The sequence below is a fragment of the Pantherophis guttatus genome, chromosome 1 (genome assembly GCF_059756535.1).
Source record: "Pantherophis guttatus breed Tessera chromosome 1, ASM5975653v1, whole genome shotgun sequence".
NCBI classification, from domain to species: Eukaryota; Metazoa; Chordata; class Lepidosauria; order Squamata; family Colubridae; genus Pantherophis; species Pantherophis guttatus.
The window spans coordinates 237,580,321-237,724,499 of record NC_142063.1 but is presented as its reverse complement, the minus strand read 5'-3'; the positions used below and the strand labels follow the sequence as shown (position 1 = coordinate 237,724,499).

At 37.5% G+C, this 144,179-nt stretch overlaps 1 long non-coding RNA gene across 2 annotated transcripts; it reads right to left on the bottom strand.

Moving 5' to 3' along the window:
• Positions 1-50,574: 50,574 nt before the first annotated feature.
• On the bottom strand, positions 50,575-131,205 carry LOC117660775 (uncharacterized). Of its 2 annotated transcripts, XR_004589792.3 has the most exons (4): positions 130,951-131,205; positions 107,939-108,092; positions 102,744-102,827; positions 50,575-51,128 (listed from the first exon to the last, which is right to left on the bottom strand). It is a non-coding gene; the product is annotated as an uncharacterized LOC117660775 (long non-coding RNA). The 2 variants fall into 2 exon arrangements; XR_009621834.2 differs by lacking the exon at positions 107,939-108,092.
• Positions 131,206-144,179: the final 12,974 nt, after the last annotated feature.

Genomic DNA, 144,179 nt, shown 5'->3' with positions numbered 1-144,179 from the left:
CTACTATTAGAACTATTTTTTAAAAAAATAAAACCCATAATACAGATTTTTAATAGTCTATGCAAATACAACCATTCTATATAAAGATAATTTGCAAATAAAAATAAGGTATCATAATTTATATGGCATGACAATTGCAAAAATTCCATAGGCTACAAGAAAGGAAATAAGGTTCATTCCAAATAAGACAGAAATGATTGACTACTATAGGTCAACAGTTGAGGTTTGTCCTATTCAAGGAGGGGTTGCCCTTTCCCCAAAAATTCATGATTAGCTCTGAAGATTATTTCTTAATACTTCAGAAGGATGGGGTATCAAGGAGTGAACTGACTTCTTTACTTTTAATGTGATAGCTATGATCTCTTTTATATCCCTGTTAATGTGGGTGATCTCATGGGAGTGGCATGGTGAGCTAGAGGTTAAGATACTCATCTCCCCCTCAGGAGACGAAGAGCTCAGTCCAAGGCAGTGGCAGATGTTGCTCCATCAAGGCGCACATAGAAAATATCTGCTGCGAACTCCATGTAGGTGTCATGGAAGGGGCATCTGGCCAGTAAAAACTCAGCTCCATTCAGTCTCCCGACTCCACCCCGATGCAAGGGATTACACAGACATAAAAAGAATAAAAATGTGGATGATCTCCAATATTCTGCAAGCATTCCATCTACACTGGACCAGGCAGATGAACTAGATGATTTCCAAGCCTTGTGGATTATTATATCACTCTGTAATTTCTGAACCATCAAAATATGTTTTCAGTAAGCTCAACAGGGCTCTCAATTATAAGTTAATTTAGTTAGAATACTTTTATGCCACTGTTCAGATACCCGCAAAATAAATATGCAAACAACTTTAAAAAGTAAAATATGATAATGTGTACCTTGGGTAAATCACAACCAATGGTGGGTTGCTCCCGGTTCGCCCTGGTTCGGGCAAACTGGTAGTGGTGGCGGCGGGAGGCTCCGCCCACCCACCCAGACATCATCAAAAATGTTCTGTGCATGTGCAGAAGCACCACGCGCTTGCAAAGCCAGTGAGTGCACCTGCACGCTACCGATAGCGAACAGGTAGCACCGGGATTTGAAACCCACTACTGATCACAACTGCAATACAAATTGTTCCAAAAGATCAAAGTACTTTAACTGATGCAAAAGACAGCAGCAAATATGGGAGCCAGAATCGCTCTGACATTGAAAACAGAACTGCTTAATTTTGCTTTTTTTTTTTTTCAAGTGATTGATCTTAATCTTTAAAGCCCCACATAACTCTAGATGTTCCTCTAGAGAGGATTGTTCTGTAATTAAGATTCTTAGCTACACGTCTTCATTGGCTTTTACCTATGCCATTACGATACCGCAGAATTTTTTTCTGGCATGTTATCAAAACTTTCAAATATGGATTAGGTTAGGTTTTTTGTTTCAAATAAAAGGCAGTATGAATCACTACTATGGTCTAAAGCTTTATTCAATTTTTATTCAATCATATTTATATCACTGTCTGGGTTGTTTAAAGTATAATAATCAGTATACAAATCTATAACTTAGCTAGCAATGACCATACTCACAAAAATCAGATATTTTGTCAAATCAGAGATAGGAAACCCAAAGGTACTTTTTCAGGAGGCAACTGGACTTTCTGTTTTTTTTCTTTGAAGACATTTTGCTTCTCATCCAAGAAGCTTCTTCAGCTCTGACAGGGTAGTGGGGAATGGAAGGATTTATATTTCTTGCAGGCAGCTGGTCATTTGCATCCTTTTACAGGGTCGTTTAAGCACTTGGAGGTTTATCTGTGTCCTCAGGGCTACCTGAGTAGTGCTCCTGGTTCCTGTAGTCTACAGTTTATTTCTTCTGGAAATCCACTCCTACTCCCACACCATTCAAAGGATGTTCATCCCAAATTGTATAGCTAAAAGTATGTAGAGAAGCCTCCCGCCGCTTTTACTACCGGTTCGCAAGAACCGGACAGAACCAGAAGCAATCCACCACTGAACTAAGGAGAAACTTCCTAACAGTAAGAACAATTAACCAGTGGAATGTCTTGCATTCAAAAGTTGAGGGTGCTCCATCAGTGGAGGTTTTTAAGAAGAGATTGGACAGCTATTTGTCTGAAATGATATAGGGTCTTCCACTTGAGCAGGAGATTGGACTAGAGCTCTAGTCCATATTATATGGACTATAATATTGAGCTCTATTCTGATTGACAGCATTGTAATCAGAATAGTGTCAATCAGAATATTTGTAAAATCCTAACGGTGCATACATCAAAGAGCTAATTTGTATTTTACGAAGCAACTAAATATTTAGGTACATACGGTGTATGCATATATGTGAACATATAAATTATATTCTCTCACACAGAAACACAATATATATCTCTATTCTGTATCAAGCAAATGATAGTTTTTTTAAGAGAAGAGAGTAGAAATAATCCTGAATGAACAGGATCTAGCCAATGTCACATAAATTAAAAGTCAAGATTAAAATTAGATCATCAAATTCTTCTACCTTAAGCATTTAAAAAACAATTGAGAAATTGATTTTGCTCATCTGAGTGTATAAATGTAGTTCACCTCCCCAACACTGCCTTTTAAGACCTCAAAGCTATTATGTTGGTGGTTAAACATCTGTTTCAGAATGCTGTTTATCTATTACCCCATAAGACCTAGTTTTGTGTAGTTTTTATAGAAAAAAAACCGAGAAATGTCAAAAATTGGAGTAAAGTTTTATCTATGCAACCATCTTATCTGCAATGTTGAAAAAACTTCTGAATTTCAAACAAAGCATGATGGACATAGTCAGTATTCGGCATATGATTTTAAATATAGAAATCTGACTTCTGAGTTAAAAGTCATCTTTCCTGAATTTATCCTTGCTTCTATTTAGGTGAACAAGTAACTATTCTTTCTGAAGGATAGTTACTTGTCATATCTGATAAGTTGATGAGAGAGAGTGGGGAGAGGGAGGGAGGGAGGATAGATAGGTTGGTAGGTAGGTAGGTAGGTAGGTAGGTAGGTAGGTAGGTAGGTAGGTAGGTAGGTAGATAGATTTATAGATAGATAGGTAGGTAGGTAGGTAGATAGATAGATAGATAGATAGATAGTGAACCTATGTGATGGTAAACCTATGGCATGTGTGCCAGAGATGGCACGCAGAGCCCACTCTGTGGGCACGTGCACAGTTGCCAGTTGCTCTTCTTCCAATGTGCACATGTGCACCGGCCAGCTGGCCTTCATAGGCGCTGGAGTGCTGGAAAATGGCCTGAAAATGGCCCAAAAACTGGCCTGAAACCAGTCCGAAAAACAGCAAAAAATGGCCAAAAAACAGGTATGCTTGCACCAGTCAGCTGGTCTTTGGGTTTCTGGCACTCTGGCACGTACACGTGCACAGACATGCACGTGCATTCCGGTTTGGGCACCCGGTGCCGAAAAGGTTCACCATCACTGCTATATTGCATGTAGAAAACAGCAATGATTTGCACTGGAGAAAAAAGGGAGCTCTACAATATTGGCTATGTTTGAGCCATGAACTGATTTTATTTATTTATTTATTATTCAAATTTCTATACCGCCCTTCTCCTTTCGGACTCAGGGCGGTGAACAGCCAAAATAAAAGCATTTATACATAAAGTACGATTAAAAATAGATTTAAAATAATTAAATTTGGCCCATAGTTTAAAATTTATCAATTTAAAATCCATATCAAAATTTAAAACCAACCATAAAATCATAAAATCAAGAGAGACTGGCTAACTGAAAGAGATGAGTTTTTAGGGCCCGACGAAAAGTCCGGAGGTCGGAGATCACTCGTATCTCTGGGGGTAGATTGTTCCAAAGGGTAGGTGCCACGACAGAGAAGGCTCTCCTCCTGGGGGTCGCCAGCCGGCATTGTCTAGCCAATGGCACCCTGAGGAGGCCCTCTCTGTGGGAGTGAACTGGCCGGTGGGAGGCTATTGGTGGCAGAAGGCGGTCCCGTAAGTATCCTGGCCCTAAGCCATGGAGCGCTTTAAAGGTGATCACCAACACCTTGAAGCGCACCCGGAAGTCCACTGGAAGCCAATGTAGCTCACGCAGGAGAGGAGTCACATGGGAGCGCCCCGTCGCTCCCATAATCCCCCGCGCGGCCGCACTCTGCACCAGTTGGAGCCTCCGGGTGTACCCCAAGGGGAGCCCCATGTAGAGACCGTTACAATAGTCCAGGCGAGAGGTGACGAGTGCTTGAGTGACTGTGCGTAGGGAGTCCCGATCCAGAAAGGGGCGCAACTGGCGTATCAGGCGAACCTGATAAAAAGCTCCCCTGGCCACGGCCGTCATATGCCCTTCTAAAGACAGCCGTGCGTCCAGGAGTTGTGGGCGTTTCTTAATTTAAGAAAGCTGGCTATTCAGGCATTTATGAAATAGCACAGAGACAGACCTAGCCTTGATTAGTAAATTTTATATCTGTGCAAAGCTTTGCAGATGAAAGCTTTGTTTCCTACCAGCCATTTCAAAAATATTTTACTTCTTACTTGTCAACTAAATGTGAAGATTAGTTTGATGATACTTATTTAAAACCATTAGTACAATAAAAGCTTACAGACGAGTGATGACTAAGAAAAGCATTCTGAAAGGCAAAACATGGATGAAAGAAGAGAAAGATTCTAAAGAATCCATTGATAGCAAAGAAGATTGAGGAAAATGGGGACAGAATGATTCCAGAAATAAAGTGGTCAATCAGGAAGAAATGATAGTGAATTATTAAAGAAATAGGGCAGACCATCAGATGTGGAGCCTCAAGTTCCAAGAGAAATGGAAATAAAGGAGAATATTTGTAGTTCAGGATTGAAATGAGGGGTCCTTGGCAGAGGTGGGTTTCAGCAGGTTCTGATCAGTTCTGGAGAACCGGTAGTAGAAATTTTGAGTAGTCTGGACAACCAGTAGTAAAAATTCTGACTGGGCCGTCCCCATCTATTCTCTGCCTCCCAAGTGCCAACTGATAGGGAGAAAATGAGGATTTTGCAGTAACCTTCCCCTGGAGTGGGGTGGGAATGGAGATTTTACAGTATCTTTACCCTTCCACACCCACCAAGTCACGGCCACCAAGCCATGCCACACCCACCAAGCCACACCCACAGAACCGTTAGTAAAAAAAAATTGAAACCCACCACTGGTCCTCTCTGAGCTTGGTTGTTTTCTTGCAGAAGTTTTATTATCCAGACTAGGTAACTAGTGCTAGACTAACACTGATGATGTTACCTAGTTTGAGTAATGAAACATCTGTAAGATAACAAGCTCTGAGATTGTCAAGAAGATGGAAATAAAATATTAAGTTCATTCGTGATTCAAAGAATATTCTTTTTAATATATCAAAAGTAAATTAAACCACACACACAGACACACACACAAATGATTTTGAAAGTTAAACAGTTTCTGGTGACTTTCTGTAATCACCTGTACTGGTGTTGTGGGATGGGATGGGATTTCAAAATGGGATGGTCTGAAATGCCTCTTCTTTACTTCATTAGCATTCCAGACATACCTAGGAAGCAAAAAGACACCAAAAGGCATATTTCTTAAGAAGCACAACTTTTTCTGATCAAAAACCCTACTTAGTCTTTTATACAGAAAGCCAATGGGCAGCACACCAAAAAGTGGAGAACACCAGATCAAACATTTGATTTGACATTTAGTTAAAAATAATGAAAGATGAATGGAAAATTCTACAAGAACAGAAAAAAGATATGATGGAAAACAAACTTAATGTAGAATTAATAATCAGTGATCACGTGTGGATCAAGGACTCCAGTGCAGACAAAGATGTCTACAAAATTTCTGTGAAATCCATAGAACGTATCACTTCTTCAAATTGCTCCTGTTCACAGTTACTTTTGATCACGAGGGACTTATCTACTATCACACTCATTAATTTATGTAATTTGAAATATACTGTATACCCTAAAATTAAGCATTGAGAGCCTCACGTATTTTGCAGCATAAATCACATAAAACCTGCACCAGAATATAATACAGTTTATATACTTTTTCTCTATATTAAAGCTTGAAGGTGCCTGGAGATACATAGTCTAGAACAGTGATGGCAAACCTGTTCGGCACCAAGTGCCCAAACTGGAACATGCGAACATGTGTGTGCATGTATGCACGCAGGAGCGCCGGAAACCCAAAGACCAGCTGGCCGGTGCACACATGCCTGTTTTGGGGGCCTTTTCAGGTGGTTTTGGGGGCCATTTTCAGGCTGTTTTTTGGGCCATTTTGGGAGCATTTTGTGGGCCAAAAACGGCCTGGAAACGGCCTGGAAAACAGCCTGTTTCAGGTTCTCCGTTACGAGTCTAGAAGAAATAAATGAAAAAGCAGGCATTTGTTTGCATATCATCACATAATAACATTAAAGAGTCGGTCTCTGTAGGTTTTCTCCTGGCATCCAACCTTTCTCAGCAGAAAAGATTCTGTAGGAAACTGGGGAAAATATAAGTAAAATAGGCAGGAAATATCACAAAAGAATAGTTTATGTAGACACTTTTTTTCATGCCTGAGAAGCTCTTGGAAAACAGTATGATTCAAGGATTAATAAAAGAAGAAACACTAAGGGAAGCTTCCTGCTTGACCTTGGGCCAACCACTAATCCTTCCCTCCAGAATTGCTGTTGGAAAAAAATTATGTATGTGGCTTTGGGCTCCAAGAAGAAAGATATTTATTCATAAATACATGAGATATCACTCTGTTTAATAAATCCAGCCTTTATCCTTTCAAAGTATAGGATTGGCACAAGCTTTAGCCAATTAATTGCTTCTCTTCATTACTGTAATTGTAGCATAGGCCATCAGATACATCTGTTTCTCATTTAGAAAAACTTTTTTTTTTTTTTTTAAAAAGAGGAGTACTTATTTGCACTAAGAAATTCAAGAAGCAGGATGGCAGAAATGAATGAAGCAAGTTCATTGGTTATAGATAACTGAATTTTTATTTGCAAAAACAATAAAAAGGAGGGGAATCATTAAAAAGGAGAGAAAGAGGAAAGAGCTCAGCCTCCACCTTATCTTGAAAGAGCTGTTCCTAACAGCTCTGATGCAAGAAAGAAGAGCTAAGAAGAAAACTCTCCTGAGATAAGAGTTTTCCTTAAATAGCAGTTGTTTTGTGTGTGCATGTGTGTGGCTGCAGCAGAGGAGCAATGTGGGTGTGTGCCAAGGAGTGGAGTGAAATCAGGATAGATGCTAGTCAACTGCTAGAGGAAGATGATGAAAGCTGTACAGTACTGTCTGTACTGTCAAAAAAAATGCATAAAGCTTCTGGGAATAATCAATAAAGTGTGGGACCATTGGGAACAAAAATAACTGGATCCTGGTGATCACATTGCTCCATTTCTCTCAAAAACTAGTCAGTCTCTCTCTCTCTCTCTCTCTCTCTCTCTCTCTCTCTCTCTCTCTCTCTCTCTCTCTCTCTCTCTCTCTCTCTCTCCCTCCCTCCCTCCCTCCCTCCCTCCCTCCCTCTCTCTCTCTCTCTCTTTCTCTCTCTCTCTCTCCTGTCCCACAAAACATTAACTTCCTCGTAATATTGTGTAGCACTTCACCTATTCATTTTTCTTAAATTCTCCAAGTGGACAAAGATGAGAGGCAAGCAGCCAATGCTTGTTCAAAAATATGTTCTTCAAAAAATGTTGAAGAAATGTCAAATTGTTGTGTTCTTGCTCACAAATGGTTTTGCTCTGGTAATTATTTTTCAATTTATCTCTGTACTAATAAGTTAACACATGCAAAGTGCATTCAGAATTGTGACAAGACCTCATGACTCAGATCATTCGCATATTTAGCAATGCCCTGGTGATCCATCATCTGAGATAACATAATTTCCACCAATTCTACTCCTAAAAACAATGTTTTGATGCAGAGATCTGCAAAGAAAGAAGTCAGCTGGGTGACTTTGGGCCAGTCAGGTGCAAGAAATCAGGAGCCAAAGTGATTCAGATGAATACAAGTTTAATGCATACTAACACTTACTACCGGAATCTGAACTACTAACAATCAAAGCAAATTGGTGGTAGATAAATGGAATTCAAGGAAAGCTGGACTTAGATCTCCAGTCTTGAAGGGACTCAAGACTGATAATGTACTTCACCCCTCCCTTGGGCTCAGCCTGGTCATCTCCTACAGTCACTCTCTCTCAGCCCACCCCTCCTCATAGAGTTGTTGTAGGGAACATAGGAGGAGGAAGTTGGGTATTAGGTGTTTTCACTGCCTTGAATTACTTATACAGTAATAAAGGCAGGATAAAAATCTAATAAAAAGGTGCAATTGGAATTGGAAGTTGTAGGATTCCAGCAGAATCTAATTTTCTGAATCTGAAGTAATATAAAGAACTTTCACGTTTTCTGCCACAGGTTAATGTTATAGTTCTATGGTATACAGTGCATCATACAGTTGTAACATGTTGCCATTTTCTTAGCATGAAAATTGAGTTTTCCTCTATTGCAGCAAGCTTCTATAACTTGATATAGTTTCATTTACTTCTTGAAGTGATGTGAGTCTAAATATTTTGTTGTTTTAACCATTCAGTCATATCCGACTCATGGCGACTTTATAGGCAAGTCCTGTCCATGCTACCCATTTTTTTTTTTTTTTTTTTGATTTATATGCCGTCCTTCTCCGGAGACTCAGGGCGGCTTACAATGCGTTAAGCAATAGCCTTCATACTTTTGTATATTTATACAAAGTCAGCTTATTGCTCCCACAAACTGGGTCCTCAATTTACCTACCTTAGAAAGGATGGAAGGCTGAGTCAACCTTGAACCTGGTGAGATTCAAACTTACAGTAATTGCAGACAGCTGGTGTTAATCACAATGCTATCAGTCTGCTGAGCCACCAGGCCCTTAATTAAGCACAGTTTTTTCAGTTGTTGGATATTCAGCTGTCCATACATCAGTTTTGATATTATCAAGTCAGCATGTTCTTTGCTTGCTCCTTCTTCTGGTTCCACTAACCATTTCTAGCATCATTGACTTCTCCAATGAATTTGCATGCCTGACATGGTCAAAGTAAATCAGATGTAGTCTTGTGATTTTGGTCACCTACGATCTGACTTAAGCATAGTACACAAAATTGTCTGCTACAACATCCTATCTATCAACGACTACTTCAGCTTCAACCGCAATAGCACACGGGCAAACAATAGATACAAACTCAAGGAAAACCACTCCAAACTCGATTGCAGAAAATATTACTTCAGCAACAGGGCGGTCAATGCCTGGAATGCTCTACCTGACTCCATTGTTACTTCCTCAAACGCCCATAGCTTTAACTTTAAACTGTCTATCATGGACTTCACACCATTCCTAAGAGGTCTTTAAGAGGGCGTGCATAAGTGCACCAGCATGCCTACTGTCCCTGTCCTACTGTCCCCATTTATTTGCACTCATTCCATGTGCTCATGTCCATGTTTATACTTATACCTGTTATCTCGTACATGTTTGACAAACTAAATAAAATAAAAATAGATAAAATAAATGTTTCTGGATTTATATGATTCAGCACCTCTCTGTTGGTTGCTCTGGCTGTCTATGGTATATGTAATTTACACCAGCACCACAGTTCAAAGCCATCAATTCTTCTTCGATCAGCCATTCTTAGTGTCCAACTCTCACACCTATACATCATTATAAGGAAGATTATTGGTCTAACTAGCCTGCTTTTTGTATTTGTATCAATATCTCTACTTTATCCAGATTTATTCATGTCAACCACTGCAGTGTGGCCTAAGGTTATCCTGCGTTTGATTCTAAATATAATTTCGTGCAAATGAAGACTGAGAAGGGGCCACAAAAATGTTAAAGAAACATGTGTAGTCATTTTAATTTCTAATGAATTATTTATTATTATGAATATGAGAACATTAGGATTTTTTAAGGGTGACAGAAGATGGGTTTGTCTAGATTTGGAATTTTTCTTGCATAAAGATTAATTATCCATCTCTCAGTAGATCAGCAGGTAAATGGTTCTTCAAAAATTTTCATTATTCCAGGACCTACTTTTGAGGAAAGCAATGCACGAAAACTAAATGAAAGGGTTATAGCCTTTCATCTTCCTTTCTCTGCTATTTGGTAGCTTATTTTGAAGAGAAAAACCTTATGGTAAATATACCCTCATATTGGCACATAATGCAAGGAAAGAGTTGGATTAGAAAAGATAATAATGCTTGGGGTATGTAAAAGAAAGGGAAGATAATGGATATAGTTGTGCTACATGGAGATCATAGGCGTATCATCAGAAGAATTTTGGATTATCACCAGTGTCAGGTCACAGTATTGGGCATTTGTCCATACCATCACTGGAGGCAAGTACAATTTTGTGCTCAGCACTATCGGCACACACATTTTAAAAATTCTGCTGCATGCCAGTCTTGGTTAAGCTATCTGGTCTCCCCAAGGAAGCCACATTTTCTTTCATTTGTCCTCAGAACTAGTTTTAGAGAACTAGTTTTAGAGCAACAGATAGCAGGTCTTCCTACTAGTTAATCAGTGACTTCCAAACAAACTGGAATCAGCAGGAAAATCCCAAGGCAAAAAGAACTAGATTGTAAGGTTCAGTTAAGGTTTTGATTCTGTAATTAAAACAACCAAATGTTTCCAAATGAACCCTTAAAATCTCAGAAACCAGTAATAAATTCAGACATGAACAGAAGTTTGTTTCAAAACCCAAATAACCGGTACTTCACATGCTCCATTTCTTCCAATCTACTTTTTGTAGGAAAGCTGCTTTCTTTGAAAGGAATAGGATTCTAATCAGATAGATATGGGAGAAAATGTTGCAGTATTTTTCTTTAGGGTTCCAATCAACCAGCCAAAACACCTTCCAAAATATTGCACATTGTTCTTCCCCTCCCAAACCTGGTCCCCACCCCCACCCCTTTCATGACTAAATAACATCCACAGCAGGGGTGGGTTCTACTTACCTTTACTACCAGTTTGCAATGGGTCATGCACAGAAACATTCTGATGACATCAGGGTCAGTGGGCAGAGCCTCCCACCAGTTTTACTACCGGTTCTATAGAACCGGTGCGAACTGGGGGCAACTCACCACTGATCCACAGTTAGCAATTGTGCATGATAACTCTTGAGCTTGGGGTGGGGTTATCTTTGATTAGACATGCAAAACTTACATAAACCATTACACATATCAGAAGAAGTCATATATAAAAACTGTGGTCCATCAATGAAAACACCTTGGACTTTTTAAAGGAAGATGCCATTACACAATTTGAAATTTACTAATAGCGTGAAATGTGTTGAAGTTATATTAATCTACCACCCATAACATTAATATTCTATTTCTATATTTTAGTTCATTTTGGTAATTATAGAAATCCTTTATATGTTATCTAACCACTTTAATACCATTTGGTGCTATAAGACTGATGATTGGGAAATGAGTTTAATCTTAGTATCTATTATTTATACATTTTAAATTTAGCCTTTTGCAGAAAAAAAACCTAACGAAACACAGTTTACCAGGTAAATGGTTAATCACTGTAATAAAGGAGAGCTGAAATTAGAACATAATATGTTTAAAATAACAAGATCAGAAACAACTTTAATTTTAAAACATGGACATCTGTTCATTTAAAAGCAAACAGGATATGCAGGTAAATTCTGTGCCCAACTTTTTCTTTTTCTTTTTTTTTCTATCATCTGATGTTCCACGCATGTACTAGAATGTGAATTTGTGGGCTTTCCCCCCCCTGTTCTGGTTGAATTTTGTGATGTATGTTAATATGTATATATTTATTCCCAACATAATTTTGGTATCTTTGAACATACCTTCTGGTTTCAATTAGGTTTTATTTTAAAAAAATAGAATGAAAAAGAATTAATATAATTTTTAGCTTTGCAAACATCTAATTTCCCAGAAGCCTTTTTTGTTTGTTTTATTTTTCTAACATCACCCCTCCTCAGTATTTATGAGAAAGAAGATTTGGCAATATGTTTTTATATAAAAGATGACATGTATCCTACTTTGTGCTGTTTCAGTTTTTATATTCTCATTAGCAATCATAGGTGAAAGATAATCCATCACTCTGATGAATCTTGCACTGCAGTCCAAAATTAAATCTACATTTGTCTGCGTTTGGGTGAATGTATATATTTTTTTTCCTAAGAAGGGATGGAATCTATAAAACAGAACTGAAGAAGCTTCTTGGTTGAGAAGTGGAACATCTTCAAAAAAAAAAAAACAGAATGTCCAGTTGCCTCTTGAAAAAGCACCTTTGGGACAACCATGACCTGGATGGCTGAGAATCTCCATAGAAATCTATAAAACAGTTTTGCTCTCATTTGGAGCAGTTGTTCCAGTGATGAAAGTGACAGTGAGCAACAGGTCTACATGAAAGAGGTGTCAAAGAGGCCATCTATGTCAAAATTGAACAACCCTCTCTTAACAGAGGGTGAGGAATATGACATCATCTATCTCCAGTCTACAGCACAGTGCTTTCAACAGTTCCAAGAAAACTCCACACCCATTTGCACAACCCTAATGACACAGATAAACATCCAGGCGTCCTCAACGACTCTCTAAAAGGATGCAAATGACCGGCTGTCTGTAAGGAGTATAAATCCTTCCATTCCCCACCATCCAGTCAGATCTGAAGAAGCTTCTGGGATAAGAAGTGAAATGACTTCAAAGAAAAGCAAGGAAGTATAATGCCTTGGTAAGGCCACACTTGGAATATTGCATTCAGTTTTGGTCGCCACAATGTAAAAAAGATGTTGAGATGCTAGAAAGAGTGCAGAGAAGAGCAACAAAGATGATTAGGGGACTGGAGGCTAAAACATATGAAGAACGGTTGCAGGAACTGGGTATGCCTAGTTTAATGAAAAGAAGGACTAGGGGAAACATGATAGCAGTGTTCCAATATCTCAGGGATTGCCACAAAGAAGAGGGAGTCAAACTATTCTCCAAAGCACCTGAGGGTAGAACAAGAAGCAATGGATGGAAACTAATCAAGGAGAGAAGAACTAAGGAGAAATTTCCGGACAGAACAATTAATAAATGGAACAACTTGCCTGCAGAAGTGTGATTGCTCCAACACTGGAAATTTTTAAGATGTTGGATAACCATTTGTCTGAAGTGGTGTAGTGTTTCCTGCCTGGGCAGGGGGTTGGACTAGAAGACCTCCAAGGTCCCTTCCAACTCTGTTATTCTATTCTAAAATCCAGCTGCCTCTTGAAAAAGCACCTGTAGGACAACTATGACTTGGATGACTGAGAATCTCCATAGACATTTAGGCCTATATAATAAGGAAACATAATGTGGTACACACAAACACAGCACATGAACCCATCCTCATTGTACAGTCTTATTGCCAAAAGCCTTAAGCTCAGACTTAATTTGAGTTAATTGGATAAAAATATTAGGCACCATTGAAGACCCATTGTTCTGTAGCTTCACCATTCATGCAAACTTTTATTTATAAAAGCAAGATTATTTTTGAAGAGAAATTCCATGGCTTTGTTTTCCAGGCCAAGACAGGGATAATTTGTTCTTTCAGTTCTGTTTTCCCATTACTTTTCATCCTTTTAGTGATTATTATTTTACTCTGTTAAAGCAAAGACAGCAGAAAGGGGGGGAATCACTTCTCTGACTAAAATTGAAGCATGTATTTGTTAGAGCATTCTTTTTTATTAATGCATCAGTCCCTTGGGCTTGTCATTAATATTGTGTTTTTAAACATGGACTCAATCTGCATTGTACTAAAAATGTTTTAGCATTCCAAGAACAATTTTTAAGACTTAAACAATTCATTTGCCAAGGAATTATGTTTCTCTCTTTTATCACCCAATTAACTTTTATATTTTTCTTTAAAGGATAATATACTAAAAAGTTCTTTAATGTTGATATGGGATAGAATCAGTTCGGCGTGAATCTGTTGCTTAGAGTCATTTGCAACTGAAGGGATCTAGTAGTCTAAGTCAGGGATGTCAAACTCAAGTCGTAACAGCGGCATCATGAGATGTATTGGGACTTTTTTCCTCTTCGCTAAACCAGGTGTGGACATGGCCAGCGTGTGATGCATCCCTGCCTATGGGCCGGGAGTTTGACAGCCCTGGTCTAAGTGAATAAATAAGTCAACAGATGAACTAGGTTAAAATAGACATGTGTTAAAAAATTAGGGTTTGGCAGACTCTTCAAATGAGGCATGTCAGAATCCAGATCCTTTTTGAATCTCTAAAGCAGCTGTGTCTTTTGCAGGGCTCACACAGCCACATTGGATGTTGTGCCCAGCTACCTCTGCACACATTTAGCAGCAGGGGCATAAAGATAATTAAGCCAAGTATGGCAGCCAACCTGGGACTTGAAAGGCAGGGGAGCCTTAAATATGGTCATGAGCTACAACAGGAATAGTACAAACCAACAAGGACACCTAGAAATCTGCTGATAGGTGGAAGCAGAACAAGACTGATGGCAAACCTAACAGACAGTTTCAGTGTACTGACTAGGAAACCACTATATGGAAACGTGGAGTTACAGATAACTATTTACTGCCAACTAATGGGGTCTGGATTTGGAAGCCAGATTTAGAAGCCAACATTTCCCGGGAAAGCAGCAAAACTGCCACTGATATCTTCCTGGCTTGGGTGGGCAAGCACTAAGCTACAGAATAAATCTGTTCTTCAAACATGGCTTCTAACTGTTTAACTGATGACTAATTTGTGTCTGGAACTCTGCACTTTGATATGGCCCAAGGAGTAATCAATAAAGTAAACTAACTAACTGACTGACTACTATTCAGGTGGGGAGAAAATTTTGGGACTTTGGTTTGCCTTGGGACTCAGGGTTCTCCCTTCTGTCCTAATAAATGTATATTAAGAATAATTGTTTGGTCATATTAGCTTATTAGCATTTAGAAAATGCTCACTCACATTCAGTTGCTCAACCTCCCCTAACGTAATGTTGCCAGGTGTCCACTATTTGAGCGGACAGTCCGCTTTTTTCACATTATGTTCACTATTTTTTTTCACAAAATAGTGGACATTTTTTTTATTCAAAAGCTTTATGATGAAATTAAAATGTAATTTAATATTTTACATATTATTATAATATATTTGATGTTTTGAATTTTTTTTTTTAATTTGATTTATATGCCGCCCTTCTCCGGAGACTCAGGGCGGCTTACAATGCGCTAAGCAATAACCTTCATCCTTTTGTATATTTATACAAAGTCAGCTTATTGCCCCCACAACTGGGTCCTCAATTTACCTACCTTAGAAAGGATGGAAGGCTGAGTCAACCTTGAGCCTTGGCGAGATTCGAACCTGCAGTAATTGCAGGCAGCTGTTCTTAATAACAGGGTGCTTTAGACCACTGTACTACCAAGGGTCATTTTAAGTAAAGTTTTGAAGTGATCATTTTAATACGTGTTAAAATGTTTGTAAGAAAATATATAATTTAATTGTAATTTTTTTTATTTTTTTACTACTTAACACACACACACCCCGCTTGTCCGCTATTTTTTGGAAGCAGACCTAGCACCCTACCCCTAAGTAAACAGAGTAAACAATTAAATATTTAAACATGTGTATCTGTCTGTCTGTCTGTCTGTCTGTCTGTCTATCTATCTGCAACAGCATTATGTCAATAGTTTCTTATACTGTAAATAAACTCTGAAATTTCCAAAATAACTTGAAGTGTATGCAAACCAATTTTATCAGAGGACTACCAACCAAACCTTATTCCACTATTTTTCAAGTACTGGTAGTCTTTGACTTACTTAGTGATGGGAACTTCCATTGCTTAGAGAAGCAGTTTTTAAGTGAGCTATGCCCAATTTTGTGGCCTTTTTGCCATAATCATTAAACAAATTACTACAGTTGATAAGTGAATCATGTGGTTTTAAGCAACTCTGGCTTGAAGCCAGGATGCTGCAACAGTCAAAAAAATACACGCCAGTTGCCAAACTCCCAAATTTTGATCACCATTCAGCAGAGATGCTGCAACAATCGTAAATGTGAAGACCAATCCTAAATCACTTTTTCAATCTTATCATACCTTTGAACAGTCGCTAAAAAAATTGGTTGTAAATTGGGGACTATTTCTAAAAGCTTAGAGTATCTCAATATTTCCAGCTGGGTTTTTACTCTATAATTTTTCATTCCTTCCATCAAATATTTTTAGTAAGCCTAAATTTGCTGAGAATTCAATTCTTTGTTCGGTAAGTCTAGCATTTGTTAAGGATTTCCATTCACTTCATAATATTCCACATACAGATGAAAGAAAAATTCTGATTACAACCCTTGCAGTATCTCATCAAGCATTTATGTGATATATGTGAGATTCTGTAGCTTTCATTTAGCAATTTGATTTTAAAAATATAGGCAGTAAATCATTTGCATTACATGTATCTCTGGTAGTTGCTTTGATTGTCCACTCATGGCCCAGCTGTGAAAATATTAAAAATAATCCAAAAATATATGACTATTCATCACATTATTCCATAATTCATAACCTGCTTTTCTCATTTCAAAGGAAAATACCCCACATTAAAGTTAACCTGACAGATGCTTGTCAAATCTGCTCCTTAAAATCTTTACAAGGGAAATTTTACATCAAAGTCATCCTAAGTACCTTATTTTCCTAAAATAATTTTAGCATATCAAGAAATCTATTGGGTTTACTTTCATGTACCCTCGTAAGCACATATAACTGGGTTTTCGTAAATATTATGTTTCTTAGCCTTTAGTATCTACATTGCATTCTACTGTCAACATTTACATTCACACTACTCAATGATTATTTATGAAGCTGATGACAATCTATACAGATCCAAACTAGGCTATCTGGTTTTTCAGGATCAGCATTTCAGACAGCCTGTATATGAAGCCAGAATCAATCCAAAAACATTTTGACAAGAAAAGACAAAGTGGACCTCTAGAGCAGGGGGGGTCAAACTCACAGCCCTCGGACCAGATGCGTCACGTGCTGGCCGTACCTACCTCCATTTTAGTGAAGGGGAAAAAGTCGTGATACATCACATGACGACACAACTTTGACACCCCTGCTCTAGAGTGATCATCAGATTAAGAAGTACCCAGCAGAGAAGTTCAGTTCTCCAAAAGATAGAAACAGATACAACACAAGAGGAATCACTGCGGCTTCCATCTTCTGCCAGAACCTCAATTTCTACCACTTGAAGTGACCTAAAGGAGGGTACAGGTCCTTTTATATATTATACTGCAGATCCAAGTTGTGCAAGTTTTCTCCTGAGAAAATCTCAGAGATCATCTTCCCTGCTGGCTTACAAAAGACTAACGTCTTAATTGCTGCTGCTGTTTACTTGCTTTCAGTTGATCTTGGAATAAATGACTCAGTTCGTTTGGGGACTTTGCTAATCGCTTAATTTCTGCTGTTGATTGTGGCTGTGTTTGACATTTATGGTAGTGTGGTTTAGTACTGTCAAATCACCAGAAAGTTATAGTTATTCAGAACAGTCTTCCAAGAAAAAAGCAAAATGTTAAGCAGGGAAACTGTAATTTAATGGAACCTTAACAGATCTCAGATGCATTGGATCAAATTTGATTTCAGACTTCAGCCGTCAATAACCAACACATCTGTTGCTTCTAAAGTTTATCCAGACAATTCACATAATTTGTCATTTGCATCAGTTTACAGGAATTGTGTCATTGCATTGCTGACATTTTTATGTGATTTGTGTGCAAGTGTCATAAAAACATAGTAACATAAATATTACTGTCAATTACATATATTCAAAGGCCTAAATGGTTCCTCCAACCCTATATTTCTGTTAAAATTATGATTATATCCTTTGATATGATTCTGCTTGTACCGAGTTTCTTTCAAATAAAATACTCAACCTTGTGAAAGTACAAATGCAATTTTTTTATTCTATTTACACAAATGTTTGCGCAGTCCCTTCTATAAACTGGACTGGCACAAATCATGGCAAGTTTATTGTAGCAGCTGTTGCTTGTTCTAGAAATATCATTTTCTTTTTCTGGTTAAAAAATAATAATGTACTTGAAAAGGGCAGCTACTCTCGCAGCAATACTTTCTGCTAGTGTTATATTGGATCCAGCACACAAAAAAACAGAACTGTGAAGGAGAAGAGTCTGCCGATACCACATATTCAATAAAAAGCAAAATAAGCATATTATAAACTATCACACAATGTTATTTGTAGTCAGTGTATAAGGAAACATTATAAACAGTATAAGAGTCATCAATTTGACTGCCTAAAAGATTACTTGCAATGGAGCCATTGATTGCTCAAGAGGAGGAGGAGGAGGAGGAGGAGGAGGAGGAGGAGGAGGAGGAGGAGGAGGAGGAGGAGGAGGAGGAGGAGGAGGAGGAGGAGGAGGAGGAGGAGAAGAAGAAGAAGAAGAAGAAGAAGAAGAAGAAGAAGAAGAAGAAGAAGAAGAAGAAGAAGAAGAAGAAGAAGAAGAAGAAGAAGAAGAAGAACTACTACTACTACTACTACTACTACTACTACTACGGCCATCAGACATGAGAACCCAGGGTCTCCAGGAGTGCCCAGAGAGCCTGGAGATGGAGGAGTAATGGTCCAGGTCCATCAGGCATTGACTGGTGGGACAGTTGCTCTCTCAAAAAGAGGAACGAGAGGCACAATCCAAATCCAAATCTACGTCCAAATCCAAAAACAGTCAACAAGACAAACTCAAGGATCACAGCATGAAATCAGGATACTGGAAGTATAGAGCCGAAGATAACATGCAGGGAACTAAATTATTGTCCCAGACAACCACTTTCTCCTGTATGCCTGACAAAATAATCCACAACCTAGTTTTCTTTATTAGGAGTGAAAGGCTGCTTCCTTGGTAGTAACCTCACCAACCTCTTCTGAACTTCCCATCTCTTTGCTCTTTGCACATGCCAATTAACACTGATGAATGGCAACAGGCTGATGAGAAACAGTGGCTGTTCCTGCCTGATCATTGGCAGTGCACACACATTTTTGGTGCTGGGCAAACCAGTAGGTAAATTATGTGAATCCCACCTCTGCTCTGTTTGATTGCATTTTGCTGTTTAAGTAAAGTTAATCATCATGGATTAGGATTACAAGATTATATTTTCTATGAATCAGTTGCATTTATGCCTCACCTTCCCCCAAAAAGCTCTGAGCAGCATACAAAGCATATATGCATCCCAGGAGAAGGTTCTACTTACCTTTACTACCAGTTCGCAGCGGGGCCATGCACACGCGCTCACCACGCATGCGGTCTTCTGCGCATGCGCAGAAGCATTTTGGTGACATCTGGGTCAGTGGGCAGGGCCTCCCACCAGTTTTACTACTGGTTCTATAGAACTGGTGAGAACTGGGGGCAACCCACCACTGATGCATCCTCTTTCAGTTTTGATCCCAGGAACAGCTGGGGAATTCTGGGAATTGAAGTCCTTTCACCTTAAAGTTATTAAGGTTGACAAATACTGGACTAGACACCAGAAACTCATCATTGTTCTAGTGCACTTATTTGAGCTACTAACTGCAAGTAGGGCTGTGATCTGTCCACCAATATCCAGGACAATAATTCAATCAATGACTCTTATCTGAGGAGAAAAAAATCAATGCTAATTACTTGATATTCTTTGTTTTGTAAAAGCAGTTCTTGATTTACAAGCACAATTGGGACCAGAATTTCTATTGCTAAGCATACTGGTTGTTAAGTGAGTTGCACTCGATTTTAAGAATTGTTTTTGCCACGTTTGTTAAGAAAATGGCTACACTCAATAAATGAATCATGTGATTGGTAAGTGAATCCAGCTTCCCCAATTGACTTCACTTGTCAGAAGCAGACTGGGAAGGTCACAAATGGTGATCACATGACCCCGGGATGCTACAAGCATCATAAATACATGTGCCCAAATTTTGATCATTTGATCGTGGGGATGCTGTGATGGTCACAAGTTCGAGGTCTGGTCATAAGTCACTTTTTTTCAGTGTTGTTGCAGCTTTGAACAGTCACTATATGAAGGATTGTAAGTGGAGGATTACCTTTACTAATTAAATATTGGACAACTTACAACTTTTCAAGTCGGAAATGTTGTAAGTGAACCAGCAAACTGAGTGTTTAAAGGAAGCACATTTAAACATACACTTGATGCCACTTTCCCTTGTTCCATAAAATTCCTGAAGTAGAGAAGCACAGGAAAGACAAAGTCAGCTCTGAGAATTCCCCAGCTAGCTTTAAACAGAAAACAATACAGATAACTGCATTAAGAGGGGAAAAAAACCCTTTTCAAAGAATGCACATTACCTTCCATGTACAGTATAAACAATGAGTCTGTTTTAAGGTTTGGAAGCAAAAATTGGCGATTTATTCAATGTTAATTGTTAGATCAGGCGCAGGGAAAGAAGACGTGACCAGCGTTGGTCCATTCAGCACTTTAATTCTTACAGAATAAGACTGGCGGCTGTGCTGCCGGAGCTCTCCTTTTATGCACTCCGGCAAGTCGCGCCGCCCAGAGACAGCATTTCAAATTTCCCACCAGTGGATTAGCCAATCCCTGGTGGATGTCCTTATAAGGACATAACACTAATGTCTGTGTTATAGCAGGATAATAGTGTAGCTCAAAATCCAGAATTTGTGGTGGATTGCTTTTTCTCATATCCTAGAAACAGCAGAACTGAAAAACGCCTGTATTTCAAATTCATCCTGATGGCTAAAGAAAACATGAATTGGTGTTATAAGGTCATATTAACAGCTTTAAGCAACAGTAAAACTAAGCATCAAGCAGCTTGCTTCTGGTCCAAAGGCAGGAACTAAATTAAAATAATAAGAGGAATTTCCCTGAGTCCAGAGAATATCTGTACTATCCCAAAAAACTAAAAGCAGGAGAAAGAATAGTAGGAAAAAGAAAAGCTATTATGCACTTCTGCTTTTGAGGGATTGTCTTGAATAAGAACATAAGAACAATTTTGGGAAAGAAAAACAATGTTTGCAAGGAGACAAAGAATTGGTGGTAAAGTTTAAGATAATTACTCAGTAAAAAGAAGGTTTTTTTTCTTTTGTCTTTCTTGTTTATCTCTTATTTTCTAAATGTGTACTGGTTTGTTTTGTATATTTTACTATATTAAAAATCCTAGTAAAATATATTAATAAAAAGAAAGAAACATAAATTTTGCAACAAATTCATTTTGGATATTTATAACCACTTCTAAGACTTCTTTTTTTATTATGAAGAGATTTTTAGTTGATTCACCACCACTACTTTCATACACACTCTGTTCCTGGGACTTATTTCTCACTTTTTGTTTTATATAAGATTTATGTAAACATATTTTACAGTCCCCTTTCTTTTAAAGTATAATAGCGTGATTGAATTGACCACTTTAAGACATTTCATTCCTGCCTTTAAAAATCAATATTTTTCAGAGTCATAAATATGCTTTTTCAACAAGCCATAGCATCTATTTTATTTCTCATTGTAATCATGCCTATGGGTGAAGATGAAGTACCTTTCTTTTATTATTAAGAGCTTAGTAACCCTGAGCTAAAGGCTGCAATTCTTCATGTCACCACTGTGGTGGCAAATAAGATTTTCTATTTAGTTCCTTGTAACCTCATTTGTCAAGAACCCTGTATTTCACGTTTATATAGATTTAAGGCAAAGAAAACTGGATAATAAAAATTTTTCATCATAAATTGAATTCCTCTATTAGAAAGAGTAATAGGTTATTAAAACTATTATAAAATGAGCTTGTTGCGAGCTTTATGTAAAGATCTGTGATGTTAATTTCATTGGTAAATTATCATTTTTAATTCCAATGTATGGCTAATGCAATTTGAGCGCATTAGTATGAATTGTATCACTACCTAATGAAATACACATATATACATGTACACACACATACATACACATACATACAATTTAAACAGGCAGAAATGTGGGATTGTCATGATAATTTAAGGACATTCTTCAGAGAATCAAGAATAACTTTGTTCTCCAATATTTTAGTCCCAGGCCCCATTCTGTGATGATTAAGATCAAAAGGATCATGTTGTCTTTTTTTTCCCCCAGTTCTTCAGTCTTCATTTTTGCAATGTACCAGTTAATCCCATAAACTAGATCTCACAAAAGATTGACTGAGTTAATGTCTGTGGAGATTCATAGTTGTCTCAAAGGTGCTTTTTCAAAAGGCAACTGGACTTTTTTTTTTTTTGAGGAAGAAACATCTTCCTCGGGCGGGTGGGGGAACAGTTCAGTTGCTTTTTGAAAAGGCACTTTTGAGTTGACTGGATGAACTCTTACTTCTGCTAATCCATATAATTGTGTCCATTTAATTTCCCCCATTTTTCATTAGCTCTACCTGTTTCCAAGCTATGTCTCAACTGGTTTTTACTGTCATATCAAAATTCCTTAAAGTAGATGGAGGGAGCTTAGTTACAGGGAGATGAATTAATACCATTTAAAACTGAGCCCAAAACATGAATTCACACAATAAATTAAATACCCAGGCAGTATGTTATGTGGTATAGTAGGACGTCTTTTTGCCCCTTTCCTGAACTTATCTGTGTTTCTGATAAGTGTTGAGAAATGCGGGATAAAATGGTTTTCCATGAGGTGAAATATCCAATAGAAATATTGACATCAAAATAACTTGATATTGCTGAAAAATTTTTTAAAAAATGAAATGACATTGTTATAGATTGAAACTAACAACAATAACTCCACCACTTTAGACTAAGTTAGTTAAACATATTATTTTAATTCTTGCTACATAATAGTGTTCCTGTGATTCCCATCTGCTCTTCCCGTTCTGATATTCTGAGATCTGAATGCTTATGTTTTCTTTCTCATCAATGGAGAAATATATAACCAATGTTTAATATGTCATTAATCATTTCCCTCAGTTACTTATTCTTTAATGGAGCTATACATCTAGATCAAATGTGCTTAAAAGGCTCAACCATTTGTTTAAAATGCTAGCTGTCGGTGGCAATAATACAAGGAGGCAATATAGAATAGCTAAAGCAAAGAAGCAGAAAATATATAGCTTCTGAGTTTGGAATAGAAATAGAGGTGTCCATGTTGCACATTTAAAACTACAGAGAGAGTAATTCTGCAGGCAAACTACTGTATAAGCTTTATCAGGAGAATCTTTCTGTAACCCACATACAGGTTGTACAGCACATTTGCTGTATTCTCTAGTTTCTTCATTGGTTCTGCAGAGTAGAGATCTTGATGCATTATTTGTAGTCTTCTTTCTGGGTAATCTGAATTCTATTTCTCACTCACAAGGCAGTTGTACCTCCTTGGACAAATATTAATTATGTTTTGAAAACATAACATTCAGTATTCAGTAGTTTCATGTACTGTCTAGGAGCACAGTTTTGGAGAAAGAATCCCATGCACCAGGCACCACACCCCAAACCAAGGAAATATCTTGGGTTCTATATCAAAACTTGCATGAAGTACAGCCAGAAATAATTCAAAAGATACATAATATTACGGGAAGCCATGGGCGCAGCAGCTAACAGCAGGAGAAGGGTCACACAAGCATTTAATTGGATGACCTGTAGGTGACAGTGACAAGTTCTATCCACTCTTGATAATAGTTATCTGGACTTTTGTGCCCCAGATTTGGTAACTTTACCTTGATGGAAGTGATAAGTAGGAGCTCTTAATAGTGTCTGGATTTTCTCTCCTTTATCAAATTAGGAGGTTGCCCTAATAGAATGGGAGATACTGAAGGAAACCAGTCTCCACTTGACTCTCTCTTTGTCACTTTCACTCTTTCTCACATACACATAACAGGCATATAAATATATATATATATATGTAAGTTTATACACACACACACACACACACACACACATATATAACTTCTTCGTAGGATTTATGTGTGTTTTTCCTCTAGCCAGGTTTTTCCTATGTAACCAAGGTTTTTCTGCAGCCCTAGCTCAGTAGAATCACATCCACTCGATTCTGGGCTTTTTTCCTTTCTGGCAGCCAGCAAGTCTCTCACCTGGCAGCAAGAACTTGCTGGCTGCCAGAAAGGAAAAAAGCCCAGAATCTCTCTCTCTCTCTCTCTCTCTCTCTCTCTCTCTCTCTCTCTCTCTCTCACACACACACACACACACACACATATTTACTTGTGTTGTCTTTTCAATTTGCACCTCAGTATTTAAGTGGTCAGAATACACTTCCTTCCAGCAGTGGAAAGAACGATGATCCTTTGAAAATTGATAAATTTGGGGGCAGGATGGGAGAAATTACTCCAAAGGAGTAATTATTGTGAACGACACATAATAGTTGCATAGGAAAACTATGTGAACAAATAGAAGCTGAGTATTAGTACTTCTTGCTGTCATAAAATAATGGCCTGTATTGATAAGGGCTGTAAACACAATGTGACATAATAGGACAATACATAGGAGGTGCTGTCAGGACATCAGCTCAGAAAGAAACTCTGCCTATATGGATCTTCCTAACAGGAGTCTAATCTAGTCAAACCTCTACTCTCCAGTCTAAGACTGAAGCCAATATCAAGGTTCGCATGATCCATGTGTTTCAATTGACTCTAACAACTACATACTGTGTGAGATTGCTGTATACTAAGGTTCAGTTCACACAAAATGAAAGTCCTGCATCAATTCACATCAAATAAATGCCCCACGAAAATACCCATGTACTGCTTGTCTACATCAAAACTTGCATCAAGTACAGCCAGAAATAATTCAAGAGATACATAATATTAAGGGAGGCCATGGATAGCTGTAAGCCACCCCGCATTGTGTAATATAACACAGTGTGATATTGGTGAGTACTGGGAGGTGATGTTATTGTTTCTCAACAGCATTATAATATCACAATTCTGAGTAGCCATTAGAGTAAAATGTGTGGTATGCATAGCTGCGTATCCTAGCTAGAAATTTTAAGTAGCTATTTCAGTCATTTTAAACAGTGGTATTATGTTCTGCATCTCTTAATTGTCTCTTGATATGCACTGTATATTAACACCCCACTGAGTTTTCTAGCTTTTTGATAGGCTTGCTTATGGAAGGTTCCATTAAGCAAAGATAGGTTAGGTTGTTTTGTCTATAAATGAATCAATGATTTTCTTTTATAAATATATGGGTGTGGGGAAAACTTATAATTGAAATATGGCTTTTTCTTATTCCCACTACTTTGAGATGGGGGAAAAAATCCATGTTATCTCAGTACTAAATAATTCAAAGTAGTGCTCTATATTAAATATTTAATCTATTCTAAATGATAGAATACTAATACCTATCAATTAAATCCACGCATTTTCCAGGACCACTTTTATTAAAAGAAATTAAATATTGAACCAGATTTAATAATTAAAGTAAATTGCCTATTGTATCAATTTAACACAATTGGTGCACAAATATGTAGAGAACAAAAGACAAAAGCTTTATATAGGCACAAAAAGAATACACAGTACAAAAAAGAAAAAAACCCAGAATACTTGCTGCAGATTATAAGCATTTTCTGAACTGAACTGAAATATAAATGGCGAGGTATAAGATTAGTTGTATATTTTCACTTCATTCTATCAGTAATCCATTACAGATGTAAAACACAATGCATTAGTATTATCTTTTCACTCATGAAGTCTTCTAATTGTTTGTTCCAGGGGAACCAGCCCAACTAATCAAACCTGACCAATACTAAAAAATATATACAGGATCAGGCCTGGCTAATATTTGGATATTTGAGCACCATCTTAGGGCTGTAGGTTAGACTGGAAAACTTTAAAAGGGGGAGGGAGAGATCTTAGAAGAAAGCAAAGTAAATTATTCCCATACTTTTGCTATGAATCCATGTGGTCACTAGGACTCAAGTTTATTTATTTTTTTAAAAGTAGAAATTGAAATTTCAGTACGTAAAAATTATTGAATCAAGATTATATCATAATCATAATCATAATAACTTTATTGTCATTGTACGGGTTTACACAGTATACCCATACAACGAAATTCACTTAACATCCAAAGACCAGGTCCAACACACATAACAATCCCCAAATACACTTTCACCCACCACAATTCTCCACCCCTAAACCACCCAAACGTCCACACAACAGACCAAGTAATTTAATTTGATTAATCATCCCAGGATAAGATCAAGATTTTAAGTTCATTTTTTATATATTACATGTAAAGACTAGATAATACAATATGATTCACATTATAGTCTACCTAGACTTCTGTATCTCACTGTAATCATTAGAGCTTTTGGGTATCAGTTATAGTGCAACATGATCAGAATTCAAAACTGTTCCTTTCTTTGATTATTAAAATATTTCTGTCTTAGTTTTTCTATCTTTTCAAATACTTTATGTCACAGAAGGAAAAAAAATGCCAGGGAGACAAGAGGTAAAAAGTATGTTAAATTAGGACCAACGAGATAACATTTGGAAGCAACTCAGACAAACACCCCACTAATTTACTAAGCTAGAAGTAATAGGAGGAAGTACAGCATAATCAGACTTGTGAGATTCTGTTATTATAGCCAATCTCAGTAAAAGTAGTTTTAGTCTTGTTGAGAAAATGTTTTCTGGGGTTAGCAGAGATGGCTAAATTGACTGCTTTGATTAAAGAAAAGAACACAATTAAATTTGTTTCTACTTGGAACCGCTGTTGGAGTTGAGGTAGAAAAAAATGAAACTTTGTTTTGGGGTTTTGCTGATTAGATAGGTTTGTTGTTATAGAAATAGCTAGAATATATCATAATACAAAAGTAAAAAATTGAAGTTTTATGTTACTGCACCAAAAGGAGTCGGACATTAATGTTTCACTTTTTCTTTTTCCCTTTTCCTCCTTTTCCCCATTGTCTTCATTTTTCTTTGTATTTCTGTATTTTATATTTTGATAAACTAAGAAAAAAATACAATTTATTTTGGGAAATGTTTTCTTGGACTGGTCTTATCTAGTGAAACTGACACATGGAGAGCATTCTGAGACAAATTCTGCTTTGGGATGTTATGAATCTGAACAAGCATGAACAGAAAAAGAATAGTCAAAAGACTGAGAAAAGAAACATATGTAACACCAAGAACAGAGAATGGACTTTCCTGTTCTCTTCAGAAGAAAGTACCTCCTTTGAGGGACTATTAGACTGAAAACCAAGTAAGGTAAGTACAATCACACTACTAGAAACATTAATGGTCAATGTAGTTCATTATTCATCTGGACACATTCCTCTCCACTAACCAGTCTACTAATTCAATGGATCCCTTCTCTAGGAAATTAGAAATTCCACATAGTTGTCTGGGCAAAACAACAGCATTTCAGTGGTGAAATCCAAATTTCTTTACTACCGGTTCGTAGTAGTAGTAGTAGCATGGCTTGGTGGGCATGGTGTGGCTTGGTGGGCGTAGCTTGGTGGGTGTGGCAGGGAAAGGATACTGCAAAATCTCCATTCCCACCCCACTCTGGGGCCAGCCAGATATGGTATTTGCCGGTTCTCCGGACTGCTCAAAATTTCTGCTACCTGCTGGATTTCACCCCTGCAGCATTTGGGATATATTCTCTGTCTTGTCAACATTAAACCATAATGGACACCAGGTAATATTTTATGGTTGAGAACTTTAACTGCATATGTAATATTCTTGACTTTAAACAAAATGTTTTCACCTTGGTTGATATTTTCCTGATATTAATAACAGGATATTTTTAAGACACTATAAATTTGGTCATTATAACTATGTTCTGGGAAACTTGCCAGGAAATTTTGTTCAAATTACATATTATGCTTAACCATAATTTATTGATTGATTCATCTTTCTTTTCAACTCTTATCCAGATGTCTTATTTGTAGCTTTACCTGACTCTTCTGTTTGTTTGCTTTTAATAGTACTAGAGGAGATACCTGTGGTTTGGTATAGAAATTAATTGTCAGATGTAAATGCCTTATTCTCCAATGTGTAAATAATGTATATATGGAACATCAGAGGTTAACTTATTCTTTGGACTTTAATGTATTCATAACTTACCACTCCCATTCCTAGCTCCACCCCTTGTATATATAAGGAGCCACCCTCACCATTCTCACAGCTTCTACCTTGAATATTCAGTGAATATAGAATGCCTATCATAATTAAAAAGAAATATATTTAAAGCTCTAACTCCTATTATCTTTATTGAGTCTGATCCTGAAAATATTGCAACAAGCTGGTAGCAGAGGATGGTTAATTGACTCAATAAGTAATTAAAAATGTCCAAGAAAGATAGGCCCAACACCAGGGCCTACAGCAAAGAAATAGAAACTGATCAAGAGATGACCAACGAATCCACCAATGCGATTTCGAGAGAATCCGAAGAATACACCACTGAAGAAGAAGAACTAATGAGTGAAAATAATGACCAGAAAGAAATCGAAATAGAAAATAACGAACTCAGGTCAGAGATATTAAAGATACTAAAAAGCCAAAAGAATGATGAAAATCTCATCGCGGACCTCCAGGAGATGCTGAAGAACAGCGGAGCAGCGAGAGAGAAAAACGTCATTAAAGAAAAACCCAAAGATCAAAAAACCGTAAGTGAGATGACTACTGAGAAAATAGTTGTTAAAAAGAAAAGATGTGATCCCGCGCGAAATTTTGAATGGCAGCCATCTTGGTTTCAACGAACTTCAAAAGAGAATGGAGCAGAGCCAATCAAAACGCTCAGTTCAAAATTTCTGGCGCGAAAAACACTATCAGACGAAGAAAGTGAGAAAGAAGTCTCAAACTCTTCAGATGATTCAAAATCAGAAAGTGAAGACGATTTAACAAAATCTCAAGTAAAATCAGCAATGAAAACGCTTTTTGCTGCTTTTGGGCCAAGACTGAAAATTACCAAGACATCTACGAAGAAGCAAGAAATCAAACCGGCGACTCAAGACCTGCACGCTCCCATCCTGACTTCGAAAGCGACGACGCCCGAGCCCAGAGAGCCATGCCGATTTCGCCCTACACCACAGACAAGATCGAATGCCAACGCACACAAAAAGAAGAAAAGAACCGTCGCCACCACCAGAACCCCAAAAACCGAGCCAGAGACCGACTCATCTGAGGAGGAGCGGATCGAGAGAGCTGAAAGGGAGAGAACCTTCCACGACGCCACCAAAGAAGAAATGAGCAACGCGCATGTGCGAAACTACGTAGACGACCCAGAAGGACTTGAACTGGCCAGAGAACCGCGCAGACTCATTGCAAGCATCCCAATGCCGTTCTGTAATTTCCTGCACTTGAGAGATCACGGACTGCCCCAGGTTGTAAGTAATGGACAGAATAATGTAGGTAACTTACCCAGTGACTTCCCAAAACTTAGAATTGATGGCATTAATTTACAAGAGTGGTATCAACAGCTTCAGGTTATTTTCATGAAAGAAAATTTACTATTCTTTATAACTAGCCCTCCAAGAAGACCTTGGACCTTAAAAATAGATTGTTTACATCATAGAGCATTTTTCATAATAATATCTAGCGTGTCTCCTGCAATGTATCATAGCATCAAACCAAACCTAACAGTATCAGAAATAATTCAATGCATGTTTAATCTATTTCACAGCGATAGCGTAGCTACAACCACAAGAATGTCTAAGGATTTCTTTTCCTCTAGAGTAAAACCAGGGGTTTCTATAAGTGAGCATTTGATAAATCTAAACAAAATAAGAGCTGAGCTACAATTGAGGGGGGAAGTGATTTCAGATCAAACAATGAAAAGTGTTATTATCAATTCACTTGATCCATCATGGGATAGCTTTATGTCACACTTAGATACCATTAATTTGGGATATTTATCCATAGAAAGCCTATCTAACAAATTGATAGCAGAAGACAATTCAAGAAAAAATCGATCCAGTAACCAAACAGACCACAAACCTTTTAGGAAAGTAGTCTTTCAAGATAAACATAATGAGGCCTTTAGATGCTACAATTGTGGATCCAGGGAACATAGTAGAAGAGACTGCCCCAAAGTCTCAAGAGAGAGACATAGGCCAGAATATAAGAGCAAATATAATTACAGACAATCTTCCACAGATAGACACAAATATAGAAGTCCACCAAATTACAAAGAAGGTAGAGGGGGTAGAGAAAATTCAAAAGAGAGGAAATCTGGGTCACTGAATGGGCTAAATAAACAAGACAGCACCAGAACACAGCAGGATGAGAATAACAATTGGCTTATTGATTCTGGTGCAACAAATCACACCACCAACAACAAAAGTATATTATCTTCATTTATAGAAGATAAGTTTGTGATAAAGGTAGCTAATCAAGAAAAGGTTCAAGTACTAGGCAAAGGAAATGTGACCTTGCCTGGTCTAGGGAAAATAGAGGGGGTATTATTAATCCCAGAAATACCTCACAACATACTAAGTGCCATAAAATTAAGCAGAGAATCTGATATCAATATAGTTTTCTCAAAGGGGAAAGCAACTATAGAAAAGAACAAAACAAATGTAGGTACTGTAATGATAAAAGGAGGTCTACCCTATCTGATAACTAAAGAAAGATGTTTACATAACATTGATTCAAATATGGAAGATTGTATTGAAGCAGATGATGAAAATGTCAGTAACAGTGACAATGATGAGTGTAGAATAACTCATGATCACAAAAATACATACAAGGAAAAGAAACCAAAAATAGGTAAACCAATTCATGATGAGTGTGCTCACATCTTACACAGGAAGTTAGGACATGCAAGCTTTCCTGTAGTACAAAAAATGACTGAACACGCAGAAGGTGTCAAAATAAAAAATTGTGAAAATTATTTGGAATGCTCAGTATGTAAATCCACCAAACTAAAAACCAGTCCCAGACCAAAAAAATCTAACAGATCAACTAACAATATTTTTGATTTGGTACATATGGACTTAGTTGGTCCATTAAGTCCCTCAATTACCTATAGAAAACGTTACTTCCTAACAATAGTGGATGACTACAGCCGATATGGTTTTGTTTACACATTAAAGCACAAGGATGAAACATTTCAGAAATTTAAGGAATTCTACAAACGTATAGAAACACAACATAATATCAGAATAAAGCAAATTATGACTGATAGGGGATGTGAGTTCATGTCTAAAGAATTCTCCCAATGGTTAAAGGATAGAGGAATGTTACATTTCACGTCCAATCCTTTTTCTGCATTTCAAAATGGAGTTGCAGAGAGGAAAAATTCCACACTACAAACCATGATTAGGTGCACATTAGAGGATGCTGGTTTAGGCAAACAATTTTGGTCAGAGGCATTACATTATTCAAATTACACTCAAAATAGAACCTGGTCCAGTATTGTGAATAAGACACCATATGAGGTGATGTACAATAGAAAACCCAAATTATCACACATGCACATATTTGGAGTCACTGCAGACGTACACATACCTAAACAATTGAGGAGAAAGGGAGAAAACGTATCCAGGAGATTAAGATTCATGGGATACGAAACTGGTACCAAAGGGTACAGATTCATTGATGGTAATAACAAATTTATAGTATCCAGAACAGCTGTGTTCCATGAACAGGCCAATTGGTCAAAATTGCACCTTAATGAAATATTTCCTAATAAATGTAAAGATACGATATCTTGCGAGGAAGGAACAACAGAAAATCAAAATATTAACAAAAGTAAGAACAAAACCAAAACTTGGACTAATAGTCAGCATAAAATAAAGACAGACACATTAACAAAAAAGGAAGCTAGATATTTGCATGATAACCATAGCAAGCCTGAAAGAACTATTAGAAACAATAGAAACCAAATACCAAATAAATACAAAGATTACATAATGCATATGAATGGAGAACAAATAACACCTAATACATATGAAGAAGTATTGAAACTTCCACATGAAGAAAGAGAAAAATGGGAACTAGCTATGGAAAAAGAGATGGAAAGTTTACAAGGATTGAATGTATTCACACCTGCGATCGCACCTAAGGATAAAACAATTATAGGTACCAGGTGGATTTATAAAATTAAGAACTTAGAAGGAGGCAATACCTTATACAAGGCTAGACTAGTTGCACAAGGCTATGCACAAAAATATCCAGAAGACTATACTGATACATATTCACCCACAGTGAGAACAGAGAGTGTCAAAACAGCCCTTGTAGTAGCATCTGCACTCAATCTGGACGTATTCCAATATGACATACAGACCGCATACTTACATGCAAAATTAGATAAGGAAATATATGTAAGAGCACCACACAGTCAATACACTGATAAGAACGAAATTTGGTTATTAAATAAGAGTCTGTACGGATTAAAGCAATCCGGCAAAAGATGGTACGATTGCTTGGTAAAAGTACTTAAGACCATGGATTTCAACGCCACCACTGCCGATAAATGTTTCTTTGTAAAAAAGAGTAATGATCATATTGAATTTGTATTAATTTACGTGGACGATATTTTATACATTGGAAAGCATAAAGAGAGCAGGGAAATCTTTGTAAATAAGTTAAATGAACACTTCTCACTGAAATCCCTGGGTAAAGTGAATAAATACCTTGGTGTGCAAATTAACAAAACTAAAAGGGGATTCAAACTTACACAGAAAGATAAAATCATCGAACTCCTAAACAAATGTAACTTAAATAATGCCAAAACCTGTGACACCCCTATGCAAACTGATTTTCTTAGAAACACTGATGAATCTTCCCCTGAGTTTAAAGACAACACATTTTACAGATCAGTTATAGGTTCACTCCTCTATATATCTAATTGGACTAGGCCAGATATTGCATTACCTCTCAATCTTTTGTCAAGATATGTTAGTAAACCAACCTTGTATCATTGGGAAGCTGTCAAAAGAATTCTAAGATATCTGAAGGGTACATTAGATTTTTGTTTAATGTTGGAACCCAATAATGACAGAGAACCAAAAATTACTTGTTATGCTGATGCAGATTGGGCTGGTGATACATCATGCAGAAAGAGTACTTCTGGTTATGTTTTTCTATTGAATGATTGTCCAGTTTACTGGTATACTGGTAAACAAGAACTAGTAGCCACTTCTACTACAGAAGCGGAATATGTTTGTTTGTCCAAGGCTGCAAATAACCTTGTATGGTTCAATGATCTGATCACTGATGTTTGGAAGAAACCCACTTTACCATTTATTATGCATGAAGACAATAAAGCGGCCATTGAAATATCCAGATCCGATGCAATTGGACAAAGGTCCAGGCATATTGATATAAAGTTTAAGCATGTGAGACAACTGTCCCAAGACGGATTCATTAAAGCAATACATTGCGATACTTCTGAACAATTAGCTGACATATTAACAAAACCCTTACCTTCTAAACAACACAAATATTTAACTTCTAAATTATATGTATTATATTGTCCTGAATCAGAATGTAATTGGTGTTGTGTAACGAACCGGCATTTAGAGGGGGATTTGTCAGATGTAAATGCCTTATTCTCCAATGTGTAAATAATGTATATATGGAACATCAGAGGTTAACTTATTCTTTGGACTTTAATGTATTCATAACTTACCACTCCCATTCCTAGCTCCACCCCTTGTATATATAAGGAGCCACCCTCACCATTCTCACAGCTTCTACCTTGAATATTCAGTGAATATAGAATGCCTATCATAATTAAAAAGAAATATATTTAAAGCTCTAACTCCTATTATCTTTATTGAGTCTGATCCTGAAAATATTGCAACATTAATATCTATTTATTTTAATCAAAGGACCAAAAGAGTAAGGAATGCACCTGAACCACTTAGTAATAATGCCTTCTCTTTAAGTGGATTTCATAAGGTACTTTATAGAGACCATAATATTTAAAATAATGCTGCATCATCATGTGTACAGTCAACACGACAGGAAATGACTTAACATGAATGGGCTATTGGGCTGAGATAACACTAAATCTCTCCCATAAACACCATTTCCTTACCAGGGAAATGTGATTTCAGGTCACTGGTGGGCTCTTGAAGCACTGTTTTCCCATACTAGAAAAGCATAATTTAGTTATAGCTAAGTTATAGCTATAATATAATTATGATATTATATATAATCCAACAATTAAATTTAATTAAAGACAGGGGTTAATTAGTTTGAACAGAATTCAATTGTAACTTTCCTTTGCCAAATGGCCATGTGTGCATGTGTATGCATGTGTGAGAGGGAGGGAGGGAGGGAGGGAGGGAGGAAGAAAGAAAGGAAGGAAGGAAGGAAGGAAGGAAGGAAGGAAGGAAGGAAGGAAGGAAGGAAGGAAGGAAGGAAGGAAGGAAGGAAAGAAGGAAGGAAGGAAGGAAGGAACCTTCTCATTCATATTAATCAATATCCTCTCATAAAGGCATAACTGGAGAAATAGAAGGATCCTTTGCTTCCACCATTCAAGCTCATGAACTGAAAAGAAAAGAAACAGCTAACAGATTTGTGTTTATAGAGAATAAAATGTGCAGATTTCTGTTAGTAACTCAGTAAAATTATCTTTGGCAACAAGATAAATAACTTTTATTTTTTATTGTTGGTTTGCAATTTATTTTTAGTGCTCTACGATGCCACTTTATTTATAATTTGGCCAGCTTTATTTTTCAAACCTAAAATGGGTAATCGTGAATCTATATCTGAAGGGTGGTTATTAATAGGTATATAGCAATAAAAGAAAATACACTCCGGTTGTTAAAATCCCCAAATAAGCCCAAGGTTATAAATTGTTGCCACTTTATGTTCTTGATGCATTACTTAATTAACTTTCAATACAGAATAAAGATTGGAGGAAAAAGGGAGACCATTCCAATGTATCACCTGTAGAAAGAACAGTTTGCACTTAATTGCTAAACTTCGTATTTTTTCTGCATTGCTGAACATCTGTAATGAATTTGATCCTACATTGGATGAGAATTCATATTTACTTGCTGCCCAACCATTTTAATCCCATTAACAATTTAGCCTTGACAGCCCTCTGTGTTAAAGATATTTTAGAGAAAACAAGTCGCACTTGATCTTGTATGAAGGATATTGAGAGAAACCCTGCCAATTGACAGAGGATCACTTTGGAATTACATTGCATTAATACAACAAAATATGTATTAGAAGCAGTGGACAAAGAAAAGGGAGACCATCAAAAGATACTACCTTCGCTTCTTGTTTTGTCAATCTTCTGTTCCTTTGTGCTTTCACTTTGGCAGATAAAATCCAGATCAAATGTAAACATTGCTTAAAACACTTTCAAATCAGTTATATTGATTTGGCATTCTGTTTTATTCTTACATGATACAGTTCTTCCACAGATGTTCAGAATAAAAGATCAGAGTTATATCAAGTTATAAACACAATTTTACATTGTCAAAAATGATTTCAAGTTGCTATATAAATCATAAATTAAATGGAAGGATTGGTATATTAGTGCTACTCTGTGCTATTCTAAACAGAATTTCCCAAACCCAGATTGTCTAAAATATATCTTTGGTCATTATTTTGGTCTTGTTTATATATTATGCTAAATGTTGTGTGGTTTGCTTTTTCTTTGATGTATATAATCATCTAAAGCTGATTCAAATTGAATCTCTTGGATTTTGTAAAATTGTTATGCACCATAAAAATAACAGAATTTTTTTTTTCTAATAAAGCAGAATATTTGTAGCTCAAGGTTGAAATGAGGGGTCCTTAGTGCTCTCTTAGCTTGACAGTTTTCTTGCAGATGTTCCCTTACCCAAACTAGGTAACATCACTGCTGATCTTACCTAATTTGGGTAATAAAATGTCTGCTAGAAAACAACCAAACTCAGAGAGCAACGAGGACCCCTCAATATTTTTCTGGACTTTTTTTTTTTTTTACCATAAGTAAAAGAAAGTGGCTTTCAGGAAAAGAAGGTAAGCTCACTTTCTCAACCAGAGCACACAAAGATCCTTGATAGCACCTGTCACAACTTTCTTCTTAAAAATTATCAAGTTATAAAATGATCATCATGTGATCTTGCAGGTTGTTGGATATCTCACTTAGCACCTTATAGGCTTCCTGCCTCATCTGATTTATTGTTTCATTTTTTTAAAAAAAATGGAAACTAGAATACATAAAAGCATAGTGTCAGTGTCAAATGTTTTCTAACATAATTTCCAGAGCCATAGATGATTGGAGTCTCAATTTGGAACAGGGGTGTCAAACTCGCGGCATCATGGCGGCGTATTGTGACTTTTTCCCCCTTTGCTAAACTGGGCATGGGCGTGGCCAGTGTGTGATGCATCCAGCCTGCGGGCTGCAAGTTTGGCAGCCCTGATTTAGAAGAAAAATAAACATGGAATTAAAAGGTAGAATGGTAGTATATAGCAGCTTCTCTTCACCATGGTGACAAGATAGGGCAAAAACGTAAAATGTGAGGACAGTCGTAAGTTCGAGGACTGGTCAAAAGTGCGAGGACCAGTCAAAAATAACTTTTTCAGCCCTCTGAGTAGTCCATATGCATAAAAGGATACAGCAATAGAGAGGGATGAAGGAAGGGAAGGGAAATTAGAGTAGGAGGGAGGGTAAGAGAGGGAGGAAGAGAGGAGGAGAAGGAGAAAGGAAGAGGAAGTAGGGAGGAGAAGAAGAGGGGGAGGAAGAGAAAGTAAGAAGGAAAGAAAAGAAAGGTGGTAGGTTTGAGGAGAAAGATTGCTATACAATAAAAAAGATGAAAGGGAAGAAAGCCAACCCCAAACAAATATAAAGATATTAAGATAAAGAATGAATTGTTAAACTTTAAAGAATAAAAGAGAACAAATATGAATAAATAACAATAATTAGAAACACACATACAAACATACAATCTATTTTCTTTGAACAGAGTATTTGGCCGGTTCACAAATTTAAACAGTGTTTAGTCATTTCAATTAAATTTACAATTTCTATATTTCCTTTTTGCCATATTTATTCCTCATCTATTTTTGTAAAAAACCAATATTACCCTCATCCTCATCTCTAATCTTAATCAAATTCAATTTTTCCCTTCTATTCTATATTATACCCCTTCCCATTGTCATCTATTTTTATATCCATCCTCACATTGGTTAATTATGTAATATTAGTTGTTTAATATAAATTCAACATTTTAATATAAATCAATTAGTTATATAACTACCTTTTTTGTATATTGATCAATATGAACATGAATATTCCAATTATTTCCATGCAATCCAATTTCTTACAAATCCATTAATTATATTTACCAATAATAATAAACCAAATAATTTCCCCCATATATTCCTCTGAACCACAACTTAATCATTTCTGCTTTCAGAAATATACAATTAATAGTATCTCAATTATTACAATTCCCTAGTTAAATACAGCTTTTTTTTCTTTTGTGTTTTAAAATCCTGAACTCTTCTCTTTTTCCCTAAATTTCCCATTGTTTGCACGTACCTTTTTTGGTGAGGAAAAAGAAAAGAATTCTGCCTGCCTAATTTTCCAACCTTGCAGCAACAGCAAAGCAGTTTCACTTTCGTTTCTCAGTATAGCTAGGGGAAAAAAAATCAGCACTCTTTGGAAGGAAGCAAAACAGGGGAGACAAATCAGCTGAGAGCCGGGAGGCCAATTAGCCTATGCTGAAGCTCCGGGGGCCAATAACATTACAAAAAAAATACCGAACCCTTTGTTAAATTGCTGGCTCCCCCGCCCCTCACCCACCACTATTTATTGACAATAAATAGTGGTGCGGAGGGGCGGGGGAGCCAGCAATTTAACAAAGGGTTCCGCGGAGCCACCTAGAACACCCACACTGTGTAGGCCCCTCTGGATCTTGAGGCCCTAGGCTGAAGCCTAGTTAGCCTATAGGAAAATCCGGCCCTGCCACTACCATCAAATTGTAGGAATGCCAATTTTTGGTTACTCCTGGCATATCTAAGCATTTTATGGGTTCATACATTTAAAAAATATTGAAGGAAGGAATGTCCTGTGAGCAAATCTTGGAATGTAAATTGAAATAATAAGTACGTATTATGTCCCTTTATATGAAAATGAGATTTGACAGCTCCCTCTGTTATATACAAGTATGACATCTCAGACTTACCAAGCAATGTACAAAAGAACCATCGTAAAAAATTCTCAGACATATTACCAAAGACTTCATTCTATAGAAGACATAATTAACATTTTCCCCCAAGTGGAAGGAGATAAAATATTAAGCACTTTCCATCCAATTCGCTGCTTGTTCAATTGTGATTAACACTATCATTGAGCAGCTTCCGTTACAGGGCAAAATGATATATTTTTTCCACGGAGAATTGCATAAAATGTTTTCGTGTGTTTGTGTGGCACATGTAAATCTTTCTGATTGTTTTGTCTTGTGTGAATAATCATTTTCTATAATACTGTTTGAACTTATCTACAGTAAGTAATAGGATGGCTTGATTCCTACACTTGAAATCTTCCCATACCAGTTCTTCCAAACTAATTGGAGATTGTTTTTAATATTGCTGTTTTTCCTGGATTGTAAATTAAAAGAATAAGAGTTTAGCTGTATAAATTGGAATTTGCTTGGACCTCACATGGCGCCTTTAAAGCTCCCACCAATACAAATGTGGTTCCTTCCCCCCTGGGTACGCATTGCCTTCTGTGTTTCCTTAATGTTGCTACAGCATCGCCTGGAAGACCAAACAGCCTTTTTTTTTTAAAAAAAAGAAAGCATTTCCCATAATTTGAATGTAAAAGAAAGGATTTCTCCTTTTATACCATGCTGTGTTTCTCTAGTGTTTAACTACTTCCTACTGCTTGGAAAACCTGAAAATTAGGAATTAACAAAATTAACCAGTGCAATTTAGACATCAGCTTAATCAGCCTTGATATGCTCATGGTGATGGCTGCAGAACATTGATTGCCCCTCCACTGTATTCTAATAGGTTTGCTTGAACATTTGGATAAATTTACAGAAAATTGCAATTCACTCCCATGCGCAGCTGAGACCTCATCACAGAAATATATAGGCTCTTCCACTCTGCTTTGATTCCTTAGTTTACAAAGTCAAGGTGGTATGGACACGACTGAATGAATGCATGTATGTGAATTTTATATTTAAAAAAACCCTCCCACCCTTAAGTACAGTGGTGCCAGGAAAGGGAGCAAATAATGATTATTTTCTTTACACTGTTTCTAGCACAATCTTCAACAAATTTACTGAGGAATAGGAGATTAAAATATCTCTTCTCTTCTCTTTCTGATGTTAACAATACTGGAAAAGTAGAAATCTTTCCTGACCAGGGATTGCTCTATTTCCAATAGATGCAGAGAGGAACATTGATATAAACCTAAAAAAAACTTGGAGCATAGTTATGTAAAGACCGCTGAGCCTGGAATCTCACAGGTCATCTTTGAAATCCCTGATGCCTCTGTCACCATAGGCATCCACTGTACAGTAGCATCAAAGGAGAGGCCCAATTAAGGTATGTGTGATATCATCATACCAGTGGTAGGTTGCTACCGGTTCACCCCAGTTCGGGCGAACCAGTAGTAGTGACGGCAGAAGGCTCCACCCACCTGCCCGGATGTCATCAAATATGTTCTGTGCATGCGCAGAAGCTTCTTCTGTAATCATGAAGAAGAAACAGAAGCTTCTTCTTTATGATTGCACAGACAGCATCATACACAACATTATACACATGCACAGCATCATACACATCAGGGGTGGGTTCTAAAATTTTTTACTACCGGTTCTGTGGGCATGGCTTATTTTGTGGCCGTGGCTTGATAGTCATGTGACAATTCTTTAGGATTTAGCAGAGGTACTGGTCTACCAGGCTTTTAACTACTTGCAGAGCTGTACCGGTCTACCCATTTATTTTTGCAGGCACTGGTCTACCCATTTATTTTTGCAGGCACCGGTCAACTCATGTATTTTTGCAGGCACTGGTCTACCCATTTATTTTTGCAAGCACCGGTCTACTCATTTGTTTTCTTTTAACACTGATCAGCTGTAGGGCGGCCCTTTGAAGCCCCATGGCAAGAGTTTAAACAGTTTTTTTCCTTATAGCCCATCAGCTGGGACTCAGGAGGCAGCAATAGATTGGGGGTGGGGCCAAATAAAAGGTAAGAATAACGCGGGGGGCAGGGGGGCAGAACCGGTTCTGTGATGTCATATCATTACCACTACCGGCTCGGCGGAACCGGGCGGAACCAGGAGGAACCCACCGCTGATACACATGCTGTGTTTTGCATTAAAAATCAGAAAATAAGATATAATTGTATCATCATGCATGTGCCATCATTCACTGCACTTTGCTGTGAATGTTGTTTTCTGCACATTTGAGGCCAAAGCCTATTATTCTACCACAAGAATAAATACCTTGTAGGTAGACTTCTTCCAATTCACTTCTATTTATTTATTCATTTCTATTAAATTTATATGGCCACCTATTTCATATGCATGACCCTGGGTGGCTAACAATTAAAACAAATAGAAGAAAAGTTGTCTGGCCTGTTCCAATGCTTTTGAGGCTTTTTGGCATTCCCTATGGCATTCCCTTTAGCATCTTGCATCTAGGTTTTTGGTTCTGCTCAGCCCACCATGCATCATTTCAGAATTACCTGCTAAGAAATCTGGATATCTATATAGGGACTGTCTTTAAAATGCCATAACTGAACCAACTTGTTACATAGAAATAACACTTAAACTTATATACTGCTTCCTAGTGCTTTACAGCACTCTCTGAGTGGTTTACAGAGTCAGCATATTGCCCCCAACAATCTGGTTCCTCATTTTACCAACTTCAGAAGGATGGAAAGCTGAGTCAACCTTGAACCAGACAGGATTGAATTTTTGCTGTGTGGGCAGAATCAGCCTGCAATATTCATTCTAACCCCTACACCGCCACTGCTCTTTATATACCTAAAGGTTGCACAAAAGTTAGCCAAGAATGATTTCCACATTGCTGTGAAAACAGATTATGAAAGTGGCACAATTTGCTTTTCCTGAATTACAAACAAACAGGAATTTTGAGAGCTCTTGGTGACAGTAAAATTGAGAAGTCTGTTTCGATTCTCACTTTCTCTTACACATCTAATGAAACTTTCACAAGTAGCCTGCTTGCACAGTCTCCAGTATTTTGACCTTAAATCCTCATTAAATGTATAAAATATGCAATAGAACACTTACCACAGTTATACTCCATATAGCATATCTGTGAATAATTAAAATTAAACTGCTCTTTTCATATCTATGATCAAAGCACTGTTTTGATACATTGTCCTTTAATTCTTCTTGCTCTCTTATTCTCTAATCTCCAAAATCTATTATGCAATGCAGTATCATATGCAACCTTACACTCCAACCATTTTTTTTACTACAGTTTTCTTCATTATTTATATATAGATTATGTAGTCATGAAAGCAACAGTTGCTAAGCATAATAACATATTGGAAACCATAGCTCTATAGTGGATCGACTCCTCCCTGTTATCATGGGCTGAGAAAGATTTTTGCTGAAACACAATTGATATAATTACATATACATTATATTAAATATGTTATATTGGCCACAGCAAAGTCTGTTCTTATGCTTTAAGGTATTCAGTTTCCAATGGAATACATCCAAATGATACAAAAGCTAGAAACCAGGGTTCAAATCTTGTAAACTCATATGTAAGAGTGGCCAACATAGATTAAATAGAGTAGGTTTCCAGGATATCAAGTTTTGCATTGAGGAGCTGTGGTGGCACAGTGGTTAAAGTGCAGTACTGCAGGCAAACTCTGTCCACAACCTGGAGTTCAATCCGGATGACTCAGCTTTCCATCCTTCACAGGTCAGTAAAATGAGGACTGAGATTGTTGAGGGCAATGCTCAAATAATGCTTACATTTTAAACCACCCAGAGAGTGCGGTATATAAGCCTAAATGCTATTGCTATAGCTACAATTCTGGTTGAGAATTGTGTGAAATCCATAGGGAGAATTATTTTTCACATTTCCACTTTGTCCAGGATAAAAAAGATGTGCAGATATTCTGTTTACTGATTCATCCTCAAATTGTAATGAAACAAGAGAAAGGGAAAAAAAGCAGAACCTTCTTGCACTGTTCTCCCACCCAGAAGAAAAGAGAAAGAGGATAAGCTAATTACTTACTTCAGGTACTCAAAGTTCTTCTTCAGCAAGAGAAGTGCCAACTGAATTCAAGCAGGCAGTTGAGTTTGCATCAGTGGAATCCAATTTTTTTTACTCCTGGTTCTGTGGGTGTGACTTAGTGGATGTGGTGTGGCTTGGTGGGCATGGCAGGGGAAGGATACTGCAAAATCTCCACTCCCACCTGACTCCAGGGGAAGGATATTGCAAAATCTCCATTCCCACCCCACTCTGGGGCCAGCCAGAGGTGGTATTTGCCAGTTTTCCAAACTACTCAAAATTTCCTCTACCGGTTCTCTGAACTGTTCAAAATTTCTGCTACCGGTTCTCCAGAACCTGTCAGAACCTGCTGGATTTCACCCCTGGTTTGCATCCATGGTGTCCTAAGATGAAGGTATTTCTTAGATTCAATTGCTCATCCTCTCTTCCTTTTTCCTCTTTTTTTTGTCTATTTGTATTCTTTAAAATATCATCTACTGTACTGACTTCTGAAAACCACTTTTTTTTTATTTTACCTAAGGTGAAAACCCTAATAAACTAACGATTACACCATTTTCTGAAAAAAGATATATACACACAGATATAGATATATACATATAGATGATATAAATACAGATATAGATATAGATGATATACAGTAGATATGGATAGATTATTTGGATATAGATAGATATAGATAGACTCAGGACAACACAAAGCAGGAGTGAATACACAAATTCAAATAGCTTGACAGAAAGCCACAATATTAGCTTGTTGGAAAACCATTTAATAAAAATTTCAACCCAGTTTAAAAAATGAGTACAACAGGGACTGAGGCATCCCACAATTACTCAAGTATACTACATGGAAAAAGTTATGCAATATTATAGAAACAATGAATAGGAATAATTGTCAAGTTCTCCAAGACAAACAAACTCAGAAAGCAAAAATTACTTGGATTTCTGAAAAAAATCTTTATTGCTAATAGGGTCTAATAAAGAATCTTGAAAGCCTTATAAAGTAGTTCTAAAATCAACATTTATTCATCATGATTAAGGGAGAGTAAGTCTGAGTCTCTTTCTCATGTTTGCACCTCCCACCTCATGTCCCCTGACCTAAGCTATCTTTTTTGCATCAATCCTATTTCCTGTCCTTCGTTCCGTGAGCCTGCTAGATGTTACATCACAATATCAACTCCTTAAATGCACCAAAGTCTACTAAGGCTACTATTTCTTCAACATAAGCATATGTTTATCTAATTAAGATATTGTCCATACATGTAATTCAGTATAAATCTATGAAAATTGTTTATATTTTATTGTGGATTAAGAAAAAGATATTTTACAACTCTCTTCTAGAAATGTTTTTGTCCCTTTTTTTCAATGTCACTCATTTCGAAAATTACATTGTTTTTCCAGCTATGTTCAGTACAATATTTAGAATAGAATAGAATAGAATAGAATAGAATAGAATAGAATAGAATAGAATAGAATAGAATAGAATAGAATAGAATAGAATAGAATAGAATTCTTTATTGGCCAAGTGTGATTGGACACACAAGGAATTTGTCTTGGTGCATATGCTTTCAGAGTACATAAAAGAAAAGATACATTTGTCAAGAATCATAAGGTACAACACGTAATGATAGTCATAGGAAAACAATGTAAATCTTAAGGATACCAGCAACAAGGTTACAGTCATACAGTCATAAGTGGGAGGAGATGGATGATAGGAACGATGAGAACATTGATTGTAATGCAGACTTAGTAACTAGTTTCACAGTGTTGAGGGAATTATTTGTTTAGCAGAGGGATGGCATTCGGAAAAAAATGTTCTTGTGTCTAGTTGTCTAGTTGTGTCTAGTTGTTCTGGTGTGCAGTGCACTATAGTGTCGTTTTGAGGGTAGGAGTTGAAACGGTTTATATCCAGGATGCGAGGGGTCTGTAAATATTTTCACAGCCCTTTTTTTGACCCATGCAGTATACAGGTCCTCAATGGAAGGCAGGTTGGTAGTAATTGTTTTTTCTGCAGTTCTAATTATCCTCTGTGTCTGTCTTGTTGGGTTGCAGAACCAAACCAGACAGACAAATATTTTATTTATTTATTTATTTGATTTGATTTGATTTGATTTGATTTCTATACCGCCCTACTCCCAAAGGACTCAGGGCGGTGCACAGCCAAGCAATAAAACACATACATACAAAATTTAAAAGTAGAATTAAAATCAAATTAAATAGTTTTGGCCCAGACAAATTAAAACCCCAAACTATTTAAAACCAATTTTAAAATTTGAATATATAAAATACTAAAAGACATTAAAAAATTAAAAATCTTTTATAAAAGAGGGAGAAAATTAGGCCAGGCCCGCCTGGTGAAATAATAAGGTCTTTAGAGCACGGCGGAAGGTGCGCAGATCAGGGATCCTCCGTATCTCCGGGGGGAGCTCGTTCCAGATAGTAGATTTCTGATATTTGGGGGATTTGTAGAGCAAAGCCTGGAGAATTAGAGAAGGCTTTCTTTATATGCAGCACTGGTCACAATTCATATTGGTTAACATGAATGTATATATAGGCTTGTTTCATTTTATAGATAAAATGCTAGAAATGTCCTTGGTGCCTTGGAAAAGGAGTCGATGGAGCTTCCCTTTTGATTTCTATTCAGATTTTGTCATTCTGTTTCTTCTGATCAAGCAATGCATGGCAAATTTCTATTGTCAGTTGACTCTCCTTTTAATTTCAAGCTTTAATTTGCTGTCCCACCCATCTTTCTTCAAACATCTTTACATCATTTGCTTTGAAAGCTTTTCTTCACACAAAGCAAACATTTTTTTCTCATCACAACAGTCAAAATATTGCACTTGTAATATTTTAAAGACCGAAGATCAAAGTGACAGGTATAATCCTATAATTTCCCTTTGCTGAATTTCTTTTAAAACACAATTATGGATGGAATGATTAGTCTTCCCATGGCTGCATCACACAAAAAGCAGGAAATATTTTGGAGTTGGGGGGGGGACAGAAAGACATTTTCTTTCAAAGAAATATTTTGGAGGGAGATTGGCGGAGAATGTATATTTCTGGAAGAAACTTTTCCTCTAAACAAATTAGGAAGAGCTGTTGCATTCTGAAGTTTTTCTTCTTTTGAAAGCACAAATTGTTCCATATACTTTGCCAGATTCTAAAGCAATGTTTAAATATTCAATTTGTTTTAGCTCTTGTTTGCCTCCTCAGAACAGGAGGGTTATAATGTCTCCTTTTCATTTCCAATACAACTGCAAGAATACAAAGCTAAAACCTGCTTTAAAAAAGGCATCTCTTTAGCTTCTTCTTTCAATTTCCTTTCTGTTAACGTGGGAGTTATAAATTGTGTGGTTAAAAGCTCAAATGATTTACTGTAATTCTATGGCAGATTCCATCAGTGCAATCATCAGTAATGATGTGTTTTGAATAATGCAGCTGTAAACTGATTTGGGGCATTTCACGATCTACATGTATACAGTCTGCCTCAGCGCCTAGGAAAAAGGCATTGTTATGCAGATGGGTTTGATTTATTCTAAAATACTTCCATTCAGGATAATGTTTCTCAGTGATCTTCAGTACTTTAAATGGATGGAAGTCTCAAAAAATAGATTCACTATCTGGAACAATACAACTATTTCAGCCTTAACTGAGATATCAAATTTATTACTGAACCTGAGATGGGGTAAGCAAAAATATTTGTCTTTCCTATGGTGCTGCACAGGACTTCATAGAGGATATATTCAGAATATATATTCAGATTTAAAATTGGACTAAATAGTGCAGAGTGAAACCCCTGTAGAGGCAAACTATTTCTGAAATTACAGTTGAACAGATTCATCAGCCAGAGCCTCCAAAAGAGAATTTTCAGATATCAGTTGCTGCAGTGTCTTCTCTGCAGATATATTTCTGATAGGTGCTGATAAGAAGACATGTGAGGAAAAATAATCTGTTTCAGAGGGCAATGGGGAAACCCAAACAAATGAAAGTTCACTTATGGCAAAGCTGGTTCCCGGAAGGAAAAACCATGGTCTTTAAGATCCATGTGTAGATCCATGTGTAGGCCCCTGCTCTAATGTTTGAAAATTATATCTGATGACTTAAAGAAAAAAAAGGTATGATATCTTCAATATCATGAAAGACATTGAGCCATAGTTATTTTTATTCAGTTCATTTCTTCATGCAATGGCAAAATACTATAATAAAAATTATGTGCATAAAATATTCAGAGTACCTCAAGTTTGCAACCCCTGAAGTAGTCAAGATGGTGAACATAACTAATGCTCATTCATTCTCCTGTTTTCCCCCTAACAAAAACTTAGTGACGTGAGAAAGAGTAACTGGCCCAAGTCATCCAACCTGCTTTCATGCCTAAGGCAGGACTAGGATTCACAGTCTTCAGGTTTCTAGTGTGCTACCTTAACAACTAGACCAAACTAGGTCTTGAATCAATCCCAAAAGTTGATATTAAATATTAAAGGTCAACATAGTGATTCAAAATTTGAGTATTAGTTATACAAAATTATATAATCAAGAGTTAATCTTCAATGCCCAAGAAATTGCCTACAAGATGAATGTAATATCCCTCTTGCTTAAAGGACCTTTCTTACACATTAAGAAAGTTGTTGTGAATTCCTTAGAGAAGAGTAATCGTAGGCTAGTTGCTAACCTACTATAATTAAGGGGACTAAGAAAATGAAGGTAGGAAGCATTTATCTGGCTCATTTTTAGCTGGCTTCAAGAAACTACAGATATGAGATAACATTGGTCAGTCTGATGGACTATCTTTGGGAATTGTTAGGAAAAATATATTGGTTCTTTCTAAATTCTAAGCAGTTTTTAATTTCACTGACCATTTTTCTGGATCACAAAGAGATTTGGGAATAGAAATTATGGTTTTGCATTCAGATATCACTTGCAGTCAGTTGCTCCTAAAAATGATAACCATATACTATGATGTCCCTAGGATTCCATTCTATCCCTAATGTTTTTCAATATGTTTGGGGAGATCATAATCAATATGGCATTATGCTAGCAATTGTCAGTTTTGGAAGACAATTACAAATTAGATCTTTGGGAAGAAATAAATCTCTAGGAGTCTCTGGAGGCTGGGGACAGCAAAAAAGGTCACTTCCTGTCCAACCAGGAATTGGGAAAAGGGCCATTTCAGGCCTCCAGAGGGCCTCCGAGGAGGTGGGGAAGGCTGTTTTCGCCCTCCCCAGATGCATAGACAGGATCTGGAGCCAGGTGAGAAAGAAAAACGGGCCTTCCCCACCCCTCCCCAGGCCCTCCAGAGGCAGGAAACAGCCTGTTTCTCTACCTCTGGTGGGCCCAGAAGGCCTGAAAATCAGTTGGCTGGCACACGCATGCCCCCCAGAGCTGAGCTGGCGTGCCCACTGATATGGCTATGCAAGCCACCTGTGGCACACATGCCATAGGTTTGCCATCACGGTTATAGGATATGCTGCAAGGTAAGGGACAAAAGAGAAATTCAGGATTTTTACACACCTCATAATGCTGTAAAAATAGAAGATGAATAAATGCCCATTACTAGCAATTGCTATTAACTAATTTGCTTGGCCTGTTTTCTGTTGTTGATTAAGAGATCATACCCCAATTACAATTAGAATCAATCTGAGACAAATGATAAGACAAATTGTGATGTCTCTTTATATTTTATGCCTTGAAAGCATGAAGAAAATAAGAAACTTCATTAACTTGTCATATTTATTATCACTCTTATGGGAAGATTCTGTATTTTTTTAAGCAGGCATGTTATTTTTAGTCTTTTCTTCAGCTAAATTGTTGAGTAGCTTCAGAGACTGGGATCAGAGATTACTGCATTCAGAATACTAAGTATTGGACCATTAATCCCATTAATGACTAATTTATCCATTAAAATCAATGGAGTGTCCCTGTGAATCTCCTCACCACGGACAATGTAAATGTTATAGTTTGTTCTGCTTAATGTAGGAAAAGCAGAACATTTGTAATCTTACCACATATGAGCCCTGTGCAGACTTTCTAAAATCATTTTTAAGTGTTTATTTTTCTAATTTGAGTGTGGAATTGAAAGACTGCTTGTGCTATAAATATCTGTTATCTTCCAATAATTAGAAGAAAGTTGTGGGGCAGAGAAAAAAAACCTGAAGGTTATAGTTGGGTCTAATAAAATATCACCCTCTCAGAACAAAAAAGATAATATTCTCATCCCAATTTGTTTTCTTTTGAACAGGGAGGCGTTAGCTTTCAATGGCCTTGCACTTCTTAATTTGTGTCGCAACCCTAATATTACTTAAACATAGATTTTCATACTTAATGTTAATGGAAGGCAGCATGAGCTGTCTAAATAGTGCATTAGAAAGAAATGATAGATTACAGGGCTTCATATCCATTCACTAATAAAAATTATCTGGATTCTCCACGTCCATTTTCTCATACAAGGCACAAAAGTTTCATTTTTTACAAGTCTGTCAAAATATAGTTACTTTAAACACCTAGACAAGCAAGTTGAATTAATCTGATTTCTTAGTTTTACCCCATGTGTATTTTCCTTCCCCATTATGAAGCTCTGAAGAAAAGTATTTGAAACATACTTAAATTGTGTGTATTCCTAGAGTAGAAGAAATGAAATAGATAACATGATTTATTTTATAAGGCCAATTAAAGCTATTCAGAATTTCCATATTGGAGTAGTAGATAAACCAGAGTAAATAAATAAATGTTAGGCTGAGACTTACAAATGCTTTCCCCAATCTTTTTAAGATGTGTACTCCCACAATAAAGTGGCTTGGATTATAAAACAAAGTATGAAAGTAGCAACATTTGTTATATATGACTTAGGGAAACAATAGTAAATTTATTTATTTATTTATTTATTTATTGGTTCGATTTATATGCCGCCCTTTTCCGGAGACTCAGGGCAGCTTATAATGCGCTAAGCAATAGCCTTCATACTTTTGTATATACCTGCTTAGTAGGGCTTTCCCCCACCCCCCCAAAGCAGTGTTCTTTTTTATACAAAGTCAGCTTATTGCCCCCACAATCCGGGTCCTCATTTTACCTACCTCGAAAGGATGGAAGGCTGAGTCAACCTTGAGCCTGGTGAGATTTGAACTTGCAGTAATTGCAGGCAGCTGGTGTTACTTAAAGCACTTAACAGTGCTTTAGTCTGCTGCGCCACCAAGGCTCTTTGTAGCATTAAACCTGTTTGCTTATAAATATGTCCTATTGAGTATGCCTATTTCGAGGTAAGTAGGACTTTAGAGCACTATTCTACAAGCTGTCCAGTGGTGGGATGCTCCTGGTTCTGTCCAGTTCTATAGAACCGGTAGTAAAACCGGTGGGAGGCTCTGCCCACCCACCACGATGTCATCATGGGTGATCTGTGCACACGCAGAAGCACGTGTACTCCTGCTGCAAAAGGTAGTAAAGGTAAGTGGAACCCACCCCTGAAGCTGTCCCATAGTTTAAAACATAAGAGAAGGCCCAACCCTTCAATAGAAACCCTCCTCCTCCTCCTCCTTCTCTTCAGTATAACCTGTATTAATATATTGATAGATTGTGTAAACAATATAAAATTTATCAAAGCATACACACTACACACACATGCCTGAGTATTCAAGTGCTGAATCAGTGAATATGTAGCAAATTTGATTATAGTAACAGACAAGATGAGAAATTATGTCAATCTGTTGACTTAATACAAATAAGAAAGGCATTAAGGTTCCTAGAGCAAAAGTTACTCATTTTTGATACATTTCAAGAAGTTATCCTATTAATATCCAACATTGTGATCATTCAGACATGGAGGACAAGGTAAAGGTAAAGGTTCCCCTTGCACATATGTGCTAGTCGTTCCTGACTCTAGGGGGTGGTGCTTATCTCTGTTTCAAAGCCAAAGAGCCAGCACTGTCCGAAGACATCTCCATGGTCATGTGGCCGGCATGACTAAACACCAAAGGTGCACAGAATACTGTGGTAGTCCCTATTTTTCTACTTGCATTTTTTATGTGCTTTCGAACTGCTGGGTTGGCAGAAGCTGGGACAAGTAACGGGAACTCACCCCGTTTCGTGGCACTAGGGATTCAAACCGCTGAACTGCCGATGTTTTGATTGACAAGCTCAGCATCTTAGCCACTGAACCACCTTATTACTCAGAGGGGGGGGTGGAGAAGGCTACCTGCCTACATAAAAACTAATTGCAGTAACAAAGGAAAGGAAAGTGAAATAGCAAATTATTTACTTCCTAACTAATAATAAGTAGGATCCTGACAAACATAAACTTTTAAAATTCATAATAGATTCATTTGATGATCCATGCATCCCTCTCCAGTAATGTTTGACTGCACATCTAAATCTGGGATAAGTGACTTTTGAAAACTGGTGGGCATACTTGTGATTTTGATGCCATGGTGTGGTTGCTCACACAAAATGGCTGCTCTGACAAATATACAGCCAGACATCAAACAGTCATTTATGAACATAGGAGAATGAGGCAGTTGCTTCCCACCACTTTGAAACAATCCTCTGGACAGAAGCCAACCATCATTTTCATTTTTTAATAGTCTAGGTGGGTTTCCGCAGCCGGGGGGATATACATTTCTTATTTATCTATATTTATAATAAAGATAATGCTGGAGCACCATAAGCAAAATACAAAGAAAGTACAGTGCAGTAGAAAACATGGTAAATTCAAGGATTAGGAATAACCTGTCGGCCAAACAATAATTGCAATGTGTGCTTTATGCCAGCCTATAACTAAAACCTAATTACATAAAATAGACAACAGTGATCATGATTTAAGCATGCTTTGGGATTGTTTAAAGAGAGCGTAAAATGTAATTAAATTCAACTAAACCCAGAATGAGAGATACATCTGGTTCCTTAGGTAAGTGTTTGGCAACGAAACCCGTCAGCTTCAGCATTTCTGTTTCTAACCTAGACATGTAAAATAAATGGTGCAAGACTATAGCTAGAGATACTCTCTTTATTGTTTCTGTTCGCAGAAATTATTCCTGAAGGATCTCTTCGTGAGATCTTCCCAACATCTGCCTCTGCAGTCTGTTCTGTTTCGGTTTGTTTTTAATGTTTTTCTTCCATCTGGGGAGAAAAAGAACACATTAAAAATACAATAAAATGTACATACACATTTGTTCTGCCACTCTGAACTAAGTAATGGACTAAATGGTTTTAATTTAAGTGACAAATTGGTACAATAATGCAATGTATGACCTCAGAGACTCCATCAACTGCTGACCCTTCGGAAGGGAAAAGTTGTAGAGGGAACTCTTCTCCCATTCTCCCTTTTGTAAATCCTATTTTGTAATTTAACAGTGAACTTTTTGCTTCATTTGTTTTTTCTTCGAGCTCTTGCAGATATCACTTTAGGCAGCAGACGGTACTGTAGTGGCCTTGTGCCTCTGAGATTGTGATTCTGACTTCCGCAAATTCAGGATCAAATGTTCTGTCTTCAACCACTCATGAATGACAGACAGAATATATAACATGAGAATGTTGTTAATGTTTCAGTGATCTAATTCCCTGAATAGAATCATTGTTGCTTCCCAGTATAGTTTTCACTGTCCCGGCTGAAGAAATAAATTGGAAAGGAGTGTGTGTGCAAAGAACTTGTCTGAAACACTTGTTCTTTTCACATCTGGCCTTTTGGTGAGAAAGTGACATTAAACAATTGAGGCTTAATAGTACAAGCCTGTCTTCGGCAACATCATTAAAAAAGCTAACATTTCCAAGTATATGGACTATAAATACACAGAGAGATTCAAATGGAAGAGAACATTAGGTTATACACCATATAAAATGCCATTTGTCTTCATCTGACAAGTCCTTCTTTACCACATGAAGTGTCTGCTGAGTGTCTTTTTTAAAAAAAAATTCTCTCTCACGACCTGTTTCCACTTTTAAAAATTATGAAGAACCCGTAAAGAGCTTTAGTTTGTGTTGTATTTATCAATATTTACCATATTAAATATTAAATATAAATGCATTTGCTGCTGATGCTGCTTTTCACAATTTTTGATGGGATTTTTAATATTGTATTATTTTTCAATATAAACTGGCAAATAATTTTGATTTTGAGGACTTCTGAGAGGGTCTTAGGGAACCGCAGAGGTCTTAGAATCACACATTAAGAAATACTGTGCCTAAGAAATGAAATTTGCCTTTTTCAGGCTGATGCCATCCAAATACATTAAGTATTCATAAATGTAATGGCCCAGCTGTTTAATGAAGTACAGGAGTCAAACTCGCACAATGTTTTAAGCAGTGGTGGAATTCAATTTTTTAAATTACCGATTCTGTGGGTGTAGCTTGGTGGGCATGGCAGAGGAAGGATACTGCAAAATCTCCATTCCTTCCCCACTCCTGGGGGAAGGATATTGCAAAATCTCCATTCCCACCCCACTCTGGGACTAGCCAGAGGTGGTATTTGCTGGTTCTCCAAACTACTCAAAATTTCCACTACTGATTCTCCAGAACCTGTCAGAACTGGCTGAATAGCACCCCTGGTTTTAAGATGCCAAACTAGAAGAAGCTGAGTTAGACTTAAGAACTTGAAAGGAACAAAGTAGAAATTATAAGATACATCGCCTTATTCTACAAACAAGTCTCTCAACTGGTGCTTCCTGCTGGGTCTGAATGAAAGAGAAGAAATTAGCTGTATAGTATCAGAGAATACTGAAATAATTTCATTGGTGGAAGAATCACATTAACAAAGAACATTTGGCAGTTCCCTCTCCTCAGATTTTTTTAGGCCATATTTAGGAAATGGTTGAGAATAGACACAAAAAAGGCTTTTTCTGTTCTAAGTTTCTGTTCCAGACACTCTTAGAAAAAACATACTTGAAGGTTGAAGCTTCTTCTGGATAACATAGGATATGACAAGAACAGCTACTAAGTTGAGAAGGTTTCTCTCTCTCTCTCTCTCTCTCTCTCTCTCTCTCTCTCTCTCTCTCTCTCTCTCTCTCTCTCTCTCTCTCTCTCTCTCTCTCTCTTTTGTAAATTTAACTTAATTTGGGATTATCACTACCTCCAATAGTGATCTCTACATCTAAAGCTACCTTAAATATAAGGCCCATTTGACTCTCAAGAGATGTTCTTCAAGATCACATTCTGCATGGTGAACATGGGAATTTTTAAATTGGGTGTTTGTTAGTTTTTAAATTTCGTGGACCAAATTTTATATATTTGTTTTTTAAATTGTTCTTAAATTTTGTGGTTTATATGTGTTTTAATATGGCTGTACACCTCCCTGAGTCCTTTGGGAGAAGGGCGGTATAGAAGTGCAATAAATCTAAATGTGTAAAAGCAAAGGAATTTTGAGTGCAAATATATGCGATCATGCAAAAGTTAGTGTGGAGTGGGTGCGGTGGCCTAGAGATGGAGCTCTCGCCTCACAATCAGGAGGCTGTGAGTTCGATTCTAGGTAGAAGCAGATATTTCTCTCTCTCTGGGCACAATGAGAATATATATGCATTGGTGACAGGAAGAGCATCTGTCCATTATACATTCTGCTAGCTCCATTCAGTTGCCCAGACTCCACCCCTCAAGGGATTATGGGGTTGTTAAAAGAAGAAGAAGAAGAAGATGATGATGCAAAAGTTATGGTGGATTAACATTACATTGGAACCATAATTTTTTCTATTGGGGTTTATAGATGTTGAACTAGGAAAGAAATATAAGAAATTAATATTGTACCTGGTGTATGTATGATAAATAAAATTGATGGAGTTTGCAGAAATGGCAAAACTGACCAGTTTGGTCAGGGAAAAACTGCTAAGGGCATTTTTGAAAGACTAGAAACCCTATATGGACCCTTTCTGATGAAGAGGAAACATCTGAATTGATGATTTATGGATTTGGAGATTAAAAAAGAGTTAAGAGGGAGGGGGAAGGAATAAGTTGGCAACTACTAAACAGAAAAGGGACACGTCTTAGTTCTAGGCTGCCTTCCTCCCTCCCTCTTTCACATCTTATATTTTATATTTTATCTTCTCTTTTTATTATTTTTATTTTATTTTTTTACACAGAGAGAGAGGCACACTTGCACACACACATATACACATACAAAAATACTATTTTTTTAAAAAAAAAGATCACAGATCACAGTCTGAGAGAGAAGTGGGAAACTTAAAATATCTTGGCATCTAAGCTAGAAGCACTTTCTCAGAATCATAGGATACTGTGACTATATTCACATGAAAGAAAGAACTTTTGTATAATCCTGCTTAACTTTGAAGTTGTGCTTGCTTGATTGTATTATGAGATAGTGATAAGAGCATGTCTACAAGCCCTTTCCAACATTCATGCATATTGTTCAGTGTGCCTTCAATAGTAACTCAGGATTCAGCATTGTCACAACTGGTAATTAAGTCTCAGTGGTTAAGAATCATTTCTTAGCATTTTGATGATAAGTATCACTACATTATTTCGAGAACTGTTTTCATTTCATGAAAGTCTGGATGACTAAGAGCTCTTTATTATCCTTAAACCGATAACATAATTTTATTAAGCTAAAAGTTTCAAGCTATGAATTTTAAAAAATAAATATTTCCATGTTCTTGCTGTCATTCTACTAGTTATAATAAGTTTCCTATGCCAGATGAAAGCGTTGCAGAATATGTTGATTCAAGTTCAAAAACTATCTCTTGTATTGTTTAATTTTAATGTTATATCAAAACACAAAACATATAATATTAGAAATATCACACTACGGTTGCATACGTTTCCTAATAAATTCAAAATCCCAAGTATTTTGTTCCTTTCATTGTATAGAACATATTTCAACTGTTTATTTTTACTGCAATTTTCCAAACCTTTTTCAACAAAGCAGTGATCAAAACTGTGCATAGCTTTCTAAATTTGACTGCATTGTAGTCTGACATAAAACAATATACCAAGTCAATTTTTTCCTCTTGCAAAAGAATCTAATAAGACCTTTGTCTTCCTTTGTCATTCCATTAAAAAAAACCCTGATATTTTAGGTCCCAGACTTTGTGAAACCATTGATATTCTAATCTGGGTCAACCACTTCAAGCTACCCTCTTCACTCCATTCCTTAAAAATGCTAATGCTCATATCAGCAGAAAATGGCTGATATGAGAGCTGCCTTTTAATTTCCCATAATATCCCTGAGGTTCATTATATCATGCCTCTGTGGGAGATTTAAAGAGCTAATTATAATGCTGCTGCTGCTCCTCACCAATAGCATCATAATGATGAAATTAACCAGCCAAATTTTATTCAAATAGCATGGAACCATTAGGTGGTTTTCCCTAAAACTTTTAAGGAGCACAAATATTAATTGTGACCCTTTCCCTTGCAAAATACGCTTGGATCTAGCATACAACTTTATTGAAATTTGCAAAGACATCCTGTAGAATATTGGAATGAAATCTGTGTTCAAGGACCTCCATGTCTGCCAGACTCTCATGACCTTACTTGGAAAGATATGATGGATGGGATGAGATGGGATGGGATGGGGATGGGATGGGATGGGTGGGATGGGATGTGGATTGGATGCAATGGGATGAGATGAGATGCGATGTGATGCGGTGTGATGCAATGTGATGTGATGTGATGTGACATGATACAATGGGATGGGACGGGAATCGGGATGGGAAGGGACGGGATGGGACAGAATAGGACAGGACAGGATGGAATTGGTTTCTACTCTAAGTGCACCTGGAATGCAAAACACTGAAGTTAGCTCCTAGATCTACAAGTAGTATTAAATGTTTCTTTTATACAAGCGGATGGCAATTAATCTCTGCAGCATTAGAACTATTTATGCCAAACCACATCAAAATCTTTTACAGAGAACCAGTAGGCACTTCCAATGAAAAAGGATGCATTGGAAACAGCACAAACAAGATCTTTGAAATGAATCCTTGCTACACCCAATGGAAGCTCAAATTGTCTTTGATTGGTAAAATTGCAGCGATCAAAATGAATATTTTACCTAAAATTTTGTTCTTATTCCAAAACATTCTGTTTTCATTAGACAAAAAAATTTTCTTCGATTTGAACAAATACATCAGAAACTTTCTGTGGGAGGGCAAGAAATCGAGGATATCTTTCAAGATACTCCAAGGGAAAAGGAATTTGGGAGGTTTTGGGCTCCCTGACTGGGAATTATATCAAAAGGCGGCAAAATTGATCTGGATCAAGGAGTGGATCAAATTACAAGATAGGAGAAACCTGATTTTGGAAGGACATGACCTTCTAGAAGGATGGCACTCCTACCTTTGGGATATAAAAAACAAGAAAAAATCCTATTTCCACAAACACAAAATTAGGGAGACTCTTATTCGCACGTGGGCCGAAATTAGGCAGAGGATCTATACCAAGGTACCCAACTGGCTTTCCATTATGGAAGCGTTGGCGGCACCAAACAGGAGAGATGAGTATAAATGGAGTACATACAAGGATATCCTCGATGAAGAAGGAAAACTTAAATCGCTGGACCTATTGAGGGACCAGGGCCTAAACTTGGATTGGTGGAACTATTTTCAGATTAACTCAAGATTCCAAAAAGATAGGGATAAATTTGGTATAGCAGCGAAATACGGATACTTTGACAAAATTATTTGGAGAACAGATAAGAAAATGTTATCAAAAATCTACAACTTTTTATTAGATGAAGATAAGGCAGAGTCCATAGCAAAAAATCAACTGAACATCTGGGAAAAAAATCTAGGACATAGACTAAATTTTAATGATTGGGAGATAGCTTGGAACAGAAACTACAAAATAACCAAATCGACAACGTTTAGGGAAAACCATTACAAATTGTTACACAGGTGGCATCTAGCCCCTGCGAGGCTAGCCAAGATGTTTCCAAATTTCTCTCCCACATGTTGGAAATGTGGAAAAACGGTCGGCACTTTTTATCACCTATGGTGGACTTGCCCTGAGACTAAAAAGTACTGGTCCAAAATTAGACATTGGCTCTGTGAAATAACGGGGCAAGAGGTAGTCCTAGCCCCAGAGCTTTTTCTCCTAGGCATAACCGAAGAAGGCTTTAACAACAATAAAACCCAACTGATAATCCAGATTATAACTGTGGCTAGATTAGCCTTCGCAAAATGCTGGAAAAACAGACTTATGCCCTCAGAAGAAACTCTAATAAATAAGATCCTAGAGTGCGCAGAAATGGCGAAACTGACAAGTGAGTTAAAAAATGAGGACAATTTAAAATATTATGACGTATGGGGTATTTGGTACCACTGGTTGAACAATAAGATGAAAACATGATCCTAGAATCTTGACCTGGCACATGAATTATAGGTATATTGTATAAAATAATGTATTGTTAAGGATGAAGCTTTTTTTAACTTTTGTTTCACTATATTGTATAAACACTGCACCTCCGAAAGGAAAGGAGAGATAGATTGTATATTTTCTTTTTTGTTTTGGAAAACTCAATAAAGTATTTATAAAAAAAATAAAAAAATTCAGGAAGACCAGATTTTTTATGGGAATTCAATTCAAGACAATTCAAGACTGTTTATCCACTGTACAGTAACCAAATTCTGGGTTGCCACAATGAAAATAAGTCATAACATATATGACAATAAGTCATAACGTATAGAAACAATCACTTCTGTTTTGCCAGTATTTTATTTCATTTATTTAACTTTATTTTGGTATTTTTGCTTTGCTGGTCATTAATAAACTATTACATAGATAGACTAGGGTAGGGTAGCCTAGATGATAGGCAAAGAAACTATGATTTCTCTGTGGTAAACCAAATTTAAATGTCATATTTGGAGCTATTTTTGTTTGTTTGAAAGTGTTCCTATTGCTATAATAAGCCACTTTTGTTAAGAACCTTATTATTTCAGATTACTCTAGATAACAGCCAACCAATCAAGTTTTGTTTTGGGCCCCACTGATTTTGATGGAAGAATTAAGCATACGCTGATATCCTTTATTCTGAGATTTGCTGTATACCAAACAAATGACATATGCTTTAGACCAGCAGTCACCAACTGGTGGTCTATGGACCACTGGTGGTCTGTGAGAAAATTTTGGTAGTCTGCAGAAAAATTACTTGCATTTTTTAAAATATTGCACTACATCAGGGGTCCTTAAACTATGCCCCTCTGGGCAGATATGTGCAATGAACCTTTGTTTTGCTGCAGAGAGTCTCCCCCTTTGGGGTCTCTTTGGGGTTGGAGGGGGCAGAAATTCCAACTTGGGGTCTGCTTTGGCCTCCTGGTGTGGGGCTTTGGCCGAAGGCTGGAGGGAAATGCTGCTGGTGGCAAGGAGCCGGATGGTCTTGTTCCAGTGGGACTGCATCATGGCCTGGAATTGGCTGACCATCTCAGCCCACTGAGCCTCCAGGCACCTGTACCTAGCCTTGCACTCCTGCAGGTCTTCCCTCTGCTTGGAAAGCCCATATCCATAGTCCTGAGTGAGGTGCTTCTGCTGAGCCTCCTTCTCGGTCAGAGCCAATTTGAACTGAACCAGCCGTTTTGCCAACTCTTTCTCATGGTGGCTGCTTAGCTCCAACAACTGCTTCCTGTTGGGGCCCTAAGGAGCCTAGGCGGGGGAGGCGAATAGTAGCTGGCAGGAGAGGGGTGAGTAGAGGCCAGCAAGGCACCCCTTGATGTGAGTGACATTGAGTTGGCCATCGAGTTGGCCATGCCCATCCAGTCACATGACCACCTAGCCATGCCCACCCAGCCATTCATTAGGCAGATCATATTAGTAGTCCGTGGGATTTAAAATTATGAATTTAGTGGTTCCTGAGATCTGAAAGATTGGGGACCCCTGCTTTAGACCATAAAGGTTCTAAATAATATCCTAAGCAAGGTTTTGCCAAATAACATCCTACTGTAAGGAAGATGTTCTGTATCATGTTGAAGTCTCACTCTGGTCATCACAATTGTAATGCATCTAAGTAATACTTTGATAAAGGGCAAAGAATTTAGGCATTTACAAAATGTGAAAACTTCAGAACTCATAAATGGCGGCATTGCATGACTTCTGCTCAATTGTATGCCTTCCTGTTCAAGATATATAAGCTTCATGTTGATCCTACTATGCATTTGCTATAAGAGTGCTATACTTTTGCATTTTTAATATTTTATGTCATGCTTTTTCCCTAAAAACATCCTTTCTTTAAAAAAAATAATTAAAACTATCAAAATAATAAAAAGATGCAAACAGTAGTTGACCTAGTAGCAGTCTTAAAGACCTTGAGAAAGAAAATGCCTTAGCAGCTTTTCTAAAATCAAGAGAGGTTGACTCTTAAATCAAAAGACTTTGCCTGAAATCCATTAAGACTTTACATATTTTCAGTACTATATTTATGAAATAATACGTTGTGTATATCAACTGCCTTAACTTGGTGCCTTCCAAATATATTTAACCAAACTCCCAGAACTCCAAGTGAACAATTCTGATTTATATAGTATATTACCTCTGTTTATTGTTTTGTTTGTTCTTAATTTAATAGCCATACTGTTGACCTATAATGAACAGTAACAATTAGTTTAAGAAATAGGATTGGGAGGAAAAAGGAAGGAAGGGGAGAGAAAAAAACTACCGTTTTTTTTTTCTTGATATGTTTGTGGCTTTTGTATATTGGTTGATCTATGATCATAATACTCAAATAGATTCATCTTTAGCCTAAGTTCTTTAGGCATTTTTGTAGTTAATATTGCATATATGTACCTTATACAACCAGGACCCTAACGTAAATAAACTAGTACTTTAAGTAAAAGAAAGCTGAGGTTGGTTTGGCTTTCATGTTGCTCTTAGAAAAAAAAAAAAGCAATGGGCAAGTAAAATTTATTATATTTAATATGTTTTCCCTTTGGTGTCGATTATTTGAAATCCAGGTTTCAGTTATTTTTATTAAAGTATAATAGTTACTGAGACCATGAATAGCTTTACAGAGATCAAAGTCTGCTAGAAGATTGCTGTATTCTCAAGAAATAAAATCTTTTCATTTATTCTTTCCAGGCCCTTCAAGTTAAAGTCAGTAGAACCCGCTGCTCATATGAAATGTGATTCATCCTTCCTTTTCGCTTTTGTATTTTAGAACAAACTCTTGACAAGATCAAAACAATCTCTTGCAAAGAACTACTCACAGTGCATTCCTAAATATACCTACTCAACTGAAAAGTCTATCAAAGGTTATGGACTTTACTTCCAGAAAAATGGGTTTGGGATTGTAGCATCAATGAAACATAAGCACAGAATACTTTATCTGACCCGTACGTCTTTTTGTTTTTACAATAATCTCAGTTAAGGCTTTATTGAAATGGCAAAAATAACTCTCTAGGATGCTAATGAAGAAGAAAGAATTTGTGTTCTTCCATACCCTTGAAAATATGTGCCACTGGTTTCAGTGCAATTGATTTAATAACAATCTGATTTATGTACTGATGCAGAAATGCAAATGCATAGTCCTTAGATTCCAGAGGAAAAGCAGGATAAATGCGAGTAATTGATGAGGAGCAGCCTATGCACTGTAAGAGCTGAAGCTAATGAGATGGGAATTAAAGGCAGACTGAACACCATCTAAACACAGAACTGATGTCAACCTTTAAGGCTTAGAAGAGAAGGATTATGATTCAAGTAGGGAGGAGAAAGACTCCTAGAATTTAAATCCTGGTCTGACAAACATACCTAACTTCTTTCATGCCTAGAGCTATGTTGTGTTCTTGAAGCTTCTGCAATTAGCTACTGGGCAAGGTGAAACCTCTGAATGATAAATACTTGTGGGAGCATCAAGAATGAACAACAATCTGTGAAAGGTCAGGTGCATTTTGATGGATGCAGGATAGTTTGTGGCAATATTCTGGTATCTTGGAGAGGACATTGGGACATTATAGTAGCTGATGAGGATTGAATTTAAAGCAAGATAAGAACAAAGACCACCAGATATGTCTTTGATTTGGCTTCCTGAATATTCCTAAAGATGTTCAAGATTCCAGGGATCAATACCAGTGGTGGGTTTCAACCGGTGTTACAACCGCTTCGCTTCACACAACTAATTCGCTTCTGATTTTGGAGCAGTACAGAAACACTGCATTGAAGTACTCTGATAGTTATGTTTGGAACTTATAAAGAGTGATGCTCATTGGTGTCTCTCCATTAAATCTTGTTGTAGCTGAACATCTATAAGCATGTGCATTAAATACATGGTCAACTTTCAGTTGAAAATAGAAAAGAGGGTGATTATTTATCAGACCAAATAAAGGAGGTACTACATTGAAATAGGACCATTTTTCAGAAGACAGATATCAAACAATGGAACAAGTCAAAAAGACAAAAATGATTACAAGAAGCAAGTGACATAAAAGGTAAATCTACACCACTGACTTTCAGAAGCAGTTTTCAGGCTACCCTAAAAGAAATGGGCACTTCAAGTAAAGAAAAATAGAAAAACTGGCTAAATGGAGATCAGGATGGTGTATCCTTGAAAGGCTCAGGGAAAATAACTGCATCTCATAGAAGGACAGTGTGTGAAGTTTCATGGTAGTTGATGACATTTTTATAAGGAACCAATATAAATTCACACTGACACCCATCAACTCCTGAACTGTGTTACCTGTCAGGAACACGTAACAATATCTAAGACTTTATCTACACAAGATACAGCTTTTTTTTACAATTTGCAATAATTGCAATAATAATATAGCTGCTTAAGTAAAAAAAAAAAAAAGGGGGGGGGGAACCTACTATGGTTCTGAAGTAGAAGGTTAGCTCAAAATTCTTCAAATGGTGTGAGAAAGGGCAAAACTCAGAATAAGTGGCTGTTGGTGAATTCTGCTAAGAATAAACAAAACAACTTTTTTCATATATGTTCAGAATAAAAAAAGAGAGAAAAGAATCAGTACAGAAATTGCTCAATACGGTTGGCAAAATGCTAATAGGTAGCAAAGGAATTGAGAAAGTATTCAACTCATTTAGAGGCTTAGTCTTCTCTGAGAAACATTCAACAAAGTAATGCATGACATTTTGATTAGCAAATGAGTGAAGTGTGGGCTGGGTGGTATGACAATTAAATGGTTACGTATCAAGCTTAAAATTGCACTTCAAGTGTTCTCATAAATGGGACCTTTTTCACTCTTCAGTGAAGTATCTATAGTAGAGTACCACAAGGTTCACTCCTTCAATTTCACGTAATGACTTGAATGGGGAGGACAGGATGCTTATCAAAACTGCAGATGACACATAAAGTGTAGCAAGATAGTTACTTCCTTAAAAGGCAGGCAGAAAATTGAAAATAATTTTAATACGCAAGAGAAATTGGCTAAAGATGATTGAATGAAATTTAATAGAGACAAATGCAAAATGTGTCATTTAAGAAACCAAAATTAAATATGTGCATGGATTGAGGAATACCTGACTTGTGAAAAACCTGTTGGGATAATAGAAGATGACGACATAACAAGTGAAATAAGAGTCAGCAGTATGAGGTGGTAACAAAAATGCAAATGTAATTTTAGATATTTCAACAATAGGGTAGTTTCCAAAACATAAGAAGTAATTGTTCCTCTTTAATCTACATTGTCTAAAGCTTATCTTGTGTGTGTTCTATAGGAACCACACTTAAAGAATTAATACCACCAGAAAAAGCTCAAAGAAGGGAAGTGAGAATGATCAGGAGATAAGACTTAAGTCCCATGATGAGGGAATGAATGATCTTGGAACATTGGGCATTGAGAAGAATGAAGAACCAGTTGACCAGATAAGTGATAGGTTTCCCTTAATTGGAGGTGTCCAAAAGAAGGCTAGATAATCATGTCAGGGTACTTTAATTTGGATTCCTGTCTTACCAGAAGAAGCAACTAAATGGCCTAAACAGATCCTTGAAACTTTGAATTTTTATTAATCTATTAATCTGAATTTGCTGCTGAATTTTGATTCTTCTAAAATCAATGCACTGTAGCAGTAGTTGTATGCTGAATTGGATCCAAAATATCAAATTATTTCTGATATTTTTTCCTGCACTATTTCCAATGTAGCACATACATATATTTTGTACACAGATGTACACACACACATACCAGGAGAGACAGAGAGAAACAGACAGAGAGACAGACTAATCAGCCTAACATCAATACCTGGAAAGATACTGGAAAAGATAATTTAAAAAAACAGATCTGCCAACATCTAGAAACGAGTAAAGTAATAACTAGAAGTCAGCATGGGTTTGTTAAAAACAGATTATACCAAACCAATCTTATTTCATTCTTCAACATAGTGACTGCATTAGTAGACCAGAGAAATACTGTGGACGTAATATACTTAGACTTCAGCAAGGCACTCGACAAAGTAAACCACAACTTACTTCTTGGTAAGCTAGAAAAAGTGGGATAGATACCATCACCATCGAATGGATTCGTAACTGGCTGACAAACCGTACTCAACAAGTAGTCCTTAATGGATCTATGTCAATACAGAGGGAAGTAAGCAGTGGGGTACCACAAGGTTCTGACTTAGGGCTAGTACTCTACAATATTTTGATAAATGACTTAGATGAGGGAATAGAAGGGGAATTTACCAAATTTGCAGATGATACTAAATAGCTAATAGCTAACAGCGTAGAAGATAGGCTCAAGATCCAATTGGATCTTGACAGACTTCAACACTGGGCCCTATCTAACAAAATGAAATTCAACATAGAGAAAAGTAAAGTCTTACACTTAGGCAAGAAAAATCAAAAGTACACAAATATACTGGGTTAAACCAGCCTTAATAGCAGTAACTGTGAGAGGGAACTTGGAGTCTTAGTGGACAACCAGTTAAACATGAGTGAGCAGTGTGCGGCGGCAGCCAAAAAAACCAACACAATACTAAATTGCATTAAAAGAGGGATACAATCGAGATCAAGTGAGGTACTAATACCACTCTTTAAAGCTTAGTAAGACCACACCTAGAATACTGCATCCAATTTTGGTCACCACACTATAAAAAAGATGTTAAGACAAAGAAAAAGTGCAGAGAAGAGCAACCAGGATGATTAGGGAACTGGAGACTAAAATATATGAAGAACAGTTACATGAACTGGGCATGGCTAGCATAGTGAAGAGAAGGATCAGGAGACACATGATAGCAGTGTTCCAATATTTGAGGGGCTACCACAGAGAGGAAGGGATCAAACTATTTTCTAAGGCACCTGAAGGCCAGACAAGGAATAATAGATAAAAACTGATCAAGGAAATATTCAACCTAGAAATAAGGAGAAATTTTCTGACAGTGAGAACAATCAACCAATGGAATACCTTGCCTTTGAAAGTTGTGGGAGCTTCATCCTTGGAGACTTTCAAGAAGAGATTGGACTGCCATTTGTCAGAAATGGTGTAGGGCAATGATGGCTAACCTTTTTGCCATTGCGTGCCAGGAGAGGGGGCAGGGGAGGTTCACGCACGCGCGTGTCCACACCCATAATTCTATGGACCCCGCCCCGTGCATGCGCACATGACACCCCCTCCCCCTTGCTCCTGGCATGTGATGGCCTGGTAGGCCTGTTTTTCTTTCTCACCTGGCTCAAGATCCTCTCTATGTATCTGGGTAGGGCGAAAACAGCCTTCCCCACACCCTCAGAAGCCCTCCGGAGGCCTGAAATGGCCCGTTTCCAACTTCTGGTTGGACAGGAAGTGACTTTTTTGCTGTCCCCAGCCTCCAGAGCCTGTCTAGGAGTCTCTGCACTTGCGCGCCAGAGCTGAGCTGGTGTGCCCACTAATATGGCTACACATGCCATCTGTGGCACGCGTGCCATAGGTTTGCCATCACAGGTGTAGGGTCTCATGCTTGGGTAGGGGAGTTGGACCACAAGGTATCTTCCAACTCTGTTAATCTAATCTAATCTAATCACTTCTGGTTGTTGTTATAGACTTAATTAACTATACAGGAGGGACAAGAAGAAAAGGTGAAGATAAAGATTATTCTTCATTGGAATTAGAGGAAAAGGATAAACATCCTTACTCTCCTCTAATCCCAATGAAGAATAAATTAAATGAAGAATAAAAGAAAATGGCAAAGAAAAAAATACATTTAGCTGGCATCTCTTCTCTCTCTAACACACACACAGACAGTGAAAGAGAGAGAGAGAGAGAGAGAGAGAGAGAGAGAGAGAGAGAGAGAGAGAGAGAACTGTTCTAAGTCTTCCAAGATTACGAGTAAAAGAGAAGTTTATATTTCAATTCTGAAATGTTATGAAACCTCAAACATATATGCCAAATCATAGGAAATTTGCATCTCATTTGTAAATGTTTTGCTGGAATGCCTTTAAGACAGCTTTGTATCTTGTGCAATCTTCTTGACACACAAGATATAAACATAGAAACTCTAACCTCGATCTAAGAACCCAGTGTGAACAAATATAATAAAATAGTTATAGGCACAAAATGTTCCATAAGACAATTCATCATGACAGTGTGCTGACGATTTCTGAGAGGTCACAGCTGAAAAGTGTCACAGAAAAAGTGCATGGTCTGATGGGATTTGAAAGGCAGCCATGGGGTCACCTGAAAACTAGAAAAACAGAGCAAATTTATTTTGCCTCATACATACCGAACTGATCTCAGGAAGCACTGAGATGCCAGGAAGACACAATTTAGATACTGTTTTTCAGAGTTCTGTGGCTTTATAATCTAGAAATTGGGATCAAATTTTTACATAACAAAATATTTTTAAGAAAATCATAGTACAGACTAACAAACATGATTGATGATGAATGGAATGGAATGGAATGGAATGGAATGGAATGGAATGGAATGGAATAGAATAGAATAGAATAGAATAGAATAGAATAGAATAGAATAGAATAGAATAGAATAGAATAGAATAGAATAGAATAGAATAGAATAGAATGGTAAATCTAGGTTACAAATCTAGGTACAGATTCAATATTTCCCATCTGTTTTCTAAATCTCAACATCTGCAAATTTGTAAACTGAATTCAAATTCATTTAAGTTGACTATAAAATCATTTTGAATTGGCTATGTTCTGTCAAAGCAAAACCTGAAATCACTTAACTGTTCTATTGTTCTTCAAAACAAAACTCAAATTATCCCCATATGAAACAAAGGGAATTTAGGACAGGTTTCTCCTCACTTCATTTTCAACCCAAAGTTACAAGAATAGATGGAGTATAAACTATGCTGAATGCTACCTAAAATTCAACTAGTAGGCAAACTTTCTAAAATCACAATTTTTAAAACATTTTTTGCAAATATGAAAGATTATATTCAATTAAGTGTATCCTCCCCTGTGGAATTTTCTTATTTATCAATTTTACCTATTTTTTTTTTCAGTAGGAATCATTCTTTTTCCTTTTTTTCCCCAGATTTATTTATTTATTTATTTATTTAAATTTTTATACCGCCCTTCTCCCAAAGGATTCAGGGCAGTGTACAGCCATATTAAAACAAACATATACCCATAAAATTTAAAAACAATTTAAAATATATTAAAATGTGGCCCTTATATTAAAAAGTACAAACACCCAATTAAAATTCATTTTCTAAGCCAGCCTGTCCTGTTGAAACAAAAGGGTCTTAAGGGCACGGTGAAAGGTATGTAGGTCGGGGATCATGCGAATCTCCGGCTCATTCCAGAGGGCAGGTGCCCCCACAGAGAAGGCTCTCCCCCTGGTTGTCACCAGTCGACATTGTTTGGCGACGGCACCCTGAGGAGTCCCTCTCTGTAGGAGCGTATTGGCTGGTGGGAGGCTATCAGTGGCAAAAGGCGATCTCATACATACCCAGGTCCTAAGCCATGGAGCGCTTTAAAGGTGGTAACCAACACCTTGAATCACACCCGGAAGACCACCGTGAGCCAGTGCAGCTCACACAGGAGAGGTGTTACATGGGTGCGCCGTGTCGCCCCCATAATCACCCACGCGGCCGCATTCTGGACCACTTGGAGCCTCCGAGTGCTCTTCAAGGGGAGCCCCATGTAGAGAGTATTACAGTAGTCCAGACGTGACGTGACGAGGGCATGAGTGACCGTGCGCAGATTACCTGATGTGGTTTGTTTTTTTTTTCTATTTTATTTGCTTGCACACAGAAATGGCTTTTGACTGCTAAAAGATAGTTGCCCCTGTTTCTTAACTATATGAGTAATAGAGCAACAAACAAGTAAAAACACCTGCACACCAAAATTTAGCTAACCAATTAAACCCAGTTTATACTTTTTACTTTTAAACAATCACACTAGCATATGTCACAGTTATACCTAAATCCAGTAGTGAAATCCAATTTGTTTTACTACTAGTTCTGTGGGCATGGCTTAGTGGGCATGGCAGGGGAAGGATACTGCAAAATCTCCATTCCCACTCCACGCCAGGGGAAGGATACTACAAAATCTCCATTCCCACCCCACTCCAGGGGAAGGATATTACAAAATTTCCATTTCCACCCTACTCCTGGGGGAAGGAATTTGCAAAATCTCCATTCCCACCCCACTCTGGGGCCAACCAGATGTGGTTTTTGCCCATTTTCCAAACTACTCCAAATTTCCGCTGACGGTTCTCCGAACTGCTCAAAATGTCCCCTACCGGTTCTCCAGAACCTGTCAGAACCTGCTGGATTTCACCCCTGCTTAAAACAAATTATCATGCACATACAGACACAAACCTTTGTATTATTTGCCTGAAGAAAAACCTAATATACCATTTAGGGAATCATGACATGAACTTCTTCATAGCAGAAGTCTTCTTTCTTTCCTTCTTTCCTTCTTTCCTTCATTCTATGCCACCCATCTCAAGTGGAGGTGACTCTAGGCAGCTTCCAATCATTAAAACCCAACAAAAACATTACAACATTAAAGCAATCAATAATTTTTTTTTAAAAAAAAAAACATAGCAGTTAATTTCCTGGCAAGATCCTAAATACTATGTCTTTTCTTTTAGCCATATGCCTTGTTCATCTCAACCTTCTTTTTCCTACATCATCCAATAGAAACCAACTGCAGCAGGGACAGAATATATTCCCATTGTAGGATTGGCAAGATTGAAAAATCCAGGGAGGGGGGGGGAACGGTGAAATTCCAAACTACAAAGTGATCAAGTACAAGGATCGGAACCATACCAGTCAGAACAACCAGACTGTGTTTCATTCTCGGAAGACTTAGAACAGCGTTTCTTAAACATTTTGCTTCCTTCTCCATTTAAAAAAATATGGAACTTTTATTTGTATGGGTTATATTTATTGCAATTGAAAATGATATTAAAAATCAGAATTGATGCACTTGTAGAATATATTTTGTTGAATCATGTAAAAATAACAGTATCAAATCTATTTGATACCAACAGAAATAAATTTTTTATTAAAAAAAACCCCAATTTTTAACAAATAAGAATAAATATTGTTTTAAATTTTTGCAAATGTCTTTAATATCTGGCAAATAATTGTGATTTTATGGCACCCGAGAGGGTCATGGGTGATCCCTGGGGGTCCTCAGGCCACACTTTAAGAAGCACTGACCTATAATCAGATTGAAATTAAATAATCACTAATGACTTCACCTAATATAACTATATTTAATAAGGATGAAATTTTGTAGCCATTATTTTTTTTCTTGATAGCCCTTATTCATTATCTTTTTCTAAAACATAGTTAGCAATGTGTATATATAATATAAAATTAAAATGATAATGGGGCTGCTTAATCAGAACTCGGTTAAAAGTCACAATATTAGAAGCTTCATTTGTAATAACAGAAAAAAAAATAATTTACCAACTTTTCTTAATTAACACTATTATATATGGCAAGTTTTTCATTAGTTAAGGGCTCCAAATTATACCTTAAACGTATTTTTCATAATTATCTTACAGCATTTTCTAGAATATTTAAAAGCAATAAGTGGATGAAACGCTTTTATTTTCTGAGGTTTTTATCAGTCACACAGTGATTGGCCACGAATGTCCTATCAATATATATATATATATAGATAGATATTAATTGAAACAGGTAGTTTCAACTAATTTCATGATGTAAACATGCATGGCAAACTGGCTTTGTAAAGGTTTTATACCAGTCACAACTAGAAAACACTCTATTACCTCCATATTCTTAACAGACACAAGAGATTTAGCTGAAAAACTTTGAAGTATTTGGAAGCCATACAACTTAATAAATTCTGCATCTCCTAGCAGACAAAAAACTATGTTTCTATGTCTTTACTGTATATATTTTATGTCAGTCTCAGAGTTCAAATCTTAGGCCTCTTCCCCTCACACGTTTGAGTCAAAGGACTTTTGGCTCTTATTTTTCCAGCTTCAAAGCTCTTATCTCCCTGTTAATAAAGGGGGGGGGACTTTCTGTGGAATCAGTTGTCTTTCACTTCACCAGTTCCAACTGTGCCAGGTCCTGAAGCCAGATTTCATATGACTAATTAATCAATTTTAAATGGTCTATTTGCTGTTCAGTGCAGTCAAGAAAAGCAACCTTTGATGGATTCTTTTTCTTGCATCTTTGTTTTAAACCATACATTTTTAACTTGGCTATCCAGTTTGATGGAAGTGACACTTAAATGTTAATTCTGTCACACAGAGAACAGACAAATTGGTGGACATTTCATTCCCTTTCACTCATAATGTACTTTCAATGAAGCATTCACTGCTGGACACGTCATGGCCCAAAGGTATCAACGTTGTCTATTGGGCCTCATTCCGTTATCAAGGAAAGCAAATCATTGACAGAATGAGGAAGTATGCAGGAATATACTTGAAGGTTGAAATAGTATAATAATGTGGACTTATAAAAAGGTACACAGGCAAAGGGAAAATTACCTCCATATTCTTGTATATTCCTAAAAGGAATCTTGTAATAACTTGGCTAGAGATCTGATTAATTAATAAAAGGGCATATATTAAAATAATATATACAATTATTTTTTTTACTGTGCACTTCATGTATTCATGGGTTTTTTTCAACACATTTTCATTCTTTTCTTCTTACCTTTAATACATCACATTAATATGAATAAATAGAATCATTGGAAATAAATACTATTATAGTATTACTAAGTTTTTTCAGAATTTTATGAATCCCATATATTATTCACTATATATTCAGCTGTGTGAAAAATGTGCTTTTGTCATATGCTGGGTATGCTGTAATTAAGCAAGGATATTGATGACTCGGAAGAAATGGAATGCATTCCCCAGTGTTGATCATTTGGAGCCACAAAGTTATGCCTGATTCACTACAAGAACTATAGGAAAAACAGAGACTTATTATTTCTACATGGATAGTAAAGGTGAAAAACAGAGATGATCATACTGTTCATGAGTGCTGAACCTACTTATGCACAACTCGTTGGATGCCTGCATTGAAATAAAGTTGCTTAGTATATCACTCCATGTTTCTCTGAAAAGCCAACAGTAGTGGAATGTAAAACCATACACCATCTACTTTTCTTATATGGTCTCCTCCTTACTAATTTTTTGAAGACGTTTAGGCAAGTCATAAAAATTAATGGTCCTTTGATATCTAATGCAACATGTATCTAAAATATTTTGTTCCTTCCCTCTTAATAAATAAATGCCCATAATTTTGTCTACTTTTGTCTTAGGTGGTGGTATATATCTATGGAATTATCCAGGCAGTTTGTAGAGCAGTCAAGAATACCATGGTTCCCCGAAAATAAGACCCTGTCTTATAAGTTTTTGAACCCCAAAATAAGTGCTTGGCCTTATTTTCAGGGAGGTCTTATTATTTTGGGGTGCGTAGAGCAAGACGGTGATCCTCTTGCCATCTTACCTGATTTCCAGCTCTGTCTCCTTAACCCTAATCAGAGGAAATGGTGGGGACCAGGCTGTGCATGAGTTTAAATATTTTCGGGGGAGGATTTATTTTCAGGGGAGGGCTTATTTTGGGGGGAGGGTTATTTTCGGTGAAACACGGTACATGAGAACCGCTATGGTTATTGGTATACTATCTGGGGCCAGAAACAATACTAAGAAGGTGGCATGGAATATGATGCTCTATGAAACAGCAATAGCCCTTAGACTTATACACTGCTCCATAGTGCTTTACAGTCCTTTCTAAATTTACAAATATCAGCATATTGCCCCCAACAATCTGGATACTCATTTTATTGACCTTGGAAGGATGGATATATGATTCAACCTTGAGCCCTTTCAGGACTGAACTCCTGGCTGTAAACAGAGTTAGCCTGCAATACTGCTTTCTAAGCACTGTGCCACCACCAAAATTATCACACTACTTCATTTTTCAGCACCACAACATCACAACAGGATGCTATTGTCACAGCTACTTTTTATTGCCTCACTCTAATCCAGAACAAAAAAATGTTCACACACTTTTTCCTTTTATGTAAAAGCACAATCTTCTGTATATTCATGATTCTTTTCTCTATTGAAGTAACAAAGAAAATTTTTGTCATACATCATGCCATCTATAAATGATCTGGATAAAGTTCTAAGAAAAGAAAAAAGAAAAGAAAAGCCTTAGTCACAAGATCGATAGTGCAATAAACACAAAGTCCAAAATGATTTTTCTCCCATTCAACATAGATCACTTGTAGGTAATTATTTCATAAATCTCTTATTCCACTGTTAGCCTCGGATCTGTTAGTCTAGGCAGGCTTCAGCAAAAGAGAAGAAAATAGTGATCAAACTGTGAGGAATTTAGGCAATATTAATACTGTGTCCAAGAAGCAAAAGATCCATAATGGCTAATCTAACCACATGTTGGGAAAAAAAACACATCTCCACAATTTAGTTCTTGACTATATCCTAAAAGCTTGAATTTGTGGTCACTGGCGAAGTCACTTAGATCTAAGAGGTGTCATAATCCTGAATCATCTCATTCAAAATAAGACTTTAACTTAGTTTAGTTGTTGGAAAAATCGAAATTGCTTAATCAGTTGGAGGAGAGCCTAACATCAGTGTCAGAGAAGTATGCTTTGAGAAGTCTTCAGTACTCTTTTATTATCTCTAGCCTTCCTATGAATGAAAAGACTCTATACATTTAGTTTTTAAATCCCAAACCTACAGAGAGGAGCAGGACTAAAGAACTTCCTTTCTCAAATTCCCAAGGCTGTACTATCTTAAACTTAAAGCAGCTTAAAACTATTTGCTGGAGATGAGAGTTGGGATGGTGTTGATTATTTCTGCCCTGCAAAGTTTCTGAGATAACCAGAGTAAAGTTCAACTTTTGCTAAGCTCCCTGTGAAGTTTTTGGCCATAATCTTTTTAAAGCTTAAGCAAGACTTTAGTTGTGTGTTAGAAGGGCATCTTTTGTAAGCTTCATTTAATTTTTCTCATTATAAAAAATCTACATTTAAAACTTGCAAGCATTATAATATAATGTAAATATAATATATGATATGATAGATGATGATATAATATGATATGATATATGATATGATATGATAATACAATATAAATATCCCACTCTTCAGGAATTGTTTTTCTAAAAAAATATCAGTAATAAAGTTTATATATGAAACAATAGTGAATGTTGCTGAGCATTGTTGTATTTGATAAGCTACTGTTAAATAAATTATTACCATTATGACAAGAAATAAATGAGAGAAATAGATGAACAAAGTTTGAACTCAAAGAAAAATACAAACATGGATTGGCTGGTGAAAAGCACAGAAGCCACCAGATCATGTATGGAAAAGAACATTCCAGAGATAAGAATGGCCATTTAAAAGTTAATGAAAGGCTAAGGTGATATGGAAAGGAAGATGTGATGGGTGCTGACGATAATGGATTACAAGGAAATCTGTAAGAGACCTCGTTTCGAGGGACATCACCATTCATGCATGCTATCATCAGACCTCATTTCCTCCCCACACCCATTTTTTCAGTGGGGAAATGTAACTATATCTGTATATATTGATGTATAATATTTGAGCAAACAGTATTCAATGTAATATTTGTAGGTTAACATACATTGCATATTTCCTGGAGAATTTGTTATAGGTCCACGAAAAAATTCTGTGTGATTGTCTACTGAGGGAGTATTCCTTATTCCAATCAGCTGCCTATAGTTGTTGATCAGTGCATTTATATTTATATTTTGGGATACTTGGGATTCCAGCTACTCCCATAAACCTCACTTCTCACACATAACTTAGCAAAATTCACATTCATCCACAGAAAAAAAATGGACAGTTATTGTTGTCTAGGTTGCATCATGCTTGGGATGTCTACTGCTAAAAAATGTTCCAGGATCAATCACATTTGGAACACTTTCCTGATCTCCATTATAATATTCCTTTCTCAGAAGTTAACTTTCTATAAAAATAAATATTTGTTAATATTTCAGCTTAACCAGGCTTGGAACATTTGGGCCACATCTCTGATCTTAATCTCCATAAAGCTCAGTCTTGTGATCACGACATGAAAATATAATTATGTGAGTCAGACCCCATTACAACTTTATTTACCTCTAAGATATACTTCAAAACTTCTTTTTCGTGTTCATTAGTTATCTTTGTTCATGTACAGGTTTATTCTTAAGAATAAAAGAAAGTCCACAGTCCACCTGCATCAAGTAGTGGTCAAACAGTTGCCTTTGCCCTTGCCCTTGCATTTTCCTTCCTTTCCTTTCCTTTCCTTTCCTTTCCTTTCCTTTCCTTTCCTTTCCTTTCCTTTCCTTTCCTTTCCTTCCCTTCCCTTCCCTTCCCTTCCCTTCCCTTCCCTTCCTTCCTTTCCTTCCTTCTCAAACTATGCTGACATTTTCATTGAACTATTCATCATGCCTCTAAGATCCCTTCACTGTCAACTCAGTTCTAAAAAATATAAGTATATTTGATCTTTGGATTTAACGTGTCACTATGCATTATGTTACTCTTGTTTACACTGAATGCATTTTCCCCTTTTTTACATCTATTTCCCATTTTTAGAAAATTATTTTGGAGCTCTTCACCCTTCTATTGTTCTGTTCTCAACAATCAACAAAACTAGCTACCTCTCTGCTCACCTCTAACCCCAAATTATTTATAAATTAATGAGAAAATACTGGTGTCATAACTGATTTTGCTTGAACATGTGTCCATTTTTAAAATGGTCTCTTTATTTCTAGTCTGATTCCTAAACTTAAGCCCTGCTTATTCACAGAAGCACTGTCATTTCAAGCTTTTTGAAAAGTCAACTATATGGTACCTAATGGATCACTCCTATCAAATGATATCCTCCTTTATACAGTAATATCACTCTTCTTCAGGTTTTCTCTATCAAATGCTGTTTTCATTCTGCAAAGTATTTATCAAGCTGCAGAGGGGTTTTATTATTCTTCGAATCCAATCGCCCTGGTAGATTGTTGCAAAAGAAGGAGTCTGCACTATCATTCTGCAATTTAACATGTTTTCGACCAAATGAACTTCTTGTCTACAATATATATTTCGATTTCAGGTATGTAATCTGATAATAGGATCACTAGAGATGGAAATTGGAAGTTCTAGGTCAGCAGCATCTGAATGGCCAAGGCTCTCAAGTCCTATCATGAACACTCAGATAATGTTGCCCTCCATATTGGGCTGCATTTTTTCCCCTTAATCTTTATTTGGGATCTCTCTGAACCCAAACTCCTAGTAAGTGCACACTTTACTTAAAATGCTTGCACCCACAATTTAAGTTGTAACTTGGAAATAGCACGTTAGCATAGCAATGAATTTAGTATGCAAAGTTTACATTTCCTGGCACCTGAAATTACATTGAAATCAAGAATTTAACTGAGCTCTCAAATCTCTGAAGGAAGACATATGTATAGTTTTTTCTATAATTTCCATCCTATTTGTCTCCCATGGTTTTTATAATCTTGCTTTAAAGTATTTTTGAAAGCAGTAAAACTCAAAGCATTCCAATAAAAAGTTTTATAATCTTAAAAAGCTCCTGAGCAAAAAAAAAATACCCTTCCAGACATATTCCTAAAAACACTAAATGGTGACATAAAGGATCTTCAGTGGTTTCAAATCCACCCATTGTCAAGCAGTCTTAGAAATAAATAAATAAGGACATGACCTTGTAGATGACCCTCACTCTGTCAAGGACCTTGGAGTACTCATATCTAATGATCTAAGTGCCAAAGCCCACTGTAACAACATCGTCAAAAAGGCATTAAGAGTTGTAAACCTAAGCTTCTGTAGCTTCTTCTCTGGTTATATCACACTACTAACCAGAGCAATTCTTTGCTAGACCAATTCTTGAATACAGCTCATCTGCCTGGAATCCTCACTACATATCGGACATTAATACAATTGAACAAACTTAAGGTAAACCACTCCAAACTCAGTTGCAGAACATATGACTTCAGCAACAGAGTGGTCAATGCCTGGAATGCACTACCTGACTCTGTGGTTTCATCCCAAAATCCTCAAAATTTTAACCTAAGACTGTCTACTGTTGACCTCACCCCATTCCTAAGAGGTCTGTAAGGGGCATGTATAAGAGCACCAGCTTACCTACCATCTCTATCCTAATGTTCCCTTTAATTGTATTCATTTTATGTATTCAATTCATGCTTATACTTATTACCTAATACATTCTTGACTAAATAAATAAATACATACATACGTACGTATGTACGTACGTACATACATACATACATACATACACACATACCTCTCTAGGCAAGGAGACAATTTGGAGGTTGCCAATGAATCACTCCTCATGAGGAACTCTGTGCTATAAAATGTATCAAAACAATAGTTCCTAATCAGTCTTTCTTGTCCAATAAAATGTGTTCCTCTTTCATAATATGTCTTAAACAAAGTTTATCTATTGAGGCAGGTGCTCTTAAAATTAACTTCTGGATTCATTTTTAAAAAACTTTAAAATTGGTGGCCATTGCCCCATGTGATTGCATCAAATTCCACAATTTAATCATGTTTTGTATTTCAATGACAATATATGTGTTACAGTGTATGACTCATGAGGAGACTGCAAGACAGCAGTCTTTGGCAGGTTTAAAGCTCTGGGAGATGAAGGAACAGCCATTTTGCTAAAACCACAATTGGCACCCTCAGGAGGACACTGGATTCACATACTTCCTTTCCTACTCACTTTTAGAAATTGATTATTAACTGCCTTTCAACTATTAGAAGCCATTGTTTTGATACATTTTACAGCACTGAGTTCTCTCAATCAGCACTAAAATAAGATATATATATGCACATAAAAGCCTACGAAAAAGAAAAATAAACATTTTACCTTTACAGGGAAGATACTTGAGAAGAGGGTGTGGCTAACTGATGACGCCTTACAAGGCAGAAATAGCTATTTGAGTCTCCCAAATTGCAGCACAGAGTTGCTGTTTGTCAGCAAGATACAAAAAGCCCAGAAACTTGTGAATGAGATTTCACAGAACTAGGGCTGTAGAACATCTTAGCTTACGTAGGTAAAACCTGGCTAGAAAGAATATGCATATAAAAGCCTACACACCCACGAAAACGTAAGAAGACATATATATGTATATATATGTATATATATATATATATATGTATATATATGTGTGTGTGTGTGTGTGTGTGTGTGTGTGTATGTATGTATGTTTTCTTCTCTTATCGAAGGAGAAATACATATATATGTGTGTGTGTGTGTGTGTGTGTGTACAGTTAATATCTTGGGTTTCTTCCCATGTAATTGTAAACATATCCTTAAAAGGGGGAGATATATATATATATATATGCATGCATACATACATACATACATTGCCTAATCTTTAAAGTGTTGGTTAGGATTTCAGCCAGAGTTTTTGAAAGACCTTAAAAAGATTTTATTTGGGAATTTAGAGGATTATGAGCTGGGATCTTAGCCAGGATTTTAAACATTTTAACTAAGAAACTTATAATGACGCGGGAAAACACCCGAGATTTTAACTTTTTACATACATACATACACATGCATACATACATACATACATACATACATATATATAGACTAACTACATTTTTATGGAATTAATAGCAAAAAAATTAATAATAATTAAAACTTTGGTTTTAAAAAGTTACATATAGACTAAAAGTCTAGATATGTTTGAAATACGTTTTTAGAGATTTGAAGCTGGGCATTCAAGGGAACCTTAAAGAATGCTTACATTTGACTTATAGTACTAATACAGATGGAATCCAGAAATTTGTAATGAGAAATGAAATGCAGAATTTGACATCCATTTTGATATAGTAGTTAAGGCATCATTCAGGAAACTAGGAGATCATGAATTCTGGTCCTGCCTTGGGCAAAAAATCAGCATGGGTGGCTTTGGCCTAGTCACTCTATTTCAAGGGCAATGAGGGGAAGCAATGTCAAACCACTTCTTAAAAACCTTGCCAAGAAAACTGTCCAGACTGTTTTCAAGAATTATGCGCAATTGAATTGAAAGGGGGAAAAAAAATACTGAATGGAGCAAAATATTTTAACATTTGATGCATAAAAGGATATTTTTAAACAATGAATCCAGAAGTTAATTTTAAAGTGTCTGCCTCCATAGATAGACTTTAAGACCTATTATGGAAGAGGAACAATTTTTATTGGATAAAACTGAGACTAATTGAAAATAGATTTTAAAGTGACAAGCTGCAAGAATGATAAGGAAAAATATGATACACTGGACATACAGATGGAAAGAAACCATCTGATGTCTTAGTAATAAAAGTTATCTACAAATAACAAATCAATATAGTGACCTGAATAATCTTCCTATACTAGATTTACAAAAGAAGTTTATTAAAGCTTTGAAGAATTTTATGAGAAGGGCAAAGAAAAAAAATGAAAAGAAATCAAGTTTTGGACATTATTTGAAGAGACTAAAGATCAAAATTGTTAAAAGTAAAAGGAAGAAATATAAAGTTGGTTTATTTGATCAAGGTTAAAAATAGTTGCATTGTTATCTCTGGTAACCCTTAAAAGACATTTGCTGATCTGGTTTACAGGTCAGCAGGTTTTGTTTACAGATAAGAAATGAAATATGGAAGAAAATAGCATTTGTTCTATTTTCAAAGGTGTAAATTACTAAAATTGTTAATACTTGTGATAAAGGAAAAGACGTTGTTATATATATTTCTTTTCTCTTTCTTTATTATACTCTTATTTTTTCTTATTTTTTCTATATTTATTTTCCTTCCTGTACCTTTTCTTTTTTAGTTTGTATAAGCTTTTATTGTTCCAATTTTTAATAGAATACCATTAAAATTTTTAAAAGTTAAAAAATAAATAATATTTAAAATATTTGGAAAGTTTTACTTCCAATATACTACGGCAGGTAGTTTTTAGTTCAATAGGCTCAAGTGATCTTCAGAGAATCAATCCTTGTCTTCTCCAGAAAACTTCATTATTTCTATATATGATATTAATTACTTACAAATTGCCTGTATATATCCAGGGACTGCATTCAAATGTTTATTGTTTCTGTAATTCATAATGAAGTGACTTTATACTTTTTAGCCAATTTAGACTCATTTACTTGGCAGAGTTTACCAATAACAAAATTCCCAATCTACCATATTGTGATTATGCTTATAATTTGACAGTAATTAATACATATGCTGATCAACTGAGTATTTAAAAAAACAAAACAAAAAACATTCAGTTTTAGTAATGTCTCTTTCTCAACTAAATTCATCCAGAGCTATAAAAGAGACCTAACCATGAATAGAGGTTTTTCTTTATCAGAGGTTCCCATTTCACTTTCTACGTATTCTAGAAAGAACTGAGATTTTTCAAAAGATATTGAAATCTCCACTAGAAGGGGGAGCCGGCATCACCTACCTGGAATGGTGCCCTAAAATATGGCTGCCTTTGCATCTTTAGGTGCCTGTTGAGAAGGACCATAGAGGAAAACCATTATCATTGTTGTTATTCCAAATATTTACTCAACTGCTGACTTGTCACTACATTTGTAAAGGACATTTTCAGGGCAGCACACGTGTAAGATTGGGGTAGTTTTCATACAAGATTCAGGATAGCATTTAATTTTACTCTCTCTTTCATCATCTTTTTTCATGCAAAAATCATTATCTGAATTGCTGGGAAAAAATAAGATAGAAAAGAAGATAGTGCAGAGTATGTCATGCTACCCTTCGAAAGAAAAATACAAAAATACTGACACCCATCACCAGCCAAAGTAAATGGCTTCTCCTTTCTTTACAGAATCCAAAATCATAACCTCTTTTCCAGGCAAAATTCAGGTATGTAAATGCCTGGGATCTAATAGTAGTGGTAGTGAGGGTAATAATAGCAGTAGTAGTAATAGTAGTGTGTATAGTTCTTTGATGTATGTGTCATATATGAAATAAAAATGAGCCAGGGTTGCACAGTAGTTAAAGTGCAGTACTGCAGGCTACTTCTGCTGATCACCGGCTGCCAGCAGTTTGGCAGATTGAATCTCACCAGGCTCAAGGTTGACTCAGCCTTCCATTCTTCCGAGGTGGATAAAATGAGGACCCAGATTGTTGGGGGCAATATGCTGACTCTGTAAACTGCTTAGAGAAGGCTGTAAAAGCGGTATGAAGCGGTATATAAGTCTAAGTGCTATTGCTATTGCTATTGCTAAAAAGGGAAAACATGAAATGAAAAAAAAGGCAGACCTACCGAATTTAAACATGCTATACTGATGTATAAAATATCAAAATCCATACAATAATACGGCTCAAGAAACTGGACAACAAAATATTTTCTGGAGTTTTTAATGATAATTGTTTCTAAAATCAATTTGTCAATTATACAAAAAAAGAGGTTGCTTAATGTGAGTAACTGTTATATTTCAAAAACATTTCAGAATGTCTGGGATAAGCTTCAAGTTGGAGTTCTCATTATACTTTTTCCTCCCTTTTCTATTTTTGACTCATTAAATATATAGGTATATGAATAAATGATGAAATGTCCTATGACTTTTTCTTAGCTTGCGGTCTTGAGTCCTGAAAGCACTGAATGTTAATAGTGTTAAATATATAAATAATAGGAGCAATTTCCTATTCATAATATATAATAAATGAGCAGGGGGAAAATTACAGATTCCCCTGTTAATATGTCTTGGTAGTTGTTTCGTATTACCTATCAGTATGAATGAAGAGCAATATGGTGAGAAAATGTTGCATTCAGATGTACAAACTGTGACCTTACTAAGGAACTTTTGCACACAACACTGCTTCTTTAATCTCAACATTTCGTTCATAGGCAACTATAAAATGAGAATAATAACACCGAACTACTCTATAGCAGTTTCAGTGCAGTAATATATATGACGTTTATTCAGAAATAGTATTGTTTAGGAATAGTGGTAATAAAATAATTTGTATTACCCAGGAGCAACCTTAGACTTCCAGAATGCATAGTAAAATTGCTACTGGATATTCATGGTCTCAATAACTTCTAGTAGAAGGAAACAGTAGAAAATTGGTCCATTTCTACAGATTTCAATGTTACAAATGGTAAATAGTTCAGCCACCATGTCATTCATAGTAAAATGAGGACATTGGAAGTAGCTTCAGAGCTGGGTGTTTGTTAGAGAACACATATTGGACAGGGGTGGGTTCTACTTACCTTTACTACCGGTTCGCAATGGGGCCACGCACATGCGCTTGTTTTGCTTGCGTGCACGCTCTTCTGAGCATGCACAAAAGTGTTTTGATGACATCAGGGTCAAAGGACGGAGCCTCCCGCCGGTTTTACTACCGGTTCTATAGAACCGGTGCAAACCGGGGGCAACCCACCACTGATATTGGAGCAAACAGATATGCACACAGAAATGTTACATACACAACACTACTGAATAGTGTAACATTCCCAAAGGTTTTTGTGGCTATATTTACTGGTAGCTGTGGCCAAGAGTTTGTACTTGGCGATTTCCACGGAATTTCAGCAATGACCCCGGGAAAAAAAAAAGAAAACATTAAACCAGAAACTTTCCTTTTAATGAATAAAGATAACATTTCCTCTAATGCTCTCTTATCTCATTACACCTCTTACCTCCTTTCAAACCTGATTTAGAAAAAGTGTTAAATGCAACTGATACTCAGGCCTCTTCCTTTTTCCAACACCAATTAGAGCTGACAAGTTCAGGGATGAGTCGTTTAGAGCAGTTCTGAATTACTGGGAAACCTCTGGACTGCAAGCTAAAACACAACACCAGGGACTAGAAAGCACAGCAGAAGACAGAAGGAGGGAAGAGATTTTTATTTTCCCCCTTTGGAATGCTTCCTTAAAAGTAGGCTTGGAAGTAAGTTTCTGCCCAGGAACCAAATCATTGTCTTAAAATATTCATCGTCTGTCTCACCATTCTTCCTGTAGAGGCACAAACTAGTAGTTTAATCCTAGCTAACAAAGCATAGCAGTGCAAAACACTTCTCCTCCTCCCCACAATCCTAAACCATTAGAGCAGTGATGTTAACCTTTTTGGTGCTGAGTGCCCAAAGTGCACGTGTGAATGCATGCACATATGCCCAAACCCCCAAAATGCAATGCAAGCACCCCACCCCCACATGCACATGCATCCCCATGCATGTGTCCCCCGTGCCCCATTTTGGCTTCCAGGTTGGTGCAGGCAGATTTCCAGTGCCAAAATGGGGTGCTGGAAAGCTGCCTGCACCAACCTAGAAATCAAAACAGGGCATGGGGATGCAGCATGAGGCCAGCCCGTGCCCCATTTTGGGCCTGGAGAGCCTCCTGCATCCCCACACAAGTGACTTGACCCCCTCCCCATGCAAGCACGCACCTGTCCCCCGCATGCACCTCACCCCCACACATATGCGGCAGAGACCCAAAGACCAGCTGGCTGGTGGGAGGCACAGATGCATGCCCGGTGGAGCTGGGCTGGAGCGACGGCTGGCGTGCCTGCAAAAAGGGCTCTATGTGCCACCTGTGGCACGCGTGCCATAGGTTCGCCATCATGGCATTAGAGCATATTGCCTTCAACCCAGTTTTTAGGAAGTATTGTCAACTTCAGAACATTTCCACTTTAGGTATAAGGATGACCTGATGGAGCCGCATGGAATTAGAAATAATTAATGGATGATGTAGAAAGAGTTAGGCTTCAGGAACAGATAAAGAATTTGGTTCTTTATATAGTGTTCCTCTGGTGCTCTCAGACTAGGATAGTCTGTAGGAAGAAATTTTTGCTTTCATCTGAGTGTTGTCAAGGAGATACAAATCCAAAACATAGGAACTCTTCATCTTTGTCCCTAACTGAAGGAAAAGAAACAAAGGACAGGATAAAACAGATGCTTCTGAATCTTCTTTTATTGCACCAACTCACTGAGAACCAAAAATAAATCTGACAAAAGGATTTTACTGATCCTTCTATTTTGCAGGTTAAAGGCAGTTTGTATACTTGGCTGCTTGAGGTGGTTAGGATTAACCCCAACAAACAGTTCTTTGAACACAGAATTACTGTGAAATTGTAAGGCCAACCTGGATGGCTTTAAAGAAAAGATGGTGAGGTCATCATTCCTTTATATGTGTATCTTCAGCTTGTTCCTCAACAATTAAGAGATACCTATCAATGTTAGTTTTCACCAGGACCTTTCCATACCATTTGAAATGATAGGATTTATGTTGCAATTAACTTCTATTTCTCCTTCATATATTTGCCTTTCAAGTCAGAATTTCTCCAGTTCCCTGACTAGAAGGAAGATTTACATCAACCCTTGCTGGAAAATATGCAGAGAGAAAAAAATGGAAATTTCAGGACTTTTTTTTTTTCTAATCTAAGTTCAGCCACCATATCCAAATATAGAGATGCTGGGCTTTAACATAAGGAGAGGAAACTGTGGCTTTATAGATACTGCAAAGCTTTATTGGAAAGTCAGAAAAAAAAGAAAAGAACAGAAGTTCTTGTTATGTCCGTGGATTTCTGCTCACACAAAGTAGGATTCAAGTCAACAATCTTTCAAGCCAAATGCATAATCATTCTTGCCCACATAAGAATATTTGCCCTTTTTGGGAAAAGTGCTACATTGCTGAAAATAACTCCAGTCGAAGTTAACCATAGTGTGAAAAGACAGCTAGAGTAGCATCCGTAAAACTCATGGGCTCTCCCGCCTGATGAACAGCTTATATTTTTATGTTAATTTGCTACTTTTGAAGGACGATATACGTTCTGGTGACTTTTCCAATCTTGTGAGCTAGAAGCAAACATTTAGCTGGTCTTTTTGGCTTTGGATTTATGATTACATGATTTATTTATATATCCATATTCAGCTAACTCTGTATCTCCCCCATTTCCCTTGCTTTATCACTTTCAGTAGGAACTGAAATGCAAATCAAGCCTGTCATAGCCATCAATTATGGATGGTTCTCATCATCACAATTCCATGTTAAACAACATTTGGTTCTTGAAGGGCTGGCATAATTACAAGTGCAAGTGCAAATTATATATTTTTCTGACATAAGTAAGACTTAAAATAGCCACTTAATTCACAATTGGAAAATTACGATCATCTTTTTTCATGATCATTGAAGAAATACAGTTGAACCAAATCATTAAAAAAATGTATGAGTTGCCAGCACTTCCATTTCCATTGCAGGAAAGGGGAAAAAAGAGTTTTACAAGATCCAGCATTATTATCATCGTTATTACTGTTATTATACAAAAAAAATCCCTCTTACTAATCAAAATATGTCATACATGGCATGGCATGCAGCTAATGTAATATTTTAGTCAATTTACTTAATAATGGAAAATAAGGGGAAGTAAACGTGAACACTTGTATATGAAGTTGAAATTCTAAAGAATTAAATTTCCACTTGGAATTCCCAGCAGCAGAGTTCAAATTCAGAAAGAGGCACATTTTGCAAACCATTCTGTAAATGAGGGGAAACCGTCTTTGTGGTATCTTTCGTCTTTGTGATATGTGGTATGTTTTAGTTGTTCATGCTGTCATTTCCTTTGTCTCCCAGTTAATTTCCAGACCTATTCTATTCTATTCTATTCTATTCTATTCTATTCTGTTCTGTTCTGTTCTGTTCTGTTCTGTTCTGTTCTGTTCTGTTCTGTTCTGTTCTATTCTATTCTATTCTAATTCTATTCTATTCTATTCCTTTTATATTATTGTTTCACTATGTTTATTATCTGTGTTTGAGTCTTGCCCTGTTCCCTTATTTTCCTTTATTTTTGTAGAACATTCACTTTTATCACTAAAATTCTTTTTAAAAGTGCATAAAACTGTACAGTTCTTTCATTTCATTTTTGTAAAGTAAATTCTATAAGATTAGTGGGGCCCTTTCAAAATGAAAGCTTATAAATGTTTGATCAGATGGCGCATTTAATTGAAATAATTTTTCAGACATGCGAACTTGAGAGGAAGACATTTGCTCAAATATATCTTTTGACTAAAAATCACCAACTCTGACAATTCCCCTTGTCCCTTTCTAATTATTGTAGTGCTTTGATCCCTCCCTCCAGCTGTCTCTCTTTTTTTTTACAAAAAGAACTCAAGAATTGCTACTTCAGAGACCATGTCATATATGGAGACCACTTCTATATCTGCCAGAGATATGTCTCTGCTTTTGAAATAACTATATAGCAAAGGCAAAACTAAAAGTAGTTCTTGATATATGACCATAGTAGAGCCTGTCCATTATGATTTCAGGGTGTACTGGTTGTAAAATAGATCAGTCATTTGTTGATGATATTATTTGCAGCAGACATTAAATGAATGCTATGATAATAAATATAAATGCCACAGTTGTTAGGTAAACAATTGTTAGGTAATTCAAGGTGTTGGTTGCCACCTTTAAAGCGCTTCATGGCATGGGCCCTGGGTATCTACGAGACCGCCTTCTGCCACCAATAGCCTCCCATCAACTGGTATGCTCCCACAGAGAGGGGCTCCTCCAGGTGCCGTCAGCTAGACAATGCCGGCTGATGACCCCCAGGGGGAGAGCATTCTCTGTGGGGGCCCCACCCTCTGGAATGAGCTGCCCCTGGAGATTCATACGATTACCGACCTGCGTACCTTTCGCTGTGCCCTAAAAACATTACTATTCCAACAAGCAGGGCTGGCCTAAATAATAATAATATTTTTATTATTTTAATGGGTTGTTTTATTAGAATTTTCAGCCAATTGATTTAATTGTTTTAACTTGTTTTTAATTTTTCTACTGTCATGGTTTTATTTCTGGCTGTACACCACCTTGAGTCCTTCAGGAGAAGGGCAGTATAGAAATTTAATAAAAATAAAAATAAAATAAAATAAAACAAAGCAGTCATAAGTGTGAACTTATTGTTCACTATGGCATGGTTTTGCCAAAAACTGGAAGTAAATGACAGATTTGGGCACCATAAAAGGTGATTATGTGACTGCAGGATGCTGCATATGGCTGTAAATGTGCCAAGTGTCCAAAATGGGGTCACATGATCTTGTGGGGTGCCAACCATCAAAACTTGAGACCTGGGTTGTAAGTCTTCATTTTCAAGTAAATTGTAACTTTGAATTATGCTAAGTGAGTGATCATAAGTTGAAGACTACCTGGAACGTTATCTTGCATAAAAAGGAACTGGGTGAATAACTCAAACAGTGGTCTAGAATATTTCACCAGAAACAAAAAATTCTCATTGGCTTCTAAAAATCGCATATGATCTGAGGAATAATTTACATATCTAAGTATTGTATAAAGTTCCTAAAAATAACATACAGCCCAGTTTCCAACCAGCATATGAAAGACTAACTTATGGTTAAACTTTCCTTCATGATAATGGATTGAAGCCTATCTGGACTTCTAAATACCTGGTAAAATATATTCTCCCACTTCCATGCTTGGGCTCTGGTACATTTTATTCTAATTGTGTGGGATAATTTAGTAGAAGAATGCACAGACAAAATCTACATTAAAATACTGAGCTGCAATATAGAAAATTGCATTATGTTACAATAACCTGTTTTCTCTACCTGTTAAAGACTGACTCACAATGACTTTTTGGAGCTTTAGGCCCAGATGTTTTGCTTGATTTGATTTGTTTTTGTCATCTGCTAGTGAAACCTTTTGCTACTGATGTCAGAGCTCCACCCTTAAACAGTGTTTGCTTTACACCTGGTCTAAAGACATAATTGATGCTCCTGAAAAGATAGCTAAGAAAGCCCACTTAGAGCTCAGACTCTGCTATTGACTTCTACTGATTCAGCTATATAATGTATGAGATTTATCTGCTTCTTCTGCTAGCAGAAAAGTAACAAGATCCAGGTCTTCTTATGTAGCATCTATCAGGAGTTTACTGGATCATAAAAGAGATCATATATAATCCAATAAGCTTGGTACAACCATAAAGGACAAAAGGGAAGTTATTTCAGATCAGTTATTAGGTCCGTTTCCCACTTGATAGGCATTAACCTGTGGGCTTTGATGATTTGCTTTTACCGGTATTTCGAACAAGTAAAATTACTTCAGCTGAATTATCTTACTGAAAAATCAAACAGATTGGAAATAAAAACAAAATTGTCAAACCTTCCCACTTAATGTATGGAGGTTGGGGAAGATTGGGAGTAGGGAATAAATAATAGGATATGAGGATCACGAAGGTGGGACTGCCATCTATGTATGTATTTATGAAAAAGTATTTATAACATGCCTCCATTTTGGAGGAATCTGAGCAGAAAAAAAGGTTGTAAAACCAATATCACAATCTTCACATATGCTGCCTAAACTGACACTCAAGACTTACTGGAACAAAACTTTCCTTTGGGATGCTGATATGGTGGGGAAAGCCTTCAAAAGGGTGATGGCCACCACAGAGAAGTCTTCCCTTGAATTCCACTCATGTGTCAGAGCCAGTGTATGTAAGCTTTTCCTATACATATAACATGCTCAGCGTGTTAACACTGAGGAAGTGCCAGGTGATGTATTCAATAGGCGCCCAAGTTTCTTCTCATACTTGAATGAAAAATGCAAAAACAAGGAGCTAAAGAAGCAGCGTAATTGTAGTGAAGAAGAAACAAAGTCTAGGATAGCAATAGCTGAACTTGATTGTTTTAGTTTGAAAAGAAGTGTCATAAATTCTAAGAATGGACTGAGATGGGGAAGCACTACACCGTTAAGATTTTTGTATGTATTCTTTAAGCAAGAAAAGGCTTAAAGGCTTAACTGTATCTAGTACAGTTCCTAAATTGTGCTCTGTTTATTATGCTAACTCATAATCTAATGTGCTGTAAAAATTAAAGAAAAATGAAATTATGAGTATTAAACAAAAGGGCAACAACTTCATTATGTTTCTTTAATTAGGAAATACAATTAGAATCACACAAAGGCAGAACTGTCTCTGAATGTCAAAACCAATGAAAGTGATGGAATAAATGTTACAAACAAAATCATAAAAAAGCAGTGAATGTCAGCAAATGTTAGTCTCACTGAATATGTGAATGAGTCCATTCAGCATTACAAGTCATAGTTTGGTTTAGCTTGTTATAACGGCTATGTATGAAATAACTCTATTTTGTCGGAATTCGCTGAATCGGATGGATGGATGGATGGATGGATGGATCATAGATAGATAGATAGATAGATAGATAGATAGATAGATAGATGGATGGATGGATGGATGATAGATAGATAGATCAGACAAATATCCTCAAGATGGCTTACATTCCACATATTTTAGATTTTCTCAAAAAATTAGGCTATGCATCCTTTAGATCAATCTCAAACCTTAAATCAAAATGGATGATTATAGAAAGATGTGAACCTTTTCTGAAGCAGCAGTCTTTCAAAGCAACCCTACTGCACTGGGTTTTTTTTCCAGTATATCTGTGAGAACTGATACATTTCTCCCCAAGCCTACAATCAAACAAAATTACAAACAGAGGAAAAGGACAAATTGACAAAGTTTTCTGACATACAAGCTATAGGTTCCCTCTAGCGTTGTCAAGTAAAGCTCACTATTATTTAATTAATTAATTAATTAATTAATTTCATTGCCTTATTTCCAATCACACACTATTGTGAGAGATGTGGAAAGAATGCCATCAGTTGGTGCCAAGGGACAGAGAACAGTATCCACAGAAGGGGAAGCAATCTCTTCCCATCTTTCAGTGCACAAAACCCATGTGTTCGTCTCTCTGAAATATATCAGGCTTCATTCTCGCAGAAGGAGAAAGTATGTTGAAAAGTGTATCCAAATTCCCAATTTAAAAAAAAGTCCCAACTGCAAATATGCCTAGCTACTTGACACATCTGGTATCACCGGTCATACCTGAAGGAGTTCAAGGCAAAGCGATGCACTTTACAAAGCTTGGGTGTATCTCTATTTTTATTTATTTTTTACACTGGATGTATTACTAATCCTCCATATCATCCAAAAGCTTCCAAAACAAGCAAACAGTAGTGATGAATAAAGATCAACAGTAAACACTACTATTAAAACCTGTGTAAAATTTCACTTAAAGCCTTAAATATCTGATCCCAGAAATCATTTCCAAAGTTATATTGTATGCAATTTCTATTAATGTAGTATGGAAATAATACATATTTATGCAAATGTAAAGTCTCTAGAATTTGATCATGATTTCTTGAAATTTACAGCTGGCACATTATATTGTGCTTTTATGGAAGCCCTCTAAGGTTAATCTATCCTTGGAGTATCCATAAATTAAACCACATAGATTCACACACTTTGCTTTTATTTTCCCCTTTCAGCTTCTTTTCTATTTTCTCTAATCTATTATCTGTTTCAATTTATTTTAATTATTGTGTTTCAATTCTTGATAATATGCTAGATTAAATGTTGATTGAATATATCTCTAAGTATTTATCTCCATCAAATGAAATATTTCAATTCATAAAACTATTATGACAATGATTTCTTTAAATGTCTGGAAGTTCAAGTATAGAATTCATTTGCACATAAAATACATTTATTCATAAAACATAGTTATGTGCCTGGCTTTCTAATAGGTTTCAGTTTCCAATTCCTTTTAGAAACTGAGTATTTATACAAATATAATCTATCTGTGCTATCAGGATAACGCTACAGAAATTCACAATAATAATATCATTTTGATGTCTTTTGCTATTGGTGATTTATTAATTATTAGTATGTGTATAAGTGCAGAAAATATTGGAACATTTGTATATTTAACAGACAATAAAACCTATCTCATATGTAAGTTACATCATAATTTTCCAATAATTCAAATGTCCTTTCTATAGATTGTGAAAAAAGAAATCTTGACTTCATTCTTTCCAGAAATTGTGATTGATCAAAACACAATAGTGTTCATAACAATTATTTTTTATAGTCTCACATTTTGTTATTCCCTTTATGATCTCAACTGTTTCAATTCAAAGAAAATCAGTGCATATACATCCCTTTCATTTTTGAGGCATTCCAGTTCATACCAGAAGTGGGATGAAACGAGTCCCTCGCGTACCGTTTAGAATGCACAAAATGTCAACTTGAACTTGTTGCATATTGCTTGATGTGTATTGTACCCCTGAGCCAATGGTATTGATCCATGGACCAGAAAAACTAGCTCAAGGTAATGAATAATGATTCAAAATCAATAACATATTGCTATCTCCTATTTAAAAAAGCTGTGTATGCTGTCATTGGAAAGGAGTTTAGCCTCCCTCTTCACTGACCCCAGTTCCTAATACTACTCTGGTAATCAGATTGTACAGTTCTTTAAAGGGACTCTAATAGAATAACAGAGTTGGAAGGGACCTTGGAGATCTTCTAATTCAATGCCCTGCTCAAACAGGAGATCCCATACCATTTTAGACAAATAATTGTCCAATCTCATGTTTAAAACCTCCAGTGATGGAGCACCCACAACTTTTGGAGGCAATTATTCTAATTCTGATTAATTATTCTAACTATCAGGAAATTCCTCCTTATTTCTAGATTGCTTCTCTCCTTGATTAGTTTCCATCCATTGCTTCTTCTCCTACCTTCAGGTGCTTTGGAGAATAGGTTGATCCCACCTTCTCTGTGGCAGCCTCTTAAGATACTGGAACACTATCATGACACCCCTAGTCCTTCTTTTTATTAAATTAATCATACCCATTCAGCCAAAGCTCCATCCTCTTTAAGTCCTTCATTTCAGAAAATGGAGTGGCTATAGTGCTTCATTCACTGATTCTAATGGTTCATCTAGCAGTTCTAGGAGCCAAAGGAGGATTCTGCTCAAAGTAGACCCAAGGAGCCTACATCAGAACTTGAGGCAAATTGAGTCATATTACCTCCCCTTGTCCAAACTCAAAGGAAAAAGAAATAACAATTTACTGTGTAATACTGACTTTGGAATGCTCAGTATTGTTCAGCTGTTATATATGAAAACAGCTGAACAATACTGAGCATTTATGGGCACAAAGATGGAAGAGCTTACTAATACCTACAATGAAAGAATGGATGGTGAAGCAGATAGAATCAGCAGAGGTGATAGAACTGACAGCTTTGGTTAAAGAAAAGTCTAATTATTATACTTTAAAACAGTTGGATGTTTTTCAGGAAATGGAAAGAATGAAATGTTGATTTGGTGATTCGAGGGTTAGAATTATATGGAATTTTAGAAATAATGTTGGGAAATGTTAACTGTCAGTAAAAGTTTGATATCTTTCTTTTTAATTTACATCTGTACCAAAGAAAATTGAAAGTCATTCTTGTCCCATTTTTCTTACTTTTTCTTGTTGCCTTCTCTTTTTCTTGATTATTTTCATCTTTAAAATCTTTATTTTTCTTCTCTGTTTATCATTTAAACAGTGTTAAAAAACAGTGTTTTTTTAAAAAAAAAATCAATGAAGTTATAATAAAACCAGTAGTGAAATGTAAAATTTGTTACTACTGGTTCTGTGACCATGGCTTTGTGGGGGGTAATGTGACTGGGTGGGCATGGCCAACTTTTTTTTTTTTTTAACTTTTAAAAGCATTTTTTTCTATGCTTATAAAAGTAGAACCCAGGCAGTGAGCCTTTTCTGTTGTGGCCCTATTCTCTGGAACATCATTCCTCCCAAGGTGAGGTTATTCCTACAGTATCTCTGTTAGCTTTCCAGAAAGCCCTTAAACATGCTTTTTTCACCAGCCTTGGGATCCCAGGGAGAACCTGCCAGGTGCCTATATGAGACTAAGTTATTTGTTCTCCCACTTTCTAAACAGATTTAGTTCATCTGTTTATTTATTTCTTTACTTTTAATTGCTTTTAGATTGTTATGGAGTTTTTAAGTGTTGTGTTATAGCTCGCCCAGACTCATAGCTTGCCTTCAGACTCATAGCTTGCCTTCAGAAGTTGTTGGTGCTCCATCACTGAAGGCTTTCAAAAAGAGACTGGACAACCATTTGTCTGAAATGATATATGATTGCCTGCTCAAGCAGGTGATTGAACTAAAAGCCTCCGAGGTCCCTTCCAACTCTATTGTTCTGGGTTCTATGTGTTTATGAGATGAGGTGCTACATAAATATGCTAAATCAGGGATCAGCAAACTGCGGCTTTGGAGCCGCATGTGGCTCTTTCACCCATCTGCTGCGGCTGCCTTTCCCTCAAAATATGCGTCACAACCGACAATGTGCAACACCCGCCGGCACGTGATTTATTGAGCTTTTCAACCCCCGGTAGGCCAACCATGGATAAATCCAAGAAAAGAAAACTTTCAGGAGAAAACAGAACATTTAATTCAACTACATATGCTAGTTTTGTGACCACTCAAGAAATAGTCAGGCACGGGAAAAGTTTTGTGGCTCCCGGTGTTTTCTTTTCTGTGGGAAACTGGTCCAAATGGCTCTTTGTGTGTTTAAGGTTGCAGAGCCCTGTGCTAAACGAATAAACAAACAAATCTGCAGCTGAGTGAGCTCAGAATGCTTTCTGCCTGGGATTTTATTTCAATGAAGGTCCTGAATGCTATATATTCCAACCTCTGATTTCTGATTGATATACTATTCACTCAGGCCTCAAACAAGCCTCTTTTTTGATGAAAACTTTTTTCTATCTCATCTTTCTGTACCATCTTTTACATGCAGGATCATAGGCTATTCATTCCATTACTGTGGCTGTCAGATGGAGAGGGTGGAGTGATGTAATCTCTTTATGAAACTGACACAGCAGGTCCACAAATGACCCAATTAAGCACAAACCCCAGGTTTTCTATTGGCAGTTTCCTCCGTGATGATCACTAGCCAGAGACAATCAAAATTCAGGAATTCTCTAATATAAATTTACACATTGAGACTCAAATCAGGTTCTTAGGAGACATTAGCCAACCTAACATGCCAAGCCTCCAACACTTTCCACAGGATAAATTATTCATCTCACACAGATACTTGCTATGTAAATGATAGTCTGTCTATATTAAACCATTTAGCACTTGGAATCAAATCGACAGCTGGAGCCATATGAATATTGCTGAGACCACATTATCATTATAGTTCCTCTGTGATTCTTTTTTTTTTTAATCTTTTCACTTCTGAGGCTTGCAAAGGTAACCTTAATTGGGTGGGACACACATGCCCTAACGCTTAAAAAAAAAAAAAGAAAGAAATTAGCTTGTCATTATATTTTTATCTATGTATTTCTCTGTGTTTTCTTTGTTTAAAGCATTTATCTCATCCTCATCAAGATCCTTATCAACCTCATAATGAAACATTAAAAGTGGTTAAAAAGAGCAGTACAGGCAAGATTATAAAATCCAGTAACTCCATTTGAGTATTAGCAATTCAGAATAAAGTATTTCCACATAGTTACCTGGAGTCAAAGTTGAATTGATAGGAATTATATAATTATTTCATCTCCAACGCACTCCTGTACATACTACAATATCACAACCCTAAGTCTTATTGTGCATTGCATTGCATTAATTAATGTAAGAAGCTACTGAAGAGTGGAAGAAAAGTTCTGTAGATACATATATTTTCTTTCCCAGCACTTCTCTGTGCTATCATGTAGATGTGTTTTCTAATCTGGCTACTCTGTACAAAATATACATGGTCGGTATAAATTAAAGATCAACTTGGCGTTGCAGTAAAAAAAAAAAGTTCTACACATAAGTTCCCCTTCTTTAGACAGGAACTGAAACAAATTAATTACTAAGTAATTAATTACAAATTAAAATTAACTGCCTGTAAAATAAGAAAGCCCATTTACAGAATTGATCTGCATGGTCCTCTCTCACAGACACAAAACACTCTCACACACTGAAAAGATACATACATGCACAGCCTCTCTTCCAGGAAGGAAGGAAGGAAGGAAGGAAGGAAGGAAGGAAGGAAGGAAGGAAGGAAGGAAGGAAGGAAGGAAGGAAGGAAGGAAGGGATGTACTAGAGAGGAAGAGAAAGCAGGGAAGCAAAATGGGCTGGAGATATTGTTAGGGAAGAAAAGGAAAAAGAAGCAAACATCATTCCGTATCACAGTTGCTCTTTGGACTGATTTCACAATCATTCACATTTTATAATATTTACGACTATGGAGATTGCTCCTTATGCTCATGGCATTGTTTCTTTTTTATTCATATCAATAAATTGAAGATGACTACTTCAGTTCACAGATTGGGAAAGATCTTATTTTCTTATTGAATAAATATAATAGATTTGCTCACATCTGTACATTGTGTTCCCTTGAAGAACAATCTTTTTTTTTTCCCTTCCTCATCATGGACACCAATTGTTCCTGAATCAAGAAACATCTCTAAAAGTTTAAACTGTCACAGAGTTTTCCAGCCCCAACTGGTCTGTAGGTTTGTGGAATGAAAATATCTTATGAAAGTTGATCCTAATTGCCACAATAGGGTTTATTATCCAGAAAGATTCCTGTGAACATATGAGGTTGTTATTCTATCATGCTTGTTAATGCCATGTATTTTTACCTATTAAAAACAAGTTGTTTCAAATCTAAGTAGATGCAGTATGTGTCATTTGTCTAATGGTACATGGGAATGAGTTTGGGAGAGAAAGGGAAGACATAGCCAGGGAAACAGTCAGAAAACAGGCGGCTTAGCCTCCAACGGGATGGCAAACATCTTGGAAGGGATCTTCCCTTGTTTCTTGAGCTGTAAAGATTGACGGTGGTGGGGGTGGGAATACTTTCAGATTTCGGAGATTCTGTTAATATAACTTTACAATAAAATAGAATTAGTCTATCTGGTCATGCTTCCTGTCCAGACTACCTTGCAAATCTGATATGTTTGCAAGGATTTGGGATCTTCATCTGATGTCTGTTGAGTTATATTCTGACTGTTCATTCTATAATTACTTATATTATTTGCTTTTTTTTCCCCATTTCCCCCCAATACTTATTTCATTTATTGGTAAATCCAGTCATTGGTGAATGTATTGTTTTATATGTGTATATAAAACAATACATCCCCCAGTTACTGGATTTTTTTTTTTTAGTTAGTTTCAGAGGAAAAATAGTCTCATATATTTTTTATGTTTGTAAAACTATATTATTTGCAGTGCCCATGCTCTGTTGTTGCTACAGCTAAGCATCCTAACGTTTTCCAAGGATAACTCTTATCAATATATCTCTCCTAAACATTACTGATAATGCTTTCCTAAATATTATACCGAAGCTGAAATTTCACACAGCGTGAACCATAAAATCATTACCAGTTTTGAATATTTTCTGTACTGAGATGATAATGATAACTGCTGTCTCCCAATGGGGACTCAACACTTATTACTGAATCCTCAAACCCCCGACAGGCTTGTTAGGGGATTGTGGGGCAGGAGAGTACTTTTGAATGACCAATCATGGATTATAAAAAGCCTTGAATTTCATTACTCCTAAAAGATCTTAGAGTATAAGCTCTTCGTATTTTAAAAAACTTCATCTTATTACATATAGAAGAACAATATGAATAATGTAGGAGAGAATCATGCAGAAACTCTACATTTTATTTTTTTTTGGAAATGTTCAGGAATTTATTCACCAGGTAGAATCAGATCTCATTGGCTACCTTCCAACAGAGTATCAAAATTCTTCAAGACACACACAGGCTTACCAGTGAATGAGCAGGGCTGAATATATTTCTGTCACCCCTTTCTCTCATCAGCCATCCTTAGACAGTTGAAGAGCTTCTCCTGATTCATGGAGCCCCAACTGGAAACTAACAGGTGCATTTTATACTAGTTAGGAATTCTAGATTTAATCGTTGAAATTCCCTTCCTAAAGCCACTGGACTAAGAAAATGGAACACCTGTCAATGCCTGGCTGCTTCCTTTCTGTTACAATCCCAATTATGTTTTTGTGGATACATACATGGAAGCTAAGGAAGCAATGGAGCTAGACAAGAAGTAGTAGGCAGGAAGAGAAGAGCCAATATTAGTCTGTGGTGTGCAAAAATTAGGAGGAGTCTGGTAGCATATTTTTCCATTTAACACATTTTATAAAAAGTCATAAGCTTTCATGAGCTGTGGCATACTCCATCAGATGTGCAGATGTGATATAGGATTTAAACTGGGTAAGTTTGAAGGAAGGAAAGGAGGTTGGTTATGCAGATGCCAGATACATATCAGATGGATTACATTATCATTTGCAATGTATTTGCCCAGACTTTTTGAAACTGCCTGAAACTTTTTAAAGCATTTGAGTTCAGCAATGCCTGCTCAATGTTGAAGTTAGTCCTATTTTATTTTATTTTATTTTATTTTCAAAACAGTCACTTTGAGATCTTCTGTAGAGTGTCCTGAGAATCTGAAACATTCTGATATTCTTTTGCCATTACCGGTAGTTTAAATACAAATATCAAATTTATTAATTTATTTTGAGCAAAGTTTGTCCATTGCTCCACTAGAATCTAGTGGAGAAATACTGGCAGGAAATGGCATGTATCACAGTAGAGGAAAGCATGAGAAGGACCTCCAGTCTTGTGTATACACTTGCTAGGGCCTGTGATAGTATTTTTGCGTACCCCAAAAGTGCTTTTTCAAAAGGAACTGGAGTCTGTTTTCCCTTGAGGGGGTTTCGCTTCTCCTCTAGGAAAAACAAAGTCCAGTTGCCTTTTGAAAAAGCACTTTTGACACAACCATGACCTGGATGGCTGAGAATCTCCATAGACATGTACTTTGAGATAGATGTGAATGCAAATTTAGACATCTGGGTCTGTTTTAGGGTCTGGTTGCCATATTCAGTTGTTGCTTGGGAGAATACTGTATGTTCTAGGTTGGATAGATGGTTGTCTGGAAGTGGTGATTTGCCAATCTATGCAATGTAATGCAGTACAGTCTCAAAGTCCAGTATGGAGTGTAACGTATTAATAATGTATTTCAATGGTGTAAGCCCTGGGTTATAGGTGTTCTGGTATTTCGTTTCTATGGAATTGACTGGTTTTATTAATTTCTCTTTTGATCTTATTGAGTGGGGAGTTCAGTGTCCAGAATGCCTGTTTAATTCTACCTGTTGAGCATCTTTGTCAAGTGCAGAACAAATACAGTTATAAGCAGTTTTAGGGGTATGTTCTGGGTAGAAGCTAGTGGCATGTAATTATGCATGGCAATCTATATAATGTGAATTTTATGTGCTCATTAGTAGGTATGGAGGAAGTTTTATTTTTATTTTATTTTTCTTGAAATGGAGAATTCTGTCCATTCAATGGTGAATGACAGCATTTTAAAAAGTATTGCAAGAGTTTTCCACTAAATATTTACTTAACTAAAATAATTGGCACATGATAAGATGATTTGGAGAAAACATGCTGTGTAAAATCTGTACTCTTGTTTCCAGGAGCGTGAAATAAATTTTACAATAAATCAATTTTTATGCATACCAGTGACTCGCAACATTTCCATTTTTAAAAAATTAATTGCCTAAATAATAAACCTTTTTCCCCAAACCTCTCTCTGAAACAGTCAGCTTGATTAATTCCTTGAAATGAAATGATGTTGACAGATTCAATATTCTCAGTGAGTTTTTGGTAGTCTGAGTAGAGAACTTTATTAGAGACCAAATATATTTTCCCCCTATTGAATTGATATGTTATGGTATTATATATATAATATACTAGCTGGATACCCATGCTTTGCTACAAAACTATGTGATGGGGCTTGATAAATCAACACTTACAGCTTGAAAATTAATGAGTAATTACGATCAGCCTCTCCTCTCCTCCTCTCTCCCTCAGCCTTGCCCCACAGAAACATCTCCTATCCTATCCCCCTCCTCTCCCTCAGGCTTGCCGCACAAAGGCTTCCCCTATCCTATCCTCTTCTCTCTCTCAGCCTTGCCCCACAGAAGCCTCCCCTATCCGAGAAGAGAGGAGAGGAGAGGAGAGGGAGAGAAAGAAGAAAGGGAAAAGGAGAGGAAGAAAAGGGAGGGGAAAGAGGAGTAGAAGAGAAGGTTAGAAGGAGGGAAGAGAGAGGAGTGGGGGAAGGGAAGGGGAAATAGAAAAGAGAAAGAAAGGAAGAAAGAAGAAAGTAGAAGGAGATAGAGGAAAGAAGAGAAGGGGAGAAGAAAAAGAAAGGTTGTGGCAAAACAAAGAAGGGTAAATGGTAAAAGAGCAGTCCCAAACAAATAAAAATTAAAAATTAAAATTAAAAGATAAGATGAATGAAAAGTGGTGGATAAATGACTGTATATGTAAATATGTTTATGAGAAATAAAAATAAAAACTTTTTTGGAAAAAAAGAAGAAGCGTTCCCTATCCCAGTGGTGAAATCTGAACTGGCTTGCTACTAGTTCACTGGCCATGCATGTGTGCTATGCGCCAACATGCGCTGCATGCATGCATGCGCACCAACTGTGTGCTGCATGCACATTGCATGTCGTGCATGCACAGTGTGCACCAAACACGCGGTGCATGTTTAAAAAGCTACTGGTTTGGTTGAACTGTTGGTTTAAAAAAGCTACGATCCGACAATCAGCTGTGCCACATGGTTTAGCTTTGCTAGAAAGCAGGATTTCCTACTTTCTAGCAAAGCTAAACCACACAGCACAGCTGATTCCTCCTCCCTTCTCTGTTTTACTTACCTTCCCAAGCCTCCTTTTGGTTCGTGCTGTGCCCACGCACATGCGCAGTACGCGCCAAAAGGAGGCTTGGGAAGGTAAGTAGAACAGCGGGGGGGATCAGCTGTGCCATGCGGTTTAGCTTCACTAGAAAGCAGGATTTCCTGCTTTCTAGCAAAACTAAACTGCGCGGCACAGCTAATCGTCTAATCGTAGCTTTTTTTTTACTACCGGTTCACCCGAACTGGTAGTTTTTATCACTACTGGTTTACCTGAACTGGAGCAAACCAGTAGCATTTCACCCCTGCCCTATCCTATCTCCTTCTCTCCCTCAGACTTGCCCTACAGAAGGCTCCCCTATCCTATTCCGTTCTCTCCCTCAGCCTTGTCCCACAGAAGGCTTCCCTATCCTATCCCCTGGTTGCTGCTGTGAAAGTAAAACTGAAACTCCTCTCCTCTGCTTGTGTTTTGCATTTGGAACAGATTTCTTTTCAGATGGGGAGGGGGAGTAGAACTCCTTATCATCAGAGGGCTGTTTGGAAAGTGAAACAGATTTTGCTTTGTGAGCAAGAAGGAGACAGGAAGGAGCCTGGCTGTGGCTTAGCTCAAGTGTTCTGTATTAAAGCTGCTTCCTGCTGTGAAAGTAAAACTGAAAGTGAAACTTCTCTCCTCTGCTTGTGTTTTGCATTTGGAACAGATTTCTTTTCAGGTGGAGAGGGGGAGTAGAACTCTTTTGCATCAGTGCATGTTAATAATAATATAGGAAATACTAATGCTCTGATGGTCATTTCAAAAAATCCTTTCTTAGTGAGCACTTAGAAGCCAAGAGGAACATACGTGGCAAATTTCAAGTTTCTAGGCTTTACAGTTATGGAGATTTTGTGATTATGGTGTGAGTGGTTTTTGCTTTTATATATAGAGATGATAAGAGATATGAGATATGAATTATGAGATATAAGATATGAGATATACATACACACAAACACACTGCCCACCACCAGGAATTCGATCTTAACTGTCTCAAGGTTGACTCAATCTTCCAAGGTCAGTAAAATGAGACCCAGACTGCTGGGCCCAATATGCTGACTCTGTAAACTGCTAGAGAGTGCTTTAAAGCACTATGAAGTGGTATATAAATCTAAATGCTATTACTATTGCTACATTGAAATCTCAAAATATATCTCTCTCCCTCCCTCTTCCCCCCTCTCAAATTTGTTAATGTGTTGACCCTACATGTTCTCTTTTATTTCAGAAAGCTAAACTCAAATAATACCATTACATTACTGTAGAAGTAAATTGCAACCTAAGTAAAGAAATGAATTTCAGAGCTCTGTTATCAAGGAAAGTATCTCTGTCCACCATCTATTCAAATACAAAATTTAGCAATTCCACTCTTAAATAAAGAGTTGGAACAAGTATCAGCTTTCCTATCCTATGAAGAATCCAATCTCCTTTTGTGACACTGAGTGCATCCTAAGTTATATTTTAAGTTCCATAATTTTACTTACGTAATCCATTTATGCCCCAATGAGTTCTTTTCCTTGCTCTCCATTTCAGACTTTTGGGGCCTCTGGATAAACATTGATCACATTCTTTGTCACTGTTCTATTATCATCACTGACCACCCATCTCTTCAAACCCATGAGCTTCTCTATAACCGAAATACATTGCAAGGAACACTTCAATAAAGGAATAAATAAATCCTGTGTCTCAGCAAACAAAACCAATTCATCTCATAATGCAACCAGCCATTGGCCAAAAAATGAAGGACAGGGATGGGGTAGAACTATCTGAAAGCTGGAAACATCATAGTACTATGAAGATTGACCTCCTGGCTTCAGTGCAGGACACCCCCATGCATCCAGTGGCTAAACCCTGGGCTCCCTGAAGCCTAGAATCAACCATGAAATGGTGGTGGGATAAGACTCTGCAAACTGATATAAATGCATGTTTTAATTTCACAGAGAAGATTTAGCAGCATGTCTAATAGACAAGTTACAAGCCATTATCATCATAGAATAGACTTTGCACTACCACTCTATACTCTTGCAAATGGCATCTTCTTCCAAAAATTATAATGCAGTGTGCTATGTAAATCCTTCTGAAGATCAGATGGTTTAAACAGTATGTCCATATACAAATAAATCATAGGATTAGCTGTGGGGATTTGCATTTCCTTTAGGAAGCTTATTGCTTAATACATGCAGAATCCAACTCATGCTTCACTGGGTTTAAGCAACACCTTAAATAACAAACACTATATTTGCATAGAAGGGTGACTCCCTATAAAATGTGCATGCCTTTTTCAAAGATGGTGATGTGCATATGCCAAAATGGTTCATCTAAGAGTATTAGGTGAGTTAACTTGCATAGAGACTTTTCAAGGTCCATGATATGTACTTCGCTCTGCTGAAATTAGTATAATTTCTCTCTGAACAGGGTTCACCTCTGAATTATGACTCGACAGTATTGAGGCCCTGCTTTTCTTCTGAAAAAATGGACCTGATTAAAGTGGATTCACTAAAACCTGCCCAGTCCCTGGGGACTATTGAGGGGGAAGGGAGTTCAATCTTGATGAACTTTAGAACATAATTCCAAGCAAAAACCACTAGATAACCAATCACATAAGGAGGTAGGAAATAAAAGAAGAAGAAGAAATAAAAATAAAGAAAAAAAGAAAAACATAATGAAGTAGAGAGTAATGGAAAAGATGGAATTCCCAGTTACAAAGTAGGAGATATAAAGAAACATACCAAGACCCATAAAGGACTCAAATGCCTATATGCTAATACTCAAAGTTTAGGAAACAAATAGGATGAACCTGAGAAAACTCTGCAGCAAGTTGGAGATCAAACAGATTCCTAAACAACTTAGCTGACAACTTTGTCATCCAAAAAGTAGAGAAGGGAACTAGAGGAAAAGCTATACTGGACCTAATTCTTACTAATAGAGAAGAAGTGATAGAAGGAGTTGAAGTTGCCTGAATCTTGGACGAGAGTGACCATGTCATACTGGAATTCAATAAAATACAAACACCAGCAATATAATATAATCCAACCAATGTCTTAAACTTTAAAAGAGCTGATTTTAACAAACTCAGCCAAAGAAAAATTCTGTGGATAAAAATCCTAAAGGGGAAAACAACTCAAGAAGCATGAAAAACTCTGAAAAATATGATCATAAAAGCCCAGTCCAACACAATACTACTGGAAAAGAAAAACAAGAAATCCAAGAAGAAACCAGCATGGTTGCATAAACATCTCTTTGATAAACTGAAAGACAAAAATGATAAGTACAAAAAATGGAAAGAGGCACACTTAACTAAGGCAGAATATCAGCAGATAGCCCAAATATGCAAAGATGAAGTCAGGAAAGCAAAGGCTCAGAATGAACATAGACTTGCAAAAAAAAAAAGTCAAAGATAATTTTTTAAAAAGGTTCTTTCAATATATACATAACAAGGAAAAAAAATCAAGGAAACAGTTGGTCCACTAAAGAATGAAGATGGCAAGGAAGTAACAGGCAGTAGGGAGAAAACAAAGTTGCTAACTCATTCTTTGCATCAGTCTTCACACACAAAAAGCCCAACCTAACAAACACATAACTGTAAAAGACAGACTAAAAATTAAAATTAAAATAAGCAAGAAAATGGTATAGAACACTTGTCTGATCTTGAGGAATATAAATCACCAGGACCTGATGGATTACATCCCAGAGATCTGAAGGAGCTGGCAAACATTATCTCAGAACTACTGTTATCTTTCAAAAATCCTGGAGCCATAGGGAACTACCAGAGGATTGGAAAACAGCTGATGTGATTCCCATCTCCAAAAAAGGAGGACAAAAAAAACAGACCCGGGAAACTACAGACCAATCAGCCTAACATCAATACTGTCCAGTTTTCAAGAGACTACCTCAAGTTTTCTTGGCAAGGTTTGTCACTGTCTCCTTTCTAGGACTAAAAGAAAATGACTAGCCTAAGGTCACCCAGATGACTTTGTGCCTAAAGCAGATGAGAACTCATGACCCCCTGGTTTCTATCTTGATGCTTTAACCACTACACCAAACTGTCTCTGTAGCAGTCTTTAAAAGCAATATTGAAATTGAGAAATAGTAAATTTAAGTTCTTATTTAAAATGAAATACCTTTACTATCTGGTGGAACAAATGCCAACAGGATATATTGAGATAGAGATTTTTACATATGGGATATCCCTTGAAGAAGCATTTTTCATGAAAGATAATAAATTGTGCCTGTTGGAAATGGAACAGCTGCAAATCTTAAAGAATGGCTAATGGCAAATTGGAGAATAAGGTTTTAGGAATATTCAGATAGCACAGTATCACACAGATTAAGACTATAGACTGTTTCTTAGGGAAGGGAAGGGAAGGGGAGGGGAGGGGAGGGGAGGGGAGGGAAGGGAAGGGAAGGGAAGGGAAGGGAAGGGAAGGGAAGGGAAGGGAAGGGAAGGGAAGGGAAGGGAAGGGAAGGGAAGTCTTGTGACAATGTCACCATAGGATATGGGATCACATTTTTTTTATCCTTTTAGAGCACTTCTAGTATAGAACCCTGTGGAAACCTATCCTAAACATTTTCTTTTTTCTATTTGAAAAAAGATAGATGCAGCTGAAAGTAAGCAAATTGCCACTGAATTTTAGGTTGTATGATTAGAGGGTGGGGTTGGGTGCTCAGGAAGTACAAGAAATAGATGTGATTAGTTGCATTTATAGGTGTGCTGCTTGTGTATTTAGGAATATAACCTCTGGCTGAATTCATTTCCAAAGTAGAGCAAAGAGTAGTTTCATTGTAATTGTGCACAGGATAATGTCTTCAAGGTACAGAAGAGTAAATGAGTGAAGTTCATGGTAAAGTCAACTAAAAGAAATGAGGATACATACCAAACAGCTTCTACTGTGTGGTGCCAAACTTGTTAACTGTAATGAAATTGGAATGTGGAACTCATTCTTTCCAGTAATGATAACCTGTTGAAAGAGAGCAGATGGTGAAAAAGAGGTTAATACTGAACAGCAGAGAAAAAAATAGAAAATGGAGTGAAGAAGGATAAACGGAGAAGCTTCAATTATTATGACTTTACTAATTTGCTAGAGGGAAAAGATTTGAACTGTTAGTGTTGATGGCAGGAGGCACAATGATCATGATGAAAAACCGATTTACTGTAATTACATACTGAAGACAACAGAATATAATTTTCAGTGTATGATATTTTTGTATATAATGTTTAGCCTCCAATTGTAAGATTTGCTACTCCAATAAATACATTTGAATGCTGTACTACAAGAGCATAGAATTATAAACCATAATGTTGACTGCCATTTTTGTAAAAACATTTTTTCTATGCAAAAGATGGAAATAACTCAAATGAAACATAGATTTAGGAGCAGGGACAGTCTGATGTTGTGTGTATTGAAATTAGACAGGAATTTTAAAAAATAGACTAAATTAAAATATATATATTTAATAGCTATTAAGTCAGGTGATTGTTTTCAATAAAACAGTCTCGTGGTATGATAAACATTTCATATACACTCTCATGTTTTTGTTTTAAAATACCAATGGCATTGTTGGATTGTGAGTGGGAACATAAGAACTCTTGATTAGGCACCATCATTTAGTAACCTTAATTAAAATCATAACCATAATCTTTCATCCTTAATGTCATCCTAGCACTACAATTTAATGGAAATTTATTGAAGTTTCAATTATTTAATATAAGGATGATTAATGCAGTTAGTAGTCATAGTTCTGTTCAGAGATGATCTGACTGAATGCTGTTCACACATGGTTTTCATTTGTTTATTAGTGCAGAATCAAGGCCAGTTAGGTGTGAACACCAGACAGACATTATCTTCAATAATTACAGCAGGAAAAAAAATTAAGCGGACCTATTTGTCATGTCCATAAGCATAGGGATAGCACTTAAACTTTCTTGCTTCTGGCTTCAACTGGCGAAGGAGAGGGAGGGTGATTTGTTAGGGGGGGCAGGCCCGGCACAGGGTCGTGTTAGGGGAGGTGCAGAGCGGGGAGTGGAGGGGGGGTAGTGTTGGTATGGAGGAGGGCGATTCCATCAGGACTGTTGGTGGGAGGGGCAGATATGGTGGGAGCAGGGGGCCACATCGTGTTGTGGGGGTTCGTGCTCGCTGTCTCCAAGCGGTGACATGCTCCAGCCCCCAATGCTCATCTCGTTCCCTGGGGTATCCAGAGTCTCAGAGCCCTGGTCTTAGGCTGATGTTGTTCAACCCCAGGTCCATGGTCAATAAAGCCCTCCTCATCTGTGAGCTGATTCAAGAGGGGGGAGCGGACCTGGCGGGTATTAAAGAGACCTGGTTGGGCCAGGAGGGGGGGTCCCCCTTTTGAAATGTGCCCACCGGGTTTCCATGCATTCCATCAGCCGAGGGCCCAGGGCAGGGATGGGGGAGGGGCGGTTATTGTAAAGGAAAGTCTTGATCCTAGGGAGGCCACTGTACCTCAGATAGCCGGATGTGAGTCTCTCCTTGTGAAGTGGGGCCATGGGATGCAGGTGGGCTTGCTGATTGCATACCTGGCTCCCTGCTGCGTGGCAGCAGCCCTGCCCGAGCTCCTCAACATCATAGCCGGGGTGGCGGTTGATACTCCCAGGCTTTTGGTCATGGGGGATTTCAACCTGCTGTCCATCAGTGAAACATTGGAGGTGGCTCGGGAGTTCATGGCTTCCATGACAGCCATGGACCTGACTCAGTTAATTCATGGCCCTACTCACATAGGAGGACACACTCTGGACTTGGTTTTTGTCTCTGGTCAGTGGTTGAATGGTCTAGATACAGGGACATAGTCATCGAACTCTTGTCATGGTCAGACCATTCTCTCCTTAGACTTGACTTCCTGACCGCTGCACCTCACCGCAGGGAGGTGGAACCGATTAGGTGGTTCCGGCCTAGGCGCCTGATGGATCCTGATAGGTTCCAAATGAAGCTTGGGCCATTTCTTGAGACTCTGGCTCACGACTCGATGGAAGACCTGGTGGCTGCCTGGGATAGGGCGGCCGCTGGTGCTTTAGATTGGGTCATGCCTTTGCAGCCTCTGACCCGGCGCCGAATCGGCCCGGCTCCTTGGTTCTCCAAGGAGCTGAGGGAGATGAAGCGCCGGAAAAGATGCCTAGAGAGTAGTTGGAGGGCTAGTTGTTCTGAATCTGACCAAGCACTAGTGAGGTCTTATATCAAGACCTACTTAGTGGCGATAAAGGCAGCGAAGTGTAACTACTTCTCTGCTCTTATCGCATCGGCAGATAATCACCCAGCTCCCCTGTTTAGGGTGACCCGCTCCCTTCTCCACCTGGGAGCGTGGGAAGACCCCTTGCAAGGATGTGCTCAGGATTTTGCGCATTATCTGCATGATAAAATCGCTCAAATCCGGGATGGCCTGGACTCTGACTGGGTAGGTTCAGGTGAGGTGTTCGAGGTGGGTCTTGAGAATGTTATCTGGGAGGAGTTTGACCCTGTGACTCCCGAGGACGTGGACAGGATGCTGGGGAGGTTGAACGCAACCACATGTTTACTGGACCCGTGTCCCTCCTGGCTGGTGCTGGCCACCCGGGAGGTTACACGAGGCTGGCTCCAGAGGATTATAAATGCTTCTTAGAGTGAGGGTTTCTTACCTCCCGCCTTGAAAAAGGCGGTGGTGAGGCCCCTCCTCAAGAAGCCCTCTCTGGATCTGGCTGTTTTGGCAAATTACCGTCCTGTCTCCAACCTTCGTTTTGTTGTGAAGGTTATTGAGAGTGTGGTTGTGTGGCAGCTCCCACAGTTCCTGGATGAAACTGTCTATCTGGATCCGTTCCAGTCCGGCTTCAGGCCTGGGTACAGCATGGAAACGGCATTGGTCGCGTTGGTCGATGATCTCTGGAGGGCTCGGGACAGAGGATGTTCCTCTGTTCTGGTCCTATTAGATCTCTCAGTGGCTTTTGATACCATCGACCATGGTATCATGCTGTGCCAGTTGGAGGGGTTGGGAGTGGGATGCACCATCTTATGGTGATTCTCCTCCTATCTCTCCAACCGGTCGCAGTCCGTGTTGGCTGGGGGGTAGAGGTCGACCTCGAGGCACCTTGTTTGTGGAGTGCCACAAGGGTCGGTCCTCTCGCCTCTCCTGTTCAACATTTATGTGAAGCCGCCGGGTGAGATCATCCGTGGATTTGGGGTGTTGTACGCTGATGACACTCAGCTATACATCTCCACCCCAGACCACCCCAACAATGCCCTTGAAGTGATGTCCTGGTGCCTGGAGGCCGTGCGGGTCTGGATGGGGAGGAACAAGCTCCGACTCAACCCCTCCAAGACCGAGTGGCTGTGGTTGCCGGCGTCCCGATATAGCCAGCTGGTGCCATCACTAGCTATTGGGGGTGAGTCATTGGCCCCCACGGAGAGGGCTCGTAACTTGGGCGTCCTCCTGGATGCACGGCTGTCTTTAGAAGAGCATATGATGGCCGTGGCCAGGGGGGCTTTTTATCAGGTTCGCCTGATACGCCAGTTGTGGCCCTTTCTGGATCGGGACTCCTTATGCACGGTCACTCAAGCCCTCGTCACTTCTCGCCTGGACTACTGCAATGCTCTCTACATGGGGTTCCCCTGGTCCAAAATGCAGCTGCGCGGGTAATTATGGGGGCAACATGGCGCTCCCATGTAACACCTCTCCTGCATGAGCTGCACTGGCTCCCGGTGGTCTTCCGGGTGCGCTTCAAGGTATTGGTTCTCATCTTTAAAGCGCTCCATGGCTTAGGGCCCGGGTACTTACGAAACCACCTTCTGCCACCGATAACCTCCCACCGGCCAATTCGCTCCCACAGAGAGGGTCTTCTTAGGGTGCCATCAGTCAAGCAATGTCGACTGACGACCCGCAGGGGGAGAGCCTTCTCTGTGGGGGCACCCGCCCTCTGGAACGAGCTACCCCCAGGAATACGACTGATCCCGGACTTCCGGACTTTCCGCCGAGCATTAAAGACCTTCTTATTCCAGCAAGCCGGGCTGGCTTAAAATTTTAATGGGTTATTTTATGGGGAAAGGGTTTTAAAATTTAGGGAAGCCAAACTGATTTAATTCTGTTTTAATTCTTTTTAATTTTTATACTGTATGTGTTTTAAATTTTGGCTGTTCACCGCCCTGAAGGGAGGTGGGCGGTATACAAATTTAAATAATAAATAAATAAATAAATAAATAAATAAATAAATAAATAAATAAAATAAAACTACTGACTCACAGACAGCTGCTATGGTAAATCATAGTTTACTCAAGGTCAAGGGATAACAACAATCAGAGCATGCAAACCAGAGTCTCAGATACTTGCCTGAATGTTTTGCTTTTATATAGGAGTATGCAGAAGAGTAGTCCAAAATCAGTCAAAATTCCAAGAGCTGAGTCAGCCAGTCAAAGGTTCAAGGTTTCTTACACAAACAGGATTCACAGGAATGGCAGATAAATCTAGAATTTATTTTTGTTTCCATTTGCTTTAAGCTATCTTGCTTTAAATTTGTAGGAGCTCTTAACGGTGACATAAAACTGATTTTTTATTGTAGACTAACAATTGCTATCTTTGTTTCAAAAGAGTCAGGCATCTAATTTCAGCAGCCAGGATTAAATAGTTATTTTTTAAAAGAGAGAGAGAAAAGGATAGTATATTTGTCATTAACCAACAGCTTTTGGACATAACTCAAATAGCCACCAATGATGATTCTTTCAGAAAACCTTTTAAACACATGCTGTCCCTTGCAGTTCGAGACAAAATATTTGTAGTATCTTAACTCATGCATCACTTTTAGTGATATTCATTGCTAGTGTTAATCGGATTTATTTTGCTAGTTTACTTATTTATTTGTTTAACATTTGTACACCACTTTTCATTTGGGTAAATCCTAAAGCAAATTACCATGCTGAAAAGAAATGAACAAATTGGATTGTGGATATTATCCTGAGTTCTAAAAAAGTAAAATGGCACTACTATAAAAATGCATAGATCACTCACAAGATAGTAACAATGTACATCAGGATTTGTTAAATGGAGTTTCTATTTTCATTGGTCTAAACTGGAAAAGCCAAAATGAACATACCTGGTTTTCACCAGCTGAAATTTTACAGGCAAACTATGAAGTTGGTGATACATTTCACTTTCATTGAAACCAATGTATAGGTAGGTATTCAAACCATGTGCCTTTCAAATCCGATTCTCTTGTTTTTCTTTCTGAGAACTCTGTATTTGTTGTTCTGGACAAGAAAGTTATGAGAATTATCCTTGTGATTATGGAATGCACATGATGATTTTTAGACAGATTGGTGTTTTATAAGATAAAAGGACATTTTACAATACAAAAATTTAGTAGTTAAGGTTCCATGCCAGAAACCAGGAGACTGTATGTGTTCTGTCCCCAACCCCATGCACACACACCAACAGACGTTCAGGAGTTAAAGACCAAACCAGCCGGCAAAATCCTTTTCCTTATGATAACGTAACTTGGCAACAACCTAGTGGCTGCCTGCCAAGAGTTTATTATTTACAAAGAGGAGAGATAACTTCTCTCCTCTTCTGATACATCAAAGGAAAGCAGCTCAATAATTACAATCAAGTCCAGAGATAATCCAGTCTTAAAGCAAAAGTCCAGCAATGCAGAATGGTGTGGAAGCTTTCAGCTTTGTTCATCACAAGGTTTGACTGGCCACCACGCTCCCTTTTATATCCTGTGGGGTGTGGTCCAGTGACTCAGCCTAATCTCGGGCACGCCCTTTCTTCTGTTGCACGTGCTTATCTCTGCGACGCTGGCGTGGGTCCAGCCAAGACTCATTACCCTCATCACTGTCCATCTGTGGCTGCGTGGACGTGCTTGCCCTTCAGCGGACACTGAAGGCATTGCCAGAGAGGAGGGTCCTGGAGAGGGAGGCCTTGCCAACTTCTCCCCTTCACTCTCGGAGTCCTCTCCTGACGATGACACAGGCTCAGGCAACGGAGCCACAACAGTATGCTTCAGTTACACTTTAGGCATGAAAGCCAGCTGGGTGACTTTGAGCCAGTCACTCTCTCTCAGCCCACAATATCACAGTCAGATGAAAAGCCAGCCAGTCAATTTCTGTCACAACCAATGGATCAGCATTTGGCTGGTCTGAAAAAGCAGGTTCTGTGCCTTTGCAAAAAATGTTAGGAAGCAAAAAAAAAAAAAAAAGATTTAAAGTGAATTCTAATGGTCCTCCCTGGATGTGACAGAGCTGATGGTTAGAAGTTGAGATGGTGATATAAGTAACGAGCTCTGTAGTTTTTCTATAATATAGGTTAAGTTAGCTAGTCAACATATGCTGCAAATCTTTTGCCAGAATTCTTTTGCTTTTCTACATGTCCACCACATGCGGTAGTAGGTCCCCAGTATTTAGTCACAGTTCCAGCATTTAGGTGATAAATTGTGTCACATATTGTAATGAGCTCTGTAGTCTTTTCTATAATATAAGTTAAATTAGCTGGTCAACATATGCTGCAAACCTTTTGCCAGAATTCTTTTGCTTTTCTACATGTCCACCACATGTGGTAGAAGGTCCCCAGTATTTAGTCACAGTTCCAGCATTTAGGTGGATAAATTGTGTCACATATTGATAAAATGTGGTTGGAAGAAATGACCAGACAGAAATTGGAACTCAAACCAGAATTATTCCTATTAGGAATTATAAAAGAAGATCTAAGTAAAGGGTTAACATATTTAATATTGCATATTACAACAGTGGTGAGAATGGTTTATGCCCAACAGTGGAAGAGTGAAAACATACCTAAAGAATGGAAATAATAAAGAAAATTCTTGACTGTGCAGAATGTAATAGACTGACGCTAGAACTGAAAAATAAAGGAGAGACAGACTACTATGAGATTTGGAATAGATTTTGTCAATGGCTAGACTTAAGGAATAGAAGTTGGAAGAGATAAGAACAAGGATGCATAGATTGAAACAAGAGGCAATGTATGTAAAATAGTATGTAAGGGTAAGCATGTATAAGAGGTTAAGTATGTGTATATAATTAGTAAGTAGTAATGTATATTGAATACATAAGAGACTTGTGTTATACTTTGTATTGCAGAGATATCGCCAAGATGGTTCCACCATGTACAATTTTTTTTAACAATAAAGATTTTTTAAAAAGACATATGCTGCAAAATACGGTAATGTGACTGCTAATCACATTGATAACAATGACGTAGAACAAACAACTAAGTATTTTTTCTCAGTACCAAGATGTCAAGACTCTGAAGCACTTTTTTTTTTTTAATAAAAGGCACTGCCAGGCAGTTATTAAAATCATCCCCTCTTCTTCTTCCTCCTCCTCATCTTCCCCCTCCATGGTGTTTTACATGAGTTACAAATAGGGAGATTGCTCAGGTTGAAACTGAACAGTGCATAGCACACTGATTCTCCAAAATAAATCTTCATGAAGACCTACAGTATGACTAGATTAAAGCACCTTTAAAAATTATCCACTATTGATAAATGAATTTCTGTTTTGAATTTCCTTTCTTCCTTTTTCACTATCTGGAGTCTGGCCAAATCTAATGTACACTCCTACTGAAAAGCAGTATTGTATAACACATTATTAGTGACTGGAGAGAACAAGTATAAAAGTGATGTCAAGGAAGGTACTTAAAATGTGTCCATTTTAGACTCTGGCATACCAAGAGCTAATACCACAAACAGACCATCTGTACATTATTAGATGGTAATTTTAAGCCATGGCATGAACCGCAGGGTTTTCTGGGAAGATTCTACATGTCTGGATGGGTCAGATAGAGACATACTTTACAATATATAACACAAAGCCACCTTTTATTCATTACTGTGAATGAAGCTAGGTGCTCGTCAATTTGCACTCATCATCTGTTCTCTTGTCCTCTTTAAATCAATTCAGTATGGTTTTCAACACTAGCTACACCTCTTACCCTTAAGGTGGGAAATAAAATGTGTGAAGTAAAACTGGCCCAAGCATTAGTGAAGGTTACTTATCTGCAGAAATAAAGTTTTGATATAAAAAAGAAGTTCTGCTATGCTGAAACATCCTTTTTTTCCTTAGGCCCCTGATGAGGTTTCCACATGGTTCCCCGTTCCTAATTTAAAAACCAAGTTTGGCCTGGGTGACAAGACTGCTGACATTTGAGGAGTTGAATGACGCCAATTTGTTTGAACTTAGGAAAGCAGTATGACCGAAACATCATATTATAATACTGCTAAATAGTAAAAAAAAAAAAAAAAGAATTACATTTGGCAGTTGGGGGCTAGAATTTCATTCTTGAATGATAAAAAAAAAATAGTTAACGGAAGTTCAGAGAGCATGGCTTTCGGAATTCTTTCCGACTTCAGTAACACGATGGCCATAGGAGACATCTGTTTTTGCTTCTGTGAAATGAAGTAATATGTTATGTCTCTTGGCATGTCTTTGCACTCTCCCTTCATGTTGCATCCATGTTTGGGTGTATGCATGCAATGAGACACACAGGGCAAGTGGCATACATTCCAGTCTGGTCATGTGAACAAGAGGGAGAAGGAAGGGGCTTAAGATGGAGAAATCAACAAGGCTTCAAGCTGTTCCAAATTGTCTCCTCTTATGGGAGACATTGTTTTCTGGATTTTTTTTTCTTCCTCCAAGCCTTCAGGCTGATCTGATCCATTTTGAACTTAATCTGTCTTATTCCAACAACTCCCACATAATTTGCATTTGTTCTGTTCAACTTTTAAAGAGTTGATCATGCTGAAAAAATAGATTCCTGAGATCCTTTGCACTGGAATGTTAGGATTGGAAAGAATAAAAAGTCAAATGCGTCTAACTTGATGCCATTTTGTAAACTGCATGGAGTTGGCAGCTATTTCCTTTCTTAGCTTCTTAGTCCTTAAATAAACAAACGATTAAAGGCAAGAAAAAGCCACTGTGTGTGATCACTTCACACTTATTTTCACCTCACTCTACTGTAAAGTTCTAACTTGTTCAGATCAGATTTTTTTTTACTTGATTAGATCAGCAGTTAGATGTAAACACAAACACAGTGAAAGTAATCACTGTCCCCAATAATGCATCATTTTCTTGCTGCTGCTTCCCTTATTCACTTCTCATAACTAAATCCATCTTTTTTTTTCTTTTCTGAAAAAAAAAAGATGAAATCAAACACAATTACCACAGTTTCAGCTAAATTATTAAATTGAGAGGGGGAGTTGTTGCAAAATTTCTAAACCAAGAAAAGTCAGAACGTAAATATATTTATTTGAGAAGAAAATTAAATACATATAAATACAATATTTTCTTCCTTAAGTCTTATCACCAGCACACTACGATAAGTGTGACAATGCACAAGTCAGCATTGCCAACCAGTAGAAGAATGATTTCATGGTGTGCCTTTTAAAACTAAAACTTCTACAATGGTTGCAAAGGGCAAACATTATTGTAATTCTTAGACAATTTGTGAGACTATAAAAACGTATTTGTTTCAAGTCAAGTGAAATAAAAAGAATATCTGAACTGAAACCAAAGCTTTTCCTTGGAATCATTTGCCTTTGTGACAAAAGATACTATGCATTCTGACAAAGTAATTGAGGAATAAAGAGTCCTAAAAACAAACAAACAAACAAAAGTATCTCACTGTGAATTATTTTACTTGCAGATTATGAGAACAGATACTCTAGCTGGGCTGCAAATATATGAATGTCCATTAATAGCAGCAAAGAGATGAGGTTTTCTTATCTCTATCTGCCCCTTAATATAGGGGGTGAAGGGAGGCAAATGACAAGATATATGTCATAATATGGTCATGCAAATGATGCATGTCAGAGATATGCACTTGATGTTGTGCTTTTTATGTTGGCATGGTGGTTGAGGATATCACTGGTGGATCCTAGTTATGAAATCACATCAGAATGTGATCTCTGACTGATAAAAGATTCTTCTAAGCTACTATTTTTAAAGTTTTTGCACACTAACTGGAATACCTTTAGACTGTCCCTCCCTACCAAAGCTTTTGCAATAAAAAAATAACATACTTGAGTAGTATTAAATCATAGAATTAGGAATAACCATAGGGGTCATCTAGTCAAACCCCCTATATAAACATGATCCAGGACAGGGGGGTTAATTCTGGCTACAGTTGACCAAGCCTTAAGAACAAATGCATACAAACCCAGAATTGAGAAGTCAACTACAGACAACAAATGCTGCCTCTGCAAAGGCGCACAGAGCCTTGGTGGCGCAGCAGACTAAAGTACTGTTAAGTAGCACCAGCTGCCTGAAATTACTGCAAGTTCAAATCTCACCAGGCTCAAGGTTGACTCAGCCTTCCATCCTTCCAAGGTAGGTAAAATGAGGACCCAGATTGTGGGGGCAATAAGCTGACTTTGTATAAAAAAGAACACTGCTTGGGGGGGCCAAAAGCCCTACTAAGTAGGTATATACAAAAGTATGAAGGCTATTGCTTAACGCATTGTAAGCCACCCTGAGTCTCTGGAGAAGGGCGGCATATAAATCGAACAAGAAAGAAAGAAAGAAAGAAAGAAAGAAAGAAAGAAAGAAAGAAAGAAAGAAAGAAAGAAAGAAAGAAAGAAGAAACAGTAGAATACCTAGTTAGGTGCTGCAAGTTTGCACAGACTGATTTCATTCAAAAGCATGACAAAACAGCCACAATGATGCATTGGAATATTTCAGGAAATTACCATTTGCCTCCAGGCAAGAACTGGTGGGACCACAAAATTGACAAAATCATAGAAAATGAAGAAATAAAAGTGTTCTGGGACCTTAGAATTAAAACAGACAAACCCCAGCCACATAACACTCCAGACTTAACAACTGTTGATAAGAAAGACAAAAAATGTCTGGCTAATGGATGTTCCATTGCCTGGAGACAACAGAATAAAAAAGAGCCAGAAAAAAAATAATAAAATAGAACAATTGTGGCAGGAAAAAACCCAAAAAGCAATAGTAATAGATGTTTTAAATGTAATCCCAAAACATCTGGAGCATCACTTAGATACCATCAAGATTGACAAAATCACCATCAGTCAGTTGCAAAAGCTGGTTCCCTTGGAACAGCTTACATTCTACAATGATACCTTTAATATTATCACTCCATGTTCTTGGGAAGTACCTGGTAGGTCAGGGATGTCACAGCCCGCAGGATGGATGCGTCATGTGCTGGCCCCGCCCTCGCCCAGTTTAAAGAAGGGGGGAAAAGTCCCAATGCCTCACATGACACCGTCGTGACAACACGAGTTTGACACCCCTGTGGTAAGCGGATAAAATTCCCACATTCAGTCTACACATATGGCTGATTGTGTGACCAACTACAGGTAATTGTCGACTTACAACCACAATTGAACCCAAAATTAGTGTTTCTAAGTGAAACATTTGTTAAGTGAGTTTTGCCCCATTTTATGGCCTTTCTTGCCCCAGTTGTTAAGTGAATCATTGCAGTTGTTAAGTTGGTAACATGGTTGTTAACTGAATCTGATTTCCCCATTGACTTTGCTTGTCAGAAGGTCACAAAGGTGATCACATGACCCTGGGAAAATGCAACCGTCATAAATATGAACCAGTTGCCAAGAGTCTGAATTTTGATTATATGACCATGGAAATGCTGCAATGGTCGTAGGTGTGAAAAACAGTGCTGTTGTAACTGCAAATGGTTAAATGAACTGTTGTAAGTCAACAGTTCATTTGACGACAACAACAACAATAATAGCATTCTCTTCATATATTTGAAGACTGAAATCTTTTTTTTTTTTTGTAAGTTAAGCATATCCAGATTGCCAATTGTATGTAGACCTCTCACTATCTTGGTAGCCCTCTTCTGAACTTGGCCCAGTTTCTCCTTATCCTTGTGGAACTGTGGCACACAACTTGAAATAGGAGTTGACCTGCAGGGTGGAACAATTGGTGCCTGTGATGCTGACCTTATGCTTCTGTTAATGTACTTCAATATAGCATTTGCCTTTTTTAACGCTTGCATCACATTCCTGGTTCATGTTTAACATGGATATTTTGATTCCTTGCCCTTGTTATTTCTGCAAAAAGTGTTAAATCATGGAAGGAGTTTTTTCTGTGATGCTAAATTCAGCCAATGCCTTTAAGGGGAAGGGGAGAATCAACAATCGTGTCAATGATAAGATAGAATCTTTATCAATACAGTTACAAAGGTAGAACTGTTGGAAATATTTCAGTGTTCATACTGAGGAGTTTAAAAAACATCAGAAGAGCAAAACACATTAAGCATGCAGTCACTCAGAGGCTTTCGAAATTAGTTGAAGTATCTTGATAAATTATAAATTACAGAGTTCAAAACATGAGAAATAGTTCACATGTTCACGTTGCTTGCTTGCCAAACTATAGCATGAAAAATACCTTTTTTAAGGTAAATGTTTCAGGTCATTAGTCAATAATGTGCACAGCTGCCTTTAGGGGTTTGAAGAGAAAATTAAATCAGCTGAGTTATTTCATTTACAAAGGCACCTGCTGTGCAAAAATAATTTTCATCAAAAATTTAATATTCCAAAAGGCTTGCCTTGCAGTCTCATTGTCTTGTTACACCAAGATGATTTCAAAGTTCTATTATCTGTTATCATCTATGATGTGTACCATTACTGTGCTAAGAAACAATAAAGGAGACTTGAGAAGAATTCAGAAGTATATGTCTATAGGACCCTACATTGTATTCAAATGCTGAAGTTAAATGCACAAGTTACTCAACATATATTAATTGTTGGGTGCGCTGTATTTGCTGCATATTCATTGATTGATTATTGCAATACCTTGAATATCTCGGTTTTGAAGAATGTTCTTAGTGATGCAAGAATACACATCCTAGAGAGAAATACAGTTTGCTATCTTCAGATTCTGATCAAAACATATCTTCCCTTCAAAACGTCTTAGAAATGATGCAACATTTCAGTTTCCAATCTGAAAACTATATTTTGACCATTGTAGGGTTAGCTTCCTGCAGGGTAGTAGTAGGTTCATGAATAATATTTTTCATCTCTACAGTTGAGAAGGTAATGATGACCATAATGGTCAGTTCCAAAACTGGTAAAGATTCAAGGGATCTTGAATCTGCAAACAAGCAATGGCAAGCTTCTTCATTATCGTGAAATAACCCTCTCTTCACTAGGTCATAAGAAGGTATTAGGGAAAAAAATACCCAAACCCTCTTCAATAATTTACATGGGGATAAACAGGTCATAAATGAGAAGTGGTTCATTTTCTAGAATTCTTTCTTTAGAATAAATCTTTCTAAAGAGAATTCTGAGATTCTGTGCTTAGGAAAGAATCACTTTTGGTTTTAGGCAGTTGCCCAAAAAATTGGTCAGGCTCAACTGCATACAATAATCTAATATGGAGCCATGATTTAAAACTTCATTTCAAAAAAGATTGATATGATTTTAGGATTTATATTATTTATTTCTTCTTTTATTTATTTATTCAGTTTATACAGCTATATTTGTGACTCTGTTCCACTTTTTTTTAAAAAAAAAATGATTTATATGCCGCCCTTCTCTGGAGACTCAGGGCGGTTTACAGTGTGTTAAGCAATAGCTTTCATACTTTTGTATATTTATACAAAGTCAGCTTATTGCCCCCACAAACTGGGTCCTCAATTTATCTACCTTAGAAAGGATGGAAGGCTGAGTCAACCTTGAGCCTGGTGAGATTCCATCTTACTTTAATTGCAGACAGCTGGTGTTAAATTACAGTGCTTCTGTCTGTTGAGCTATCCAGGCTCCTTAAAATTAAAACAAACAATACAGAATAAAACAACTTATACAAACAATACAAAACATAAAAACAATTAAAACCATAAAATGCGATCATCAGGAAAGCACAGTAAATCACAAACAGTACAACCCTTTTTTAGATCCTACACCACTCTTTGATTCTCAGGACCTTCCAGAAGGCTATTAAGGTACGGGCCAGCCTGACCTTGGGAGCAGGAGGGTTATGATGTTCTACAGCAGGGGTCTCCAAACTTGGCCTCTTTAAGACTTATGGTCTTCAACTCCCAGAATTCTTCAGCCAGTCTACAAGTCTTAAAGTGGCCAAGTCTGAAGACCCTGTTCTATAGGATGGGTGCAGTAGTAGAAAAGGCCTCTTTTCTTGGATCCTGTCAAATAGCATTTTCTAGTGGGGAGCACCACAACAAACCTTTTCTGGTGAACGGGATGGGTAGATACCACTGGGGAGAAGTGGTCCTCAAATGATCCAAATGCCACATAAAGCTTTTTAGCTTATCACCAGCACTGTTGTGGCTCCGTCCTCCGAGCCTATCTTATCAGAGGAAGAAGGTTTTGAACATGAAGGAGAGGAGACGGCCAGGCCTTCCTCTCCAGGACCCTCCTCTCTGGCAATGCCTCAGGTGTCTCCCAAAGGAGAAGAGATTGGCCAGGAGCCAGGTGTTTCCGAGCCGTCGGATAGTGACAAAGAAACATTGTGGTTGGACACACGCCAGCGTCGGAGAGACAAGCATGCGCAGCAGAAAAGGAGGCGTGCCAGAGATTAAGCTGGGTCACTGGACCACACCCCACAGGCTATAAAAGGGAGTGTGGTGGCCATTCGGACTCTGTGACAGACAAAGCTAATCTCTGGCAAGGCACTTTGCACCTTCGGACACAACATCTAATTGCTGCGGATTTAATTACAAACTGGACTATTCAAACTGTGTGTATTTTTGTCTGTGTTATCGGAGTAAAAGTTCTTGGCAGGCAGCCACGGAGTTGCTGCCAAGTTCCTTATCACTGATGTTGAGTGTTTGAAGAGTTTATTTAACCCTTGGCTGGCTGGTTGGGTGTGTGCGTGGTACAGGGACAGAACAAGCACCTTGAATTGGAGCTAGAAGCAAACTGATAACCAATGCATTTTGCAGAACAGAGATGAAATATGCTCAGTTCTAGATGTGTGCATAACTGCCCACACTGCTGCATTTTGCATCCACTCGGCCTTCCAAATTCCTATATATAGTAATCCAAATAAGAGATGACCAGGGCGTGACTGACTGAACATACAGCCTCCTGATCAAGAATGGGCCCATCTGGTGCAAAATTTGAAGCTGTTTAAAGGCCTTCCTAGCCACGACTACTACCTGATCTTCAAACATGAGTTCAGGAGGACTCCCAGATTGTTCACTAGGTTTGCCTAGGAAATTACAATGCAATAGAATAAAAAATGGTAAATTCCCAGATCCAGGTGGCCCCAGGACCCAAAGCAACTCAGTCTTGCCAGGATTGAGCTGAAGTCTATTGTTCCCCATCCAAAGGCCTACAATGTCCAGATATCAAGATAAGAACATTGACAACATTGCTTACTTCAAAATACTGATGATACTTCACCCAATGGCTATGGATTACTCACCCAACTGCTTCATGTAGTTAGTAAATTCAAAGTAAAGTATTTAACTGAAGAATCAGAATGCTAAATTAGCATTCTTCTACTCTCTGTTCCTCTGTTCCTGCTGTAAAAACTTTCCTATTAAGATCGTGCATTTTATTGCATCAGCATACTTTATCTAAATATTTATTACATTCACATAACCAGAACCCAAATGAAACATTTATATTTATCTATATATCTGGTATATGTCTTACAAATTCCTCACCTGTGCATTTGCTGAACACAGACATTATATGTGTAGTATTAAAAATGCAGTTGCAAAGGTCAGAGAAAAAGAAATCCTGAGAATTAAGCCAAAAATGTTTCAGTGTGAACTCTGTATCTTACTACAAAATCTTTGGACTTACACTTCTACTCTCTGACATGATCAAACCTTAATAGCTACACATTGGTTTAGAGAGACATGTTTAAGGTCACCAGAAATAAAAGTGAGGGAATCCCTCTGGCACCAAATATATATACCATATATATATATATACCTATATATATCTATATCTGTGTGTGTGTGTGTGTGTATGTATATATATGTGTGTGTGTGTATGTGTATATATATGTGTGTGTGTGTATGTGTGTATATATGTGTATGTATATATATGTATGTGTGTGTATGTATACACACATATACATGCATACATACATACATACATACATACATACATACATACATACATATATTCATAGACATATTTTAAGTTGGTGGGTGTGTCTATATATATTCATTTCACCTTCACTCAGATCTATTTATAAAACTATATTCCTCATCAAGATTCACATAGCATTAGAGGAATATGTAACTCAATAAAAGTCAGAGTCATTTAGCAAATGTCATAGAGTTATGGAAAGTAAACTGCCATTGCAAATGAGAGGGACAGAGGGAGAGGGAGGGAGGGAGAAAGAGGGGCGGGGAGAGAGAGAGCGCAACAGAGGCAGGTATTTCTCTGTGTTGCAATAATCTCCACGCAAGATGTGAGGAAATGTTTAAGAGAGGGGACTATTATTGCTGTTGCCCTTTTCATTTTAAATAGTTTGTGAATAGATTACATCCCAATGGCTCATTAGGCACAGGCTATAAGGCTATTTTAATGACAAACAAATCCCTCTCAATTTTCTACCTAATGCATTATAAAATGTAAACAAATACTTATTGCAATATATGCAGTAGTTGATAATATTCGTACTAACTTTTTTTTTCATAGAAAGCTTCTCTTTAGAAGGCACCAAGCAACTCACAGAACAATTTCAGATCAAGTCCCTCCCTCCACTATCAGTGTTAAAGTTGAATGTTCCCCTTCTAAAATTCTGCTCATCATAGAAGGTGATGATATTGGCTGATCTTGAATGTTGCCAAAAAGAATTTGACTTTGCAAGTAGCTGAACAAAAACCACAAGGACATTCTAAACAGTAGGTTAGATAGGAAATAAAAAACAAAAACAACAAGATCCTGAAAGAAGGTGATGGAAACATATTTCTACATTTCTGCCAAGAAAAATATATAGTAAGAACATACTGATGTGGACACTGGAGTTGAGCTTAACATACCGTATTACAAAAAATAAATAAATAAATAAATAGTATTCTTATCCCTTTTAAAATAGTATTCTTATCCCTAAAACAAAACAAACAAAAAACAAAATAAGTCCTATATATTCCAAAATACTTTATCCCATCATTTCACAAAGAAGACAGGTGTGCAATTAACTGCCAATTTCTCACATTAATAATATCTCTAAGCCTCTTAGAATCCCTCCTGATTGAGATAAATCACATAAATCATACAAACAAATAAATATTCACCTGGGAGTGCTTAAATACTTTAGATGGCTGGCCCAATTTCTTGTCATGTTATTATATATTATTTTGGACAGATATCAACAGCATAAAACTACAATTCTGCAAGCAGGTTGCTTTCATCCACCCATTTCTGGGCGATTGAATGCAATGCAATACTACAAGGCCCATGGTACATTGCAGCAGGCATGAGGAAGGACATATAAAAGAAGTGAAGAGGGAAACCAAATTAACCCAAAAAAGTGTTATGTCTACAACCGTTATTTAATAAAGAATTTTAAGTTACAAGTTACTGTGTTAAATTAAGCTACTGTTACTGTGGAATTTTCCTTAAAAGTTGTCAATTACTGGAAGGAGGCCAGAATAGGAAATAGGCATGCAGGATTGCCAAGAGTGTTGTTCATTGTAATAAATAGTCTATCAAAATCTTGAAAGTTCTGCCCCATTTTAAACAAAATCAAGGTAAGATTATTTTGAGCATATTCTTATGCTGCCCACCATCTGAAGACTAATTTCTCTAAGTCCTCTTGAAAAAGCACCTTTGGGACAACCATGACCTGGATGATTAAGAATCTCCATAGACGTATCCTTTGGTGCCTATCATATACATTGCCCAATCTAACTTTTTAATTTTTTTTTCATATTCTTCATGCATATATGTATGTGTATTTCAAAGAGCTATGTAAAAGTCCTTGGTCTTAGAAGTCTCCATAGCCTATATATCTTTTAAAGCAAAGCACTATTTTCAAATATTTTCCTAGCAAGTTTTTTTTCCCCAAAAAACATTCTTAATAAATAAAAAAATGATAAATAGTAAGATTCTGGGGCTTTGTTCGAAACTGCTTAGGAAAAAGAAAAGGACAAAGGCAATAGTGGAGGGGGGGGCAGAAGGGTGACAAATAGCCATGTCACACTTTGTTTTCCCTAACTGTGCATTATGTGTCTTTCATGTCTCCCATGGCAGCCATTCTTGAATAGGCAGCCCTATGGCAACCATTTTCTGGCAGTGCCTACACCGTAAAATTCCAAATATGACACTGTCTCAAAAGCATGTGGGGGACAGGAGCTAATATTGTAGAGAGAAGCGTATGAAAGCAGAAGATCTAAATCCAATTGCAAAAGACAGTATCATTCAAAAAAGCAAAGGAAATAAAGTCACCTTGGTGTGTATTGTATTTGCAGCTGTGCCTTTTTGCTGTAACAGATTTTTTTAAGTGACTTCAAACAATGTCAGAATGGCAATGAAGAATTGGAAAGCAATAAGATTCTAATCAGTGCTTCAAATGCCCATGGAAAGAGTCCATTGGCTTGGAGATTTCTGTACAAGTTAACGGTTTTACATTAAAGTCACCAGAGAGCAATTGAGAAGAACTATGGGGAACCTTCATATATTTTACTGTTCAATTGTCTAAGGACAAAAATCTAATTATAGTGCTAAATTCCTTCCCCAATGGGCTGTGAATGATTCTTCAAACTTATTGTAAAATAATGAAGAGTCTTCCAGCCTCTTGGAAGATTAACAGTTTGATTGTAGCATAAATTTAGACCACAGTAAATCTCTTAATCTTTAAGGTATCTTAACACTCAGAGATTTCTGCTGCAAAAGTCGAAGAGAGCCATTGCTGTAAAATTTGATAGGGATATTAGGCCATATTTAACATTGTTAAAGGCTACTGCTCAGTCAGTGGAAATCCTCTTTGATCTTTTCCCCATTCCAACTCATTGTGTTCCAAATCTATTCTGGAGAACCCCCAGTTTTCTTCAGTAGATTTGGAGTTGATGCAGAGAGCAAAGTTGAATCTTTCAATAGAAGCCCAAGTAAACAAAGGATAGGCTGGTGGATAAGCAGCTGGATACAATTTCATTATTGGAAGGACCCTATCATCGGTGTCACCACTAAAAAAAATTCTTGATCAACAGGATTGTCAAAAGCTATTAATTCTAAAGCTTCAAATGTCACCTCCAGATTGGGTGCCTGCTTCCAAATATCAGTTGTGGGGGAAGGATGTGTTTCCATCTCCTAATTGTGAAAAGCCCAAAGCCGTGTAGCTGGCCACTCTTCCTCATAAATGCTGGGTTAAGATGGGACTTGGTCTGATCAAGCAGAGCTATTTTTATGTTGAGAGATACAACTTTTCGAATTTCTTATTAGATTATTGCAAGTGGAGATTTAAGAATGTGCTCACTAAAAGCACCTCTAGAATGTGTATATTATTAACTTCTAATAGCCTGGTTTCATGTGTCTTTGGAAAGCTAGTTCATATTCAGAAATAAAACTCATCTGAATATTTTCTGCATCAACTAAAGGAGGAAAATAACTTACCTAAACAAATATGTTGTTTTTTTATGCTTCGTTCTTTATTTATTTATTTATTTATTTATTTATTTATTTATTTATTATTAATTTTATTTCTATACCGCCCTTCTCCCGAAGGACTCAGGGAGGTATACAGCCTAATTAAAAACACAAAGACAAACAAAATTTTAAAATTATTAAAATTATTAAATAATAGGCCCAATTTATAAAACCCCAAATTTAAAATCCCATTTAAAACCAATTAAAATCTTTACATTGATAGCCCAGCCTGGCGGAACAACATGGTTTTGAGGGCACAGCGAAATACACGGAGATCAGAGATTTTACGAATTTCTGGGGGCAGTTCATTCCAAAGGGCAGGGGCTCCCACAGAGAAGGCCCTCAGAGAAGGCTTCTCATGAGAAGGCCCTCATGAGCCAGAGAAGGCTCCCATGAGTTTCTATGAAACTCATGGGAGGATTTTCAAGGCCTTTTCAAAAGAGAGTACTGAATTTTAATAAAATGAATTTTAATAAAATGAATAAATAATAAAATAAGCATAGAACACTCTCGCTCTCTTCCACTCTCCTCCCCCCTCATTTATTTTTTTAAGAAGATTTTGTTACTACCAATATTGGAAATAAAATATCATTTTTTTGATATCAATGGACAAACTGATGCTTACTAAGTTCTCCTTTGAAACGTGCAGTTCCCTAAAAGTTGTGCTGAAGTTCTTTAATTTAAAAATGCATACAAAATTTGTATGTAATAAGGGAATATTAGAACCTTAACATTGCAAATTAAATTTAAATTAAAATACTTCAAAATACATCCTATAAGATAAATTGCTTATAAATGTCATATTATGCAAAATTCATATTAAAGTTTATATTAAAAGAAACACACTTAACATTTGAATTTTTAAATCATCTTTAAAGAAAGCACCTTAGGAAAAAATAGAATTAGAAGCAATAGAAATTGATGAATAAAATGATCTACTGTTGAATTTCCATTATTGCTTAAAGCAATAATCTCTATTTTAAGAGAGATGGTGAGCGAAATATTTTATCTTATATGCTTCAAAATGACAAGGAATTTATCTTCTTTCCAAAGTGTGGCAAATCTAAAGGAGGAGGAGAAGAAGAAGCAGAAGGGGGGAAGGGGAAAGTGAAGGAGGAGGAGGAGAGGGAGGAGAGGGAGGAGACAACAAAATCACCATCAGTCAATTGTAAGTAGCAGATTTATTTGGATAGGCTTACATCCTGAAATAATACTTTAGTAGCATTATTAAAGAGCAACTGCTACAACAAGTCCTTCGAAAGGACTTGAGAATTGGACAAGATGTCAAATCCAGTCTAAACAGCTGGCCAATTGTCAGGAATCAGGACCATCCATTAGTTTACAGCAGAGCAGATTTATGCAAGTCCCAAATTTTCTATAGCCTGAGTGGCTCCTCTGGAGTTTTGTTTTTTTTTTTCTTTTTCTTTTGCTGGTACTTTTATTCTTGACTTTCTTAAAGGGGAAGGGTTGTTTTAAGCTTTTTATACTGCTTTAGTGGTTCCTGGCACTGTCCTTTTGGGATGTGCTTCCAACATGGCTGAATCCCCTCCCAGCAACTCCTTGCCTCCTCCATCCCCAGTTAAGAGTGGGAGGGGATGATCACGGGCCTCTTTCTTCCCTGGATCCATACTCTTCTCTAAATGGAGTGATTTGGCTAATCTTTGGCTTCTTTGTTTGTTTGTTACCAAAAAAAAAAAAAGAGAGAGAGAGCTTCAGGAGGTCTTCCCACCCCCCACCCCAACTGATGGAAAAGTGATGAGGTAATATTTTTGGACCACTGTTGACTGCCTGATCGAGTTAAGCAATTCTGCCTATAAAAAAAAAAAAAACTTTTTCAAGCTGCGTCCTTCCCTCCAACATAATCTTTGCTTAAACCTGAATGATATCCTGAGAATATCTTGTGAGGTGAATGAGACCAGCCAGTATCTTTAAGTGGTGCAAATGGATCTAAGGATTGCTTCTCCTGGGTGGGAAAGGGTGCTTTGTCAGTTCACTGACCACAGGAATTTCTTGTCTATGGGGATTCTTCAGTGATCCAGGTCATGGTTGTCCCAAAGGTGCTTTTTTCAAGAGGCAACTGGACTTTCTTGGTTTTGAAAGCACCTTTTGGACAGGAGTCTCTTCCATTGTTTGGCCAAGGCACATGATTGCTCACTGATAGTAAGATTTTAAAAAATAGGAGGTAGGGGTGTGGATCCTCCCTCCAATTTGTTTTAGTTTTCTCTCATGATAATACGGCTTAGTAACATGGCATCAGGCTTGAAGTTTATTTAGATATCTGTGGCATATACTAATTTTATTGTGATTCTGACAAGCTTGGGAGGGCAGAGACTTGAACCTGGGTCCCCTATATACTTTGTTAATTTGTCTCTTTAGCTCTGCTTTTTGTAGCCTTAGTATGCCCACCCACTTTCTGGAGAGCTTAAATGACCTCTCTGCTAAAGAGTTTCACTTTATGAACAAGAGTTGGCTGCTGATAGTTATCATTGCAATAAAATTCACTATTTTAATTCATCACGGTGCTCTGGCACCCTGACTGATTTATAACTCCAGGTTGCAGGTATTGCTGATGAAAAGGAAGGTATTTGGACAGAATGGTTTAGGTTTCCATGATGGCTGTGACTGTTGCTGATCTTCAATGTGTATTCCCCCATTTCTAATCTAATTATTGGTATTTAGAGCAGCTTCTTGCAAGCAAAGAAGCTTTTGTATTTTTGTACAGGTAATCCTTGACTTACAACAGTTCATTTAGTGACCATTCAAAGTTACAATGGCACTGAAAAAGTGACTTATGACCATTTTTCACACTTACAACCATGGCAGCATCCCCATGGTCATATGATCAAAATTCAGATGGTTGACAAATGTCTCACTTTTATGACGGTTGTAGTCTCCCAGGGTCATGTGATCCCCTTTTGCAACTTTCTGACAAGCAAAGTCAATGGCAAGGCCAGATTCAGTTAACAGCTGTGTTACTAACTTAACAGCTGCAGTGATTCACTTAACAAATGTGGCAAGGAAAGTGGTGAAATGGGGCAAAAGTCACTTAATAAATTTGTCAGCAACATAAATTTTGAGCTCAATTGTGGTCGTAAGTCGAGGAAAGGACGGGCAAGGCGAGTTGAGGCTGGGCTTGACAAGGAGTGGCTGGGATAGAAGGGGAGGGGAGGGGAGAGGTGGGCCCAGGCATTGAGTTGGCCATGCCCACCCAGTCACATGCCCACCCAGGCACACCTACCTAACCGGTCATTAGGGAGAGAACCAGTTGTTAAATTATTTGAATCCCACCACTGGGAGATATATGCTCATGGCTGCCAGAATAAACTTTTGTCAATTGCTAAACACAGACAACATTAGAGTGCATTGAACTGAACATGATTTTGGAAGATCCATAAAAGAAACACTGGTACAGAAAACAGATCTGAACTCTATCTAGATGCAAATCTCTCTCTCCCTCCCTTTCTCTCTCTCTCTCTCTCTCTTCCTCCCTCCCTCCCCCTCTCCCTCCCTCTCTCTCTCTCTCTTCCTCCCTCCCCCTCTCCCTCTCTCTCTCTCCCTCCCTCCCTCCCTCTCTCTCTCTCTTCCTCCCTCCCTCCCTCTCCCCCCCCCTCTCTCTCTGTGTGTGTATTTGCTTTCTTGCTATCTGAACTACACCACTGTGTTCATTCATTTTATTGCCAACCTATATTTTACCACCAGTTTTTCCAGAGATCAAGTTGAGCTGCTTAGGGGCTTAATTTTTATCCTTTACACATAAATTTCTTAACAATCCCTTGTCCCCTGTACACAACCAATGGTTTTTATGAGCAAAGCTGATTAATCTGCATCTATTGTAAATCTTATCTTGTTTTGTTTTGTAATTGAGATTCTGAGTTTCTAACATTTTGCACAGCCTGAAAATTAAGGCACTGTGCTTGTCTCGCTGTGAGAAGGGTAATATGAGAAGACCTGAACAGCATGGTGGGTAGAGGGGGAGGATATAAAATGAAAAACTGATGAAACCACCTCCACTAAATTCCATCCAAACTTTATAGGCTACCCATGATTTTAGTTTTTATTGTGCTGCTTTTTCAAATATTTCATTGTCCTGCTGAGATCTTAACATTAAAAAAAAAAAAAAGGTAAAGGAATATTGTACATTCCCTACAGAAGATATTTTCATCTATTTGCCTTGTGTTAGACTCTTCAAATTAATAGCGCTTTTAGAAAAGGGTGATTTTCCTTGTGTCTCTTTAAAGAGTAGATGGTATAACAATGGACTTTGTTAAAGAATTTAATTTGATCTCTATTATGCTCACATCTGTCTAACTATCAACAAAGCTCCAACAAAGCTCCAGTGATGTTCTTCTAAAGACAAACAACCCTAAAAGTGTTGGATACATCTTCCCCATCCACCAAATTGTTCCTTCATGGAGTAGAACAAAAGAGATGTCATATTTGGTGTCCTGCTTCCCAATGTCTTCTGCTACTGTTATGTTTACAAAGGGGTTAAAGCTGAAGGAAAGAAAGGGTAATCCATACTAATTACCCTCAGTATTATTTCTAGTGACTTTGGAAAGTGCAGCACATTTAAATATTTTAAAAAATGATATTATGAATTCTTTCCTTCTGTTTATGTCTCTTTCTTCTTTGTTTCCCTGTATTTTGTCACAGGTTTGCCTGTTAAATCTCTTAAATTTTACTAATATTTATTAAATAAAATTCAGAGTGTGATTTTACCAGCTGAGTTGAGTGCAGGGGTGGGCTCTTTGGGATTCAGCAGGGTTTGGGCGATCCTCTAGCCAAGGATTGCCAGGGTTCGGCAAACCCCCAAATGCCACCCCTGGCTGGCCACGCCCACCCCACCCCGCCCCTCCCAGGAGTCTTCACACAGCCCATTCATCATTCCAGGTAAGTGCAGGGGCCTCGTGGAGAGTCTGGGAGGGCAAAAAAAGGGCCTACTGGAGGTTCTGGAAGTCTGGAAATGGGCCTGTTTCCAACCTCCGGAGGGCCTCCCGATGCCGGGTGAAGCTGCTTTCACCCTCCGGAGGCTCGAGGAAAGCCTCTGGAGCCTGGGGAGGGCGAACCCGCCAAATCCACCATGGTGCAGGTGGCCAAGTAGGCCACGCCCACCACGGCCATGCCCACCCAGCAACAGGGCAGCGAACCCGTTGCTAAAGGAAGCCTACCCCTGGTTGAGTGGCATGTGTGCTTGCTCTGTTTTGGACATCGCAATTGACTGGAAGTGGGAGGAGACAAAGAAAATTGGAAATTACCCAGAGGAATTTTCCAACACAAAGTGCTTCCCTGAAATATCCTACCATCTAATGAATGGGATGAGTATAATCATAGCACTGAATTTAAAAAAAAATGCTGATAGGTTTTGCTTAATTTAGTTCATATTATATTTCATAAACTTTCCTTCTTATATGAAATAAAGAACCAATTGTTAATAATCCTTGCACTGTAAATTACATTTTACAATGTAAACCCGATACACTGTATTTGATTCCTGTCTTAAAATTATGGTAGATAAAGAAATAGGACTCTGATCTCAGTATTTTTTTTAAAAAAAATCCAAGTATTAAAACACTAAGTTCCTCTTTTAGAAGCAGTTTTCATCTTAAACCATAAGAGGCATCTAGCAAATGCTAGCAAAGTATCCAGCAAATGCTTCTGGATTATAGTTTGCATTCACTAAAACATTTTAGTTGACAACAAACAATAGCGCTCCATGACATAGGACCCAGGTACCTTCGAGACCGACTTCTGCCACCAATAGCCTCCCACCGACCAGTCCGCTCCCACAGAGAGGGTCTCCTCAGGGTGCCATCGGCCAAGTTATGTCGGCTGGCGACACCCAGGGGGAGGGCCTTCTCTGTGGGAGCCCCAGCCCTGTGGAATGAACTGCCCCCGGAAATACGTAAGATCTCCGACCTCCAGGTGTTTCGCTGCGCTCTGAAGACCCTGTTGTTCCGCCAGGCCGGGCTATGAACATAACGTTTTAAATTGGGGTATTTTTAAATTCCTGGGATTTTAATTGGAGCCTAATTATTTAATGATTTTAAATTTTAACTGTTGTTTTTGTTTTTGTGTTTTTAAATAGGCTGTACACCGCCCTGAGTCCTTCGGGAGAAGAGCGGTATAGAAATAGAAATAATAATAAATAAATAAATAAATAAATGGTAATGTTTGAATTTGTCCCTTGGTCACAAATTTCTAGGTGCTATCAGTTGATAAATCAGAAATGGAGATTATTTATATTTTTTTCAAACCCTGGAAACTCCTAAAAGGATACAGCCATGAAAGTGGCTTATCTACCATACAGATACTGCCAAGAGTATTTCATTCAGTGGAGGCAAAGCAGTGGCAAAGTCCATTAAGAAGGGACAATTTTTATTTTTATATGTAAGAGTTGCACAGTACAGATATTCACCTGTATTGCCCTCAATGGTCTCAGTAAGTCCTATTTGCTCCTGAACAATTTTAATGGCAGTTATGGTGAATTCTCCTCCCTCCCAGTGTTCTCTTCCAAGTGGGACAAACAACCACAGCTGGTCTTAACATATATGGTGGCTCAAGCTTGGGAATCTATAAGCAAGTGCCTGGAAGGAAGGCTTTAACTACCCTTTGTCTCCTGATTGAAAGGCTGCTGATATAGAATTTATCTGCACTTGTTATTTAAGCTATTTCTGAACACAGGTGTAGCAGTCTTCCAAAAAAAGCACCAGACCTACTTCCTGAAATGCTCTGACTGCCAAGTCAGAGGAGTGGAGGAACATTGGATGAAGGCAGAGGGAACTGTTGACCCCGATTCTGGGGAGAGCCTAGAAGGCATGTATGTACAGATGGCACCCTTATTTCTGGGCACTTGCAGAACTGTGGAAAGTCCTCAGGGGAGCACCCAATGTCCTGAAATGCTAGGGAACACCTAGTGTCCCTAAAAGAACCTACATATGTCCTAAGAACATCTTAATATCTTAACTACTGTGTGCCAGACTTTCTGGGTAATTCTTGTATCTCTTACGTGCCAGCCTTGCTGGGTGGAGTGTAAGAAAAGTATAAATATAAGAATCTCTGGATGTTCGGGCATCCTCTCTGTTAGAGGGGCCATCTTTGTTCAGCTGAATAAAGGTGTAATCTAAAAGGCAATCTCTGGTTCTTTTGTATTTTTATTAACAACTTCAGCATAACAGAATTTACCTGATAGATTGGGACACTTCCATCTCAGTTCATCTTCTCCATTGCTCCACTAAATGGTCATTTGGACTGTTCAACCTGGATGCATTATTCTTCCAAAAGAGTGCTAGATTTGGGTTCAGAAATAGCCCAAGTAACATTTATTGGCAAGAGGTATCCACCCTGCAAAGGATCTGTGCCTTGGACCTGTGACTTGGGCTCAATAGGGACATAAACAAAATTATTGTCAATTTAATCTGAGCCCAGAGTAAACAGTAGTCAAGGAAATAGAAGTGCAGGCAAGCCCCAATGGCCACTAGCACCCAAAAATAGATTACAGTGTAGGCAAAATGGGGTGGGCAAAAATAATATTGCCCTGTCTCCTAAAATATAATACTAGTAGACATTTCTGGTTGGATGAAAGTAGCAGATAATGTGGTACCTTCATTTGGTTAGCACAAGCAACACAAGTGACAGAACCCAGCCCTCCAGTTTAAATTGATCTTCTGGGCTAGCACTTTTTTTGGGAGCATTTATACTTATCTACAATTGGCCAAGCCTGAACTATTATATGTTAAAGACAGCAACTAGCAGTTGTTTATCTTACTCACAAGGGAACACTAAGGGGCAAGAGAATTTAAGCACAAGTCTAACTAAGTCTAACTAAAAGCATGTACAGTATACCAAACAGATCTATTGCTCTTTCAGAAAACCACTAAACCTATATGTATTAGGAGTGAGCCTAAATGGTATTTTCTGAAGCACCAGTCCAGCATTATGTGGGAGATATTTCTGCAGATACCAGGTGTATAATCTCACTGCATAACCAGAACAACCTAGAACAGTCAATGGGAGTTGAGCAGATCCAGCCCCTGTCATCATCATCAACATCATCAATGAAGAGTCATAGATTGTTGATATGGAAGACCTGAATTGGAAGAAGACCAGTTTATGCCCAGAACAGCTAAAGGCAAATTTAGACTGCTCCATTTGAGATTGGGCTTGAATTAAAGGACATGAGTCCAAAGTATCTTCAGTTAGGGTGTAAGATTGAGCCCTGTCTTAGAATTAATATTTTAAAATGTTATGTATGCTACTATTCAAAGCAAAAGATTTTGCTTAGAAACAAGTTTGAAGTCACAGTCTAAAAATTTCATCCAAAGACAACTGCTGAAATACAATCATGCAAATAGCAAGAATAAAAAAGAAGTCTTAATAAAACAGAAGGAACAAAATTAATTAATAGGTTGCATCGCAGCATAATAGAGTTATTAAAATATTAAGATATTCAACAGCCTGGGAGAATAAAACTGTCTTTGCCTGGCACTAAAACTGCAATAAAATATATTTATTAATGGCCTGCTCAAGGGCAAAAAACATACCTTAGTGTAGAAAGAACCCAGAGTGGGGCTTCAGATGCTAGTTTCTGGAATGAATAAGACTTCAGGTAAGATCTGTTCTTTCAGATAAAGTCGACTCAACCTGAAAGTTTGATTTGGTAGGTTAAACATGAGAAATGAACTGAGACTCTGAAAATGAGAGCATACCTAAAAAACCCACTTCCAGTCTCTATTTTTTCCTGAGATAGATGATGGATAGATGGATAGAAAGACAGACAGACGAGAGAGAGAGAGAGAGAGAGAGAGAGAGAGAGAGAGAGGGAGGGAGGGAGAGGGGGAGGGAGAGATGGAAGGGAGGGAGGGGAGAGGAGAGGAGAGATAGATATCTAGGTCTAGACTGTAGATGCATTTCAGTGTAAGAACTCTCTTGTCTCTTCCCTTTCACTTTCATCAAGAAAACAAACTTGCTTTGGAGCAGGTTTTGGAGCTGAGCAGGAAGATAAATATTGTTTCCTTTGTTGCCTGTGTTGTTTGGAACCTCCTCCACAAATTTCCTAGCCAAATTCATATGTAAATCTTCCCTGTTTGAGCCTTATTTGTTTGTGCAAACTAAAAGCTCTCTGTACCTGAAGATTAGCCTGGACAATTAAGATTAGATGGACAATTCGAAAATGAAAAAGGGAGGAGAGAATGCCCCTCAACTCCCTTCACCAAGCTTCTCTTCACTCATTTGTCTACATAAAGCAAATTGGAGGTGATAAGTTCTTCTGTTAATTTGGGAGTGGGAGGGAGAGTGAAATTCCAGATTGCCTAGGTACTCAACATAGCATTTATAAAGAACTGAACAGGAGCAGAGGAGATACATAGATTCTGATGTTCTTCAAACTATTGGCCTTTTAGTTAAGGCATCAGAATAGAAGCATGAGGTTGTGGGTTCAAATTCCGCCTTAGACATGAAAGCCGGCTGGGTAACTTTGGGCCAATCTCTCTCTCTCTCTCTCTCTCTCTCTCTCTCTCTCTCTCTCTCTCTCTCTCCTCCCCCCCCCCTTCTCTCTTACCAACTCACCTCACAGGGTTATTGTGAGTTGTGGGGGAAATAGGAGGAGAAAAGTGTATTGGATATGTTCACCACCTTGAATTATTTGTAAAAAATAATTAAACTGGGATATAAATAAAATAAATATTTCAATTAAATCAGATGATTTTTCTCTTCTAATCATTTTTTTTTCTCAATACTTTAGCTGTACCAAGCAACTGCCTAAGTAATCCTTCAAAATGTATTGTCAACTGCACTGAGTATCATTTCCCCTTCTCTTTAAGCATTTTCACATTATTTTTATTGTTATGTCTTTTTCATTTTTGTTGCATATACTTTCAAATCAATATCAATATAGAACTTTTGACATTTTAAAGGCAATTTGAATAAGTGAATGCTTCCTTGAGTAGAAAAGGTGCGTGATTTTGCTGAATCTCGTTCTTTCTGTAAGCCTGATATGTAAATATTTTATATATATATATATATATATATATATATATATATATATATATATATATATATATATATATATATATATATATATATATATATATTTTTTTTCTTGGCATGACTTACAGAGAACAGGGAGCATTTTGGCACAGGCATCAAAGAAAAAAATGGATCTCATATCTAGATTTTATTAAAAGATATAATCATAAACAAAGTATTTGAACTATAATAGCATATTCAAAAAGACATTGAGTATTGTAAAAACAAAGAATAAGCAACAAATGTGCACAATTAAAATCTAATTCTATATGCAATTTTATATAGAAAAACAACCCTGGCACAATATTCTATCACTCCGAGTACAACAGGAAACAATTACTTTCTGATGTAAAATTGTGCTCACATTGCCAAAAGCAACATTCAATAATCAACACCAGCCTATGAAGTAAAATTTCAAGATTGCATTAGGTTCATAAACCCCAAATGCCTGAAACCAAAACACTTTTTACGGGCACTCCAACAATTAAGTGTAGTTATTCACATGCCTGCCACTAATAGAAATAAATTTTCTTCAATAAGCAGATTGAGCAGTCCAAACCTCCCCGCCAGTAACAAATTAGCAGGGTAGAAGAGAGAAAAAAGCACATAACTTATCTTTCTCTATTTGAAATCTTTTCCATTGCAGGTAATTAATTATTATTGGGAAGTTGAGACAGAAATCCAGAGTTTACTCGGTAGAATTAAGTATGTAAAAAAGAAAAAGTCTTCTTTAAATTAAACTCATCACCACATTCCTATTAGCTAATTTCAGGACACAATTTCCAAATCTCCTGAGTTGTGTGTTCTGTGAATATGCTCCAGACTGCAATAATAACTTCTGACCTTTGGGGGAAATGTGCAGTTCCTAGAGATTAGTAAATCAATGGATGGTGGATATTAGAAGGAGGTTTCTGGAAATAATATAATCCTGTCCAAATCGTAATTTCTTGAATATAACCATGTTTGGTTCCTAGATATAAAATTTGACATATCCATTCTGCATGGCAGAGTGAAAAAGGCATTCAAAATTAGTCAATAGAAAATTGATCCTAGAAATGGTAGCATCCCAGCAAAACATACAAGGAGACTGTCCAGTCTGTTAAATTTTGAGAGAAGGAATTCAATCCAATGACAGGCTTGAAAAGAACTTCCCTTCAACTCTTCACTCATGGATTCATTATTATAGCCAATATGTCAACATGAAAAAAAGTAGCCCATCAGGTAGTTGCCCAGCTGCTCCAGCCAGCAACCAAACCTTGATTCTGCATATTGGCTTAAATAAGAAATGGACCAATTTCAGAATAACCCCAGCAGTCACAAAGTTTGCATGGCAATCACGTTCTGACCATAGAAATGGAAAATAAAAGGACCACTCACTATAGCATGTCAGTGGCAATTTTCAATGGTAAATTAGGACAATTACTACCCGATTGCAAAAATTGCAGCTATACAACAGCAAAAGAATAGAGAAACCTCCAACTTTTCCCTTTCATCCAGATATTTGCAGCTCAAATGTGGTAGAAAAGTTACTTTATTAAATTTCTTTGCTACCATCTAGTAACCAATCTTTTTTTTTTTTTTTGTCTACATCTGATAGGCTTGTTGTAATATTATGAGTGAGCTGATTATATTCCAAGCTGAAAACAAAACATGTTTTCCATTTGGTACACACATCTAAAATCTTTTCACTTTTCACTTTTAAGGATTCAGTGCATCCACATTTACGTCTTCCCTGTCCTTTGTTCATGTCAGCTTGACTCTAAACTTAAGAAAAACCTTGACACCTTGACGGCATTTCCCACCACCCCCAGAGGCCATCCGGAGGCCTTCTCGTGGGCCCGGAAGACCCGAAAATCAGCTGCCCAGCACGCGCATGCACGCTAGAGCTGAGGCAGGGCAATGCTCGCATGCCTACTGTTATGGATCTGTGTGCCACCTGTGGCACGCGTGCCATAGGTTCGCCATCATGGATTTAGATTATACATTGGTAAATCGTTCTGTTGTTGTGCCTTTCTCTTCTTGTTTTTTTTTTTATTTTATAATTTGCCTTTATTATTTTTACAAATTACACAAGGTGGAAAACCTGTCCAACACATCTTCCTCCTCCTCCTATTTTCCCCACAACAACAATCCTGTGAGGTGGGTTGGGCTGAGCGTGACTCATCCAAAGTCATTCAGCTGGCTTTCATGGCTAAGACAGGATTTGAACTCACAGTTTCTTGCTTTCTAGCCTAGTGCCTTAACCACTAGACCAACCTAACTTTTTCTGTACAGAGGAAAGCAATGACCAATCACTTTCCTTATTGTGACATAGTCTTCTTAACCCCCCTCACTTACCATCCCCACACATAGTATGCGTATGCGTGTGTAAGTTAAATATTTTCAGTTTGCAAGATTAAAGCATCAAACTGCAGATACAAACACAATTTCTGCCTTCTTTCAAGCAGCACTTTGTACTTCCTTTTATCAGCACTAAATAACATAGCAGTTAAAATCTTTGGTTAGTGTCCAGAAGGTTGTTGGCCCAGCACAAATGTTTTTAAAAATACAATTCCTCTGAAATAGGTAGTTTCTCATATCAGCACACACACTTAAACAAAAATAAGCCTAGAGTTCATTATTTTACTATTTCTTCATTTACCAGAAATAACAGGTTCATTTCCAACCCTCAAATAGCCCAAAGAAATGTATGGCCTAACTGAAAGCTGGGGTGAAACATTCTTGCCTCAAATGACTGAAAAAAATAATAATGAAATAGTAAAATTCTGGACTTGCTTTTTTAATAAGAAAAACTATAGAAAAACTGTAATAAAAACTCTCAGTTACACATCCCGATTCTTCTTAATTTTAATTAACTGTGATTTCTGTATTCTATTTGTGACCAAATAAAGATTTGACTGATTGTAATAAAAAAAATTGAAAAATATATTTATCTGGGTTTCGAACTAACAACTTTTTCTATTCTATGATAACTTTATAACCACTCTGATATTTTAACAGTGCTAAGATTAGGGGAGGGACAGTAGCAATTAAAATGCATAATAAGGATCAGATCAGTTTAACTTCTACAATGTAGGAACCGAAGTGCTGAAATTAGCTTGCAGAAACTAAAACACTTTAGGCCAAATGGACAGGAGCACTCAAACCAATACAGGATTGAAAAGTGTACTCTTGCAGTGCAGCAGAAAATGCACATGAAGGTTGCTTTGAGGGTGAGTGAAGCTATGATAGAGGGCAATGTCTATTTCTGCCCTCTAGAAACTGTTGACAACCATTTTTGATGATAGGGCAAGAGATAAGTTCAGAAAGCTTGAGAGAAAGAAGATAGATGATAGATAGATAGATAGATAGATAGATAGATAGATAGATAGATAGATAGATAGAGAGAGAGATAGATAGATAGAGAGATAGAGAGATAGAGATAGAGATAGAGATAGAGATATATTGATCCCAAACTGTTTAGGTCTGGCATCAACAAAAAAATCCTTCACCCCATTCGAACCCAAAGGGGGGGAAAAAGTTTTTTTTTTAAAAAAAGAAAATAGTGTTTAGTTGGTGTTGCAGATATGAGGAGAAACTAAGAAAATACAATTTAATTTCATCCCAGTTCATTTTTTCCTAAGATAGTAAGGATATTTGTTGTAAAGTCATCAAGATAGCATTTCTCTTAGAAAACATGAAGGATAATCCGTTCTTTTCTGCAGTGGGAATACTGAACCATAGCATCATCCAAAAAAAGAAAAAAGCAAAGAAAATCAAGAGCTACTTAAACTTCCCAGCAATTTCAATTCAATCAGCTCAAAATTTCAACCTTGCCAATTTTCTGAAAAAGCAGTGATTCACAGCTGCTTTAAAACTATGACAGAGCCTTTTGAGGAAGAGTCAAAATTTCCTAAACATGTAGGTAATCGCAGAGAATATGTTTAAATTAGCAGCATGAAGAATCAAAGTCTTCTCCCAAGGGATTGACCCCAATCTTTTCCCCAAACCTGACTCCACCTCCATTTCCAAACCCCAGATATATTTTCTTAGGGGAAAAAGACTTCCATTAAACTTGGCTGAAGTCAGTAGGTGGAATACAGTTTTCAATTTCTTTCTTTAAAGCCAGAGCCTTGTCTCAAATATTGGAGACAGAAGCCCAAATTATCTAGTGGCACCCGGGGAGCTAATCTTATTTTATTTTAATATTTTTACAAGTTCTGGGGAATGACTTTTGGCTCACGTTTCAAGGATGAACATATCTTAGCAGTTGGGACTTTTTCTTTAAAGCATGTTTTAGATTCAATACTATCTTAGCCATCTCCACTTTGGAAAAGAAATTCTTATTGATTTTCACAATATATGGTAAATTACAAAATTACAGTTAGAAATGTATGACAAAATAGCAAATAACTTTACAGGTGAAGAAAGAGACTGATCCCTAGAAAATACTATTTTTCTAAGCTCATCAACAAATGAAAAATGGCTTGTATATTTTACAAAACTCTTAATTAAGCCTTCTTGCTATTATTTGTTTTCATGCCACTTGGCAATGCCCATATTACCATTTGGCACAATGATATAGAGTATCATTGGACTATTATAAGGTTAGGAACAGTTCTCTGACAGAAAGTAGTTATTTTTAAATAACTATATTTTTACTGGAAATGTAAAAGCATTATTTTGTTATTTACATCTGATCATTTCTCTGCAAGTACAAAATGCCATCCCTGGCATTCCTCATTTGCTTCATAACAAAATACATGTGAGACAGTGGTGAAATTCAAATTTATTTACTACCGGTTCTGTGGGCCTGGCTTGGTGGGCATGGTGTGGCTTGGTGGGTGTGGCAGGGGAAGGATACTACAAAATCTACATTCCCACCCCACTCCAGGGGGAAGGAGATTGCAAAATCTCCATTCCCACCCTACTCTGGGGCCAGTCAGAGGTGGTATTTGCTGGTTCTCTGAACTACTCAAAATTTCTGCTACCAGTTCTCCAGAACCTGTCAGAACCTGTTGGATTTCACCCCTGATGTGAGATGAGATGATTAAGAGAGAAGCCTCTAAACCAAAGATATTCAGTGAAGTTCAATGGTTGAGAGTGAATTTGAATTTAGTCCTAATCCAACATGTTAATTACTATGCCATTTTAAATCACCATCATCACAATCCCACAGCGAGGTACAACTTTGACATAGTTGAGGGACTTGTGTGATCTGAGAAGAATGAGAGTATGCCAAAGGTGGACAGGTCTCATCAGAGTGTCTTTTCCATAAACAATATAGTGAGATGTAATTTACAGAAACCCATACTAGTTTGTTTGGTGACAAATGGGCTACAGAACTCAAGACCCTTGGCTGACCAGCCAGAGACAGAAGCTGAAAGGCTATTGCAGGGGTCTGCAACCTTAAACACTCAAAGAGCCATTTGGACCCATTTTCCATGGAAAAGAAAACAACCAGGAGCCACAAAACTTGGGTGGGCATAGCCAACTCATCACTCCTACCCAGTCATATGAATCCCCCCAAGCCATGCCTATCCAGGTTTAGTGGCTCCCGGTATTTTCTGTGAGAAATTGGTCTCTCTCCCCCCATCTCTCTCTCCTTCCCTCCCTCCCTCTCATTTCTGTTTTTTTCCTTTCCTTCTCTCTCTTTGTTTCTCTCCCCCTTCTCGCTCTCATTTGTTTCCCTCTCTTTTCCCTGTCTCTCATTCTCTCCCTCCAGCTCTCTCTCATTTCTCTCTCCCTCTCCCCTTCTCTCTCTCTCTCTCTCATTTGTTTCTCTCTTTCCTCTCTCATTCTCTCCCACCATCATTTTCTCATTTCTCTCTCTGTTTCTCTTTCTCCCCTTTTCTCTCTCTCATCTTTCTCACATGTACACATGCGCACATGCGCACAAGTGGGATAACCTCCTGGGCTGGGATCATGGCAGTGGTGGTGATGGTGGCGACTCCTTCCACTGCTGCCATTGCGTGCTCAAGTGAGTAGCCAGCTGTGCTGCACAGCACATCTGGAGCTCTTCCCTCCATGCATCCAGCAGCAGTGGCTACTCCTCCCCATTCCCCTGAGCTGACACTAAAGGGAATGCGGTTGGCACTGATCTGCCTGCGAAGGACGTGGAATCGCAAAAAGCAGCCCGTCACTGGCAATGTGGAGAAAATGCTAGGGGCACTTCAGCCACGTGGTTCTGTGGAGAGGCTCATGCCTTCTCAGGGCAGAGAGCAGGTCATGTGACTGGGTCAGCAGGGAGCTGCAGGAGAGGGGTCAAAGAGCCACATGCGGCCCTGGAGTCACGGGTTGCCAACACCTGTGCTAGTCAATGATGATAGACTGGGAGAGGTTAATATCTAGACAAATCTTTCAAGTGATGACTCACTGTCATCACTACTATTTGTCATAATATTGATTCCTCAATTCCCAACAATACTTCACAAGTCAGTTATGGTCATCAAACATCAGAAAAATCTGCCAGGCTATCCCATCTCCTTATATGGTTGATATGAATCTGTATGGTAAAACACCATCTGAAATAGAATTATTGTTCAACACTGTCCATATATACAGCCAAGATATTGCACTAGAGATTGGACTGAGAAATGCTTATTCCAGGTCCTTGGGAAGGATTCAATAGGTGGATAAAAAGTTGAATCCAGTCTAAACATCTGACTGACTGTGCAACAAACTTTAACAACAATAATAACCCCAGTTTGTTTTCAAATCTTGAACTGAGTCAGCCCAAAAGGTTGGCAAGGGTTTAACTCAATCATTCCCACCATTCTACCATGAAGTAAAGTCCATTTGTAGGTAGGTTTATCTTAATCAAGAAAAAGTAATCAGCAGTGAAATTTCCTTCCACATTCCTTGTATGAGACAGACTACTGGCCAGTTTTCCAAAGATGATTCACAAATAATGTCATTTGCACATTGAAATATGGACTCTAAATCCATTCTTTTCTGATGAATATATCCGATCCCTTGCTCCAATGGTAAAATAAATCAACTGAACCAGAGGTGAAATCTACTTACCTTTCTTACCAGTTTGGAAGTGCACGCGCCGGGTACGCATGCTTCACTCACATGTGTCAAATGTGCATGGACCCTCTGTAGATGCACAAAACCTTCTGTGCATGCACAGAGGGTTAAAAACACATTACTTCCTGGTTAAAACCAGGAAGTAATGAAAACCGGGAGGGTGGGCGGAGTCTCGTGCTGCCCTCACTACCGGTTCTCTGAACCACCTGCCATGATTGCTACCGGATCAGCCGAACCAGTCCGAACCAGGAGCATTTCACCTCTGAACTGAACAAGCCTGACTTCAAAGAGCTTGCTTTATTTTTGTTTATAAGCAATTGTGTCACTGGTTATATGTTCTGCTTTTTCTTCTTTTTTTTGAATACTCTTAAAATCCCTAATTAGAGCAACATGAATATATTGTTCAAAAGTCCTGCCTTCAATGTGGCTTTTCCAATCAACAGATCCTCCATTTTTAAAAGATTCTTAATAAACTGAGTTAGATTTTCCTCTGTAAGTTTGGGGCAAGGGTAGTGGTGGAACTGGATGTTCAGATTTGTTACAAGATTTGCTACAGATTTGAAACAGAAAATGTATTTGAGGTTATGCTTGATGACAACTTTGGGCATGATCCAGCAGGAACTGAGGAATAGGAGCTGTGCAAGAGCACCCCCATGTGCAGAAAAGTTACTGGATAGATTATGATATCACATCTATTTCTTTCAATAGAAACATTAGGAGAAGGTATGCAAAGTGAAGTGGAAATTTAAGCTGTCAAGCAAGCTTCTGAAGACAGTCTCTGGAGTAAAAAGATGAATGATGCCTCCCTGTCTGCATGTCTTTGCTGCAGAATAACTATCAAAGTAAGCATTAGTTTTCTTTGGGGGAATTTATCCAAATCTCACTTCAATATCATGCATAAATGTTCAAGTGAATGTTCTCTTTCTTTCTCTCATGATACCATATTACTGATGAGTCCTGGCAGTGACAAATGACAAACCACGTCTTCCCTTCTCAGCAGTTCCAATTTGCATTCTGCTATCACTGTATCTCTCTCATTGGGACAGGGGAGGGGAAAGTAAAATTAAAAAGGCAGACGTTCTGAAAAGAACATTAAAACACCTAAAAACTGCACGAGATCAGCAGTTCTCTGTTCTGCAATGAATGAATACTACTGTACAAAGGTTGCGCTGAGAAGTGAGAAATTTGAATTTACAGATATCTGGAAGAGTATGGAAACTTGTCTTAAAAGTTTTCAACTTTTAAAAAGACTTGAGAGCATTTACTGTGTTTTTTAAAAATATCACACAAATTAATGGACAGGTACCTTAATAACAAAAAGTTTCAAATAGTTCAAAACAGTTTGGCAAATATTATTTTTTAATATTATTCACTGCTCATACAATTCACAATTCAAATCTTTATTGTCAGTGCACAACATGTGGAATGAGATTGGTTGAGCTCCCTCAGTGCACCCTCTCCCCCAAACACAATCCAAGAAGCTTCTTCAGTTAATCAAAAATTTTGACATAAATAAAAGATTTGTAAAAGAAATTCGAGGTAAAAATAGAGAATTATTCACTTTACATTCTCTTACAGAAAAAATAAATCCATTAAGGATAAAAACCATTTTGTTACAGAAAATGTATTCAAGGAACTCCCTCCCACTAAACACAAAGATAATACATATGCTTGAAAAACTTCATCTATATCTCCACCAGGAGTCCTATTCAGGTCTTCCTCTAACTGAACAGAAGCCCTTCCAGATTTCATTCTGGTTTCTCCCCACCTCTCATTTTCAAGGGAACAAACAAATAAAAAGGCAAAATAAGTAATCTAAGTAAGAAAGAGTTTCCCACCAGACGTGAATGTGGCAGCTGTAAGACATATCTCAGTAGCACTGATTTCCCTTATGACCAGCCTAGATCACAAGGCCTAGACAGCCAATCTGCAAACAATAATCATTAGCTTCTGAGGAGAGAGAGAGAGAGAGAGAGAGAGAGAGAGAGAGAGAGAGAGAGAGAGAGAGAGAGAGAGAGAGAGAGGAGCCAGATTTTTTTTTTTAAAAAAAAGAGTTAATAAAAAGGATACTGCAATAAAATTTCACAGAAGATATGAAAGGCAATTAGATAATCAAAGAAGCTTTGAGGAGTTGAAGTATCCACTTCATCTAAAAATGCAATGGGGGAAAAAATGGGAAAGCCAAAAAGGAATGTTAATATGTGTTCCCTTCCATCCATAAGATTAAGGGTGACCCACAGTTATTATTTAAAGCCAGTATCAGGCCATTTAATTTTCTGCTTCAGTTGCTTTCTACTCTTCTTCCCCATCCTCCTGCCTAATGGCTATTCCCCTCTTCAGTTTTGCCGCTCTTGCTTCTCTAACACTGTTCTGAGTTGTATTTGATGAGAAACCAAATGTGTGCAGTAATGGCCCCCATGCTGTATAATCAAATGCCATTTTCAATGAGTTAATAGTTCTCAATGAATCCCATCCCTTCAAAATCTGAAAGAAAATGTCCTTCTGGGTGGAAAGCATTTACTGTTCCTTTCTGCCTCCTCAGGATGAAACAGTATCTGTGACACTTTTTCTTTGATTCAGAGAACTTGGGATATATATATACAATGTGTGTGTGTGTGTGTGTTTCTTGCTCTCTCCTCAACCACACAATCCTATTTTAAAGATCCAGGCATTCTGTACTTGATGTAAGCCAAAAATACACATCTGACAATGTCACAAAAGATGCTTTGTAATTTTCTTTTTGATATTCCAATTGAAATACTACACCTGTGTCAGAAAATGGCTATCTGGAAATGATTGCTGTGCCCTAATGTTGTGTGCGAAATCAAATGGGCCAGCTGGGTCAGGTAAAGGTTCTGTATAATTTGTGAGTAAATAGAAAATGGGCTGAGAAAGTAATACAAATGACAACACTTTGCTTAAAGGAAGAATGCTATCGCGCTTTTGAAATGTTCATATGTCTCAGAAACCCAGCAAAAATAGTAATCAAAAGGAATAGATATGACAACAACAAAGGTGCTGAATGCGGTACCTCAAAGAATGATTGAAGGGCGCTCATGAAGGAAGAGGCATGTATAGAATTGTGCCATAACTGTGCCAGGAATGGAAGCCTGTAACTATTGGCCATGTATTGGCCATGATGCCAGACAAGAAGCCAAATAAACTAGGACCACAGTAAAGACAGCTGTCTTTATTGTATAATTATATTAACAAAATCTGGCAAGACTGAAAGTATCCCCTCCCCTCCTTTCCTTTTACTCTCAAGAAAACTAGGGACAGTGCCCTCTAAGCTTTTCCCATATGCTCCCTCCTTCTATGGGCTGAAACTTCTTTTATATATTGGGTGCCCAATTTGAGACTCTCCCTCCTGTCTTCCAAGATTATTTCCATATGTCATTACAGTAACTCTTTGAAAATCAATGTGTTCAGTGCCTCATTAACAGAATAACAGAGTTAGAAGAGACCAAGTCTCCCCCTCGTCAAGCAGGAGATACTATACCATTCTAGACAAGTGGCTGTCCAGTCTCTTCTTAAAAGCTTCCAGTGATGGAGCACCCACAACTTTGGAAGGCAAGCACTGGTTTAGTGTTATTACTGTTAGGAAATTTCTCCTTAGTTCTTGGTTGCTTCACTTCTTGATTACTTTCCATCCACTGTTTTTTGTCTTGCCTTCTAGCGCTTTGGAAAATAGCAGAAGACCTTCTCTTTTTTGTGGCATACCCTCAAACATTGGAACACTGTTGTCATGTCACTCTAGTCCTTCTTTTCATTAGACTAGATATACCCAATTCCTGCAACCATTTTAGCTTCCAGCTCCCTAATCATCTTTGTTCTTTTCTGCATTCTTTCCAGAGACTCAACATCTTTTTTATAATATGGTGATCAAAACATATTGTCTAAGGCAACAGGGCCAAGAGCAATAAATGCTGGAATGTATGACTTAGCATCATTGGGTGGGTCTTAGGTTCTTCATCCCTCACCATTTCAGATAAAAAAGCAAAGTGCAATTGTTAATTAGAAGACTAAATTGTACTTTTCTTAATTACCTTGATTTCAATTTTATCATTGCCATATTTTATTGTACTGTAACATTACTTTTGCTTTGCACTTTTATTTAATTGTAAAATGCCAGGAGTAATATTTGTTTACAGCAGTGTACAAGTGTAATAAATACAATCCCAACTTTTGCAACTGGGAACAAAACTATTCCATTGCTGACTCAGTTGCTAATCAGATCTTGGATGAAAATGTCATTAATGCTAATGCAAAGCCTATCGTAGGAACTGAATTTTCTGGTTTTTATCAGTCCATTGCATGATTAGATTACAGAGAGGGGAACTTATTTGAAATTACAAGAGCTGTTACATGTCTTGGAAATATAATCAACACAATCAGTACATTTGTCAATGCATGGAGGCAAAAAAAAAAAAAAGAAGAAGAAGAAGAAGAATTTTCAAAGTGAGAGATAACAACCCATACAGAAACTTGTGATTTGATCGAAGAGTTTTACACATCAGCATACTCTACAATTTGGAGCTGTGTAATTCTAACTACTAGACATAACTATATAGTATTAAAAAGAAAGCCCAAACATAAAGGATCATTTTGTGTGATAAAATACATTTCATTTTGGGGGGTATTTTTTTAAAAAAGAGGTTTTTACCATTTTAGTGCTTCCGCAAACCTGAAAGAAAAATGAGCAACTTTCAGAATTAGAAAAAAGTTGTAAAATAGC